The sequence below is a fragment of the Pinus tabuliformis genome, chromosome 8 (genome assembly GCF_031772625.1).
Source record: "Pinus tabuliformis cultivar Carrire ecotype Pingquan chromosome 8, CPIR1, whole genome shotgun sequence".
NCBI lineage: Eukaryota > Viridiplantae > Streptophyta > Pinopsida > Pinales > Pinaceae > Pinus > Pinus tabuliformis.
This window is the reverse complement of record NC_142294.1, coordinates 1702414049-1702558227: the sequence shown is the minus strand read 5'-3', so window position 1 is coordinate 1702558227 and position 144179 is coordinate 1702414049. Positions and strand designations below refer to the sequence as shown.

Genomic DNA, 144179 nt, shown 5'->3' with positions numbered 1-144179 from the left:
TTTGAGCTCTTTTCTTCTGACTCGTAAAAAATGAAAAGTTTGCCGAGTTTTGGCCTTCCAGCTCGTTAAAATGACCGGAAGAGCTATCCCTCCTCTAGATTTTAATCTTTTTGGACCTGAGGGATTATTGTACAAAAAGATCGAGCGCTTGTCTGGTTCGGCTCGATAAAACTATCGAACATTCATCCCTTCTGTATTGTTTTATACTTTTTCGGACTTAAGGGATTAGATGACGTAAAAGGACCTTTGGAGTTAACTTTACGTACCTTTTCAGACTCTCTAAAAATGAAAAGGACCGAGTTGTCTTTGTCGCTAGACTCGTTAAAATGCATTAAATAGCGACAAACTTGTCTTTAGACGAGAACGAGTTTCCCTATCGCTAGGCTCGTTAAAACATAGCGATGGGCTTGCCCGAAGGGCAGGTTATAGAACAAGCATATGTTATCCTCCTCAAGCTTGACAAAAATAAAGAGGTACTGGTCAGAAATGACTGGGGAAAAATTGGGAGAACCTCAAAGCTTTAATGGTAGCAAGTCGCTCTTGAACATGACACTTTTCCTCCGTACCACATCGGGTTGGGTTGTTTCATTCACCGGTCTCATCACCATGGTCTCGCCAAACCATCCACATTTGGGGTAATGCTACCGATCCATCGCATCAGTGTCGTTATATGTTCAAGAGATGTTCTTCAGAAAGAGTCAACCGTGTCCCATCCACTACCATACATCATCTTTCATCCTTTCATGACCGCCACCCTGAATCATATTTCACAGATCGTTTTCACCTTCATCACAATCATTAGCTCCGTTCCGTGTCACTGATGTGGGATTCATTAAGGCCCTCCTTTGACGGATCGCTTCTTGTCGACTTCAGCTCATTATCCAAGGAGTTGATCTAGGAACAACACCCTCAGTACTTTGAAGCTTGCATGCCTCAATGGCAAGTTTCTCACTTCCGGCGACAGGTATACATCAATGACCTTCGACCGAAAGATTTTGCGTGGTGTTCGACGCCAAGTCCTTTATTCACACCACGTGGATTGTACTGTCGTACCTTGAGGGTCATCATCATTATCGGTGATTCCTCTCGCGCTTGTTAACAGTTTACATCACTGACTGGTAATCAAGCGATGTCTTTCCATGTTCGACTCCAAGAAATTCTCACATGGATCGACTTGTACTTAGAGTGAAGATCGGACGAGTTTGAAGACCCCGGATCTAGTTTCATCCATCCGGGCTGTGATATATATTCAGGAAATAAAGACATTGACATGTGCAGCAGATGATCATACTACCCAAAGGATGATAATTTCAACAGAGAATTATCAGTCTACCATCAGACGATTGTCTGTTCTATGTACAGAAAAATGTATTTATAAAGCTGAGCATGGGAATGCCCGCCTCAGCTAGATCATGAAAGCAGTATGAAAAATAATGTATTGTATTGTATCTTATTACAGGTCACCTCTCAACGATTGAATGAACTTCGGATCCTCCTGATAAAGCATTTCACCCGATAAACGACCTCATACTTTAGGGGGCAACTGTTATAGACATTTTTGTGCCTTACAGCATGAAGCATGAAATGTCCATAATCTAAGGGATCCAAAGTCCCTAAACATGTTGTTCCTACCCCTAGGGGAACAAGGTCAGCAAACCACAACAATCCAAACAAGTTCTCCACTGAAAATTACTCAAAAACAAGGCAATTCTGGATCATGTCAACTGCTCCACTGAGCATCTGCACTGAATGTCAACTGCTCCATGGACCACCTGCGTTGAATGTCAACTCCAACAAAGGCTACCTGCGCTGAGTGAGTTTTGACATGTGGAAGTCTCATTCCTCAATGAGTCAATGCCCAGGAAGCTTCCAAAATGACACTTGGATCAAGGAATTCGACTGGTGATGAGTAAGAGGTTGTAGATCTCCAAGTGGAAGCAAGAACCTCCAAGTGGACTCAAGAACTGAAGAAGAACTGGAGTGGGAGAGGACACTAGTCACATCTCAGGCTGACTCATCCTCTCTCCAAACTCCTATATATGGATCTCTCTCCCATGAGATCCAGAGGCTGGAATCTTGTGAATGTAAAGAATTACTGTTGGTTTGAGTTTAGAACTATTGGGTGATTTTCTTTGAAGGAGGTGAAGAGGAGATTTCTTTCTGCTGGGAAGGTGATGCTGGATTGGGCCTCTTATGGTTGTATCACTTCCTGAACCTTACTTCTTCCATTAATAAAGCATTTGAGGTTCTTCTATATGCATGTGTCTCAATGGTGTATTGTTATACTTGTGTATTTGATTTATTCTAATCCTTGAATCAATTATGAATGTATGCTTCTTGTAGTTTCCCTCTCTTGCCATTTTGCAGGATCTTGGTGTAGCTGGGCCAGTGAAAGAGCAAGGAGCTGGGGGCAAGCGGCAAGGAGAGAAGATTAGATCAACCATTAGCGAAAGACATCGGTTAGTGGATCTCTTTCTCCCCTCTTTTACATCTCATAAAGAAGTAATCTCAGATAGCTTTGCTTTGATTGTTGCTAAGGAACTATCACCCTTAGAGTGGGATAGGGTCATTCCGTATTGGATACTTTTCCCAACAACACCGTGCCAAAAAATTAAGGTGCCTGCATAGAAATGAAAGGGGGCTAGCCCTAAGGCACATGATGCCATCTAACCACATGCATAGCAGAGGAATGGTGCCAGAAATCCGTTGGTCCTTGACACATGATCTTAGGCACCTAACATTGTCATATGGTTGCATGTTACCATAATATTCAGAACTGGGGACTAATGGTGCTTTTATCCGTCCTACAAATTCGACCATCGATTGGGAATGTAGGATTATTAACAACAGAATTGGGCACAAACTTGAAACAGTGATATTTTACTCAATTTTGGCCAAATGAGGTGCAAAAAGAGTTAAAACAAGGGTTTTCAACAGTGTTGGATTCATTGGAGACATTACTTTTGTTGTTTTATCTTTATAAAATCCTGTAATTACACTTTTGATTATGAATTTAGATCTCTTATCCAATTTTTATTCCAAAATTTTAAAACTAACTTTATTCAATTTTCTTTTCTAATCTTCCAGGTTGTAGAGAGCGCAAGAAGAGAGCATACTAAGAAATATTGAAACTCTTTATTCATTTGGAATGTGAAATTTAAAAGACAAAATGAAAGGATTTGATCTCTAACTTCAAATTGTGGCTCTCAATACTCTATTTGTTCTCCGCCTTCTCAAATATTCCTTCTCTTTCTACATATTCTTGCAAATTATTAGTGATTTGGGTGGTTCTTACTGCACCACCAATAAATAAAATTGCAAATAAAATGAAATTTGACTTAAAAACAAAAACAAAAACACATCACCAAACTTGGCTTTTATTCATTGGTTCTATCTTACTCTACTCTACTAGAAATAGAAAATTTGTTTCAAGTATATGCATATTTCTAGTGAAACCATGTGTGTAACATGAGTAAATACATATTCATGATTAGTTTTGAAAAATATGCATTAAAATACATCAAGGCATGAAACACCAGTTGTTTTGATAATACAATTAAGAAGGAAGAATGGAAGAGTGATGTGACTTGAGCCTTGACTGGAACTATCTTTGAATAAAGCTATGACATTCCTAATTCCTTTCTTGGTTTAGATCACACTGAATATCCTCCTTTATTATGCATGCCTCAATCTTAGATTCTAGTGGTTTCTCCCCATCAAAAATATTGCATGATTATTTAGTCTCTTTAATAGATTGACAAGAGGAATCAAAAGAAACTTGAAGATCTTCCTATGGAGGAGGAGAGAAAGACAAGTATTTGCATGCAGTTAAAATAGAATCTTTCTAAGATGCATATATCCTAGCTATTGCTAAGATTTGAGAAAGTTCTTGGAAGAACATTCTTCAAATTCTTAATTGTCTGTGAATTACTCTGACTGCTTGATAATTCCTACCGTCCACACAGATTAGCACAAATTTTTGCAAATTTATTGAAATTTAATATGCATCCTAAATTATTTTAATATGATTTTAACCATGCATTTAAAAATGAATGCAACTATAATTATTTGTATAAAATTTCAAAATAAACACCTATGTATACCTCCCCGACAACAACGCCAAAATGTTGGGTGATTTAATTGCGAGTTAAATCCTTATCATTAATTGTCAACCTAGGGTTTGTGAACTGACAAGGTATATGTGTGCTATATGCACTAGTTGGTTATTTATCAGAATAGATTAATCTAATGCAATTAAAACTAATTACAAAACAAAGTAAATCAGCCTAATCCAAAATAAACCAAACCAAACATAAAAAAATTGAAATCACACTTGCAGAATTGAAATCACACCACACTTGCATAATTGAAATCACACTTGCTGAATTGAAATCACACCACACTTGCATAAATTAAATCACACTTGCTCAATTGAAATCACGTTCACACCTGTTGAAATGAAATCACACTAGTTGAAAGGAAAAGTACACTCGCTAAAAGGAAAAACACACTTGCATAAAATGGAAACACACTTCCTGAAAATAAATGAAATGATAACTATACTATGTTACCAATATGTACAAAGATGTGCAAACTGTGGTTGATGGGGGCCCTCCATTCCTCAGTGAGCACACTAAACAACTATAACATCTTGGAGATCAAAGTGGCAGTATGTATTTCATGAAATGAGTTACAAGATATTACAAGAATTCTCTATCCTCACTTTACAAATCACATCTTGGATGGAACTTGGAACCTCCAACTAGAAACTAACATTAACACTAACAACTCTGCAACTACTACCTAAAAACCAATACCTAACAACCCTTTTTATGAAGGGTGCACTCTATTTATACAAAAATTGAGCATAAGTATTCAATAAATATATATCCTTATATCTCTCCTAAATCCACGTTTATGTCTTGTGGTTACAACCAATCTCCTAAAAATATAAGATACAAATCCTCTCAAAATTCTCTCAACCATGATTCTTCTCCTTTGAATGTGCATAGTTAATGATCCACATCTTCTACAATTATTCCACAAATCTTCATGAGTTGGAATTTGAAATTCGAATTTGTGGTTGGGTGGCCAAATACGACCCTTCTAGAATCTCCAAGTAGGCCTACAATATCACAAAACTCATAACATTTTCAGATATATATGAAAACATGTTAATTTTCTAATATTTAATCACAAATTTTCTTAAAATACTTAAAATCAATGACTTGGAAAATAATAATGATAAACCCATGTGATTATGAAAATGATTAATTAATGTAAGGTTATGGGGCTATAGAGTTGCCAAATGAGGGTAAAATGATGGAAATGAAAGTGAAAGTGGATGACATTTAGGAGGCACAACACTATCTTTTCTCTTGATAATTTCCTAAGGATTTTCTTTTTAATAGGCAAACTCTTCATTGTCAGAGTTATACATACCTTCCTCTGCATGTTGTAACTATTCCTTCAGCTTCTTATTCTCCTTCCTCACTTTCTTTAACTCGTCAAGGGAACTGAAGAGTTCCCCTTCAAAGTCAACTATTCCTTCCTCTTCTTCTTCCTCTTTAGAGTCCATAATGCCTTGTTTCTTGGAGTATGTTTCAAGAACCATAAGTAGATACTTATCTAAGTCATTCTCCAACGTGTTTTCATTGTTTGACTATGGTGCTGAGATATCTTTTTTTGTGTAGAACCCCTTTATCTTATAGGGATTTTTCTTGTGATGTTTCTGGGACTTGTTTCCAACTTTCTGATCCTCTTCCTTTTCAGCCTTTTCCTAATAAGGGTATTTGGATGAGAAATGTTCAACTCTTTGTTAGTATGAAATTTCTTGGAAGGTGTACCAAAAACACTTCACTTAAGTCACTAGGTGACAAGTGACCCTAACAACAAGTTGATGACTACTTATGATTCAGACTTGCAATAAGAATGAAAAAACCTGCTACAAAAATATAAACGATCTCTAACAACATAATATATATATATATATATATATATATATATATATATATATATATATATATATATATATATATATATATATATGTAATAACCCAAATGGAAAGACTTTAATTTAATAAATTATTTATTAAAAACACCTAGTGAAGGAGATTTACAAATGGTTCTATGAGTCCCCCTCTGTGGGATGGGTCCTTTGATGTCCTTGATGCTTCAGAAAATGATCTTCTCTCTCAATATGTGAAAAACCCAGACAAAATGTGGAGAACTCGAAATGGGAGCTAAAAATAAAAAAGACGATAATGTTGACAATGATTATGATCATGGTGAAGAATGAATGAAAAAATCCTCCTATTTATAACAAAGTATTGAGTTAATCTTAAAAGTGGAGAATAATAAAATTATATTAACCAAATCAAGATCTAACAGCTTGGAATAATTTATTATATTTATTGGTGAGGGAAAATATATTTAAAATGGTTAAATATCTTTATTTAGAAATAACTAACAAACAAAATGATTTATTAATTATTTCACTAGAATTAAAAATTGTGTGAAATTGAAATAATTATTAAATAGTGATTTAACAATTATTTAAATAACAAAAGTAAGGAAAACTAAATAAATAGTGATTTGTTTACTTATTCCTAAGGGATTTAGTCAAATGTGACAGGGAATAATTATTTAAATAATAATCTAATAATTATTCCTAGAGAAAATTAAATAAATAATGATTTATCTAATTATTCACATGGGGTTTTTTATTTAAATCAAAAATTAATTTAATAAAAGTGGTTTACTACATGGCGTATTTCAATCCACCTAGTTATAAATGACTAGGTGACCATTTTTTGGTGATAACACTCTTCCACTATCAAAACACTTAAAGGGTAACTTCCCTTTCTATTTTCCTGAGCCAAGCCTTAGTTTTCTGGCCAGTTGAGCCAACTACTCATCAGATTCACAAGTGGAGCAGTCTTGATGATATTTCTACTCATTAGCCTCTTTGGATACTCTAAAGGTTCAGAATTTTCTATTCCTACTCTCATATCATAGGTTGTGAGAGTACCATGCATCTGGTCCATCTTGAGATCCTATAAATTATCCATTTCTTCAATAGCTAAGACTTTGACATTAAATCTCATGGGCAAAGATCTTAATATTTTCTGAACAATCATCTCCTCCTTGACCTCCTCACCAAGTCCTTTAATAATATCAGTTAGTTCATTAACTCTGAGTAATTATTTTGCTATGCTTTCATTTTAACTCATTCTCAAGCCCTCAAACCTCATTCTGAAATTCTGAAGTTTCACCTACTTGAATTTGTCATCTCCTTCATGACTTTGATTAAGCTTTACCTAAACGTCCTTAGCAAACTTATAGTGAATAACATTTACAAGTTCTTATTGACTAAGACCAAAGAGAATGACATTCTTGGCTTTAACATTGTTTCCATATATTTTTTACCATCTGCATTAGTTGAAGGAATATCAAGGACATTGTAGTCTACTAGCACTAAAGTCCAAACATCTACTCTCAGGGACATGAGATATGCTTCCATTCTTACCTTCCAAAAGACATAGCTTGTCCCATCAAAGATTGGTATTCTACTTGAGTAAACCCCTTGACTCTCTTTCCTAGACATAATTCCTTATAGATCTACCTTCTAGTGATTAGATTGTTCCTGAAGGAACTTGGATTTGATACCAATTGTTGGAATAAGGAATAGTTGAAGGGGGGAGGGGGTGAATCAATAATTGTGAGATTATTTACTTTTTCTAGTATGCTTATAGTCCCTTTTTATATTCTATTACTTGTGCGAGAGTTCATTCATAAAGGGAGTGAACAACAATTTCAAACATACATGTTCATACAACAATCACATGAGCAACACACTCATTTGACACTGTGTTTTTCACGTGGAAACACAGAGGGAAAAAACCACCAATTTTTTTGTTTGTTTATGATGTAAATTAAGCACCTACTTAATTACATTTGTTTGTTTTTGATCACCCACTCATAGGAGGCACTGATCCCCTTTGGTTAGCAACCACCAACTTTTCAAGAGGCACCTATGTCTTCTGTATGTAGGCACCAACTTGCTCTTTCCACTGTTATATTATTTCATACAATTTTCAAATTTTAAAACATGCATATAAATTACAAGTAAAATACCAAAATGGTTGGTTGCAGATTCAAATTCTTCTCCCTGTCCTCTACGCTCTCATGCAGTTGTTCTTTACTTACTACTCACAAAAATCTCTCCTCAACACTCTCCCTTCCTTCTCATGGGCTCTCTACTGCAACTACCTCAGTTCAACTCGCATTGTTCTTTTCACGGTTTTCACTCTGTTGTCTGCTCTTTAACTCTTCCCTTGTTGTTCTTCCCACAACATTCCCACTGTTCTTGCTACACTAGCACTCAGTATGCTCTGAGTGCTTAGACCTTTCTATCTCTCAACTGCTCTCACTCCTCAGCACTTCGATAATATGCTTAACTCGCCCCTTTGCTCAATTCCAAATGACGATTTTGTTTCACAGAAGCACTCTGTGTAAGGTTGTCTTTGTTGTCTATACCCTTACTACCCAAATGTACTTCAACATGGCTCCCCTTAACATTTTTGCGTCATCTTGGATGAATCCTGTCATGGTATTAAGCATATAGATATATCTTGAATATTTTTACTAAAAGACTATGTAAATGTCCATGCAGAGAAATTAATTATCAGATGACCTGCACACTCCTCTGAGTGTCCCATTCTTATTTATTTCTCAACAGAGCTTGATAGTCCTCAGGGATAGTTACTTTGAACTTCATTCAAATCTCCCAGTCATGCACTTGAAGCAACCAATTATTTCCTTCATTCGCACATAATTTTCTATGTTAAATGATGTCCTCATTTCCTTTTTCAGAGTTTTCTGCAGGTTTAACCCATTTCAATAATCAACTCCACTGATCCTACATTCTATTCTTGAACTATCGACTCATACATCCTTAAAACTCATTGTATTTCTTCATCGAAACACACCATATGGTAACTTATACAAGCAGAATGTTACGATATTGCACTCCCTGATATCCTTGGCCCCCTTTGTATCATAACTCACACAGTTGAAATGTCATAATATTTCATTGTCTGATATGCTCGGCTCCTTTTTCACTTAGCTCTCTATGTGTTTCCATATCATAGGACCGAGAGTTGCGACCAAGGGCTTAACACAATATCGAAGCCCCTCAGTATTGTAACTCTCACAATTAAAATGTTACAATATTTCACTTTATGATATCCTTCGCTCCCTTAACGCTTAGCTCCCTATGTGTTTTTATTCATATAAGATTGAGGGGTGTGACCAAGGGCTTTGCCCTAGGTGCTAAGACGTGTTGTTCCTTCCAAGGGTTTATACTTATTCTTTCAAATGTCCTTCACCCTTGGTTCATTTGGACTCATCATGATCAAGCGTCAAACCAAAATCAAAGCTCTCTTCATTGGAACCTCTTTAACCATTATTTTCACAATAGTTACGATATTGTTGTCCTTCGATATGCTAACATCACTAGCCACTGCACTTTCTCAGGCACATTAGCTTTCTGCCACGTGTCCTACAGGAGGAGAGAGAGTCTCGATGACCCTTGACTTTGCAACAAATCATTTGTTGACCTGCTCGACATTCCTCGACGATTTTATCACTAGCGGCATTGCTAAATATCGTAACTTCTAAAAATTCCTTTGTTAAGAAGTTATGATATTCCGATATCCCAGACCTCTGATATTATCTACTTTGATGATCTGATATCCCGATATTCAATATTTTTCCTAATCTGATATTTTGGTCTTCTATACTCTATTCTTTGGGGTTCTGATATCGGGTTCCGATGGGCTCCGATTTTTGATATTTCATCCTTCTTAAGACTTCAAGTCCCCGGACTTTGGCAGACCATATCTCTTGATCTAGGAGTCCATTTTTAGACTTCCTTATACCAGTTGTAAGCTCTTCTAGACCCCTTTCCAGTGGATAAGGTCCGATGTAGGCTTTGAGCCCATCTGTTACCTCTAAGATGGTTACAAAATATCTACCACTATTTGCTCCTTGACTCTTCTTCTTGTGCAAGGTACATTAAACTCCCAACAACCATAGTCATCATTTTATGGCTTCTCAAGCAAGCCTACTACTATGATGATTCTCTACATAAATATTTCATCTACCATGGGGATTCCATCGGACCAACACAATAATCATCATTTGATTTCTTTTCCAATAAGCCTGATACTGTGATGATTCTCTAGAGAGTACTGCAACAACCATGGGAGTCCTCCTGTGTGAGGCCCCTATACTACTAGTGTAACCCCTTATTGTTATTAGTACAACCCCATTATTATATTGTTCTACCCATGCAGTCCCCATATTGTTATTATTGTTATGCCGACTCTGATTATATTATGAGCCCTTAGACTCCTATATATAAAGGAGGTCTTGTCATTTGAATCATCAAAGGATTGTTCATTTATGTAATGTAAAGGAGGTTACCCCCTCGAAGAGGTTGAATTCTAAGGCATTCATCTATCTTTTCTATCTTTTTGTGAGCTAGTTTCATAACATTTGGTATCAGAGCTTTGGATTCTATGGTTTTGATACTCCAAACAAGTTATCATGGAATTTGGACTATAAATTTTTTTTCTGCAATGTTTCAGATGCTAAAAAAAAAACCGTTTGGGTTGAAATCATTATAAACCTTAGGTCTGAATTTCAGAGTTTTCACACTATATTTGCAAAGATATGATCTAAGGAAGTTGGCCATTTTGTAGCCTCTCGAATTACATTCCAAATAGGTGACCTGGGGAAAATCGTCATAACTTTTGTTTTGAGCATCAGATTGAAATTTCATCAGAAGTTACAGAAAGAGGATGGACTGTAGTTTCCTATGTATATTTTTCAGATACTAAGGTCAAAACAATGACACATGGCACTTCATACAATTTCACTCTTCTGAAAAGGTATATAATCAGGTCATATTGGGAGATTGTGCATAACTTTTTCTTGCAGAATCTAGTTTCGATTAGACTGGTGGCATTGGAAAGAGGAAATAGAGGGCTACTGTAGGTCACGATTGTAGAACTAGAAGAGCTGAAATTACAGAGTTACAGTTATTTCAAGATCGAGCTCCTAAAATCAAGAAAAGGTGATATGAGGAAGTTTGATGGCAAGGATCCGGTAAATTGGATATTGCAGATGGAGCAATATTTTGATATACATGGTGTAACATTGTTACAAAAGGTATGTATTGCATCTTCATATTTAGAACCAGATCAATTTTATGGTATAAAGGGCTTTGCTCTCGTAAACAACTTGTTACGTGGTCAATTTTCACGGAGGAAATGATAGCACATTATGAGGATACAAAGAGCAACACCTTCTTTAGAGCAACACCGCAACAATTGGAAGAAAAAAGAGAAAAAGGGCTTTGTTAAAAAGTGGAAAGCAAAATTATGGCAACAAGGAAGTCTACCCCTCACAACTATAAAGATGGAAGTGTTGTTTCTCCTAGCCTTCCACAACCTAGAAGGGTTAGACCACAACAATTGGAAGGAAAAGGAGAAAAAGGGTTTGTTACAATTGTGATAACAAATACATTAAAGGTCATAAGTGTGCTGACAAGAAATTATTTTACATTGATTGTGGAGAGGAGGAAGAAAAGATTCAAGAAGTGAAATATCACATCGAGAAAGAAGACATGAATCTAACCATATCTTGTAATTCATTGGACAGAATTACCAATCCTCAAACTATCAATATAGAAGGACATATCAAGAAGAAAAATGTTCAAGAATTGAAAGATCACATCAAGTCTCAAGAAATGAATCTGACCATATCTTGTAATGCATTGGAAGAAATTACCACACCTCAAACTATCAATATAGAAGGACATATCAAGAAGAAAAAGGTTCAAGAAGTGAAAGATCACATTGAGAAAGAAGAAATGAATCCAACCATATCTTGTAATGCATTGGCCAAAATTACCACTCCTCAAAATATCAAGATAGAAGGACATGTCAAGAAGAAAAATGTTCAAGAAGTGAAAGATCACATCGAGCATCAAGAAATGAATCCGACTGTATCTTGTAAAGCATTGGAAGAAATTACCACTCCTCAAACTCTAAAGATAGAAGGACATATCAAGAAGAAAAAATTTCAAGCAGTGAAAGATCACATCCAGCATCAACAACAAGTTCTCCAACATTTAAAGGGTAATGCCACTTTGGTGTAGAATCGAATGAAACAACAGGTAGATCAACATCACAGTGAAAAATGTTTTGATGTAGGTGATTGGGTATTTTTACGGCTACATCTCAAGCAAGCTATTTATGAGAAGGAAATGTTGGCAATACTACATGGACTTAAGAAATGGCTACCTTACCCAACGAGAAGACACTTCAAGGTAAAAATGGATCATGATAGTCGTAAATACTTTTTAGAACAAATATTATCTTTAGAAGAAAACAAAATGGGTCACAAATATTTTGGGTTATGACTTTGACATCATCTATAGAAAAGGGAAGAAAAATTTTGTTGCAGATGAACTCTCAAGAAAGGATGAGGATGTGGAAGCATTGTTTTGTGCTATTTCTATTATCCAACTAGATTGGATAAATGAAGCAAGGGATGAATGGAAGAAGGGAAAAGAAGTGTGGCCACTCATTCAAAAGTTGCAGAATATCCCAATTCAAACAATATTGCCAAAACTTTAAGAGGAAGGAAAAATCATATTGGAACCTGGCGCAGTCACAGAAAATAGAACCCAACAACTATGAGCTGGAGCTGGAGCCCTGGCCCTAGTTCCTCTAGGAGTTGATACGTCGGAGACTGTAGCTCGCAACCTCGAGGGTTTGCTGGAGGGGGTGCCAGATTACCAGGGGGTTGAGGAGGTCCCTATAGCTCATCAGATTCACACAGTGGGGGTGGCACCCAGGATGCACCGCCTTTTGAGGCGGGTGGCACGGGCAGCAGTATGCTATAGAGAGCATAACCCAGATCAGTAGTCACCTAGGTTTTACTTCCACTGATGTTTTGAGAGACATATGTCTCGGATGTACCGAGGACACCGGCTTTATTTTTTGGACATATACACTTATTTTTGAGCGCCTCAGTGCGCCACACGATATATATATATATATATATATATATATATATATATATATATATATATATATATATATATATGTTTTGGATGGATCATTTCACATGTGATGATGTTTTTATATGCTATGCAAATGTCTAATACTATGGTGATCTAATGTATCAGTTGCACAACACACGACCCATGTATTTTAATTTTTATGCAAGCTTAAAAACACATATGCAGGCACACATGCAAACTATGCTTGGAAAAGAAATTATTTACATATGCTTATCCTATGGTCTTATTATGTTTTCTATCTCTTCTTGTATGGTGTTTATCTATTACGCAAATGTCTATCCAACACATGGTTTGCCAATGCATCGGTTAATGTATTTAATCGTCTCGGGACGTGTTGATATGTGATATAATCAAAATTCCTTTCTAACAATCTCACACGTAAATACAACCTTAGAATGCGTTGGTCTCTGACGGAATATCGCCCGTTGAGTTGATGGACGACAAGTTGAGAGTCCAGGTTTACCACTAATGCACGGATGCCAAGATCGACTGCTTCGGCTAGTAATTCAATTACAGCACTGTATTCGGAAACATTGTTGGTGGTACGGCCCAAGCACACGCCTTGAAGATCTAGCAACTCGCCGTGAGGATCGTAGATCGCCCACGCCGCAGAAGACAAATTGCAAGTGCTACGGCAGGTGCCATCGGCGAAGCCAACGTAAGGTGTACTAGACATCTGCACAAGAAGCAGAAAACAAAATAAGAGGCAAACATGCCTTCACACCAAAGCAAAACTAGAAATCATGCACACATGACACACTTGCTAAGAACACACGTATGTACAAACTAGGTGCACGAGATCATGCATAATATTTTTTCAAATAAAGCCCGTTGCGGGGCTTGTCAAGAGGATTTCCTTCGTAATCGATCAGCTCATATGCCCCCTTTTGCAAAACTCTCTTCACAATATAGGGGCCCAGCCACATGGATTCGAGTTTACCTGCCCCCGGCTTATCCTTAGCTTGATCATAGAGCAGTACTAAATCTCCCTCAACAAAGGAACGAGGTCGAATGGTATCGTTGAAGTGGGTCTTAACCCTCTTCTTCTGCGCTTCAATAGCTAGAGAGGCTAAGCGACGGGTCTCGTCTAGCCGTTCTAAATAGAGAAGCCGTTCCTCCACCGGAGTGGTGTTGGGAAGTAACTCGACAGCTAATTTTAACGAAGGAATCTCACACTCAACAGGAAGGGTGGCCTCCAGTCCGTAAACAAGCTGAAAAGGAGTGAAACCGGTGGCGTCCTTCACAGAGGTTCGATAGGCCCACAAGGCAGGGAACAACATCAGATGCTAGTTAGACTTGTGCGTATTCACGGTACGTTGGAGCATTGTGATCAAAACTTTGTTCACGACTTCAACTTGGCCGTTGGATTGAGGGTAATACGACATCGAGCTATCTTGACGCAAGCCTAGCTGGGTCGTTAGTTCTGTCATCATGTGATTACGGAAATGTTTTCCGTGATCTGTGACAATAGCCTGGGGGACTCCGAACTGCGTAATGACATGATTAAACAAAAACTGCGCCGCCGTGTAACCGTCTTCGTTCAATGTAGGCATCGCTTCGACCCATTTGGTGAAATAATCGACGGCAACGATGATATACCCGTGCCCCCCGGCCGAACGAGGGTTACAGGACGTATAATCGATGCGCCATTTGGCAAATGGACCTACGGTAACAACGGGGTGCAGAGGTGCAGGAGGTGCACGCATTTTCCGGTGGTAAACCTGATATTCATGACATGCACGGACGGCAAGGATGCAGTCCTTAAAGATAGAAGGCCAGAAATAACCAGCACGGAGGATTTTCTGGGCGGTGGCATATCCGGACATATGGCCGCCACAAGCACCGGAGTGGAACTCATTTAATACCCGCTCAGCCTCCTCGAGAGTCAAACATCGGCGGAGAACAGAATCAACGCCGAGGCGGTACAGGGTATCGCCAATGATGCGATAGGGTTGAGATTGGTGACGAATCCTCCGTCGAGCGTCTTTCGATATATTAGGACGGAAGGAAGACGTCTGCAAATATACTATAATGTCCCCATACCAAGGGTCGAGGGTGCTGATTAGAAACAATGTTTCATCCGGGATATGCTCTTCCGAACGAGATGGTGCAGAAGAGGATGTCATAGAACAAAGCAATTCTGCAAAGACCAGAGATTTCTTAGACTTGGCTGCAGTAAACTCCAAGTCAAACTCTTGTAGGATGACAATCCATTTCGAGTACTTGCCCCCCAGCAGCTAACGTGACAAGATGTAGGTCATGGGGTTGCAGTCGGAAATCACGGTTGTAGTGCGCAACAGGATATAGTGCCGGAATCGTTGGACGGCGCAGACAGCTGCCAATGCCAACTTCTCGACATAAGCGTAATGAGTTTCTGTATCCAAGAGATTGCGACTAAGGTAATAGATAACGTGCTCATTGCCATCATCATCATCCTGCACCAAAACCATGCCGATGGTGTTGTCAGCGGCAGCTAGATAGAGAGAATAATCACGGTGGTAGTTCGGAGGTCTTAAGAGTGGAGCCGAGACAAGGAGGTCCTTGAGTCGCTCGAAAGACTCCTGGGCGATGGCATCCCAACGAAAGGGTGTGTCTCTCTTTAATAATCGTGTGAAACCCTTAGCTACCTCGGCATAATTTGGAATGAATTGTCTAAGGAAATTCGCTTTGCCCTGCAAGCTCTGCAATTGCTGCAAAGAGGCAGGGGGAGGAAGATTCAAGATGGCCTCAACTTTGAGGGGATCCAGACAGATGCCTTCTCGGGAGACGATGAACCCGAGCAGTCGGCTTGATTCTACGCAGAAGACACACTTATGAGGATTAAGCCTTATGCAGTAGTGTCGACAGCGAAGAAAAATCTCGCGAAGATGTGAGGGATGGTCCTGACGCTTAGCTGAATGAGCCAGAAGGTCATCCAGGTAAGGTTGTACAATGTGACGAATATCATGAAAGGCATAAGACATTGCACGTTGAAATGTAGCGCCGACATTCTTTAAACCGAAAGGAAGCTTCTTATAGGCGAAGGTGCCCCAAGGACAAATAAAAGTTGTCTTATGCTGGTCTGTGGGTACAATGTTGATCTGGTTATAGCCAGAGAAGCCGTCCATAAACGAGTAAATTTCACTTCCAGCGCATTCATCAATAAGCTGATCAATGAAGGGCGTAGGGAAGTTATCCTTGGGACAGGCACGATTGATATCTCGGTAGTCAACGCAGACCCGGATAGTACCCTGCTTTTTATTCACAAGGACTATATTAGACACCCAATCCGTAAGAAGGATGGGGTAGATGAAACCAGCTTTAAGAAGCTTTTCGACTTCGGCCTTGATGGCTGCAGCCTTTCGGGGGTGCACAGGGCGTAAGCGCTGACGAACAGGCTTAGCACCTGGATATGTAGGTATTTCGTGCACCACTATACTAGGATCGATGCCAGGCATTTCCTCGTAGGACCATGCGAAGACATCACGAAATTCGCGAAATAAAGCAGTATAGACTTGAACTTCTTCAGGAGTGCAAGTGACTCCGATATGAATGTGCTCGACGATCCCTGGTTTGACAGAGATGTCGATCGATTGGGTTTGCGTGATATTTCCCATGTTGCCCTCTGACACTTGATAAAGCTGAATTGGTGTTTGGAGGGGCGGGGATGGGACACATGAAGCAAACCGCTCGAGACATGCGGTCATTTCCGGATGGGGAGGGAGAAACGAAGAGCGATGGTGGTGATCTGACCAAGGGAGCTCTTCGAGAGACATGGTCTCAATGATGGCTTCGTCGGAAGGAAATATTTCCTTCAATGGATCCGACGTAGCCTCGTCTCCTAGCTAAGGGAAATGATCATATGAATCGGGAACACTGCTCGGAAGAGCAGGTTCATCAGGGGGAGCCGATGCAGCGACAATCTCGATGTAGTTGAGTTCGGCAGGGCTCAACGGCATCATATCACCCCAAGAGTCTTCCTAATTAGCAGGAGGAAGAACCCACGGATCTGAGCGTACAGAGATCATGTTGATAGGGGCGAGATTCAGAGGTGGGTGGGGAAAAACTCCCATTAAAGTGAGATCTTTGAAAAGTCCAGCACCCACATTCACGAGTGATTTCGAGGTATGCTCCACGAATGGCACATTACCTTCAGAAGAAGAGGCGAAGAAAGAGAGCTGGTCCACCGTGACAATCTACCCCTGGTGAGGGAAACGAATGACACGGAACAGGGAGGAAGCCACGGCTTGCATGGCGTATGTCCAGCTCCGTCCGAGGAGGAGGTTGTAGGTCAGATTGGCGTCAACAACTTCAACCTCTACTTCTACGGTCTTTCCTTCCAAAGAGATGGGTAAGCGTTGGAGGATACCGTAAGGGCGCGATTCTCTTCCATCGAAAGCTTCTAACGTCGTAGGGGACTGACTCAAAGCAGGGGAACCAATCGCCTTCCAGGAAGCAACAGACATGATGCAGGTTGAGGCACCTTCATCAATAACCGTACGATGAATCGTTCTGCTATTGATGATGACCTGTATAAGGAAAGCGACTTGGTGAGGCAGTCTCTATGTAAAACCCTCGAGATCGAAAGAAATCAAACCTGAATCTGCCGGGTCGATGCCACCAATCGCTGATAGCAGGGACTTCCTCTGGGAGGGGGAGCTCTGGAGGACTTCTAGAGCGGACATAGCAGACAGAGCCTGAGCTAAGTCCTCAACAATGCTATAGTGCTGGGCAGCACGAGCATTAGGGTTGTAAGATGACTTCCTGAGTACACCTTTTTGAGGGGGTCGGGGGATCGTCTCAGTGCTGGGCCTTTCGATATGGAGAGGACCAGAACTAGACGGAGGAGCGCTAGAGGGAACCCCCGACTCTTTCCCGACACGAGATGGATAATCTTTTGCTCGAGTTGAAACATGGATGGGGATCGTCCCAGCCATGAACACTTGAGAACCGAACGAGGAAGAGGATTGAGATGGGTCTGCCACCATTTGAGTCTGTTGGGAAGGGAAAGGCTCTTTGAGCACGGCAGGGGTCCCAGGAGCACCTTTCAATAACCGACTAACTTCGGACCGCCTTGGGCAGTCCTTAGTGTAGTGATCCTCATCGCATATGAGACAGGGATACTTAGGTTTTCGTTTAGCTCCTTCCTCGGGTGGAGGCTTAGGGGCATCCTGCTTGGGCTGACCAGATTTATCTTTAGCTTTCCCTTTCTTTTTCCCTTTTGAGGATTTATCCGCCGCGGTGGACTGAACGGCGTTTACCTCAGAGGTACTTCCAGGATTAGATTGGCCCTGAGAAGCATTTTCATTAGAAGCGTTCTGTTTTTGCTTCCCAGGGTTCGCGGCCAATTTCTTTGATGACGAGTTCACAGAGCCAATGACTCCATCAACAGATGGTTTGGGTGGAGCCTTGGTCTGTCCAGGCCTCGGGGCGTCTGGAAAATAATCATATAAAGTACCCGACTGAGAGTATACTAAGTCTAGGGACTGAGCTCGCGCGATCGCTTGCTCTTCAGTTACACAAGCTCCCATAGCGATGTCTTTTGCAATTTTAGGGACAAAGGAAGTTGTAAACCAATCGGTCAGGAGTTGATCAGGAATCCAGAATTTGATCAAGCGACGACGCCTTCTCCATTCATGTATATGATCAGATATTTGCGTAGCCGTGTCCTGTTTTAGAGACGTGAGGAGATTTGTCCCCGTCTCGTACCGAATGGGTAACTGAAAATGAGTTAAAAACGCCATAGCCAGCGAATTGAAATCCTGGAACATGCCGCGATTCAGCTCAATGTACCACTTAGCGGCTGAGCCGGTGAGAGTTCTCTAAAAGAGGCGAAGTCGGATAGAGTCATCAAGCCATGAGTTCGATGAACACCAGAGGTGATAGGTCATAACATGTGCATGAGGATCCTCACCTGCTTTGCCATCAAATTTTGGACAATCACCAGGTATTTTAGTTGGAACTGGTGGCCAATACGCATTATGCAGAATGGGATCATTCGTTAACTTGGACACATCCGGAAGTTCCAACGTCGCTAAGAATGGCAACCGAGGGTTAAAGGACATTTGTGGCTGTGGGTTCGAGGCAGTATAAGGGTTCCAACCAGGTGGTGGTTGCCCCCACAAACTCTGTCCAGATGGACCTGGCCCAAAAGGGCCTGGCGCATAAGAACCTTGTCCCGATGGACCTGGCCCAAAAGGGCCCGGCGCATAGGGACCTTGTCCGTAGGGGTTCTGCCCATATGTATTCTGTCCATATGCAGACAGTTGACCCTGGGTCTGCCCTCCAGCACCCCATGTATTAGCAACTTGATCCGCAGGTGCAGCATACTGATAATTCTGGTAGGGAGCGACCTGCATCTGTTGATAATTTTGGTAAGGGGTAAACTGAGTTTGCCCCTGGGGTTGCTGGTAGCCATACATTTGCTGGGCTCCATACTGAGCCTGATAAGCAGGCTGCGCTTGGTAGGAAGGTTGGGGTTGTGGCCCGCCTTGCATTTGATAACCTACTTGAGTTTGAGGCCCAGAATAATGTCCTTGAACCGGCTGGGCTTGGATCATCTGGCCGGAAGGTTGGCCCGGTTGAATTTGGGATGGACCTGCTTGCCCAGAAGGACGTACTTGCTGGGTGCCTTGTCCTTGAGCAACCAAGGGTTGTCCTTGCGGACCAGATGGCCGAGCTGGCTGGATGGCTGGTTGACCTTGCGGTTGGCTAGCCTGTCCAGCTGGATGAGTAGGACGGACAGTGGGTTGGCCTTGTTGCACAGAGGGCTGGCCCGTTTTTCCGGAAGGTTGTACTGGCTGAGCAGTGGGTTGGCCCTGCTGTACGTAGGGTTGCCCCCTTGCCCAGAAGGTTGCACGGGCTGAGCAGTGGGTTGGCCCTGCTGTACGTAGGGTTGCCCCCCTTGCCCAGAAAGATGACTAGACTGGACAGTGGGTTGGCCCTGCTGCACGTAGGGTTGGCCCCCCGCCCAGAAGGATACCCTTGTTGGACTGTTGGTTGACCTTGAGGGGTGTAATTTTGCCCAGCTTGTCCAGTGGGATACCATTTCTGGAAACCAGGTTGGCCTTGTTGGATGTAAGGCTGCCCTGGCTGACCAGACGGGTAACCTTGCTGGGTACCAGGTTGCCCTGGGTAACCAGAAGGTTGACTCTGATAGGAAAAAGATGGACCTCCCATGGCCGAAGGTTGTCCCGGGTAGGGTTGTCCTTGCGGGCCCCCAGATTGTCCTGGGTAAGACTGGCCATAAAGTGGTTGCCCTTGGGGGGCTTGCACATAAGGTGGCTGGCCTAGATTAGGCAGTCCTTGAGGCTCTCCAGGAATTGCCCGGCGCCCACGAAAAGTATGAGTAACGGGATCATAAGTAATGTCTAATGGCGTCGAGACTTCAACAAAATGTTGAAGAGGCGCGGATTGAACGTGCTCGAGGTACTGACCGTTAGCATCATAATAAAAGAGTGGACCTTGGTAATTCGGGTCCACAATGGGTTGCCCATGGGCATCATACGGCCCCGCTCCTGGAACAGGACCAGAATAGGGTTGAGCACTTTGTGCAGGATCGATGACTCCAGACGAAACCCCTGGTTGGCTACTGCTCACTTGACTGTGAGAGGGACCAGCCCCAGGGTTTGTAGATGAAGATGTTGTCACAGCACTGCCGACTGGAGTTGAGTACGCTACACAAACAGTTGGATTTGTGGGAACGGAGGTAACAGGTGTATTAGGGGGTTGCGAAAGAAAAGGCTCCGTGGTGGCAATGACACTCGGATCCCATATAGTTGTAGAAGGCATTCTGGCAGCTATTCTATCCCTCATTGATTGATACCGTGGAGGGAGTGGAGAAGTAGCTGGAATGGGAGTTTCAATACTTGACACCATGGGTGTCTCACCTGCGCTGGGAGATGTCTCGTCCATGTTGGAAGTGGACATCGGAGACGACATACTGGGAGGAGTAACAGGAATATCGTCCTCGTCAGGCTCCCAGATAGGGTTCCAATCTTCTTCGTAGTCTGGGTCACCCGGGGCACGTACGTTGATAGGCTGGATACTCGGGACAACCGGAAGAGTATCGCTTACAACTGGTACCTCAGGAGCAACAGAAGATGGAGAACCTTGCTCACTTGGACCGGGAGTTGACGGGTCAGCCAGGATGACAAACCCCACACAAAACCCTAAGGGAAACTAACGACAAAGACCCTACTCAAACTAACGCATACAAAATCTAACCAGGTAATGTTATCGTGGCCGAATAAATTTTTAAGACACAGGAACTGAACTTGACCTTTTCATGTTTCAAGAGTCGAGAAAAGGACGAAAAGATGACTCTAGTCTCCTTCGAATGTTTAATGAGCACGAAGTGACAAGAAGCTCACTGGCACCTTTTCTTTTAGGGAGTCCGAAAAGGATCAAAAGTGACTGCTCTGGAGATTCTAGGGAAAGGGTTTACCAAGCGATCCGTAAAACTGCTTATACACCTTGGCAATCGTATGAGAACCAAGGACTTTCCGTACTGCAATCAATCTTCCCGAATGCTGTGTTCGGTGCGTTACGGTTCGCAGGGCGGCAGACTCGGCTTCCTATGGATCAAGGTCGATAACCTAGTGTGGTCTCCCCTATATACACGATGGTACGTGGGAGCTCAAATCCGTGCTAGACCACTATCGAGTCACAAGAGGAGGAATCACCCAACCGTAATGTGAAACAACAGTGACTAGGTTTAACGACGCCGGAGCACGTCTCTAGCCTAGACCTCTATAATATGAGCGTTAAGTTCCAATGCGTTTTTAGATTTATTCAGTTTATTTTATGGTTGATCTTGAATTAAGTTTCGGTTTCAGGCCTTATCGTACGATCTCTCACAATTTCCTAGATGCAAACTACATGCCAAAGAATACCATTTTGTTCGATGAATTCTAACTATGAGAAGGTTAAGAGCTTTCAATCAAACAAGACGAACTCAAACAATCAAACAATCTAATGCAGCTAATGACAAAGAAATGAGAATTTTTCTTTTGAGAACACAAATCAATTGAAATGCTCTTCTTTTCATTAACTATTGAATGCAAAAGATGCTAGTTTGATTTCTCTTTCAATGGCACTATGCACTTTAAAATGAATTTTGAGAGACAGCAACACTGAGCAAAAAGAAGTAAAATCACTCAATGAAAAGCACAACAAGCGTGAAAAGAGCTGATTGAACCCTAGCAACCGTGATCTCTGTCTGGGTAGTGAAACAATCCGAGGATCGGTTCAACAACAATCACCTCACACAAACAAGCAAAGAAAGCAAAAAGAGGAAGGTTTCCGCAATAGCAAAGGCAAGCAGCAACGAACTTTTGTGAACAAGTGAACAAGTGAGAAAAACAAGGTCAATCCAGTGAAAACAAGATGATGGCACTAGGTCACGGGACACAAAAATGAAATCCGTCCAACAAGACTTCGCAAGCAAGTGTGTAACAGTTCAAACAATAAATATCAAATCATAAACCAAGTAGAAAAAGCTGGAGATAGTGAAACCAACAGGCTCAGGAGGTAAAATTGAAACAAATTCAATTTTACAGGATCAGCGCGGGTAGCGCTCAGCAACTGTGCGCTGACAAAAGGTCACGCGTAGCAACTTGGCGTTGTCAGCGCGGAAGGACACGGATTAAGCGCACTGGTTCGATTTCAGAACCGTCGCGACTGTTTTACATACAAGCGCGATGACAATAGGGTTAAAGAAACAGCTATGCGCTGTCAGCGCATCTGTTTTGATTTAAACCGCGCTGAGGCTAAAAAAGAGGCAGAATCAAGCCCAAAAACTCCTAAACCAAGGCCAGAACTCTTTAAACAATTAAGACACTTCCCAGATTGAACCAGGAGGGTTAAAAGCAAAGAACTAATCCCCAATTTCAAAAAGAGAGAACAATCAAAATCAAACACAAATATGGAAAAAAGAGCCAAAAATCCAACTCCCCAGTGGAGTCGCCAAATTGTTGGAGAGGTAAATCCCCTCTACGGATAGAGGCGATCCCTACTAGCCCAGAATGGGACTAGCAACAATCAACCAATGCTACTGTGCAAGTTCCTAATTGCAATTAAAAGAGAGGCAAAGAACACCTACTTGGATTCCAACGCTATTGTTTGATGAAGAGATGCTGCTCTCGCTCCTTCGCCTTGGCCGGTCACGATCTTCCGCGATCTCCGCGAATAGATACCTGCACACACGAAGAGAAAGACAAACACAAGCGTGAAATCTAATAAAAGCAATTATACATCAGTCAGAAAGGATGCAATTCACATTAACCATCACAAGACAAATGAGAATGGAACCATAACAGTAGTCATCTATTATTAAATAAATAACAGAGAAAGGTACAACCAATGTTCTGACGCTGAGTCCTTCTCTTGAGGGTCCAGCCAGCAAGTCTCTTAAGCATTCACCTTTGGAAGTGGATTCTCCCAACACAAAAAGCTCTCTCTCACACAAGCAATACTCACAACCTTCCTTAAGCTTCCTTTAACAAAACCACACTTGTCACACCAACTACCTACTAGCAGCAGCAATCCAAGCACTATGAATTCCACACTATCCAAACTAGCTGCTCATGGTAATGGTGGAGGTTTAAATAGAGAAGGAGTCTCCATGAATGGTGGGAGGACAAGCTTATCTTCAAGGAAGGTGGTTCCAAATGACGAACAGACATGCCATAGAGAGGAGGGCGACACTCACAAGGCTAACAACCAAGCCTGGAACCATCTGGAAGGCTGGCTGTTGGAACAAATTCGCCCAAACTAGACCAGCGCGGGTGCAACACTGAACGGACGCGCTGACAACGCATCACATAAACAGAGCAGACTGTGTCAGCGCGGCTCGATACTTTCATAGGATGCACTGGCGCATAAAACTCGACCAGTGCAGGAAACCCATGTGCTTCCGCGCTGGCAGCGCACCAGTTACACTATAAGCCGCCCGTCAGCGCGGTTATTTTAATAACAGACGCGCTGATGCAATAAACTTAGGCAAAGTGGGTCTTTTGGCCAGTTTAGAGAGCATGAGCATGGTGCATTTGATTTCATGAGACAGTAGGGAGACTGAGAGGGAGATAGTGACAAATTACTGCGTAACAACCTAGATATAACTTGATTCCTTGGATCTTTGGGGCTTAAATTAGACTGCATAAAACCATATGATGTGACTGTATTCTATAAAAATCTAGATCCAAGACCTTGTGAGTATTTTAAATTACAGTACACATATTATTTTTGACTTGGATTACAACCTTGAGCACCAAAAACATTATTTACCCCATATGACCAAGAGCTAGTATCACATGCTAAAATAGCTAACTATGACACCTAAATTTTGACCATATTGTGAAGCTCAACAAAAGGGAGTTGTATGGGACAGAAGCCCCATTCAGAAAGAGCAAGGGTTACAAATGTTACAGTAAAAGAATATGAAAAATAACAGACAACATTGATGTAAAGGTAGATGAGGAATTGCCTCTCAAAATAAGGTAGTTGAGGTTTATTGTCCAACTGATCAGATTAATAGTGAAGATGAAGTTATAAAATAACTTGAAGAATAAAGAGAAGAGGAAGAATCACATGCATATTTCTCTCACCCAAAAACTCCCTCAAGGTGTGTACAACATAATCATCCCACACCTTAGATTGTTGGAAATGAGGAAGTGGAGGTTTTGACTTGAAGAAGATTAATGAATATCCTGAGCCAAACACACATTGTTATGCTATCCATGATTGAACCAAAATATTTTCATTCGGAAAGTCAATATGAGCATTGGATAAAAGCTATGAATGAGGAATTGGATCAGATTGAGAAAAATCAGACTTGGGAATTGGTTCCAAGACCAATAAATAAAATTTTCATTGGCACAAAATGGGTCTTTAGGAAAAAATGAAAGGAAAATGCAGAGGTGGAAATAAATAATGCCATATTAGTATGCAAATTCTATGCTCAGATTGAAGGAATTGATTTTGATGATACTTTTGTTCATGTTGCAAGATTATAGGAAAATAAAGTGTGTCTATCTTTTGTTTGCAACAAAAGTTCTAAAGTATATCAGATGGATGTAATGTCAACATTCTTGAAAGGTGAGCCTGAAGAAGAAGTTTACATAGAACAAACTGAAGTATTTTAGCTATACAAAAATACTGAGGTATTATCTAGGTTGAAGAAGGCATGGTATGGACTTAAATAAGCACCCATGGCATGATATTCTAGAATAAACAAGTATCTATAACAGCAAGGATTCAAAAGAGGAACAACTAAAAGTAACTTGTATATTAAAACTACGAACAAAAATATTTTAATTATCGTTGTTTGTGCTGATGAGATCATTTTTGGTAGTGATGTAGATTTACTCAGCTAAACATTTATGGCATATATGCAAATTGAGTTTGATACTTGCATGATTGGGGAACTCTCATTTTTTCTTGGATTGAATATTATTCATTTAGATAAAGGTATATCCATTTCCTAAGGCAAGTATCTCAAAGAAATGCTATAGAATTTTGGAATGGATGAATGTTATGTTGTCATCACTCCTATGGTCACTGGATGCAAGCTTAGCAAAGATGATGAGTCACTAGATGTATATCAAGAATTGTATACATCAATAATAGCCAGTATTTTGTATCTAAATGCCTCACAAATAAACATTATGAAATATGTTGGTGTAGTTTCAATGTATTAGTAAACCCCCAAAGAAAGTTGTTTGTTAGCTCCCAAGATGATTCTCAGATATTTAGGAGCTACAATGGACTATGGCCTATGGTATCCAAGGGTCAATATTTTTCATTAACTATATACACAAATTCTTATTGGGATAGAAAACTAGATGATAGGAAAATAACAAGAGGTGGCGTGTCTTTCTTGGGAATCACTGAGCAATTCAGTTGAACAAAAATTTATCATGTATCTTTCTTTCTATTGTTGAAACTGAATATATAGTAGCTACAACTAATTGCACATATATTTTGTGGATGAAACAAACTCTACAAGATATGAAAGTTAGTTATGATAAAACCATTCCAATCATCTGTGATAACACAAGTGAAATTAGGATATCTAAAAAATCCTATTCTTCATTAAAAAACCAAGCATATCCCCCTAAAGTACCATTTTCATATAGAAAAGCTGGTTGATGAGATCCTAATTTAGAATATGTCTCAACCAAGGAACAAGTTGTTGTTATCTTCGATAAACCTCTTGCACGATAACCTTTTGATTATTTAAGGAAAAATTTGGGAGTGATATCTCACTCTTCTGTTCATTATTTTTCATCACAAGCAATGAGGGAAACCATCTAAATATGTACAAATATGGTTATAATCACTCAAGAAGAACTAAATTTCAGGAAGCCTATTAGCAACAAATTAATATAAACATCATGTTATGTATTTTTAGAAGAAAAATGGTCAGTGGGGGAGTAACTAATCCCTTTTCCATTGATGTCAAAGGGGGAGAATAAGCAAAAATTGGAGATGCGATGAAATGTGTGCATAGATATTCAATATGGAGAGTGAGAAAGGGGGGGAGTGATTAAACATTGGCTCATCAAAAGCAATGTTTGGAGTGTTTCCAATTGGTGGTGCTAGCATCTATGACCAACAATGTTTGGTGGAATTTCTGTCAATGCCAAAGAGCGAGGTTGTTGAGCATGCTGGTAGTTTATGTCATTGATGTCATTTCTAAGTCATTGATGTCAAGTTTGAAGTTCAAGGGGTCTAGCTTGGTAAGTGTGTTATCATTGATGTTTTGTAAGTGTGTTGTTGCCTAACTTGAGGTAAAGGATGAAGGTAATATCTTTGAAGGCATTTTCTTCTTCAGTTCCTTAGCTCCAATAATAAAACTAGGTTCTTAACTAGGTATTCCTCTCTAAGACCATTCCAATGATATATGGCACTCCATATAACTCCCCACGAATAAAAATAAAACCAAGGTTGAATTTTTGAATTTCAAGCATGGTTCCAGATGATCATGATTTCGGTATGGGCCCAACATTAGACCAACAGCAAAGTTGAAAAGGTGGAATTACAGAGGTAACGAGTAATGGTTAGTAAGGCTTCCACTCACAACCCCTAGTCACCGGTGCTTGGCCTAAGCAATTTAGTGCTTATCAGATTATCGAGCCTGATGATGTGCAAAAAAAGGAAATGGGCAATGAGCAGTAGGCTACCATGACATGAGAAGGAGATGATGTGGCCTAATGAGATGATGGCACATGGTGGGGTCATGTATAGGATGGCATGCGACACCCTACAAATGAGACACATGGTAGGCAAATTTAGACCTTTTAGGTGACCAAGTAGCACTTTTTGAGTCACACATGGTAGCATCGTAGTATGATAAGTGGTAGAAAAATGACATGGAATATGATGAGGCAGTGACATGATAGAGATGATGCAACAAAATATTACATGTGGTACGATCTTGAAGTTATATGGCACTCCATATAACTCCCCACGAATAAAAATAAAGCCAAGGTTGAATTTTTGAATTTCAAGCATGGTTCCAGCTGATCATGATTTTGGTATGGGTGCACCATTAGACCAAAACCAAATTTGAAAAGGTGGAAGTACAGAGGTAGCGAGTAATGGTTCGTAAGGCTTCCAATCACACCCCCTAGTCACTAGGTGCTTGGCCTAAGAAATTTAGTGCTTACCGGATTATCGGGGCTGACGATGTGTAAAAAAAAGTAATGGGGAATGAGTAGTAGGCTACCATGACATGATAAGGAGATGATGTGGCCTAATGAGATGATGACATGCGGTGGTGGCATGTATAGGATGGCATGTGGAACCCTACAGATGAGACACATGGTAGGCAAATTTAACCCTTTTAGGTGACCAAGTAGCTCGTTTTGAGTCACACATGGTAGCGTCGTCGTATGACAAGTGGAAGAAAGATGACATGGAATATGATGTGGTAGTGACAGGATAGATATGATGCAACAAAATATTACATGTGGCAGGTTCTGATTCGATCTTGACGTTTCAATGTGACAGTTTTGGGAATATCACCAAGGTATAGCTTTGCAAAGGTTTTTAATGTATATAGCCCTTGGATAAAACAACCAAGATATAATTGTTGGGCCGCCAAATTAACATCAATTTTCACTCAATTTTCACCTTTATCCTCATTTTGTCACCTCATTTCATCATATTATCATTACATAACCCTATATATTTCCATTACCATATGAGTTTATATTGTCATTTTCCAAAGTTATTAATTTCATGTATTTAGAGTGAATTTATGATTAAAAGTTAGAGAAATAACATGTATTTGCTTATACCTAAAAGTGGCTTGAGTTTGATGACATGTGTAGATCATTTGGAAGTTTCCAAGGCACCCTTATGTGGCCTCCCAAGATCAAATTCGAATTTCAACTCAGGAGGTGGACCATATGCCAAGGAGAAAGATCATGGAGATTTTGATGTGTCATGGGATTTGTATCTAGTATTTAGGGATAAGTTGAGACAAGTGTAGGTCTAGTAGATATTTAAGGGATCTACATTTATTGAGTAGATATCCCTAAATCATGTATAAATAAGAAGAGCATCCTCCAAATCATGTTATGAGGAGGAGGAGGGAGAGAAAACAATTATCAGTTATTCATTAGCATTAGATTTATGTTCATTCAACATGAATAATATCATTTTCCCAAATCATGAGTTATGAGTGTTGTTTGATTCTTAAGGTGTGGTAGTTGTTCATGTGTGCTCATTGAGGAATGGAAGGATCCCCATACTGAGATAAGTGCACTTTGTTGTAAAGTAATGTTGTGAATATACTAATTTTAATTATGATGTTCATCTTATTTCTTTCTTGTAAATAATTGTAGATAATTTTAGTATGAATTCATGTTGTGGCCATGTTTTGTTGTGTGAAGGTTGATCTCCTTTCAGTAGCTAGTTTTAATGTGAGAAGGAAAACCAGGAACTCCTAAGTTAGGAGTCTCTTCTCCATGAGCTAGTTTAAATTGAAATAATATTTACTTTCTCATAAGCTTTCCTAGATTACATTTATGTGAATATTGATTCCCTTTCAGTATATAGTTTTTATGTGAGAAGGGAAATCAAGTCCTCCTAAGTTAGGAGACTCTTCTCCATAAGCTAAGAATTGAATTGAAAACAATATTTACTTGCTTTCATTTACATGCTTTCTTTCTTGCTTTCTTAGGTGTTTGGTAATGTTATTATAGGAAGATTGTAGAAGGACAATCAGGACTCTTGAACAAGAGACTCTTCTCTATCTTCTAAAGTAAAATAATTCCATTGATCAAACATTTTTTTATGCTTTCATAAAATAGATCTGATAGTTTAGATTTGTAATATGCATTTCCATTCTAAACAAACTTCTTACACCTGTTTCATCTAAGGTCCCATATATTTTGGTTTGCTTCTAAGTTGATGATTCCCCGGATTGATAAATTAAATGACAGGGATTTAGCAGACAACTAAATCGCCCAGCAATAACAAATCAACCTAAAAACAAAAAAATACAAAATTCCAAGTCATTTGGATATCTGGTGATCCAAGAGGCTAGCAGTTTGTTGATTTGCAAGTTTTAATTTAGAATGGATCCCAATTAAAATATTAAAAGTGATTGAATACATGGATATTCAAAGTGTCTGAGAAATCTAAGGGCATCACAAAGGATCGAATTTGGATTTTGAGCACAAGGGCTCACTGAGCCATCTAACTATCTGAGAATCCAGGAGTTAAGAGATGTAAACAAAATTTGACCACAATAAAATACTTCAATTCTAGATTTCAAGAAGAAGGGAGGTGGTCAATATTCCAATGGTCGTCATTTTGTATCTTGCGCCATCTAGATATTAGACGATCCAAGAATATAGAAGTTATTTAGATATTTGTAGGGTGTCGCATGTCATCTTGTACATGTGACCACCACATGTCATCTTGTACATGTGACCACCACATGTCATCTTGTGCATGTCACCACCATGTGTCATCATCTCATTGGGCCACTTCATCTCCTTTCCATGTCATGTTGGTTGTTTCTCGCCACTCGCAGCTCGTTGTTGATGTGTGCACATTATTAGACTTGACAGCCTGATAAGCACTTGGCTGCTGAGGCCAACCACCCCGTGACTGGGGACTATGACCACAAGCCTATGACCAGGGATCAATTAGAAACAAAATTTCAACATCTAAATAATTGAAAAATCCAAGTGCACACATCTGTTAGACATCATCTTTATAATGTTGAAGGGTGTTGGCGCTTGTAAAATCACCCATAGATCGACTCATTTAAAATGTACATACAAAAATCATATCCATAGAAATAAAGTGTAGTGAAAAAGAGCCTATTTCCACAAGTGCACCCATAAAGTTGAAAGGATCTTATATTTGTCAAGCACCAACAAAGAGAGAACCAACAAAGAGAATAAGCCCACCATTAAAAGTATCCTACACATAACAAAAAAGGAAAAGGACACAATTTTTTTCAATTGAAGCACACATGTCAATGGAAAAGGAAAACACGGTCAACAAATTGTTCATCTGAAGAAAATATTGTGACTTCAAAATATTTCTAGAGCATGCATAAATCATATTTTTTTCCCATAATAGTATTATGATAGATTTTAAAATAGGTTATAAGTGTTTATATTCATCCTAAAAGAGAAATTCTAGTTTTGGGACTTCATCTACTTCATTTTTTAATCTAAAGATCCTTTTAATCAAAATATTATGTGTACATTTGGTGTTTCCATTTCTAATTGTTATCATTATTTAAATAGTTTAAGTGCTTTACCAAATTATTATTAAGATCCTCATGAACATATAAGACATTATATTTGTTTCTTTAGTTGCTTGAGTGTTGTCATTTTTATTTATATGGCATGCGATGATGCTTAATACTTAATTCTATGAAAGTAAACATCAATCTTGCCATAAGAAAGTGATTTATTTTTGTGTTAATTGACTTGTTTCTTTGAGCTTTTACTATCACATTACTGACAACCATATTTTGCATGGAAGATTTATATTGCAATCATGAGTACTTAAAATTCTTGATTTTCATATGTTGCTATTACCATTGTTATTAATTTATTTGAATATGCAAGATTGTGCCAAGTGTTTCATATGTATGCATATGTCATGCCTCTTGTTTTTGTAAAGAATGAAGAGGAATTGAAAATGGTGAAACATGACAGGCAAATGAGGATAGGAATATAATAAGCACCAAAACACTTATTTCATTATACATCTCAAGTTGCTAAAATTTAAAAAATCATAAGAATTAAATAAATTATAACTATATTATTATTATTATTATTATTATTGAATTAACATATAAGTTCAGCATATATATTCTAAAAAACATGTAAGAAGATTCCTAACTATGGAGGTCCACCCCCACTTTATCACGGAAACTCTTAGTTTGTAAGCTAATACCACATGTTCTCAATACCAAATGCCCAAAAAACCATAACTCATTTCATATGACATTTTTTTTTAATTATTGTGCTTAATTAAAAGGACAAAAACCTTTATTTTGTGTATACTACCAAAGATATTCTATAATATTATGAGGGGGTTAAATCCCTACTATCTACATAATAATTATTGACATTTTTGTAGGCTAAATCCCTACAATACCATGGGCTAATACCATGGGTTCTGAATACCACATGCCCAAAAAAACATAATAGGTTCTAAGTGCCAGATGCCCAAAAAAACATAATAGGTTCTAAGTGCCACATGCCCAAAAAACCATAATTCATTTCATATTGCATTTTTTTAGTTAAAAGGGAAAAAGACATAACTACACTGAATTTTATTTTGTGTATACTACCAAAGACATTCTATAATATTCTACAAAGGTTAAATTTCTATAGACATAATAATTATTCATAATTAAATTAAAATTCAAAATCTAAAAACCTTATTCCAAAAACATCGTATATACATAATATAAACTAACAAACTCTTTAATTCAAATTTTAAATGAAATAAAACTAATTTTATTGTTTTATAATTTAATTCAAAATTATACCTATTAAAACCATAATTTAAAAAAAAATCTTTTATTAAATTAGATATTTCATCTATTAAATAATAAAATAATTATAATCTCTTAATTTAAGAAATATTATTTATTTTACTTAATTACATTCTCTTTAATCTATAAACCTTGACGTGCTCAACTCCAGAAATTTTCTTGGTCATAGTGGCTTTTCTATTCAAATTAAAAGGCCCAACAGGGCCGACTTAACCTTAACGCCAACAGCGCCGACTTAACATTAACTTCCCCCATTACCATTGGAGAAGATTGGGTGGCACTTTGTAGGTATAAGTATATCACCATTACCATTGAATTGGTGCATATTATCTCTCTTTGTCTGTGCTTAGTAATGGCAGCGAGGAGGAGGAGAAGGTCCAACCCCGAGAAGAAGAAACAACAACAAAAGCAGGCAGTTGCAGTTGTTATTAATAATGGCAGCGAGAAGGAGAAAGAGAAGGTGAATGAGTCCAAATATTTGTACGTGGGGGATCTGGAGCCCAATGTTACGGACGTCCAGATTCAAGAACTGTTCCAGCAGGTTGGCCCCGTGGCCAGTGTTCGCATATGCAGAGATGCCATGAGCAAGGCTTCTCTGGGATACGGGTATGTCAATTACAGCACCCCTGAAAATGCCAGCGAGGCATTACGCAGCTTGAATTTTACACCCCTTAATGGAAAGCCTATTCGGATAATGTACTCACACCGTGACCCCAACATCCGCAACTCTGGATCCGCAAACATATTTATTAAAAATCTTCACAAAGCAGTAGACAATAAAACCCTCTATCACAAATTCTCTGTTTTCGGACCCATTCTCTCTTCTAAGATTGCAACAGATGCATCAGGACAATCCAAAGGATATGGATTTGTGCATTTTGAGAACGAAGCAGCGGCGCAAAATGCAATTAAATGTATGAATGGTGAGTTGATAAACGATACACAGGTTTATGTTGCCCCATTTATGAAAAAGGAAGAGAGAGAAAAAACGAAACTCATGAAAAAAGAGGAGCGACAGCCAGAGCCGGAATCCAAGTTTAAAAATGTTTTTGTTAACAATTTATCAGAGACAATGAACGAGGAGGATTTGAAGAAATACTTTGATGACTATGGAAAAATTATCAGTGTGGCAGTCATGAGAGATGATGCGGGAAAGTCAAAGTGTTTTGGATTCGTCAATTTTGAGAATGCAGATGATGCAGCAAAGTGTGTTGATAGTTTAAATGGCAAGAAAATTCAAGGCATGGTACGTTGGAAAAGCACTCAAGAAATCTGAATTGAAGGAGCAATCTGGAACAAATCTTTATTTAAAACATTTGGATAATAGCATTGATGATAACAAGTTGAGAGAATTGTTTTCTATTTAATGAGGGATTTGCATGGACACAGTAAAGGTTCAGGATTTGTCTCATTCTCATCTCCTCATGAAGCATCCCGAGCTTTGGCAGAAATGGATAAGAAAGTTGTCCTGGGCAAGCCTCTTTATGTTGCTTTGGCTCAACAAAAAGAGGAGAGAAAAAAGAAGCTACAGTCTCGTTTCTCAGAGTTTCCTAATCCAGTTGCCAATACAGAACCAAGAGTTTGTGCGGGTGTCCCTATGTACAATCGAGGAGGTATGGGTATGGAACCCACAATTTGTCTCGGCGTCCCTACCTACAATCGTGGAGGTCCTACATCATATCATCCAATTGGCATGGTGCCTACTCCAAGAGGTCTTACATCATATCATCCAATTCCCATGGTACCAACTCCGAGGGGTCCTACATCATATCATCCAATTGGCATCATACCACCGGCTCCCAGACATCATCCTACATTTACCAACTACTTTTCCCCGTGTCTCCATGTACAATCGTGGAAGTTAGGGACAAAACCAATCGATGTTTAATGGCCAAAGACCACCTGCATCATATTAGTTTGGTGCTTCTTAGTGTTTATCTAGTTACTTTGCTTCCTTCTTAGTGGTTAGTTATATTTTGATTGTGATATATATATTACTTAGTTTGCTTCATTAATTATGGTCATTGCTCTTAAAAATTGATATTTAAACATGGCCTTGGGACATGGATTTATTTCTTTCATGTAAAGAAAGATAGTGAAGTTATGTTTTTATTTTGCTATCAAAACCTATAGAGATATATTGAGGAATGAGAAAAAATATGGGTTGAGATCACCATTGCATATGCTCGTAATATTATTTATCAATTCATATCAATCTTGCAATAATAAAGAGATACTGATCTTCTAATTAGTAATGTTCATATGCATAACCTAAGAGTACCATCCTTCTTCTTCACAAAAAATAGACACACCCCAAGGAGATACACTTAGCCTAATATATCCCTTGTCGATCATTTCCTTCACCTGTAACTTCAACTCTACTAGCTCTGGTGTTCTCACTTGTACGATGCCTTTGATGTTGTTATTTCCCCTGGTACCAACTCAATAGAAAAGTTCACTTTTCTATGAGGTGGAAACTCTAAAATATTTGTTGGAAACACATCCTAAAATTGTTGCAATATCGAGTACCTTCTCAATACCTTTGCATCCTCATCCTCCTTACCTATATCGCTACAAATGTGCACTGCAAATGACACACACCCTTTTCTACGACTGCGCTTTTCCTTCATAGCTATAACTATTTTGGTTGATGTTACCTTTTTCTTACACTTTAAGACTATATGTTCTCCCTTATCATCCAAGAACTCAATTGATTAGTCCTATGAAGATACGACCAGGCCATACCCAAGAACATATTGTATGATCCTAACATAAATACACTCAAATGTGCTAATGTAGGCATACCATTGAACTCAATAGCACAAGATCCTACCTAGTTGATATCCTGATCAACTCAGGATACTCTCACATCCCTTGAACGAAACCATGATCAATGATACTCTCCCAACTTTGATTGGACTATCCAATTACCATTGGATGGAGAAATGCTTCCTTTCGTTGAAGCTTCACAATCACTACTCCACACCCATGAAGTCACCTCTCGTCTACTCTATGCAGGCCCTGTTCCATCTATTTTCATACTGGATCCCAAGACACTATGCTAAACTCTAATTCAACTTAGCAATCATGATCTAAGAAGCAAGACTCTCTGCAAATAATAATCAAAATCACCACCAATGATGTTCTATCAACACTAGCAAAATAGTGGTTCAAACAAATGCATAAAATTTTGAATACCATAATCACGAGCAACAAAACTCATAGCCATAAACATTGCCATCAACACAATCTCTTCTTCAACAACTATAAATATGTTCTATTCTACAACATGCTTCTCATATGATCACTATGAATCCATTTTCACTCAAATATTGAAGCATATATGATCACAACTAGGTCTAAAGCATACTTAGACAATGAAACCTTCTCTAACTCACATACACACACCATCAAAAATGACTCAACAACAAAATGAAGAATATAAACCATGAAGGGTGAATTGCACTTTTGGACTAGGATCAAGAGCACACAAATTTGATGAAATCAAGGCATCATCATCATTACTTGTGCATTTAAGGTGTTCACACCCACTGGAGGAATATTGCAACCCATTTCAACCTTTTTTAATTAGTATAGAACCTTCTAGGACTTTCCAAGTCGAATTACACCAAAAGAGCACAAGGAATGTGAAATTTTTTTCCTTCTGAGCCTTAGTCACAGGAACAACACTAGCTAATCTCAGTTGGCCACATACATAGGCCTACTTCCCTACAACCGAAAGCTTTTTAATCACCTGCACAAGCTTACATGAGTGTGACTAGGGTAGAGCCTGATGATAAACCTAAAACTTAGCTCAAAATCTCTGCCACCTATTAGATCACCTTCACCAACATCTTTACAAGCCTCCAAACCTTTATCACAACCTTTGACACCTCTCTCTATGGATCAAACATGTCTCCCAAGTCATCTCCATGAGCATAAGCATGAAGACCTAGATGAAGAGCTAGTGTACCAACTCAACTAGTGTGCCATATCAAAAACATGAATGACACTTGAGGCATTATCTCCACCATATGTAGATCTTCATCATAAACCTGTAGTAGCATCTCCAATGCCTCCAATCAATGCATAACAAGGAATCAAAAGGAAGCATAAGGAAACACCTCCATCAACACCATTAGAACATGACAAGCCATCAACCACACCAATTACATCATCTAACCATCATGAGTGACATCATAAGGTTGACATCAATGCCAACATAATCAGATCAATGTCAACTCAATCAAGTATAACCAAACTAAAAGAATGCCATCAATGAAAAGCCTAGGATGCATAGGTTTGAAATCAATGCCAACATGAGGTAGCTGCCATCATGAAACCAATTTTAACATAAACTATTTTGAACTATGCACACCATAATGCCAACAATCTCCCCCTTTCACATTGATGTCAACCACACAAACTCTAGACCAATCTCCTCTATCACTCCCCCTTTAACATCAATGGAAAAGAGTCAAGTCCATATGATAATGAAAAATAATACAAGTGCAAACATTGAAGCATCTGACCTCCACATTGATGAAATATGATGATTATCAACCAATGATTATACTCTCCATATCAACAACAAGCAATATATGATCCAAGCATCATAAATAGCAACATTTCCAACAAACAATATCTAGTAGCAACAAAAATATTCATAAAATCATACAAGCATCAATGAACAATAACATAATATGTGCATATACATGAGGAAATCAAACCATACTCCATAGAAGAAAATACATGCAAATCTCTAATCGACAACACCAATAGACAATCACAAATTATTTTCTTATATCATGAGGCAAAGAACCCCAATAGTAAAATCATAGCATGAGGCACATCATGACACCTCCAAGTAGACCATAATGGCAACAATTTATGGCCAAAATAAACATGAGCAAATAAGATGTACCCCCAAAACAGATGCCATCTCCAAGCTATAGTGACAACTTCCACTGTGAACAATGCTTCCTTTCGACAAATAGAAGCACCATAGGGAAAAGACTCCACATGGCCATGATGATAGGACATATAATAATGAAAATGCATGGTTGTAGTAACATCTTAAGACCTCATATATGACTATGATATGGCCATAATGTGACCTCATGGCATGATTATCCAAAGGTACACACATACAAGTACATGGATTAATGAGCATTTTACATGGATATATCTATAAATACATGCCTTCTATGATCATCTCCTATGGACCAATGACTCAATGACATATCATGATATGATTTTTACATTCATTATCCCATACATATGGCTACAATATAATTCCATGAAACTCCTCCAAGACATGCCTAACACCATGATGACTTAACATACTATTGACTGGACTCTCAACTATTACATAATGATGAAACATTAAAAGGTACATAGCTATAATAATGAACATATAACAACCCATACATGGATGGTACACGTCGCATGTCATCTCTATGTATCTTCTGCCAATGAAATCCTCCTATGCATAGTTGTACCATCTTTTAAACCAGCTTGTTAGTGAAAACAATATCATATATATGGTTGAAAAATTGTACTCTTTCACTTAGAAAACATGTGTAAGGAAACTACAACTAACCGAGTGAAACATTTTGAGGATAATTTCAAATAACTCATATATTTCTCATACCATGCATATGTCCCCTTGAGTTCAATATACCTCCAAAATGCAAGTTGATCCTGTGGACTTGAATGTGGATAAGGCTCAAAGAAACTCATCAATTGTTGCTGCAATAACTCATACTCATAAAGCTATAACACTTCTACCATATTCTCCACTTGAGGTTATGAAACTATCATGAACATATGCAGTTTATGGGCTCCATTATTGCAACAACAATGTTGTAAATCCTCAGGTTATGAACTTTAATTATCAACTCGAGGTTCATACAAACTTAAGAGGGGTCGACATTGTATGTGCAATAGACACCCCACTCTTCCTATTCCTACTCCCTTTAATGCAAGTGAAAGAATGAAATGAAATAAATTCCAATAAACAAATATGTAAGTAAGTTGGCAATCGTATGTCGCAAGAGGTAAATAACAATAAGAAAATCTATTCTACTTGGAAAGTAAATGACATGAAGGAAATATATTCTCTTTGAAAACATGTAAGCATGATCAAAACTATAAAATATAATCTATATTTATAGAAAGAAAATGAAATTTAAAGGATATTTATTCTATTTTGTAGGAAAGGAAAGTCCTAGAGTAATCTTGCAAAAAGTAAATCACACTTTTCATAAATTAAATTGTAGAAAAGGAATCGAGACTAATTTGCAGATATCAACATTCAAGAAGTAAACGATATAAGAGATAAATGGCATCCTATTCAAACCTCAACTCAACCAAAGTGGCCTCAGAGCATTCATAGGATATAAATCTACTTCTACAATGAATTTGGAGTGTGTCTAGGTAAGTCAAATCTCAAAAACAAATTGTTACAGGTCAGCTATAAGACTGCTACATCAGTGACAAGATTGCTACAAGACTGAGATAACTTGTCAAATGCCCAAGAAATCAGAGGAAAATTAGATGGGATTTTTTTTTATCAAGTAGGATTTGTTAGGACTCCATTCCAAGTGGAATCACTCATAAAATACCCCTGTTAACATGTGATAAAAAATAGCAGAATATTACTACTGTAAAAAACAAAAATTCAAGAATTTATGAGCTAGTTAACCTATCAAACGCCTAACCTAATCAAGTGAAAATTCTATGGGGGAATTTTTTTTATTAATTTGATTTTTTTTAAGACTCAATACAATTGGAATAAAATCAAATATATCCCATTAACATGATATAAAGAATAGTATAAAATTAATACTATTTTTCTACAAGGGACTTCCAGAAATTCTAGATTTGTGAACTAGTAAACCAATCTAAGTAGTTCAATGATGAAGATGAATTTTCAAAGATGTTCTAAGGATGCATCATGATTTTGAATCTATAAATAACCTGAAAAAAAACTCACTTCAATCATTTAACCAAGATAACCTACAACAATATAAGCATGAATAGTAAACATAGAAATAAGAGATGCAAGTGAAAAAGACATTCGAAGAAACCAAAGCGATTGTACAAGAGGGATCCAAGGCTTTTGGGATGGGCAAGCTGAAGGTGACTCACATTCACATCAAGGAAACCAATCTTTAGAAGATAAAAATGGCACCAAACTTCATTATTTGAATCAATCCCAGTACATCCCTTGTAGAAATGAAAGTGGAGCTACTAAATAACAAGTTTTCTAAACAAGAAGACTAAGAAATACATGCCTCTAGAGGAAAATTCGAATTGGTTGATCTGGATTTAAATAGGAACACAATGAATTATAGATATAACCATAAACACATAGATGTAGTGGAAATAATGCTTCATTTCATTAATGTAAAATACTGAAATATGCTTACAAACATGAATGGAAATAAACCAGTTAGGGCGATGGTAGCTTATCTCTGAGAAGAGATGTGGCGGCTACATGCCTCTGAACTACCTTACAATGAGGCTTAAGGGCCTTTTTATTATTTAAAAATAAGAGAAAATCATAAACAACCAAAACCCTAACCCGAGGAGATGTAACACCAAGAGTTTATGGGCCCCGTTGGGGTGAGTTGGACAGCCAACTTCCCAGGGTCGCGACCTGGTCATATTATCTCCATTTGACGAGCATGATAGCCCATTGGAGAGATATCTACAAGGAATACGACATAAAAGAAAATTTTAGAAAAAAAATCGATGGCGGCAGATTTCCACAAAAACATCGTTTAGGGCATCAAAATGGCTCTGGAAGTTTAGGACCCGAAAAAGTGCTAAAAATAGTAAACTATGCTACAATTAAGGAAACTAAAAAACTAAAAGAAGAAATGGTGGGGGTCCAAGTGAAATTGGAGGGTGGCCACCAATATCCACCTGGACCATTGGTACTTATAAAAGTGAAGAGGAAGCATTCTCCTTGAAATGATGCATCTTTCTCCTCCAAAATTCCTAAAAAAGTGGATTGGTTCCCAACAATAGGAATCTTCATTAAATGACAGGGAATACATTCCTAGATTTTAGCAATTAGTGGAGCTGCAAAAATTTCAAACATTTATTGATATTTTGTTAATTTATTATCTAATATTGGTCCATATTGTAGTAGGGATCAAGTCCCTATAATATCTCATTCAGAATTTACTCAATATTCTGCAAAAATTAATAATATTAGGAATAAATAACCAATTATATCTAAACCTTCCTAATGGACATATTATAGCTAAAAATATTTCATCTAATGTAAAAAAGAGAGGTTTAATGTGCTGAAGGATGGTCATATGGGCCTTAATTTATTTCTAATTTCGAGGCCCATCATACACCCTAGTGAAAGTGTTTCTCATCCTATAAGTAACTTAGTGACCTAACTGTGCATCATTCATGGCCCTGGTGGCCTCCTTAACATACCAAGCTACCTAAAAAGAAATTTTGCCACATCTTATCTTCCTCCATCCTCTTCCTCTTCTTTTCAAGCTTCTTCTTGTGTAGATCTATCCTTTTCTCCAAGTTCTAATTAGGCTTTTGCTTGTGTCTTAATAAAACTCTCTCTCTTTATGTCCACAAGGTTTTCCCATGATACAAGTTTTCAAAACATATATGATAATTGAGATCATTGATGAGTATGTGGACTTTATTTAATTGAAACCACCCCCCCCCATGATTATCATTGCGACTTTCCAAAATTTGGCAAACCAATACTCCCAATCCTTCTCGCTATATGCCCCTCTTCAAATCTAGGTGTTTGGTGACAAAGTTGCTCAAAATCAGGATTTTTGCAACTTTCTAGTAGAAATTTGTCTTCTCCTATTGAAATTTTTTCCCTTCCTATAGAAACTCTATTTGTTTTGTAGTATATTTGTTTCTCTTGTAGAAATTCCTTTTCAACTTTGTAGCACCTCTATATTAGCCTAGGGAACTCCTGATGGTGGCTAGATCAACTCTCAATGATGTACTGGGTCTCTCTTACCATTTTGGGAATGAAATCTTCGTACAAATGAAGTTCATACTTGTCCTTTTATTATTCTTTTGGTATTGGGATTAGTGTGCCTGGTGAAATGGCCCCCACCTACCACCTATGTATTCACCTTATAGACTCGTTGATCCACTACTCGTAATTATCTCCCTCCTTTTTTTTTATTTTCCACATTGCATGAGTGAGGGAGTTAGTTGTACTTAACTATTCAAGGGTGGTCGAGACTATTGGCCACCTTCAGCCTACAAAACCTTCTCTCTTGTGCATTGCAAACAAATTTCTAACCATAATATTGTCAAGTGAAGAGGTGAAGAATATTGCATACCTATGCCTACTTGATGGTCTTTGGTTGCCTTGATGTTTGCATATTTCTTGAGAAATGATGGTTGATCTACTAATGGCTTGGAGGTGCCATTTTTCATGCTAGCTGCTTCATGCTCTGGCCTTACTTTGAAAAAAAAAATTGTATTTTTTATAGATGTCTAACTAAGCGAAATTTCTTGATACGAGTTCTTCAAATGATGGATCGATCTCCTATTGTTAGAGATGAACAATGACCCTACAAGAGCTCCTCAAGGGTTTTGTGTCTTCATAATATCACAAATATGGTCCTTAAATGTTTGAAGATGTCCAAGTCTTCACTTTGGTCTTGTCAAGTGTCTCCAATTGTGGTTTTGTAGGGTTTGTGCAGGATGCTACAAGACTGGCTTCTTTCATTTAGCAGTTACATAGACCCCTCTAATATCACAATAATATTCATGCAAGACATTCAAAATCTCTGATAATTCCTAGTGAGCTCATGGGTTGGGACTAGAAGTTTCAATCATGGTGAAAATTGTGGAAGAAGGGGTGAATTTTTGGATGGAAAAGTGACTAAATGGCGTGGAGGATGGAAGATGGAGGTGTGGTAGACTTATTTTTTCATTCATCCAAGGAAAACATAGGATCTGGCCCCTCTCTATATGTCGATCATAATCATTTAGCAATTTTAGTCGCTCATGTAGCAATTCCAGAATACTCCTTTAGCAAAATTGTTTTATCCATATCTCTTAAACAATAGATTGGATTTAACTAAAACTATGTGAGCATGTTTCCATAACACTTATGCCTCTCCCCATAAAAATTATTTTCAAGTGGATGCATTAATCTCATGAAAACCTAAAAATGGTTATCGGTGATGAACATAAATTTCTCGAAAAGTGTGCACTAGAATTTGCAGAAATTTCTTTAGCATGTTAACATCATACTTATGCATATCCCCATGAAGCAAATTGGCATAAAGATGCATAATTTTTTAGATATGGTAAAAAGAATAGTGTGTTTTTATTTGACAGTCTTGTAGCAAAATAGAACCTTCCTATAGCATTTTAGAACCTTCCTTTTACTTACTGGTAAGCTAATTCTTATTTTCAATTGCTATGTTCAGTTGCCTCTCCTTTAAATTGAACTACTCCCTCAAAATGACCAAATCATATTTTATTTCCTTCTATTCAACTTCTGAAATTTTGAGCTTTTCCATGACCTATGTCAATTTCTCCGAGGGGTCATCTGATTCAGCTAGAACCACAATGGTGCAAACATTTTCTTTAATTGACTGTTGTAGGTTTTGCAATTGTTCCTTCAAAATAACAATATCTTTATTTCTGTCAACTAAATCTCCTATTAATAACACTTTTTCTTTTTCAACTTGACCTAAATCATTTATTTGAGTGTGCTTGGTCCTAAACAATTTTAACTTCTTCCTTAATGATAACACCTCATATTTTGCGTTCTTCAACATGATCTTGATGCTTTGTCAATAGAAAAGGAAAAAATAGTGAACATATTGTTCATCTCACGAAAATATAGTGACTTCAACAAATTTCTATTGAGCATGTATAAATCTTATTTTTATCCCATAATAGTATTATAATAGATTTTAAAATGGGTTATAAGTGTTTATATTCATCCTTTGATCTAAACCCAACCCCTTATTCATTGATCAAAGTTGTATTTATAGGAGAGGAGAAGAGGTTGGAGATCCATTCTCCTTTGGATGAGATCCAAAAGAAAGGGGAATAGGGTCTATACTGAGTAGGATTGGATCCATCAATCTTGGGACGAGGTCCACATAGGTAGGAGCTAGATTCAATGTTATTGGGATAAGATTCCTCAACAAGGATTTTAGAATTTACTTTTTATTTTTACACATGTAGAAACAGTGTAGCACCTTTTAATGTAGATAAGTGAAACAAAGTTCACAGTTTATGATGAAGAAACATGCAGTGTCACTCTTTGTTAATGGGAAAAGTGCGACACTAATTGAAATTAGGGTTTGATGACAATGTACTACATGATTGTTGTAGGGGATTTCTTACAAGGGTTCATCAAATAGAGAGAGATCTGTACTTGTTGTCATTTTACTAAGTGATCCGGATTTAAACAGGAACGCAACAGATTACAGAGATAACCATATACACAAAGATGCAGCGGAAATAATACTTCATTTCATTAATGGAAAATACTGAAATATGCTTACAACCAGAAATGGAAATAAACCAGCTAGGGCGATGGTAGCTTATCTCTGAGAAGAGATGTGGTGGCTACATGCCCCTGAACTGTGTTACAATGAGGCTCGAAGGCCTATTTATTGTTGAGAAACAATGGAAAACCTTTAACATTCCAAAACATAACCCTAGAAGATGAAACGCCAAACTGTGAGCCCCGTTTGTGTAAATTGGTACACCAACTTCCCAGGGTCGTAACTTTGGCATACGATCTCCGCTTGACGTGTACAATGGCTCGTTAGAAATATCTATCATTAGAAAGATCTATCCATGGACCCATGTTGCCCCAGATTTCCCAAAAAACGTCGTTTAGGGCCTCAAAACGGCTCTGGAAGTTCAGGACCCGAAAAACTGCTAAAAATAGTAAGTTGTGCTACAATTAAGGAAACTGAAAATGCTGAGAGAAACAATGGTGGGGGTCCAGGTGGACTTGGCAGGTGGCCACCAATATCCACTTGGATCATTCCTCCCCCCTTAGGAAGCAATGGTCCCCATTGTGTTGAGTTCCCCCATGAGATGAGGAAACTTTTGCTGAACTTGTTCCCTGGTGAGCCACTTGCCCTACTGAAGGAGTTGGCTGGCTTTGACAACTCGATACAGTTGGATATTATGTTGGCAAGCGTTATTGATCTATGTGTCCATGATCCGATCAGTTGTAGCTTGTTCCATGCAATCTGGATTTACTTCTGTGGGTGTGAGTTGTTCTACAATGTCGGATGTGTCTAACAATGGTGGAAAGTATGGCCGAAGGCGGTCCACATTGAACACTGGGTGCAGGCCAAGGAATGGGGGAATGCTAAGCTCAAATGCATTGTCTCCCATAGCCTTAGTAATGGTGTAAGGATGATATCGGAGTGGTCTCAGTTTCTGATAGGCTCCAGTAAGGCGTTCCTTTTGCAAATGCAACCAGACTTTGTTGCCCACCTGAAACTTGTGTGGCACCCGATGTTGATCATGTCGCTGCTTGTACTTGGCATTTGATTTCTCCAGAATGTCATGGACCTGCTGGCGAATATGTTGGATGCGCTCAATGAAGCTGGTGGCCTTATCTGTTTCGGACTGGACATGAGCTGAATTTATGTGATTAGCTGCAAGTGGCATGGCCACATCAATGGGGCATAGTGGGTGGAATCCCAAACCCACCTGAAAAGGGCTATGTCCAGTGGAGCTGTGAAGAGCTCGGTTGTAGCTGTGCTGAACATAGGGGAGGCAATCCTCCCATGTGCGTGGATGCTTTGAGTTATACATGCGCAGAAAGTGCACAATCATCCTATTGACAACCTCTATCTGGCCATCAGTTTGAGGATGGAAGGCTGTGGACTTCGTGAGTTTGGTGTCCAGCATTGACCAGAGACTGGACCAAAATGTGCTGAGAAACCGACTGTCCCGATCTGAGATGATAGACTGTGGGATCCCAAAGTGCACCCAAAGTCGTTGAAAGAAGAGTTTAGCAGTGGCTTTTGCTGTGATATTCTTCTTGCAGGCCGCCATAATGGCCATCTTTGAGAACCTGTCGACGACCACAAAAACACAGTCATTTCCATGCTTAGTGGCAGGAAGGCATGACATGTAATCCATAGAGATGGATTCCCAAGGTCGACTAGGGGTAGGCAACGGGGTATAGAGGCCGTGCTTCTTGATGGCCGGTTTGGCAATGGCACAGGCAGTACATGATCTAATGTACTTCCCAACATCCTGTCGAAGATTCGGCCAATAGAAATAATTTTGCAGTACTACCACTTTTTTCTCGACCCCGAAATGCCCAGCAGCTCGAATGTAGTGTGCTTCCCAAATCATCTTGGCACGCTCGCTTGAAGGAACACAAAGGTGACCCAGGTGGCATAACAGGGTATCCTGGAGGTGAAAATCTGGAACATGCCGACCCTCCTAGAGTGTCTGGTATGTGTGGCCGAATTCTGGGTCGCTTTTGTAGAGAAGTGGCCAATCAGAAGTCTCGTGCCCACAAGAGTTGAGCACGGTGGTTAACGCCATGATCGGTGGTCGACTGAGGCAATCTGCAACATTATTGGTGCTGCCCTTCTTATACTTGATATTCAAGTGGAGCTGTTGCAGGTATGTAGACCACTTCTGATGACGATCATTCTGCAATTTCCCTTGGGTCTGTATGAACTGTAGGGGTCGGTGGTCTGTGTGGATGACCGTTTCCTTCCCCAAAATGTAATGCTTCCATTGTCGGCAGGCCTGTACAATGGAATACATCTCTTTATCATAAGTGGGGTACTTCCGGACTGTGTCTGAAAGTGTTTCACTGTGATATGCCACTGGATGTCCATGTTGAGTAAGGACTGCCCCAATAGCATAGTTAGAGGCATCTGTCTCAACCTCAAATGGTTTTTGTAAATCTGGTAACGCGAGCACTGGTGCCGTGCAGAGGCGCTCCTTCAACTCCATGAATGCCTTCTGTTGAGATTCAGACCAAAAGAATTTTGCTTTCGCCCCTCCCTTGGTGACATGACTCAAGGGCCAAGTAATATGAGAAAACCCCAACACGAACCTGCGGTAGAAGTTGGCAAGACCCAGAAAGCTGCGGAGCTCTGTTAGAGTGGTTGGAGATGGCCAATCCCGAATGACTTGGATCTTGGCTGGATCGACATGCACCCCCTGTTCATCAATGATGTATCCCAGATACTGAACCTGGGTCATGCCAAAAGTGCATTTCTCCAAATTGGCACATAGCTTGTGTTGCCGCAGTGTTTGGAGAACCTGTCGGATGTGGTGGAGGTGCTCTTCCCAACTCTGGCTGAAGATCAGAATGTCATCCAAGTATACTACTACAAAGGAGTTGGTGAATGGCCGCAAGATGTCATCCATTAGCCTCATGAAGGTTGCAGGAGCATTCGTCAATCCGAAAGGCATAACCAACCATTCGAAAAGGCCCTCCTTGGATTTGAAGGCAGTCTTCCACACATCAGAGGGTTCGATTGGTACCTGGTGATATCCTGACTTCAGATCGATCTTGCTGAAATATTTCGCCCCTTTTAGTTGGTCCAGGAGGTCATCAATCCGTGGGATTGGATACCTATTACGGACAGTGATCTTGTTCATCCCCGGATAGTCAATACAGAGTCTCCACGTTCCATCCTTCTTCTGTACCAACATGATCGGGCTCCCACAAGGCGATGAACTTGAACATATGTGATCTTTCTGCAGGAGCTCCTAAATCTGCCTCTTGATTTCATTGTTCTCCAGAACGGAGCGCCAATAAATTGGTCCATTGGGTAGCGACGCACCTGGGGTCAGATCGATGGAGTGCTAGACCTGACAGTGCAGAGGAACCCCTGCAGGGGAGGTGAAGATGTCCTCGTACTCCTCCACAACCTTGTCCATCTGTAGTTGTCGTGCAGAGGGACCCCGTCTAGAGGCCGCGACCACCGTCTTCTTCTTTCCTTGAGGGCGCATCATCAGGAAAACAAATTTCCTGGTTTTGGAAATGATCTTACTGCATTGTTTTGCAATAATCAAAGAGATGAAGGTAGGTGGTGCTACCTCTAGTATCCTGTACAACTTATTTCCCAATGTAATAATAACAGCACGGGGCCTTGATTCATACATAGCATGTCGCTTCCACAAGTATGGTTGTCCTAATAATACATCACAAACTTCAAGGGGAGCAATGTCACACAATACCTCATCCGTGAAGGGCTTGATGTTGTATGGAAGGCGACACTGCTAGCTCACGCGAAGATCTCGTCCTTGGTGAAGCCACCCAATGGTGTATGGTTGTGGATGTGATGTGGTCGATAAGCCCAACCGCTTCACGACCTCTACCGAAATGAGGTTATTTTGACTCCCGTTATCAATAATGAACTGTATCGGGGAGCCCTTTACCCACATCTGGGAGTGGAAGAGATGCTCCTCCTCCTCTGGATCTTCGGGTTCATTTTTCTGGATCTTGGCGGTAGCAAAAGTGGCGTTGGGATCCGCATCAATGATCTGATTCCCTTTGTCATTCCCCTTATCAGGTTCTGACTCAGAGTCGAAACATGCATCTGATTCTGAAACCTTTAGCTCAGCCACCAGTGACTGCTTGGCCCGACACTCACTTGTGTTGTGGGTGGAGCTCTTATGGAACTCACACCATTTTCCCGTGTCCTTTTTCGGCTTCACGGTGTTGTTCTTTGCTTGCATCTTCGGCGGGTTGTCTTGGGCTGTCCCGAATTGGCTTTGCCCTTTGTTTTGTGGTTTAGGGGCACCTTTCCCCTGCTTTGGATTCGCAGATCCAAAGTCTCGCTTCTTTTGTTTAAACTTCTGCTCGACCTTGACGACATATCGGTATGCTGCGCCGAGTGAGGAGATGTTCAGGAATTGTATTTCTTCCTGGATGTACTTGTGCAGGTAGCCACGATATTTGAGTATCAAATGTTGCTCTGAATCCTTGATACCCAACTTTGTGCGAAGGGTATGGAAAAGATTGGTGAACTTTGGCACGTCTTGGTCCCTTCCCTGCCGCAGCGTGGTCCACTTTATGTATTCATCCTCATAGCTTCCGACAGGGTAGTACTGCTCCTTGATGGCATCCCAGAATGAATTCCAGGTGGGTGCACTGAAAATAGTGAGCCAGTACTTTCATCCTTCTGCTCGCAGTAGGTTTCCCACCAGTCCTTGACGTGGGGGGCTTCTTTGAGAAGAGCGAAAACAATCTTTTCCCGACTCAAAAATTCATGAACAGAAAAATAACCCTCTAGCAGATTTAACCATTTATCTACGACATCTGCGTCTATCTGACCCTCGAATATGGGGATTTCAAAATTAACTTGTACCTTAAAGGGCGTGGTGTTTCCAGAGTAGCTGCTGGAAGCCGATGCGTCGCTTCTGGGTAGCCACTGAAGGATCTGGGCAAAGCTGTCCATCATCGCGTTTCGTTGTCGCTCGAGGGCTTCTTCGAGCAAGATTTTGATGGGATCTCCTGCCCCCTCATCTTTCTTCTCATCCGCCATGGGAGGCCGTCGTGATTTCCGAGGCTGGTCTTGCAAAGGTTCGACCAGTTCAAGCCCTAACTCCTTATATCCCGACCTTGTTGGGGACATGCAAAGAAAAACAGAGAAAAAGCAGACTGCTCTGATACCACTGATCCAGATTTAAACAGGAATGCAACATATTACAGAGATAACCATATACACAAAGATGCAACAGAAATAATACTTCATTTCATTAATGGAAAATACTGAAATATGCTTACAACCAGAAATGGAAATAAACCAGCTAGGGCGATGGTAGCTTATCTCTGAGAAGAGATGTGGTGGCTACATGCCTCTGAACTGTGTTACAATGAGGTTTGAAGGCCTATTTATTGTTGAGAAACAATGGAAAACCTTTAACATTCCAAAACCTAACCCTAGAAGATGAAACGCCAAACTGTGGGCCCCGTTTGGGTAAATTGGTACACCAACTTCCCAGGGTCGTAACTTTGGCATACGATCTCTGTTTGACGTGTACAATAGATCGTTAGAAAGATCTATCCGAGCACTGCCACTTTAGGGCCTCAAAATGGCTCCTGAAGTTCAGGACCCGAAAAACTGCTAAAAATAGTAAGTTGTGCTACAATTAAGGAAACTGAAAATGCTGAGAGAAATAATGGTGGGGGTCCAGGTGGACTTGGCAGGTGGCCACCAATATCCACCTGGATCACTAAGTGTGAAAAAATGACATGTAATAGTTACCCATGATCAAACCAAAAACTTTCATCAGGAAATTCAAGATGAGCATTGGGTAAGAGCTTTGAATGAGGAACCAGATCATATTGAGAAAAATATGACCTGGAAATTGGTTCTAGGATTAGTAAATAGAAATGTCATTGGCACAAAATAGGTCTCCAAGAAAAAATCAACTGAGAATGGATAGGTGGTAAGAAATAAGGCTATATTAGTATGCAAAGTCTATGTTTAGATTGAAGGCATTGATTTTGAGGACCTTTTTTCTCTTGTTGTAGGATTACAGGAGTTCCATTTCTTTTTTATCTTTTGTATGTTACAATTTTATTTTTTTTTTATGTACATCAGATGGATGTATAATCATCCCTTTAAAAAGGCGATCTTGAAGAAGTTTACATAGAACAACATTAAATATTTCATCTATTAGAAAATCCTAAGGAAGTATGTTGGTTGAAGAAGACATTGTATGGACTTAAACAAGCACCCAAAGAATGGTATTCTGGATTAGACAAGTATCGAAAACAACAAGGATTCAAAAGAAGAACAACTGATAGTAACCTATATATTTAAGTTGAGAATGATTTTTTTAATTAGTGTTGTTTATGACTATGACATCATATTTGATAGTGATGTAGATTCACTTAGTCAAAAAATTGTAGTAGGTATGCAAATTGAGTTTGAGATGTACGTGCTTGGGGAACTCTCATTTTTCTTGGATTTCATATTATTCAATTAAATAAAAGGTATATTCATTTCCCGTAAGTATATAAAATAATTTTGATACAGATCCCCCATTGGATAGACACCAAATTTGAAAAGGTGGAAGTGTTGAGGTAGTGAGAAATGACCTATAACAATTTTGGTCACAGCCCTTGGTCATATGCTTCTTATCCCAAGTACCCAAGTGCTTATTAGATCACCATACCTAACAATGTGCAATTAGAATAAATGGGTAGTGAGCGAAAGGTTGGAATCACATGGCAACGAGATGATGTGGCTCAATGAGATGATGAGACATGGTGGTGGCATGTACAAGATGACATGTGGAATTATATGAAAGTGAGACGTCGCAGGTGGATTTGGCCTTTTTAGGTGATCAATTTATACTTTTTCTATCACTAATGGAAACATCGTCGCAAACATATCATAGAAATATGATGTGGCAATGACATGATCGAGATGACATAACAAAATACTGCTCTTGGCAAGTTCTAATTGAATCTTAAAGTTTCAATGTGGTAGTCTTGGGACTTGCACCAAGGACTAGTTTTGTAAAGGTTTTTAGTGCATTTAACGCTTTATCATGGAAATTCTTAGTCTATAGGCTAATATCATAGGTTCTCAATACCACGTACCCAAAAAACCATAACTCATTTCATATGACAATTTTTTTTTAAATTAATGAGTTTAATTGAAAGGATGAAAAAAGCACAACTACACGCAACCTTTATTTGTTGTATACTACCAAGGATATTCTATAATATTATGAGGGGATTAAATTCCTACTTTTGACACAATAATTATTGTCATTTTTGTAGGTTAAATCCCTACAATACCATGGGCTAATACCATGGACTCTCAATACCACATGCTAAAAAAACCATAATGGGTTCTGAGTATCACATGCCTAAAAAACCATAATTTGTTTCATATGAAATTTTTTTAATTAATATGTTTAATTAAAAGGGAAAAAAGACATAAATACGCTCAACCTTTAACTTTTGTATACCACCAAGGACATTCTGTAATATTCTACGAAGGTTAAATCCTTACTATTGACAGAATAATTATTAATAATTAAATTAAAATTCAATATTTGAAAGCCTTATTCCAAAGTAGACATAATATAAAATAACAAACTCTTTAATTCAAATTCTCTTATATATATATATATATATATATATATATATATATATATATATATATATATATATATATATATATATATATATACACAATTTAGTTCAAAATTTTACCTATTAAAACCATAAAAAAAACACAATTCTTTTATTAAATTATATATTTAATCAATTAATATCTAAATAATTGTAATATCTTTACTTTATTTAATACCTATTATTTAATTTACTTAATTACATTCTCTTTAAACTTTAACATTTCCAACCACCACTACTCAAGTGCTAAATTTTTCACGGTCATAATGGCTTTTTCTATTCAATTTTTCCAATTCAAATTAAAAGGCCCAACAATGCCAGCTTAACCTATCTTCCAGTTTCTCTTTAGTGGCCACATATTTAAGTCTAGAAATATTGGTTGCAACTTGTTTGCTAACGAAATGGAACTTGATAGGAATATGCTTAGTCTTTGAATGCATGACAAGATTTTTGGAGATGTTGATGGCAATTGTGTTGTCACACATTATTGGAATGGGATCAATCATCTCTACCTAAATATCTTTCAAAGTTTACTTCATCCATAGAATTTGCGTACAACAGGTAGCAGTGCAAATATACTCTGCTTCAACAGTCGATAAAGAAATGAAGGCTTGTTTCTTGTTGACCCACGCCACCAAGAATTTTCCCAGGAAGAAAGTTTCACGAGAGGTGGTTTTCCTGTCATGTGTAAATTTTCAAAACTTTTCTCACTATATTTTCAAAGATATGATCCAAGGAAGTTATAGTTTTTGTAGGCTCCAGAATTCCATCTCAAACAGGTGACCTAGGGAAAATTGTCATAATTTTCTCTCTGAGGATGGGATATAAATTTCATAAAACATGACAGAAATAAGATGGGTTGCAGGTTGTCGAGTATCATTTTCAGGGCCGAAGGCCAAAAGAATGACATGTGGCACTCTATACAAGTTCACTCTACTGAACCAATCTATAATATGGTAATCGTGGGAGATTGGTCACAAATATTTATTGAAGAATACAATATCAATCAGACTTATGGGGTTGGAAAGAGGACTTAGAGGGATACCATAGGATGAAATTTCAGACCGTGGAGATCTGAAATTACATAAATAAAACATATTCTGTTATGAAACCAGCTCACAAAAAGATAGAAAAGAGAGATCCACGCCTTAGAATTCAGCCTCTTCGAGGGGGAAACCTCCTTTACAATACATAAATGAACAATGCTTGGATGATACAAATGACAAAACCTCCTTTCTATATATAGGAGTCTGAGGAGTCACAATATAATCTAGCCGACCTAACAATAATAATATAAAGCCACAAAAATAACAATAGAGGGATTCTATGGGGCACAGAAATAACAATATGGGGGTAATAGGGGCACAACAATATAAATAAGGGGTATAACTACAATAGTAATGGGGTAATCACTAGTATTATAGGGACCCAACATGCCCCTCTCCTTCAAAAAAGTGTTGTCCTCAACGCTTGAGTAGTTTTGGATACTTCTGCATAAAATTCTCATCCTCCCATGTGGAATCTTCAACGGATAAGTTCTTCCACTTGATAAGATACTCTGAAATTGATCGATTTCATAGCTGTCGAGTTCTTGTTTCTGTGACTGCTTCCGGTTCCAATATAATTTTTCCTTCCTCGTCAAGTTCTGGCAATATTGTTTGAACTGGGAGCTTGTCGCCTATAACCTTCTTTAAACATGAAACATGGAAAACTGGGTGCAATCGAGAAGCTGCAGGAAGCTCCAATTTGTATGCCATAGTACCAATCTTTTGCAACACCTTGTACGGACCATAATACTTTGGTGATAATTTATTATCCTTATTAGCTTGCTTTAGGGACATTTGCTTATATGGTTGTAGCCGTAGGAATACCCAATCACCTACATCAAAACTTCTTTCACTACGATGTTGATCTGCCTGTTGTTTCACTCTATTTTGTGCCAACACGAGGTTATCCTTTAAGAGTTGGAGGACTTGTTGTTGATGTTTGATGTGATGTTCCACTGCCTGAACCTTAGAATTTTCTCTTAAATATGATGTGATGGATGGTGGTTGATACCCATAAAGTGCCATAAATGGGGTCATTTTTTTTGTTGTATGGAAGGAAGTGTTATACCACCATTCAGCCAGAGGAAACCATTTGACCCATTGTGTTTGTTTATCAGATACAAAGCAACGAAGATATCCTTCCAAACATTTGTTTACTATCTCAGTTTTCCCATCAGATTGAGGATGATAAGATGAGCTGTGAGCTAACTGAGTACCAAGACAAGAAAATAATTCTGTCCAAAAATTTCCCGTGAAAATGGGATCTCTATCACTTACAATAATCTTTGGGTTTCCATGTAGCTTTTGAACTGTTTCGATAAATGCAGTAGAAACTGTACTGGCTTTAAATGGATGTGATAATGCACAAAAGTGTGCATACTTGGTAAGTCTGTCAACTACCACCATGATGACACTCTTTCCCTCAGACTTGGGTAAACCTGTGATAAAATCCATTGAAACCTCCTCCCAACATTGGCTTGGAATGGATAAAGGTTGTAATAGACCTGGTGTCTTAATTGTTTCAACTTTGTTTTGTTGGCAAACCAAACATTCCGCCACAAACTTTTGAATATCTGATTTAAGGCCATCCCAAAAAAATTCCTTCTTAACCCTGTGGTAAGTTTTTAAAAATCCTGAGTGCCCTCCTAAGGGAGAAGTGTGCAATTCCATAAGAATCTTTTGTTTTAACTGGGAATTCTTACAGAGGTATAAGCGATCCTTGTACCATAACGAATCATTTTGCCAGCTAAATGTATCAGAAGTACTGGAATCTTGTTGTAGCTTTCGAATAAGTGCCCACACTTCTTTTTCATTCTTCCATTCCTCCCTTTCTTCGTTTATCCAATCTGGTTGGATAATAGAAATGGCACACAACAATGCTTCGACATCCTCATCCTTTCTTGAGAGTGCATCTACCACCACATTTTGCTTACCTTTTTTGTAGATGATTTCAAAGTCATAACCCAACATCTTTGTGACCCACTTTTGTTGCTCTTCAGAGGATAATCTTTGTTCTAAAAAGTATTTAAGGCTATCATGATCCGTTTTTACCTTGAAGTGTCTTCCCATTAGGTAGGGTCGCCATTTCTTAAGTGCATGGAGTATTGCCAACATTTCCTTCTCATAAATAGCTTTGCTTAAAAACTTTCCCTTGATTGGACGACTTTCAAAAGCAATGGGTCTTTCATCTTGCATTAGAACAACACCAATTCCATTTCCTGAAGCATCACATTCCACAATAAAGGTTTTTGTGAAGTCCGGTGTAGCTAAGACCAGTGCTTGGCACATTGCCTCTTTAAGATGTTCAAAGGCCTTTGTTGCTTCCGGAGTCCATGAAAATGAATCTTTCTTCAATAATGTTGTTAGAGGTGCTGCTATTCTCCCATAATTCTTAACGAACTTGCGATAATACCCTGTCAACCCAAGAAATCCTCGCAGCTGCTTTATGGATGTGGGTATTTTCCATTCCTTAATGGCTTTAATTTTGCTAGGGTCTACCTTAACTCCTTCATGAGATACAATGTGACCCAAATATTCCACCTCCTGGACTCCAAAGAAACATTTGGATCTTTTTGCATATAATTGTTTCTCCTCCAATAGTTGTAGCACCCTGTCAACATGTTCAACATGATCCTTCCAAGACTTGCTGTAGATTAGTATATCATCAAAAAATACTAACACAAATTTTCTAAGGAATGGTTTGAAAATTGAATTCATCAAACCTTGAAATGTTGAAGGTGCATTGGTAAGGCCAAAAGGCATGACCAAAAATTCATAATGACCCTCATGAGTTCTAAATGCCGTTTTCGGAATGTCTTCAACCTTCATTCTGATTTGATGATATCCCGAACGAAGATCCAACTTGGTGAAGTAAATTGATCCAAGCAATTCATCCAGTAATTCATCAATGACAGGAATGGGGAACTTATCTTTAATAGTGAGGTTGTTGAGCTCCCTATAATCTGGACACATGCGCCATGATCCATCCTTCTTGTGCACCAATACTACTGGAGCTGAGAAATAACTTTGACTCGGTTGAATTATACCAGCCTCTAGCATTTCTGCAACCATACGTTCAATTTCACTTTTTTGGACATAGGGATATCTGTATGGCCTGATGTTTGGAGGAACACTTCCTGGAATCAGATGAATAGCATGATCATGATCACGCATAGGTGGGAGACCTTTGGGAGTCTCAAATACCTTGGAATGATTTTCCAGGACTTTTTGGAGATCTGGAGAAATAGATGATTCCAATGTGGAAACATCTAGTGAACATAATTGTGCAATTACACCTCTTTGCTCCTTTTTTAGAAGCTTTGTCATGCCATTAGAGCTGATTATCTTTCCTGGTTTCCCTGCAATACCCCTTAATTCAACTTCCTTTCCTTCCACAGAAAATTTCATGAAAAGTTCTTGAAAATTAAAAGCTATTGTACCCAAGGATTGTAGCCATTGGACTCCTAGTACAACATCAACACCTCCCATTGGAATGGAAAGCATTGGGCTAGTCAATACATATTCTCCCATGGATAGCTTGATATTATGGCACTTTCTAGAGCAATTTATTGTTCCTCCATTTGCAATCATCACTTGACACTCTGGTGCTGGATATAGGAAGCAATTCCATTCTTTTGCTACCCTACAATGAATAAAATTGCGGGTGCTTCCTGAATCAATCAACACTATTACCTTTTTCTTCTTGATTTGTCCTTCTATCTTGATGGTTTGGGGAGTGGTAATTCCCGCCAATGCATTACAAGATATGGTCGGATTTATTTGTTCTTCATCTAGGCTTTGTTCCTGGAGTATATCCACTTCTTTTGACCTTTCTTGCTCCTTTTCTTCTTCCTCTTCACAATCTATGTAGAATAATTTCTTCTCAGCACACTTATGACCTTTTGTGTATTTGCTATCACAATCGTAACAAAGCCCTTTTCCTCTTTTTTCTTCCAATTGTTGTGGTGTCAACCTTGTAGGTTGTGGAAGACTATGGGAAACAACACTTCCGTCTTTATAGTTCTGAATGGTATGCTTCCTAGTTTCCATAATTTTGCTTTCCATTTTTCCTGCTAACTTGAATGCCTTCTCTAATGAATCGGGTTCCCAAAAGCGAACATCATGTTGGATATTATCCTTTAAAGACCCTATGAACACATCAATCCTATGCTCCTATGGAATATCTTTTACCCTTATGTTCAATTTTTGGAACTCCTCAATGTGCTCCATTACTGAACCCTTTTGTTTGAGACTTATCAATTGGCTAAAAAAAGTGTTGCTTTTTGTATCTTCATAATGTGCTATCAATTCTTCCGTAAAAATTGCCCAAGTGATAATTTTTTTACGAGAGCAAAGCCATTGATACCATACAAACTGATTTGGTTCCAAATATACAGTTGCCATACGTACCTTTTGTGTGTTTTTCACATTATTGAGATCGAAGAACTGCTCCATCTGTAATATCCATGTGGCAGGATCCTTGCCATCAAACTTCCTCATATCGATTTTTGGAATATGGTGGGTCTTCGATCCAACATTAGCGTCTATGGGATCATTATTAACATTACTTTTGTTCACATCATGAGTTTCCTTTACAACCTTTTCACCATTAGTAAGTATTTCTTGTAGAAAATTTGTCAAATCTGTCTTCAAATTTGCCATGTCTGTCTTCAAATCTGTCTTCAAATCTGCCATGTCTCTCTTCAAATCTATCTTCAAATCATCCATCTTAGCTTCCATGCCATTTATCTTAGATTCCACGCCACTTATCTTAGCTTCTGTTAGCTTTTGTGAGCGTGACATTTGTTGCACTTGTTCTTGTAATTTTGATATATCTTGTAGCATTTCTTCTTCTTCTTCATGAGTCATGCTAGAGCTTTCAGGTTCCTTACTAGGTGTTTGCATTTTCTTTCCTCGGGGCATCAGTTACCGATAATAATTCTTTACTATGCCCTTTGAATTCCGTTAAACCAAGCTTACACAAAAATTTAAAAAAAACTACACACCTTTTTTCACTTTATAGAAGCCTGATATTGAATCTGATGTATCTCTGTAATTTCGGATCATCCAGTTCTGAAATTGCTACTTGTAGTAGCCTTCTGCGTCCTATTTCCAATGCGACAAGTCTGAGCCAAATTGGATTCTCCAAGGAAGAGTTATGTGAAATCTCCCACGGTGACTTGCTTTTAGACTGGTTCAGTAGAGCGAAATTTTACGACGTGCCACGAGTCACTGTTTCAACCTTTGAATCTGAAGCACACACACAAGAAACTACAGTCCGTCCTATTTCTGTACCTTTTTACGAAATTTCAATCTGATCCTCAGAGAGAGAGTTATGACGATTTTCCTCAGGTCACCTGTTTTGAATTTAATTCAGGAGTCTGCACAAAGGCCAACTTCCTTAGATCATATCTCCGAAAATATCGCACTAAAGGCTCTGAAATTCGGACCCAAGGTTCAGCGCCAATTCTTCTCAAATGGGTTTTTTTTGCGACTTCTGAAACGTCACAAAAAAAAAGTTATAGCGAAAATTCCACGATGACCGGTTTGGAGCAGCGAAACCCTAGAATCCAAAGCTCTGATACCAAATGTTATGAAACCAGCTCACAAAAAGATAGAAAAGAGAGATCCACGCCTTAGAATTCAGCCTCTTCGAGGGGGCAACCTCCTTTACATTACATAAATGAACAATTCTTGGATGATACAAATGACAAAACCTCCTTTCTATATATAGGAGTCTGAGGAGTCACAATATAATCCAGCCGACCTAACAATAATAATATAAAGCCACAAAAATAACAATAGAGGGATTCTATGGGGCACAGAAATAACAATATGGGGGTAATAGGGGCACAACAATATAAATAAGGGGTATAACTACAATAGTAATGGGGTAATCACTAGTATTATAGGGACCCAACATATTCAATATCGAGCTCCTACAAAGAGAAGAAAAGTTTGTGCATTGTTTTTTTAATTGCATAACTTTTGTTTGAAAAATCAGTTTGAAGTGATTCAAAGGGCATGGTGAAGCATAGATATCATTTTTTTATTTTAAAATGAATCAAATAAAGAAAAAGGAAACACCTAGTAAGAAAAAATAAATCTCTACTATGATGCATGAAGAATAAGAAGAAATGCATCATGATATATCAAAATTATGAGACCAAGTGCAACAAATTTCGCTCTCACAAAGAGTAACCAAAGATGAAATGGAAGCGAAGATGAATGGTTTGAGGAATAACTTAAAATCAGACATGGAAGGTTTGAAGGATGGTATGGAAGATAATTCAGATGGCATGAAAGCTAATATGAATTGTATAGAAAAAAAATGAAAGGAAACATGGAAGATTTGAAGAATAGTTTAAAAGAACACATGGAAGGTTTAAAGGAAGATTTGACAAAGTTGCTACAAGAAATTCTTCTTAATGGTGAAAAGGTATTAGATGAAACTTTTGATGAGAACAAAAGAAATGTTAATCATGATTTCATAGACTCTAACATTGGATTGAAGACCCACCATATTCTAAAGATCGATATGAGAAAGTTTGGTGGAAAGGATCCAGTAACATGGATACAACAATTGGAGCAATATTTTTATCTTCATAATGTGCAACACATAAAAAAGGTACACATTGTAACTTTATATTTTGAAACCAATCAGTTTCTATGGTATCGATGGCCTTGTTCTTGTAAACCAATTTTCACTTGGTCAATTTTAACGGAGGAAATGATAGCACATTATGAGGATACAAAGAGAAACACCTTCTTTAGCCAATTGATAAATCTCAAACAAAAGGGTTCAATGGCGGAGCACATTGAGGAATTCCAAAAATTGAATATAAGGGTAAATGATATTCTAGAGGAGCATACGATTGATGCATTCATAGGGACTTTAAAGGATAACATCCAAAATGCGGTTCTCCTTTGGGAACCTGATTCATTGGAGAAAGAATTCATGTTGGCAAGAAAAATTGAAAGCAAAATTATGGAAACAAGGAAGCCTACCACTCACAACTATGAAGATGGAATTTTTTTCCCCTAGCCTTCCACAACCTACAAGTTTGACACCACAACAATTGGAAGAAAAAAGAGCAAAAGGGATTTGTTACATTTGTGATAGAAAGTACACTAAAGGTCATAAGTGTGATGAGAAGAAATTATTTTACATAGATTATGAACAGGAGGAAGAAAAGGAACAAGGGACGTCAAAAGAAGAGGATATACACCAGGAACCAACCCTAGAGAAAGAAAAAATGAATCTGACAATATCTTGTAATGCATTGGCAGGAATTACCACTCAAACTCTCAAGATAGAAGGGCATATCAAGAAGAAAAATATAATAATGTTGATTGATTCAGGTAGTGCCCATAATTTTATTCATTATAAGTTAGCCAAGGATAGTTGCAAATGGAGGAACTAGAAATTTCTCTTGAAAGTGCCATACTATCAAGTTATCCATGGGCGAATATGTATTGAATAGTCCAATGCTTTCCATTCCCATGGGTGGTGTTGATGTTGTACTAGGAGTCCAATGGTTACAATCTTTGGGTATAGTAGCTTTTAATTTTCAACAATGTTTCCTGAAATCTTTTGGGAAGGAAAGGAAGTTGAATTAAGGGGTATGACAAGGAAAGCGAGAAATATAATCAACTTTAATGGCATGACAAAGCTTCTAAATAATGAAAAGAGGGGCATAATTTCACAATTATGTTCACTAGAGGTTCCCACATCGAAATAATCTATTTCTCCATATCTCCAAAAAGCCTTGGAAAATCATTCCAAGGTATTTGAGACTCCAAAAGGCCTCCCACCCATTTGTGATCATGATCATCATATTCATTTGATTCTAGAAAGTGTTCCTCCAAACATGAGGCCTTACAGATATCCCTATGCCCAAAAGAGTGAAATTGAACGTATGGTTGCAGGAATGTTAGAGGATGGTATAATTAAACTTAGTCAAATTTCTTTCTTTGCTCGAGTAGTATTGGTGCACAAGAACGATGGATCATGGCACATGTGTCTGGATTATAGGGGGCTCAACAAGCTCACTACTAAAGATAAATTTCCCATTCCTGTTACTGATGAATTATTGGATGAATTACATGCAGCAATTTACTTCACCAAGTTGGATCTTTGATCAGGATATCATCAAATTAGAATGAAGACTAAAGACATTTCAAAAAACATTTAGAACTCATGAGGGTCATTATGAATTTTTAGTAATTCCTTTTGGCCTTACCAATGCACCTTCTACATTTCGAGGTTTGACGAATTTAATTTTCAAACCCTTCATTAGAAAATTTGTGTTAGTATTTTTTGATGATATACTAATCTACAACAAGCCTTGGAAGGATCATGTTCAACATGTTGACAAGTTGCTCAAACTATTGGAGGAGAAACAATTATATGCAAAAACCTCCAAATGTTCATTTGGAGTATAGGAGGTGGAATATCTGGGTCATATTGTATCTCATGAAGTTGTTAAGGTAGACCCTAGAAAAACAAAAGCCATTATGGAATGGAAAATCGACACATCCATAAAGCATATGCAAGTATTTCTCGGGTTGATAGGGTATTATCACAATTTTGTTAAGAATTATGGGAGAATAGTAGAACCTCTAACAACATTACTAAAGAAAGACGTATTTTATTGGAGTCCAGAAGAAATGAATACCTTTGAACATCTTAAAGAGGCAATGTGCCAAGCATCGGTCTTAGCTACGCTAGACTTTAAAAAAACCTTTATTATGGAATGTGATGCCTCAGGAAATGGAATTGGTGTTATTTTAATACAGGAAGGGAGACCCATTTCTTTTGAAATTCATCCAATCAAAGAAAACTATTTACACAAAGTTGTTTATGAGAAGAAAATGTTGGAAATACTACATGCACTTAAGAAATGGTGACCTTACCAAATGGGAAGACACTTAAACGTTAGAAAATATCATGAAAGTCTTAAATACTTTTTAGAATAAAGATAATCTTCAGAAGAGAAGAAAAAAATGGGTGACAAAGATGTTGGGTTATGACTTTGAAATCATCTACAAAAAAGCGAAGCAAAATTTTCTTGTAGATGCACTGTCAAGAAAGGATGAGGATGTGGAAGTATTACCTTGTGCCATTTCTATTATCCAACTAGATTGGATAGCCAAAGTAAGGTGGAAGAATGACGAAGAAGTGTGGGCACTCATTCAAAATTTGTAGCAAGATCCCAGTACATATGATACGTTTAGCTAGAAAAATGATTCATTATTATACAAAGATGACTTATACCTTTGTAATAATTCCCAACTCAATCAAAATATTCTTCTGGAATTACACACTTAACCCTTAGGAGGGCACTCGGGATTTTTAGAAACTTACCATAGTTAAGAAGGATTTTTTTGGGATGACATTAAATATGATATTCAAAAGTTTGTGGCAAAATGTTTGGTTTTCCAACAAAATAAATTTGAGACAATTAAGACCTCGGGTATGTACAAACTTTATCCATTCCAAGTCAACGTTGGGAGGAGGTTTCAATGGACTTTATCACAGGTTTACTAAGTCCGACGGAAAGAGTGTCATCATAATGGTAATTGATAGACTTACTAAGTATGCACACTTTTGTGAATTACATTATCCATAAAAATCCAGTGTAGTTGCTACTGCATTTATGGAAACAATTCAAAAGTTACATGGAAAACCAAAGATTATTGTAAGCGACAAAGATCCCATTTTCACTAGAATTTTTTGGACAAAATTATTTTCTTGTCTTGGGGACTCAATTAGCTCATATCTCATCTTATCATCCTCAATCTGATGGGAAAACTAAGATAGTGAAGAAATGTTTGGAAGGATATCTTCATTGCTTTGTATCTGATAAACAGACACAATGGGACAATGTCTTCCATACTGCAGGAAAAATGACCCCATTTATGGCACTTTATGGATATCATCCACCGTCTATCACATCATATTTAAGAGAAAATTCTAAGGTTCAAGCAGTGGAAGATCACATCATGAAGAAACAACAAGTTCTCCAACTCTTAAAGGATAACCTCACTTTGGCACAGAATAGAATGAAACAATAGGCATATTAACATCGCAACGAAATAAGTTTTAATGTAGGAAACTAGGTATTTCTATGGCTACAACCATACAAACAAATGCCCCTCATGCAAGCTAAGAAGGATAATAAATTATCACCAAACTACTATGGTTTGTACAAGGTGTTGCAAAAGATTGGTACTATGGCATACAAATTGGAGCTTCCTGCATCTTCCCAAGTGCACCTAGTTTTCCATGTTTCACACTTAAAGAAGGTTATAGGTGACAAACTCTCAGTTCAAGCATTATTGCTAGAACTTGACAAGGAAGGAAAAATCATATTGGAACATGAATCAGTCATGAAAACAAGAACTTGACAGCTACAAATTTCAGAGTATCTCATCAAGTGGAAGAACTTACACGTTGAAGATTCCACATGGGAGGATGAGAATTTTATACAGAAGCATGCAGAACTACTCAAGCATTGAGGACAACAAATTTTTGAAGGAGAAGGTCATGTTAGGTCCCTATAATACTAGTGTATTCCCTCATTGTTATTGTCAGTGTAGCCCCCTTATTATTATTGTTGTGCCCATGTTGTCCCCGTATTGTTATCAGTGTGCCCGATAGAAGCCCACTATTGTTATTGTTGTGCCCTTACATTATTATTGTTATGTCAGCTCTGATTATATTGTGACCCCTTTGAATCCTATATATATTAAGGAGTTTTTTTCATTTGAATCATCGAATAATTTATCATTTATGTAATGTAAAGGAGGTTTCCCCCTTAAAGAGGATAATTTTTAAGGCGTTTATCTATTTATTTGTGAGTTGGTTACATAACATGATTTTTGGCCTTGAAGTTGTAAGGTACAACAAGCTTCCCATCATTGATTTGCATGCAATCCGATTTACCAGCAGTGTCGCATCTTATTTGCACAACTGGTAGCCTATAGTCATAGGTGTTCTTACTGGCTTGCAATCTTCCAACCCAAATTTCTTCAGAGTTTCCTTAAGATATTTGGATTTGGATATAAACACTCCTTGTGGAGACTGACCATTTTACAAACCCAAGAACAAGGACAGATCTCCAATCATGGACACTTCGAATCATTTTTGCATACATTTTGTAAATTGATGCCCCAATTTCTCCATGTCATTGCCAAATATTATATCATTACACAACTACTATTAGTAGATGGTCACCTTTAGACTTCCATTTAAGTTACTATCAACCGTGCCTTTTGTAAAACCTTGTTGCTGAAGGTATTTATCTAGCCTTTCATACCAAGCTCTGGGGCTCTATTTCAGTCCATACAAAGCCTTCTTTAATTTTCATACAAAGCCTTCATATGTGGTGAGTATAAATCCTTCTGGCTGCTCAATGTAAACTTATCCTTCTAAATGTCCATTGAGAAATGTCGACTTCACATCCATATGATATACCTTGATATTTTTATGGGTGGAAAGCAAAAGAAAGATACTAATAGCTTCCATTCATGCTACTGGTGCAAAGGTTTCTTCGAAATCTACCCATTTTATTTTGGGCATACTCTTTGCAAAACAATCGAGCCTTGTTCCTTATTACTTGACCCTGTTCATCCAATTTATTTTTGAAAACCCATTTGGTTCCAATAACATTTTTCTTTCTAGGCCTTCGAACAAGCTCCTGAGTGTCATTATTTTCAATCTAATCAAGTTCTTCATTCATAGCTTTCACCTAGAACTTGTCTTCACTTGATTGGCTTAGATTCTTGGGTTCTATCTATAATAATAGAGACAAAATTGCATAACTTCTATTGCCAACAAGTTTTCTTCTAGTTTGGACACCATGTCTTTGATCTCCAAGTATGTCACTCTCAAGATTTTCTTTCTATACATACCTGGAAGGTTTCTTTGCCCTTGGAGCTATGGCTACTTCCTCACCTTCACTATCTGAATATGTTTCTTCTAGATCCATGGACCTCATAGCTGAACTTTCTTCATCATCTAAGTTCATATTTATTTTAGATGACTTAGGTTGTGAACCTATTTCATTTACTATCACGTCAATGCAATCCTCAATATTCTTGGTCTACCTATTGGAACACTTATATCCTTTACTTTGAGTAGAGTACCTAAGAAATATTCCTTCATTAGTACGAGAGTAAAAATTTCCAGGATTCTTATCATTCCTTTTCATGAAGCACTTGCTTACAAACACCTTGAGATGTTTAATAGATGCATATCTTCCCTTCAACAGCTCATAGGGATATTTATTACTATAGACCTGAGTTGAGTTATATTTGACAGATAGGCTGTTGCTTGTGCTGCTTATCCCCAGAAGATGTGAGACACACCAACTTCATTCAACATTTCTCTGGCCATTTGATGGATTTTTCTGTTCTTCCTTTCCACTACTCCATTCTGTTGTGGAGTTCTAGCCATTGAGTACTGCCTCTTGATGTCATGCTCTTTGCAGAATTCCTCAAACTCCCTTGAGGTTTACTCTCCTCCTCTGTCTGATGTTAGGCATTTTATATTCAAGTCTTTCTCATTTTTCTACTTGATCTTTAAATTTTTTGAAGTGATTAAATGCCTCTAGATTTTGTTTTAAGGGCACAATCCAAGTGGCCTTGGTAATTTCATCGATGAGAAACATAAAATACCTTTCTCCTTTTAGGGATTTTGCTTTATGTTCACCACAAATATCTTGGTGAATGAGCTTCAGAGGTTTGGATAAGGATAACTTTTTTGTCTTTAAATGAGTCATATTCTACTTTCTAAACTAAAATGACTTACAGATTGAGTTATCGAGCCTTTACAGTCTTAGTAGTCCTCTCATGGCTCCCATCTTGCTAGATTTTATCAAACCTTCAAAATTAATATGCCCATGCCTCTTGTTCCACAATCATGCTTCACTTGTTTTTCTTAAATAGTAGTTGACCCTAGAGTTGTCAAACAGATATACATTATTGTGGGTTTTGATTTATTTTCCCATGAGTTTTCCATTCTTCATCTTGTGGATCTCACAACCTATATATCGAACGGTCACATCATAGCCATTATCACACATTTGGCTAGCACTAAGCAGATTATGCTTGATACCTTCTACATACAACACATTTTGTGGTTTTGTTTTTTTATCAAGATTCACTACGTCTTTACCCTTGATTCTTGCTAGAGCATTGTTTCCAAAGGTGAATTTATTTCCTCTGTCCTTTTCTTTTAGTGACAAAAAATTTCTTTTTTCCCCAGTCATATGTTTGAAACAATGACTATCCACATGCCATTTGTTTTCTTCATTATAAGTTGATAAAGCAAGTCCACATTGCATGCTCCTTTTAGTATTTTGTTTTTAGCTCCTCTTATCCTGTTGGATAGCCGACTGTCTAACATTTTGGAACTTAGACTGATATTCAAACATGCTTCTACACTCACTTGCTTTGTGACAAAAATTATTACATTTAAAGAATTTTACTTCGCTTAACAAGGGAGAGGAGACATTTCGATCTCTGAGAGGAGAGTTTTGAGTTCTATAACTCTGATAATTTTTATATCTAGGATTTTCAATTCTTTCAACTTTGATCCTTCTACAATCAACAAATTTATGTCCAAAGTTATGAAATTTATAATAATGACCATAAAATAAATAGGAGTGCATGGGATTTTGTATGAAAGTATCATGGTTGTCTGGCTGATTGATTCGTCTTCCATTGATGGTCTCCTATTTTCCTCGATGCTCTTTTCTCTTCCTTGATTCTTCCTTGAAGATTCTTTGCATAGCTTCATGGTTCTTCAAATCTTTTCGACTTGAAGTTGGTATTGTCCATAGAGGATTCTTGTGTCTGTGAGTATCCCAGACCTGTTTTGAGTCCTGAGGGCCTTTGGCTATTTATAATCTGATCTAGTTTTCTTGTGCCTTCTAAAAAAAATTTGTTTAAAACCTTCTCGGTCTTTATTCCCTCGAGATTAGTTCTTAAATAAACAAACTCTACTTTAAGACTTTGACAGTTATCTTACCATTCCTGGATCAAATCTTGAAAAACCTCTTTTCTAGCTAGCCTCTTCCAGTTTAACTTTCAAGGATAGAATATCATTTTTTCATGTGTGTGAGATCCTTTCCCTTTTTAACTTGAGAAGCTCCCATTTTAAATGTTTGTTTTCCTCTTCTAGTCTCTCACGAGTTCCTTGTTTTTCTTCTACTAGAAGGACTAAACTATTTGTTGAGTGATTTAATTGCAAGCTAAATCCCTGTCATTAATTGTCAACCTGGGGTTCATGAACTGATGAGGTATACATGTACCATATGTACTAGGTGGTTATTTATCATAATAGATTATTCTAATGCAATTAAAACTAATTACAAAACAAATTAAATCAATCTAATCCAAAGTAAATGAAACCAAACATAAAGAAATTGAAATCACACTTGCATAAAGGAAATCACACTTGCTTGAAATTTAAATCACACCACACTTTCATAAATGAAAATCACACCACACTTCCATAATTGAAATCGCACTTGTTGAATTTAAATCACACAAAAGTTGCATAAATCAAAATCACATCTGTTAAATTGAAATCACACTCACACCTGCTAAAATGAAATCACACTTGTTGAAAGGAAAAGCACACCTGCATAAAATGAAAACACACTTGCTGAAAATAAATGAAATCAAGCTATATTATGTTACCAATATGTACAAATATGTGGAAATTGTGGTTGATGGGGACCCTCCATTCCTCAGCAAGCACACTAAACAACTATCACATCTTGGAGATAAAAGTGGTAGTATGTATTTCATAAAATGAGTTAAAAGATATTAAAAAAATTCTCTATCATCACTTCACAAATCACATCTTGGATGGAACTTGGAACCTCCAACTAGAAACTAACACTAACATTAACAAATCCACAACCACTACGTAACAACAATACCTAACAACCCTTTGTATGAAGGGTGCACTCCTATTTATATAGAAATGGAGGATAACTATTCAATAAATATAGATCCTTAGATCTCTCATAAATCCACATTTATCTCGTGGTTACAACCAATCTCCTAAAAATATAAGATAAAAATAATTTCGAAATTCTCTCATGCATGATTTATTTCCTTTGAATGTGCATAGTTAATGATCCACATCTTCTACAATTATTCCACAAATCTTCATGAGTTGGAATTTTAACTTCTAATTTTTGGTTGGGTGGCCAAATAAGACCCTTCTAGAATGTCCAAGTAGGCCTACAATATCACAAAACTCATAACACTTTTAGATATATATGAAAACATGTTAATTTCCTAATATGTAATCACAAATTCTCTTAAAATACTTAAAATCAATGACTTGGAAAATAATAATGATAAACACATGTGATTATGAAAATGGTTACTTAATGTAAGGTCATGGATCTATAGAGTTACGAAATGATGGTAAAATGATGGAAATGAAAGTGAAAGTGGGTGACATTTTGGAGGCCCAACATACCCCCACTCCAAAGATGTTGCATGTCCTCCTACAACTATTGCATTGATTGTCTTAATCATAAGTTGATATTCTTGAAACATTTTGCTTATATATGAGCTTTGGCTTTGGATTACTGGCCATTAATGAATGGCATTAACCAACACGTGACTACTCACCATTCATGTCAATGGGAGTCAAGATGCCTAAGTACATCTTACTAGGTACGAATAGATGTGTCATAGTCAAGTCACCTAGAAGATCCGACAAACAGGGGACATTGATGTATTCCCACAATTTATTGGTGAGAGAGCTTGCCATCAAGGCATGCAAGCCTCAAGGTACTTGAAATATATATAGTCTTGATTCCAGATGATGTGTCAGATTCGACGGGTCAAGACTTGTTAGAAGGGAGGAATTAATGAATCTTCCATCATTTAACATGAGGATAAAATAATAATTTGAAGGACTATAGATAGAAAAACTTCATTGAAGAAAGGTTTATTTGATAGGAAGGAAAAGGAAAATGGGGTGACTTAAATTTGTAAGGGAGTTGAATGACTTTATTTTTGGGTTAAGGGTGAGTGAAAATGAGGTAAGAAAATATGAAGATTGGAAAGGTAAATGAGTTTTTGGTAGTAGGGAGATGAATAGTTATGGATCGAATATGGGCTTAGAATGAGTATAAATGGTAAAATTAGTATATCTTTAGTAGCAATGGTGTAATGGATCTGATTTCACATGGAATGATCATGCTCTTCTGAAAGACACTTGGTCTTTAAAAGGCACTCATGCATATAGTGATCTTCTTTCATCTTCCTGGAACCTGCAAAAACTTAGCAATTTTTGCAATAAAATGTAAGACTATCGAGAGAGGGAGAGAGATGATTAGTCTCTCTTCATCTGATATATACACAAAAAAATCAGAAATAGTACTAATAAAACAAATTCAAGGATGAAATATTAAATGCACTTTTACCTGATTGGAAAGAAGTATCATGGATCACCTGTTATTGTTTTGTTCGTGACTTCTTCATTGTGTTTCTAACTAATTTTGAGCTTGAGACCTCTTCTCCATACACTTAATCCTCCATCAATATACCATAAACAAAATTTGCATAAGCTACTGAAGTGTGTCGATTCTGCAGCTACCAAAAATATGGATCGTTGCACTGCCTTGTTGCTTTTAAAACTTGCAATTAGACTCAAATGGTGGTTTGTCAATTATCACAGTTGGATTTTTAATATTTGTAGGTTTTTGTGAAATTTGAAGCATGTAACTGTGTTTTTCCTTTTTCTTTAGTGCTCCACCATTGTCCATGATCTCATGGATCAAGGAAATGCTCAAAATTCATAATGATTGGATCAGTTTGAAACCAGGTCCAGAGCGTATATCCCATTTCTCTGAATCCAACACAATTTGTTTCACTAAAATCTGACTTCGGATGCTCTTGGAATCAAGTTTTGTTCATTTTGGGAAATAGCTAAAAGAAATGAATTTTGAGTTGCACGAATGCCTAGTCAGCAGTCCGTACGCTGACTGGGTCATGACTTGACAAGCTTATTGGACCTTCATTAGCCAATGAGTGCTTGACACTTGGCTTTGTTTGATTCGTTGACACATGGCTATCTTTTATTGGCTATGGTTTTGTTCTGAAGGGTCAACGAGGGAGTGCCACATGTGCCAAACAATGGTTGCCACGTGGCCTCCTCATGGTGGAATAAAATTTTCATGTGAGGCTGAACAACCTCCACAGGAATCGAAACCAAGACCTCATATAAACCAACAAAGTGCCTCTACCAATCCGGCTACCATATGTTTCCTGTTTAATATAGTTTTAAAATTTTCATGGGTGTGCAATTTTGGAAAAGGGGTCGGGCTAATACCTACCCCTTGGCCCTCTAGTGCCTCAGAACCATAGGTGAGGGCCAAGGGTTGGGCCTTAACCTATCTCATGGTCAAAGTCCCGTGTGTTATAGACATTTTTGTGCCTTACAGCATGAAGCATGAAATGTCCATAATCTAAGGGATCCAAAGTCCCTAAACATGTTGTTCCTACCCCTAGGGGAACAAGGTCAGCAAACCACAACAATCCAAACAAGTTCTCCACTGAAAATTACTCAAAAACAAGGCAATTCTGGATCATGTCAACTGCTCCACTGAGCATCTGCACTGAATGTCAACTGCTCCATGGACCACCTGCGTTGAATGTCAACTCCAACAAAGGCTACCTGCGCTGAGCGAGTTTTGACATGTGGAAGTCTCATTCCTCAATGAGTCAATGCCCAGGAAGCTTCCAAAATGACACTTGGATCAAGGAATTCGACTGGTGATGAGTAAGAGGTTCTAGATCTCCAAGTGGAAGCAAGAACCTCCAAGTGGACTCAAGAACTGAAGAAGAACTGGAGTGGGAGAGGACACTAGTCACATCTCAGGCTGACTCATCCTCTCTCCAAACTCCTATATATGGATCTCTCTCCCATGAGATCCAGAGGCTGGAATCTTGTGAATGTAAAGAATTGTTGTTGGTTTGAGTTTAGAACTATTGGGTGATTTGCTTTGAAGGAGGTGAAGAGGAGATTTCTTTCTGCTGGGAAGGTGATGCTGGATTGGGCCTCTTATGGTTGTATCACTTCCTGAACCTTACTTCTTCCATTAATAAAGCATTTGAGGTTCTTCTATATGCATGTGTCTCAATGGTGTATTGTTATACTTGTGTATTTGATTTATTCTAATCCTTGAATCAATTATGAATGTATGCTTCTTGTAGTTTCCCTCTCTTGCCATTTTGCAGGATCTTGGTGTAGCTGGGCCAGTGAAAGAGCAAGGAGCTGGGGGCAAGCAGCAAGGAGAGAAGATTAGATCAACCATTAGCGAAAGACATCGGTTAGTGGATCTCTTTCTCCCCTCTTTTACATCTCATAAAGAAGTAATCTCAGATAGCTTTGCTTTGATTGTTGCTAAGGAACTATCACCCTTAGAGTGGGATAGGGTCATTCCGTATTGGATACTTTCCCCAACAACAAATTGGCGACTCCGCTGGGGAACGTATCTTGTTGGTTGTTTGTGTTTTTGCTATTCATTTCCTAAACACAGGGAGTACCGAATCGAACTGCATTTGGGTCTTTCAAATGCAAAGTAGAGGGCAGCTACTCTAGCTCAGTTTCTGGGCATGTTTATGATTTGAAGAGCTGATCCACAAGGACTCTGAATAGCTCTTAGTGATAGCTTTTCATCCTCCTTTGAATCATCCTTTAGTGTGTACTTGATTGGTAGCTTTGATTTGGCCAAAAATTGTTGATTTTTGAGCAATCTGTGACCCAGAACCCAAGAGAAACGAGAGTTTCTCTCTTCATTGCAGGCACTGTGAAGGCATTCTGCATTTCAACGCAGGTCCCGAAGGGGCTACCTGCGCTGAATGTCAAACTGACAGTGTTCTACCTGCGCTGAACCAGTGTGGCCTTGTGCAACTGGGGTTCTCTGCTTTCTGTTGCCCTGTTTTCATCCCTGTTTTTGCAGCCTGTTATCAGTCAATGTACCTATCTGAAACCACCTTTCTTTGCCACTATTCCGCCTCAGTTGTATAAAGAAACTGTATTTGTTCTTTGTGTATTTCTTACATCATTTGCAGTTTCCCATAACGAAAGTGAACTAGTCTTGCTGTGGCCTCTTAGATCTAGACCTGTGATAAGTGTCGTTCTGATCTTAAGAGTTAGTTTGTTTGTTTTTCATAGCTGATTGAGCTTTTTCTTTCATCATATGGTTTGAATTTATGTATTTCTAGTGTTGAAACAAGTAAATCTTAAGGTGTCTTTTGATTTTGGACAAAAGCTTGTTTGCTTTCACTTGAAATTGAATTCAAAGTTATACAACAGCTTTCTTTTTGTAGTACATCAACATTAAGAAAGAGAAAAGAAATACCTGCATTGTGCATGTGCATTTTGACAGCTTGCATGTTGATTTAGGAAAAAGTGCATTCGTGTGTGCTCTATGATCTGTGTGAAAAGATGATGTCTTTCTTTTCCCTCAGTAGTTAAGATTTTCATAAGTTGAAAAGATTGAAAAAGCTTGCTTCTCATCTTTAGACTGCATTTAGGAGTTGTACCATACATCTCGTGGTGATCCATAAAGGCAAACTGCTAAACAAGATCAACCTAAAATAAATTGAATTTACATAACAACGCTTTGAAACATAACGCAAACACATAGAGGTCTAAGCTAGAGACGTGTTCCGGCGTCGTTAAACGTGATATCTTAGCGTTGAGTGGTTGGGTGATTCCTCCACGGTGAAGCGATAAGTATCAATACAGACTTGTGCTCCCACGTACCGTCGCGTATATATTGGGAGACCCCTATAGGAACAAAGCCTTTATCCATAGGAAGCCATGTCGGCCGCCCTACTGATCGCAATGCAGTGAACACAGCATTCACGAAGATCGACCACCCGTACCGTAAAACGTATTCTATGGTTTTGCGAAAAGTTTGGCACACCCTCTGCCTAGAACTCCAGAGTAGTTTCTTTTGGCCTTTTTCAAACTCTATAACTGAAAAAGTCCATCCCAGCATTTGTCACTTCGGGCTCGTTAAAACATCGAAGGAGACTAGAGTCATCTTTAGCTTTTTCTCGACTCTTAAAAAGTGAAAAAGCAAGTTGTGTCTAAAGCGTCGTTATAAAATTTATTTTAAAACGGAACATAATCACCTCCTATTCCTGCGTTGATCTGTAGGTTGAGAACATGGAACGCACCAACCAAGGAATTCCCCATGATGGAAATCCCAGTCCTTTCTCCTCTTGGGGAGAAGTTGGTGCGCCCCACATGGCCACATTGTCGCTTCCAGGACTGACAATTGGCCTGCCAATCTGGCTATTCTCAACCAATGTAGTTCAGAACACCATGGTTCCTGAACAGTCGAGTCAACAGTTAGATCAGTCTAGAGCTGCCCACCAGCCTTCTACTTCCTATAACTCTTCCTCTGATCCTTCATCTTCGCAAGGTAGAGCCGGCAAAAGCCAAGCTCCCATGGAGAAGAAGGAGAAGAAGAAGAGAGAGAAGAAGAAGAAGGAGCCTAAGGCGACTGGGGGCAAGCAAAAGACATCTGACAAAAATCCACACACAGCACAGACCGGGCCTAAATCGCCATGTGTCATATGTAGAGGAGACCACTTCCATAGAGATTGTCCCTGTATTCCCCGGATACTAAGGGACTGGTCCCCTCGTTTGCACAGTTTGGGAGCATCAACCTCTGATAGCCATGTTGAATGCTTACCGTCAACCAGCGAAAGTGAAGGTTCAAGACAAAGAGGGGGAGCAAGATCCCCCTGCAGACTGTGTGAAGGCGATCACGCCATCCACCGTTGTCCCTTCTTAGACGAAGCGAAGAGAGTTTTGGAAGATCGTCCGGTTTCACCATTGAGACTTCCTCCTGGATACAAAAAACTCGTGCCAAGTCCTTCGTTGGTTGAGAATACAGCTGGCCCGCTCAAGTGGTCAGCTGAAGCGTCAGTCATTGAAAATGAACCTACTGAATCCAGACCGGACGAAAGTCCAAAGGTCGAAACGGCAGTTGACCCGGTTCTCCCTTTAGAAGTTTCATCTTCAAATGACACCGTCACTGAAGATTCATCTTCAAATGACACCCTCACTGAAGAGAATAAGGATGACACCATCCAGATTCTTTTCATCAACACAGACTCTGACGAGCGTCAGGGCAATGCGCCCATTCCTTTATCGCAGGAAGGAACATCGTCAGGGTCATATCCGGCCGTGTATTCGGTCCCACCACCAAGCAACTTGGTTGTGTCCTTTGATTGGAACCAACTAGGCAGACCCCGGTTGCCAGCCAGTATACCATTCAGAATCATAGTCCAAATATACAGAATGGTAATGGCTGGCACTATCATTGATGAAGGGGCATCTGTGAGTATCCTTTCCTCTGTTGCTTGGAAAGCACTGGGTTCCCCGGCGCTTTTGCCTGAGATAAGAAATCTCTCGGGTTTCGATAAAGGAACCAGTCGACCATTAGGGATCCTCCCCAATGTGCCCATTACATTGAAAGGGAAGGCCGTTCAAATGAACGTGATGGTCGTTCAAGGACCCTTGGATTATAACCTACTCCTTGGACGAGACTATATATATTGCATGGGAGCAATAGTCTCCTCACTCTTTAGAGTAATGTGTTTTCCACACGAAGGAAGAATGGTCAAGCTCGTAGACCAACTTTCATTTCCGGGATCACGCATCGCAAATAGTCACATACCAACCCTGAATGGTCTATTCAATCAAGAAATGTCTCCACCCCCAGTCCTTCTTCCCGATGAATGCGAGTGATTCGGAAAGATGGGACTGGAACCCAGGGGGCATGCGTCCTGGTCTGCTTCGGGCAGAGAAAACCTCAGGTATAGGGTAAGTTTCCGCGGGAGAATATGACTAGTCCGTACGCCGTCCGTCTAGGAAGAGGGGTTGTTCTGGAATAAGATTCTTTTGTCAAAGTCATGTGAGTTGGCGGTCGTCGTCGCTCACCTTTGGTAGACATTGCCGAAGAAGTGTTTCGTTTGAAAAATTAACAGAACAATCTTTGGGTGACCTGAAAGAGGTAAGCCTCTCTCGGTAAAACAAATGTTTGGTCTTTGAGTAGTGTTCTTCTCTTGTCGCAAGTAGCTGTTCTCTTGTCGCAAGTAGCTGTTCTCTTGCGATCTTGCAAAAATCTATTGAAGTTGGGCTAACGAGAAGGCAAGTAGCTGTTCTGTTGTGATCTCGTATAGATCCGCTAAAGCTGAACTAGCAAGACGACAAGTAGCTGTGAACATCCAAAGAAAAGCAGAGGTGGAATCGTAAGGCTAACCTTGAAATCTTATTTTATACCTGGGGGCATGCAACCCTTTTGGAGTGCAAGCAAAGAGCAGTTATTTATCTGTTTTTTGGATTAGCCGTTTCCGAACTTTCATAAAGAAAGGAGCGGAGCAAAGCTTAGTGAGATGAAGCTCCATAAAAAATAGAATCTTGAGGGGACATTTCTTATCTTATGACTGGTAATACGAGCAGTTTTAGCAAGGTTCATGCTCGTTAAAAAATAAACGCACAATTGAGCAGTTTTAGCAAGAGTTCATGCTCGTTAAAAAATAAATGCACCTGTGAGCAAGGTCCCCCCCAGAGTTCAAACTCATCCAGAAAAAATGAACCGGTAAATAACCATTTGAGACCGTAAATTCATCAGCCACAAAAGCCTTGGTCGTGTTTGCACCGTCACCTCCACTTTTCATTTGGCCGATCATTCACCTCCACTTGATTGTTTACCTATTTTGAGGAACAACTGCGAAGAGTGATTTCACCTAGCCATCCTTGTGACACTGCCGCGATTGGAAAATTCCAACCTGTACCTGGAATCTGCTGCTATCCCTGTTTATCACTCGTTCCTCAAAATACGAGTCTTCTTTGAGCTCTTTTCTTCTGACTCGTAAAAAATGAAAAGTTTGCCGAGTTTTGGCCTTCCAGCTCGTTAAAAGGACCGGAAGAGCTATCCCTCCTCTAGATTTTAATCTTTTTGGACCTGAGGGATTATTGTACAAAAAGATCGAGCGCTTGTCTGGTTCGGCTCGATAAAACTATCGAACATTCATCCCTTCTGTATTGTTTTATACTTTTTCGGACTTAAGGGATTAGATGACGTAAAAGGACCTTTGGAGTTAACTTTACGTACCTTTTCAGACTCTCTAAAAATGAAAAGGACCGAGTTGTCTTTGTCGCTAGACTCGTTAAAATGCATTAAATAGCGACAAACTTGTCTTTAGACGAGAACGAGTTTCCCTATCGCTAGGCTCGTTAAAACATAGCGATGGGCTTGCCCGAAGGGCAGGTTATAGAACAAGCATATGTTATCCTCCTCAAGCTTGACAAAAATAAAGAGGTACTGGTCAGAAATGACTGGGGAAAAATTGGGAGAACCTCAAAGCTTTAATGGTAGCAAGTCGCTCTTGAACATGACACTTTTCCTCCGTACCACATCGGGTTGGGTTGTTTCATTCACCGGTCTCATCACCATGGTCTCGCCAAACCATCCACATTTGGGGTAATGCTATCGATCCATCGCATCAGTGTCGTTATATGTTCAAGAGATGTTCTTCAGAAAGAGTCAACCGTGTCCCATCCACTACCATACATCATCTTTCATCCTTTCATGACCGCCACCCTGAATCATATTTCACAGATCGTTTTCACCTTCATCACAATCATTAGCTCCGTTCCGTGTCACTGATGTGGGATTCATTAAGGCCCTCCTTTGACGGATCGCTTCTTGTCGACTTCAGCTCATTATCCAAGGAGTTGATCTAGGAACAACACCCTCAGTACTTTGAAGCTTGCATGCCTCAATGGCAAGTTTCTCACTTCCGGCGACAGGTATACATCAATGACCTTCGACCGAAAGATTTTGCGTGGTGTTCGACGCCAAGTCCTTTATTCACACCACGTGGATTGTACTGTCGTACCTTGAGGGTCATCATCATTATCGGTGATTCCTCTCGCGCTTGTTAACAGTTTACATCACTGACTGGTAATCAAGCGATGTCTTTCCATGTTCGACTCCAAGAAATTCTCACATGGATCGACTTGTACTTAGAGTGAAGATCGGACGAGTTTGAAGACCCCGGATCTAGTTTCATCCATCCGGGCTGTGATATATATTCAGGAAATAAAGACATTGACATGTGCAGCAGATGATCATACTACCCAAAGGATGATAATTTCAACAGAGAATTATCAGTCTACCATCAGACGATTGTCTGTTCTATGTACAGAAAAATGTATTTATAAAGCTGAGCATGGGAATGCCCGCCTCAGCTAGATCATGAAAGCAGTATGAAAAATAATGTATTGTATTGTATCTTATTACAGGTCACCTCTCAACGATTGAATGAACTTTGGATCCTCCTGATAAAGCATTTCACCCGATAAACGACCTCATACTTTAGGGGGCAACTGTTATAGACATTTTTGTGCCTTACAGCATGAAGCATGAAATGTCCATAATCTAAGGGATCCAAAGTCCCTAAACATGTTGTTCCTACCCCTAGGGGAACAAGGTCAGCAAACCACAACAATCCAAACAAGTTCTCCACTGAAAATTACTCAAAAACAAGGCAATTCTGGATCATGTCAACTGCTCCACTGAGCATCTGCACTGAATGTCAACTGCTCCATGGACCACCTGCGTTGAATGTCAACTCCAACAAAGGCTACCTGCGCTGAGTGAGTTTTGACATGTGGAAGTCTCATTCCTCAATGAGTCAATGCCCAGGAAGCTTCCAAAATGACACTTGGATCAAGGAATTCGACTGGTGATGAGTAAGAGGTTGTAGATCTCCAAGTGGAAGCAAGAACCTCCAAGTGGACTCAAGAACTGAAGAAGAACTGGAGTGGGAGAGGACACTAGTCACATCTCAGGCTGACTCATCCTCTCTCCAAACTCCTATATATGGATCTCTCTCCCATGAGATCCAGAGGCTGGAATCTTGTGAATGTAAAGAATTACTGTTGGTTTGAGTTTAGAACTATTGGGTGATTTTCTTTGAAGGAGGTGAAGAGGAGATTTCTTTCTGCTGGGAAGGTGATGCTGGATTGGGCCTCTTATGGTTGTATCACTTCCTGAACCTTACTTCTTCCATTAATAAAGCATTTGAGGTTCTTCTATATGCATGTGTCTCAATGGTGTATTGTTATACTTGTGTATTTGATTTATTCTAATCCTTGAATCAATTATGAATGTATGCTTCTTGTAGTTTCCCTCTCTTGCCATTTTGCAGGATCTTGGTGTAGCTGGGCCAGTGAAAGAGCAAGGAGCTGGGGGCAAGCGGCAAGGAGAGAAGATTAGATCAACCATTAGCGAAAGACATCGGTTAGTGGATCTCTTTCTCCCCTCTTTTACATCTCATAAAGAAGTAATCTCAGATAGCTTTGCTTTGATTGTTGCTAAGGAACTATCACCCTTAGAGTGGGATAGGGTCATTCCGTATTGGATACTTTTCCCAACAACACCGTGCCAAAAAATTAAGGTGCCTGCATAGAAATGAAAGGGGGCTAGCCCTAAGGCACATGATGCCATCTAACCACATGCATAGCAGAGGAATGGTGCCAGAAATCCGTTGGTCCTCGACACATGATCTTAGGCACCTAACATTGTCATATGGTTGCATGTTACCATAATATTCAGAACTGGGGACTAATGGTGCTTTTATCCGTCCTACAAATTCGACCATCGATTGGGAATGTAGGATTATTAACAACAGAATTGGGCACAAACTTGAAACAGTGATATTTTACTCAATTTTGGCCAAATGAGGTGCAAAAAGAGTTAAAACAAGGGTTTTCAACAGTGTTGGATTCATTGGAGACATTACTTTTGTTGTTTTATCTTTATAAAATCCTGTAATTACACTTTTGATTATGAATTTAGATCTCTTATCCAATTTTTATTCCAAAATTTTAAAACTAACTTTATTCAATTTTCTTTTCTAATCTTCCAGGTTGTAGAGAGCGCAAGAAGAGAGCATACTAAGAAATATTGAAACTCTTTATTCATTTGGAATGTGAAATTTAAAAGACAAAATGAAAGGATTTGATCTCTAACTTCAAATTGTGGCTCTCAATACTCTATTTGTTCTCCGCCTTCTCAAATATTCCTTCTCTTTCTACATATTCTTGCAAATTATTAGTGATTTGGGTGGTTCTTACTGCACCACCAATAAATAAAATTGCAAATAAAATGAAATTTGACTTAAAAAAAAAAACACATCACCAAACTTGGCTTTTATTCATTGGTTCTATCTTACTCTACTCTACTAGAAATAGAAAATTTGTTTCAAGTATATGCATATTTCTAGTGAAACCATGTGCGTAACATGAGTAAATACATATTCATGATTAGTTTTGAAAAATATGCATTAAAATACATCAAGGCATGAAACACCAGTTGTTTTGATAATACAATTAAGAAGGAAGAATGGAAGAGTGATGTGACTTGAGCCTTGACTGGAACTATCTTTGAATAAAGCTATGACATTCCTAATTCCTTTCTTGGTTTAGATCACATTGAATATCCTCCTTTATTATGCATGCCTCAATCTTAGATTCTAGTGGTTTCTCCCCATCAAAAATATTGCATGATTATTTAGTCTCTTTAATAGATTGACAAGAGGAATCAAAAGAAACTTGAAGATCTTCCTATGGAGGAGGAGAGAAAGACAAGTATTTGCATGCAGTTAAAATAGAATCTTTCTAAGATGCATATATCCTAGCTATTGCTAAGATTTGAGAAAGTTCTTGGAAGAACATTCTTCAAATTCTTAATTGTCTGTGAATTACTCTGACTGCTTGATAATTCCTACCGTCCACACAGATTAGCACAATTTTTTGCAAATTTATTGAAATTTAATATGCATCCTAAATTATTTTAATATGATTTTAACCATGCATTTAAAAATGAATGCAACTATAATTATTTGTATAAAATTTCAAAATAAACACCTATGTATACCTCCCCGACAACAACGCCAAAATGTTGGGTGATTTAATTTCGAGTTAAATCCTTATCATTAATTGTCAACCTAGGGTTTGTGAACTGACAAGGTATATGTGTGCTATATGCACTAGTTGGTTATTTATCAGAATAGATTAATCTAATGCAATTAAAACTAATTACAAAACAAAGTAAATCAGCCTAATCCAAAATAAACCAAACCAAACATAAAAAAATTGAAATCACACTTGCAGAATTGAAATCACACCACACTTGCATAATTGAAATCACACTTGCTGAATTGAAATCACACCACACTTGCATAAATTAAATCACACTTGCTCAATTGAAATCACGTTCACACCTGTTGAAATGAAATCACACTAGTTGAAAGGAAAAGTACACTCGCTAAAAGGAAAAACACACTTGCATAAAATGGAAACACACTTCCTGAAAATAAATGAAATGATAACTATACTATGTTACCAATATGTACAAAGATGTGCAAACTGTGGTTGATGGGGGCCCTCCATTCCTCAGTGAGCACACTAAACAACTATAACATCTTGGAGATCAAAGTGGCAGTATGTATTTCATGAAATGAGTTACAAGATATTACAAGAATTCTCTATCCTCACTTTACAAATCACATCTTGGATGGAACTTGGAACCTCCAACTAGAAACTAACATTAACACTAACAACTCTGCAACTACTACCTAAAAACCAATACCTAACAACCCTTTTTATGAAGGGTGCACTCTATTTATACAAAAATTGAGCATAAGTATTCAATAAATATATATCCTTATATCTCTCCTAAATCCACGTTTATGTCTTGTGGTTACAACCAATCTCCTAAAAATATAAGATACAAATCCTCTCAAAATTCTCTCAACCATGATTCTTCTCCTTTGAATGTGCATAGTTAATGATCCACATCTTCTACAATTATTCCACAAATCTTCATGAGTTGGAATTTGAAATTCGAATTTGTGGTTGGGTGGCCAAATACGACCCTTCTAGAATCTCCAAGTAGGCCTACAATATCACAAAACTCATAACATTTTCAGATATATATGAAAACATGTTAATTTTCTAATATTTAATCACAAATTTTCTTAAAATACTTAAAATCAATGACTTGGAAAATAATAATGATAAACCCATGTGATTATGAAAATGATTAATTAATGTAAGGTTATGGGGCTATAGAGTTGCCAAATGAGGGTAAAATGATGGAAATGAAAGTGAAAGTGGATGACATTTTGGAGGCACAACACTATCTTTTCTCTTGATAATTTCCTAAGGATTTTCTTTTTAATAGGCAAACTCTTCATTGTCAGAGTTATACATACCTTCCTCTGCATGTTGTAACTATTCCTTCAGCTTCTTATTCTCCTTCCTCACTTTCTTTAACTCGTCAAGGGAACTGAAGAGTTCCCCTTCAAAGTCAACTATTCCTTCCTCTTCTTCTTCCTCTTTAGAGTCCATAATGCCTTGTTTCTTGGAGTATGTTTCAAGAACCATAAGTAGATACTTATCTAAGTCATTCTCCAACGTGTTTTCATTGTTTGACTATGGTGCTGAGATATCCTTTTTTGTGTAGAACCCCTTTATCTTATAGGGATTTTTCTTGTGATGTTTCTGGGACTTGTTTCCAACTTTCTGATCCTCTTCCTTTTCAGCCTTTTCCTAATAAGGGTATTTGGATGAGAAATGTTCAACTCTTTTTTAGTATGAAATTTCTTGGAAGGTGTACCAAAAACACTTCACTTAAGTCACTAGGTGACAAGTGACCCTAACAACAAGTTGATGACTACTTATGATTCAGACTTGCAATAAGAATGAAAAAACCTGCTACAAAAATATAAACGATCTCTAACAACAAACAACAATATATATATATATATATATATATATATATATATATATATATATATATATATATATATATATATATATATATATATATATATATATATATATATATATGTAATAACCCAAATGGAAAGACTTTAATTTAATAAATTATTTATTAAAAACACCTGGTGAAGGAGATTTACAAATGGTTCTATGAGTCCCCCTCTGTGGGATGGGTCCTTTGATGTCCTTGATGCTTCAGAAAATGATCTTCTCTCTCAATATGTGAAAAACCCAGACAAAATGTGGAGAACTCGAAATGGGAGCTAAAAATAAAAAAGACGATAATGTTGACAATGATTATGATCATGGTGAAGAATGAATGAAAAAATCCTCCTATTTATAACAAAGTATTGAGTTAATCTTAAAAGTGGAGAATAATAAAATTATATTAACCAAATCAAGATCTAACAGCTTGGAATAATTTATTATATTTATTGGTGAGGGAAAATATATTTAAAATGGTTAAATATCTTTATTTAGAAATAACTAACAAACAAAATGATTTATTAATTATTTCACTAGAATTAAAAATTGTGTGAAATTGAAATAATTATTAAATAGTGATTTAACAATTATTTAAATAACAAAAGTAAGGAAAACTAAATAAATAGTGATTTGTTTACTTATTCCTAAGGGATTTAGTCAAATGTGACAGGGAATAATTATTTAAATAATAATCTAATAATTATTCCTAGAGAAAATTAAATAAATAATGATTTATCTAATTATTCACATGGGGTTTTTTATTTAAATCAAAAATTAATTTAATAAAAGTGGTTTACTACATGGCGTATTTCAATCCACCTAGTTATAAATGACTAGGTGACCATTTTTTGGTGATAACACTCTTCCACTATCAAAACACTTAAAGGGTAACTTCCCTTTCTATTTTCCTGAGCCAAGCCTTAGTTTTCTGGCCAGTTGAGCCAACTACTCATCAGATTCACAAGTGGAGCAGTCTTGATGATATTTCTACTCATTAGCCTCTTTGGATACTCTAAAGGTTCAGAATTTTCTATTCCTACTCTCATATCATAGGTTGTGAGAGTACCATGCATCTGGTCCATCTTGAGATCCTATAAATTATCCATTTCTTCAATAGCTAAGACTTTGACATTAAATCTCATGGGCAAAGATCTTAATATTTCCTGAACAATCATCTCCTCCTTGACCTCCTCACCAAGTCCTTTAATAATATCAGTTAGTTCATTAACTCTGAGTAATTATTTTGCTATGCTTTCATTTTAACTCATTCTCAAGCCCTCAAACCTCATTCTGAAATTCTGAAGTTTTGCCTACTTGAATTTGTCATCTCCTTCATGACTTTGATTAAGCTTTACCTAAACGTCCTTAGCAAACTTATAGTGAATAACATTTACAAGTTCTTATTGACTAAGACCAAAGAGAATGACATTCTTGGCTTTAACATTGTTTCCATATATTTTTTACCATCTGCATTAGTTGAAGGAATATCAAGGACATTGTAGTCTACTAGCACTAAAGTCCAAACATCTACTCTCAGGGACATGAGATATGCTTCCATTCTTACCTTCCAAAAGACATAGCTTGTCCCATCAAAGATTGGTATTCTACCTGAGTAAACCCCTTGACTCTCTTTCCTAGACATAATTCCTTATAGATCTACCTTCTAGTGATTAGATTGTTCCTGAAGGAACTTGGATTTGATACCAATTGTTGGAATAAGGAATAGTTGAAGGGGGGAGGGGGTGAATCAATAATTGTGAGATTATTTACTTTTTCTAGTATGCTTATAGTCCCTTTTTATATTCTATTACTTGTGCGAGAGTTCATTCATAAAGGGAGTGAACAACAATTTCAAACATACATGTTCATACAACAATCACATGAGCAACACACTCATTTGACACTGTGTTTTTCACGTGGAAACACAGAGGGAAAAAACCACCAATTTTTTTGTTTGTTTATGATGTAAATTAAGCACCTACTTAATTACATTTGTTTGTTTTTGATCACCCACTCATAGGAGGCACTGATCCCCTTTGGTTAGCAACCACCAACTTTTCAAGAGGCACCTATGTCTTCTGTATGTAGGCACCAACTTGCTCTTTCCACTGTTATATTATTTCATACAATTTTCAAATTTTAAAACATGCATATAAATTACAAGTAAAATACCAAAATGGTTGGTTGCAGATTCAAATTCTTCTCCCTGTCCTCTACGCTCTCATGCAGTTGTTCTTTACTTACTACTCACAAAAATCTCTCCTCAACACTCTCCCTTCCTTCTCATGGGCTCTCTACTGCAACTACCTCAGTTCAACTCGCATTGTTCTTTTCACGGTTTTCACTCTGTTGTCTGCTCTTTAACTCTTCCCTTGTTGTTCTTCCCACAACATTCCCACTGTTCTTGCTACACTAGCACTCAGTATGCTCTGAGTGCTTAGACCTTTCTATCTCTCAACTGCTCTCACTCCTCAGCACTTCGATAATATGCTTAACTCGCCCCTTTGCTCAATTCCAAATGACGATTTTGTTTCACAGAAGCACTCTGTGTAAGGTTGTCTTTGTTGTCTATACCCTTACTACCCAAATGTACTTCAACATGGCTCCCCTTAACATTTTTGCATCATCTTGGATGAATCCTGTCATGGTATTAAGCATATAGATATATCTTGAATCTTTTTACTAAAAGACTATGTAAATGTCCATGCAGAGAAATTAATTATCAGATGACCTGCACACTCCTCTGAGTGTCCCATTCTTATTTATTTCTCAACAGAGCTTGATAGTCCTCAGGGATAGTTACTTTGAACTTCATTCAAATCTCCCAGTCATGCACTTGAAGCAACCAATTATTTCCTTCATTCCCACATAATTTTCTATGTTAAATGATGTCCTCATTTCCTTTTTCAGAGTTTTCTGCAGGTTTAACCCATTTCAATAATCAACTCCACTGATCCTACATTCTATTCTTGAACTATCGACTCATACATCCTTAAAACTCATTGTATTTCTTCATCGAAACACACCATATGGTAACTTATACAAGCAGAATGTTACGATATTGCACTCCCTGATATCCTTGGCCCCCTTTGTATCATAACTCACACAGTTGAAATGTCATAATATTTCATTGTCTGATATGCTCGGCTCCTTTTTCACTTAGCTCTCTATGTGTTTCCATATCATAGGACCGAGAGTTGCGACCAAGGGCTTAACACAATATCGAAGCCCCTCAGTATTGTAACTCTCACAATTAAAATGTTACAATATTTCACTTTATGATATCCTTCGCTCCCTTAACGCTTAGCTCCCTATGTGTTTTTATTCATATAAGATTGAGGGGTGTGACCAAGGGCTTTGCCCTAGGTGATAAGACGTGTTGTTCCTTCCAAGGGTTTATACTTATTCTTTCAAATGTCCTTCACCCTTGGTTCATTTGGACTCATCATGATCAAGCGTCAAACCAAAATCAAAGCTCTCTTCATTGGAACCTCTTTAACCATTATTTTCACAATAGTTACGATATTGTTGTCCTTCGATATGCTAACATCACTAGCCACTGCACTTTCTCAGGCACATTAGCTTTCTGCCACGTGTCCTACAGGAGGAGAGAGAGTCTCGATGACCCTTGACTTTGCAACAAATCATTTGTTGACCTGCTCGACATTCCTCGACGATTTTATCACTAGCGGCATTGCTAAATATCGTAACTTCTAAAAATTCCTTTGTTAAGAAGTTATGATATTCCGATATCCCAGACCTCTGATATTATCTACTTTGATGATCTGATATCCCGATATTCAATATTTTTCCTAATCTGATATTTTGGTCTTCTATACTCTATTCTTTGGGGTTTTGATATCGGGTTCCGATGGGCTCCGTTTTTTGATATTTCATCCTTCTTAAGACTTCAAGTCCCCGGACTTTGGCAGACCATATCTCTTGATCTAGGAGTCCATTTTTAGACTTCCTTATACCAGTTGTAAGCTCTTCTAGACCCCTTTCCAGTGGATAAGGTCCGATGTAGGCTTTGAGCCCATCTGTTACCTCTAAGATGGTTACAAAATATCTACCACTATTTGCTCCTTGACTCTTCTTCTTGTGCAAGGTACATTAAACTCCCAACAACCATAGTCATCATTTTATGGCTTCTCAAGCAAGCCTACTACTATGATGATTCTCTACATAAATATTTCATCTACCATGGGGATTCCATCGGACCAACACAATAATCATCATTTGATTTCTTTTCCAATAAGCCTGATACTGTGATGATTCTCTAGAGAGTACTGCAACAACCATGGGAGTCCTCCTGTGTGAGGCCCCTATACTACTAGTGTAACCCCTTATTGTTATTAGTACAACCCCATTATTATATTGTTCTACCCATGCAGTCCCCATATTGTTATTATTGTTATGCCGACTCTGATTATATTATGAGCCCTTAGACTCCTATATATAAAGGAGGTCTTGTCATTTGAATCATCAAAGGATTGTTCATTTATGTAATGTAAAGGAGGTTACCCCCTCGAAGAGGTTGAATTCTAAGGCATTCATCTATCTTTTCTATCTTTTTGTGAGCTAGTTTCATAACATTTGGTATCAGAGCTTTGGATTCTATGGTTTTGATACTCCAAACAAGTTATCATGGAATTTGGACTATAAATTTTTTTTCTGCAATGTTTCAGATGCTAAAAAAAAAACCGTTTGGGTTGAAATCATTATAAACCTTAGGTCTGAATTTCAGAGTTTTCACACTATATTTGCAAATATATGATCTAAGGAAGTTGGCCATTTTGTAGCCTCTCGAATTACATTCCAAATAGGTGACCTGGGGAAAATCGTCATAACTTTTGTTTTGAGCATCAGATTGAAATTTCATCAGAAGTTACAGAAAGAGGATGGACTGTAGTTTCCTATGTATATTTTTCAGATACTAAGGTCAAAACAATGACACATGGCACTTCATACAATTTCACTCTTCTGAAAAGGTATATAATCAGGTCATATTGGGAGATTGTGCATAACTTTTTCTTGCAGAATCTAGTTTCGATTAGACTGGTGGCATTGGAAAGAGGAAATAGAGGGCTACTGTAGGTCACGATTGTAGAACTAGAAGAGCTGAAATTACAGAGTTACAGTTATTTCAAGATCGAGCTCCTAAAATCAAGAAAAGGTGATATGAGGAAGTTTGATGGCAAGGATCCGGTAAATTGGATATTGCAGATGGAGCAATATTTTGATATACATGGTGTAACATTGTTACAAAAGGTATGTATTGCATCTTCATATTTAGAACCAGATCAATTTTATGGTATAAAGGGCTTTGCTCTCGTAAACAACTTGTTACGTGGTCAATTTTCACGGAGGAAATGATAGCACATTATGAGGATACAAAGAGCAATACCTTCTTTAGAGCAACACCGCAACAATTGGAAGAAAAAAGAGAAAAAGGGCTTTGTTAAAAAGTGGAAAGAAAAATTATGGCAACAAGGAAGTCTACCCCTCACAACTATAAAGATGGAAGTGTTGTTTCTCCTAGCCTTCCACAACCTAGAAGGGTTAGACCACAACAATTGGAAGGAAAAGGAGAAAAAGGGTTTGTTACAATTGTGATAACAAATACATTAAAGGTCATAAGTGTGCTGACAAGAAATTATTTTACATTGATTGTGGAGAGGAGGAAGAAAAGATTCAAGAAGTGAAATATCACATCGAGAAAGAAGACATGAATCTAACCATATCTTGTAATTCATTGGACAGAATTACCAATCCTCAAACTATCAATATAGAAGGACATATCAAGAAGAAAAATGTTCAAGAATTGAAAGATCACATCAAGTCTCAAGAAATGAATCTGACCATATCTTGTAATGCATTGGAAGAAATTACCACACCTCAAACTATCAATATAGAAGGACATATCAAGAAGAAAAAGGTTCAAGAAGTGAAAGATCACATTGAGAAAGAAGAAATGAATCCAACCATATCTTGTAATGCATTGGCCAAAATTACCACTCCTCAAAATATCAAGATAGAAGGACATGTCAAGAAGAAAAATGTTCAAGAAGTGAAAGATCACATCGAGCATCAAGAAATGAATCCGACTGTATCTTGTAAAGCATTGGAAGAAATTACCACTCCTCAAACTCTAAAGATAGAAGGACATATCAAGAAGAAAAAATTCAAGCAGTGAAAGATCACATCCAGCATCAACAACAAGTTCTCCAACATTTAAAGGGTAATGCCACTTTGGTGTAGAATCGAATGAAACAACAGGTAGATCAACATCACAGTGAAAAATGTTTTGATGTAGGTGATTGGGTATTTTTACGGCTACATCTCAAGCAAGCTATTTATGAGAAGGAAATGTTGGCAATACTACATGGACTTAAGAAATGGCTACCTTACCCAACGAGAAGACACTTCAAGGTAAAAATGGATCATGATAGTCGTAAATACTTTTTAGAACAAATATTATCTTTAGAAGAAAACAAAATGGGTCACAAATATTTTGGGTTATGACTTTGACATCATCTATAGAAAAGGGAAGAAAAATTTTGTTGCAGATGAACTCTCAAGAAAGGATGAGGATGTGGAAGCATTGTTTTGTGCTATTTCTATTATCCAACTAGATTGGATAAATGAAGCAAGGGATGAATGGAAGAAGGGAAAAGAAGTGTGGCCACTCATTCAAAAGTTGCAGAATATCCCAATTCAAACAATATTGCCAAAACTTGAAGAGGAAGGAAAAATCATATTGGAACCTGGCGCAGTCACAGAAAATAGAACCCAACAACTATGAGCTGGAGCTGGAGCCCTGGCCCTAGTTCCTCTAGGAGTTGATACGTCGGAGACTGTAGCTCGCAACCTCGAGGGTTTGCTGGAGGGGGTGCCAGATTACCAGGGGGTTGAGGAGGTCCCTATAGCTCATCAGATTCACACAGTGGGGGTGGCACCCAGGATGCACCGCCTTTTGAGGCGGGTGGCACGGGCAGCAGTATGCTATAGAGAGCATAACCCAGATCAGTAGTCACCTAGGTTTTACTTCCACTGATGTTTTGAGAGACATATGTCTCGGATGTACCGAGGACACCGGCTTTATTTTTTGGACATATACACTTATTTTTGAGCGCCTCAGTGCGCCACACGATATATATATATATATATATATATATATATATATATATGTTTTGGATGGATCATTTCACATGTGATGATGTTTTTATATGCTATGCAAATGTCTAATACTATGGTGATCTAATGTATCAGTTGCACAACACACGACCCATGTATTTTAATTTTTATGCAAGCTTAAAAACACATATGCAGGCACACATGCAAACTATGCTTGGAAAAGAAATTATTTACATATGCTTATCCTATGGTCTTATTATGTTTTCTATCTCTTCTTGTATGGTGTTTATCTATTACGCAAATGTCTATCCAACACATGGTTTTCCAATGCATCGGTTAATGTATTTAATCGTCTCGGGACGTGTTGATATGTGATATAATCAAAATTCCTTTCTAACAATCTCACACGTAAATACAACCTTAGAATGCGTTGGTCTCTGACGGAATATCGCCCGTTGAGTTGATGGACGACAAGTTGAGAGTCCAGGTTTACCACTAATGCACGGATGCCAAGATCGACTGCTTCGGCTAGTAATTCAATTACAACACTGTATTCGGAAACATTGTTGGTGGTACGGCCCAAGCACACGCCTTGAAGATCTAGCAACTCGCCGTGAGGATCGTAGATCGCCCACGCCGCAGAAGACAAATTGCAAGTGCTACGGCAGGCGCCATCGGCGAAGCCAACGTAAGGTGTACTAGACATCTGCACAAGAAGCAGAAAACAAAATAAGAGGCAAACATGCCTTCACACCAAAGCAAAACTAGAAATCATGCACACATGACACACTTGCTAAGAACACACGTATGTACAAACTAGGTGCACGAGATCATGCATAATATTTTTTCAAATAAAGCCCGTTGCGGGGCTTGTCAAGAGGATTTCCTTCGTAATCGATCAGCTCATATGCCCCCTTTTGCAAAACTCTCTTCACAATATAGGGGCCCAGCCACATGGATTCGAGTTTACCTGCCCCCAGGTTATCCTTAGCTTGATCATAGAGCAGTACTAAATCTCCCTCAACAAAGGAACGAGGTCGAATGGTATCGTTGAAGTGGGTCTTAACCCTCTTCTTCTGCGCTTCAATAGCTAGAGAGGCTAAGCGACGGGTCTCGTCTAGCCGTTCTAAATAGAGAAGCCGTTCCTCCACCGGAGTGGTGTTGGGAAGTAACTCGACAGCTAATTTTAACGAAGGAATCTCACACTCAACAGGAAGGGTGGCCTCCGGTCCGTAAACAAGCTGAAAAGGAGTGAAACCGGTGGCGTCCTTCACAGAGGTTCGATAGGCCCACAAGGCAGGGAACAACATCAGATGCTAGTTAGACTTGTGCGTATTCACGGTACGTTGGAGCATTGTGATCAAAACTTTGTTCACGACTTCAACTTGGCCGTTGGATTGAGGGTAATACGGCATCGAGCTATCTTGACGCAAGCCTAGCTGGGTCGTTAGTTCTGTCATCATGTGATTACGGAAATGTTTTCCGTGATCTGTGACAATAGCCTGGGGGACTCCGAACTGCGTAATGACATGATTAAACAAAAACTGCGCCGCTGTGTAACCGTCTTCGTTCAATGTAGGCATCGCTTCGACCCATTTGGTGAAATAATCGACGGCAACGATGATATACCCGTGCCCCCCGGCCGAACGAGGGTTACAGGACGTATAATCGATGCGCCATTTGGAAAATGGACCTACGGTAACAACGGGGTGCAGAGGTGCAGGAGGTGCACGCATTTTCCGGTGGTAAACCTGATATTCATGACATGCACGGACGGCAAGGATGCAGTCCTTAAAGATAGAAGGCCAGAAATAACGAGCACGGAAGATTTTCTGGGCGGTGGCATATCCGGACATATGGCCACCACAAGCACCGGAGTGGAAGTCATTTAATACCCGCTCAGCCTCCTCAAGAAAAGAATCAACGCCGAGGCGATACAGGGTATCGCCAATGATGCGATAGGGGTGAGATTGGTGACGAATCCTCCGTCGAGCGTCTTTCGATATATTAGGATAGAAGGAAGACGTCTGCAAATATACTATAATGTCCCCATACCAAGGGTCGAGGGTGCTGATTAGAAACAATGTTTCATCCGGGATATGCTCTTCCGAACGAGATGGTGCAGAAGAGGATGGCAAAGAACAAAGCAATTCTGCAAAGACCAGAGATTTCTTAGACTTGGCTGCAGTAAACTCCAAGTCAAACTCTTGTAGGATGACAATCCATTTCAAGTACTTTCCCCCCAGCAGCTAACGCGACAAGATGTAGGTCATGGGGTTGCAGTCGGAAATCACGGTTGTAGTGCGCAACAGGATATAGTGCCGGAATCGTTGGACGGCGCAGACAGCTGCCAATGCCAACTTCTCGACATAAGCGTAATGAGTTTCTGTATCCAAGAGATTGCGACTAAGGTAATAGATAACGTGCTCATTGCCATCATCATCATCCTGCACCAGAACCATGCCGATGGTGTTGTCAGCGGCAGCTAGATAGAGAGAATAATCACGGTGGTAGTTCGGAGGTCTTAAGAGTGGAGCCGAGACAAGGAGGTCCTTGAGTCGCTCGAAAGACTCCTGGGCGATGGCATCCCAACGAAAGGGTGTGTCTCTCTTTAATAATCGTGTGAAACCCTTAGCTACCTCGGCATAATTTGGAATGAATTGTCTAAGGAAATTCGCTTTGCCCTGCAAGCTCTGCAATTGCTGCAAAGAGGCAGGGGGAGGAAGATTCAAGATGGCCTCAACTTTGAGGGGATCCAGACGGATGCCTTCTCGGGAGACGATGAACCCGAGCAGTCGGCTTGATTCTACGCAGAAGACACACTTATGAGGATTAAGCCTTATGCAGTAGTGTCGACAGCGAAGAAAAATCTCGCGAAGATGTGAGGGATGGTCCTGACGCTTAGCTGAATGAGCCGGAAGGTCATCCAGGTAAGGCTATACAATGTGACGAATATCATGAAAGGCATAAGACATTGCACGTTGAAATGTAGCGCCGACATTCTTTAAACCGAAAGGAAGCTTCTTATAGGCGAAGGTGCCCCAAGGACAAATAAAAGTTGTCTTATGCTGGTCTGTGGGTGCAATGTTGATCTGGTTATAGCCAGAGAAGCCGTCCATAAACGAGTAAATTTCACTTCCAGCGCACTCATCAATAAGCTGATCAATGAAGGGCGTAGGGAAGTTATCCTTGGGACAGGCACGATTGATATCTCGGTAGTCAACGCAGACCCGGATAGTACCCTGCTTTTTATTCACAAGGACTATATTAGACACCCAATCCGTAAGAAGGATGGGGTAGATGAAACCAGCTTTAAGAAGCTTTTCGACTTCGGCCTTGATGGCTGCAGCCTTTCGGGCGTGCACAGGGCGTAAGCGCTGACGAACAGGCTTAGCACCTGGATATGTAGGTATTTCGTGCACCACTATACTAGGATCGATGCCAGGAATTTCCTCGTAGGACCATGCGAAGACATCACGAAATTCGCGAAATAAAGTAGTATAGACTTGAACTTCTTCAGGAGTGCAAGTGACTCCGATATGAATGTTCTCGACGATCCCTGGTTTGACAGAGATGTCGATCGATTGGGTTTGCGTGATATTTCCCATGTTGCCCTCTGACACTTGATAAAGCTGAATTGGTGTTTGGAGGGGCGGGGATGGGACACATGAAGCAAACCGCTCGAGACATGCAGTCATTTCCGGATGGGGAGGAAGAAACGAAGAGCGATGGTGGTGATCTGACCAAGGGAGCTCTTCGAGAGACATGGTCTCAATGATGGCTTCGTCGGAAGGAAATATTTCCTTCAATGGATCCGACGTAGCCTCGTCTCCTAGCTAAGGGAAATGATCATATGAATCGGGAACACTGCTCGGAAGAGCAGGTTCATCAGGGGGAGCCGATGCAGCGACAATCTCGATGTAGTTGAGTTCGGCAGGGCTCAACGGCATCATATCACCCCAAGAGTCTTCCTAATTAGCAGGAGGAAGAACCCACGGATCTGAGCATACAGAGATCATGTTGATAGGGGCGAGATTCGGAGGTGGGTGGGGAAAAACTCCCATTAAAGTGGGATCTTTGAAAAGTCCAACACCCACATTCACGAGTGATTTCGAGGTATGCTCCATGAATGGCACATTACCTTCAGAAGAAGAGGCGAAGAAAGAGAGCTGGTCCACCATGACAATCTACCCCTGGTGAGGGAAACGAATGACACGGAACAGGGAGGAAGCCGCGGCTTGCATGGCGTATGTCCAGCTCCGTCCGAGGAGGAGGTTGTAGGTCAGATTGGCGTCAACAACTTCAACCTCTACTTCTACGGTCTTTCCTTCCAAAGAGATGGGTAAGCGTTGGAGGATACCGTAAGGGCGCGATTCTCTTCCATCGAAAGCTTCTAACGTCGTAGGGGACTGACTCAAAGCAGGGGAACCAATCGCCTTCCAGCAAGCAACAGACATGATGCAGGTTGAGGCACCTTCATCAATAACTGTACGATGAATCGTTCTGCTATTGATGATGACCTGTATAAGGAAAGCGACTTGGTGAGGCAGTCTCTATGTAAAACCCTCGAGATCGAAAGAAATCAAACCTGAATCTGCCGGGTCGATGCCACCAATCGCTGATAGCAGGGGCTTCCTCTGGGAGGGGCAGCTCTGGAGGACTTCTAGAGCGGACATAGCAGACAGAGCTTGAGCTAAGTCCTCAACAATGCTATAGTGTTGGGCAACACGAGCATTAGGGTTGTAAGATGACTTCCTGAGTACACCTTTTTGAGGGGGTCGGGGGATCGTCTCAGTGCTGGGCCTTTCGATATGGAGAGGACCAGAACTAGATGGAGGAGCGCTAGAGGGAACCCCCGACTCTTTCCCGACACGAGATGGATAATCTTTTGCTCGAGTTGAAACATGGATGGGGATCGTCCCAGCCATGAACACTTGAGAACCGAACGAGGAAGAGGATTGAGATGGGTCTGCCACCATTTGAGTCTGTTGGGAAGGGAAAGGCTCTTTGAGCACGGCAGGGGTCCCAGGAGCACCTTTCAATAACCGACTAACTTCGGACCGCCTTGGGCAGTCCTTAGTGTAGTGATCCTCATCGCATATGAGACAGGGATACTTAGGTTTTCGTTTAGCTCCTTCCTCGGGTGGAGGCTTAGGGGCATCCTGCTTGGGCTGACCAGATTTATCTTTAGCTTTCCCTTTCTTTTTCCCTTTTGAGGATTTATCCGCCGCGGTGGACTGAACGGCGTTTACCTCAGAGGTACTTCCAGGATTAGATTGGCCCTGAGAAGCATTTTCATTAGAAGCGTTCTGTTTTTGCTTCCCAGGGTTCGCGACCAATTTCTTTGATGACGAGTTCACAGAGCCAATGACTCCATCAACAGATGGTTTGGGTGGAGCCTTGGTCTGTCCAAGCCTCGGGGCGTCTGGAAAATAATCATATAAAGTACCTGACTGAGAGTATACTAAGTCTAGGGACTGAGCTCGCACGATCGCTTGCTCTTCAGTTACACAAGCTCCCATAGCGATGTCTTTTGCAATTTTAGGGACAAAGGAAGTTGTAAACCAATCGGTCAGGAGTTGATCAGGAATCCAGAATTTGATCAAGCGACGACGCCTTCTCCATTCATGTATATGATCAGATATTTGCGTAGCCGTGTCCTGTTTTAGAGACGTGAGGAGATTTGTCCCCGTCTCGTACCGAATGGGTAACTGAAAATGAGTTAAAAACGCCATAGCCAGCGAATTGAAATCCTGTAACATGCCGCGATTCAACTCAATGTACCACTTAGCGGCTGAGCCGGTGAGAGTTCTCTAAAAGAGGCGAGGTCGGATAGAGTCATCAAGCCATGAGTTCGATGAACACCAGAGGTGATAGGTCATAACATGTGCATGAGGATCCTCACCTGCTTTGCCATCAAATTTTGGACAATCACCGGGTATTTTAGTTGGAACTGGTGGCCAATACGCATTATGCAGAATGGGATCATTCGTTAACTTGGACACATCCGGAAGTTCCAACGTCGCTAAGAATGGTAACCGAGGGTTAAAGGACATTTGTGCCTGTGGGTTCGAGGCAGTATAAGGGTTCCAACCAGGTGGTGGTTGCCCCCACAAACTCTGTCCAGATGGACTTAGCCCAAAAGGGCCTGGCGCATAAGAACCTTGTCCCGATGGACCTGGCCCAAAAGGGCCCGGCGCATAGGGACCTTGTCCGTAGGGGTTCTGCCCATATGTATTCTGTCCATATGCAGACAGTTGACCCTGGGTCTGCCCTCCAGCACCCCATGTATTAGCAACTTGATCCGCAGGTGCAGCATACTGATAATTCTGGTAGGGAGCGACCTGCATCTGTTGATAATTTTGGTAAGGGGTAAACTGAGTTTTCCCCTGGGGTTGCTGGTAGCCATACATTTGCTGGGCTCCATTTTGAGCCTGATAAGCAGGCTGCGCTTGGTAGGAAGGTTGGGGTTGTGGCCCGCCTTGCATTTGATAACCTACTTGAGTTTGAGGCCCAGAATAATGTCCTTGAACTGGCTCGGCTTGGATCATCTGGCCGGAAGGTTGGCCCGGTTGAATTTGGGATGGACCTGCTTGCCCAGAAAGACGTACTTGTTGGGTGCCTTGTCCTTGAGCAACCAAGTGTTATCCTTGCGGACCAGATGGCCGAGCTGGCTGGATGGATGGTTGACCTTGCTGTTGGCTAGCCTGTCCAGCTGGATGAGTAGGACGGACAGTGGGTTGGCCTTGTTGCACAGAGGGCTGGCCCGTTTGTCCGGAAGGTTGTACTGGCTGAGCAGTGGGTTGGCCCTGCTGTACGTAGGGTTGCCCCCCTTGCCCAGAAGGTTGCACGGGCTGAGCAGTGGGTTGGCCCTGCTGTACGTAGGGTTGCCTCCCTTGCCCAGAAAGATGACTAGACTGGACAGCGGGTTGGCCCTGCTGCACGTAGGGTTTCCCCCCCACCCAGAAGGATACCCTTGTTGGACTGTTGGTTGACCTTGAGGGGTGTAATTTTGCCCAGCTTGTCCAGTGGGATACCATTTCTGGAAACCAGGTTGGCCTTGTTGGATGTAGGGCTGCCCTGGTTGACCAGACGGGTAACCTTGCTGGGTACTAGGTTGCCCTGGGTAACCAGAAGGTTGACTCTGATAGGAAAAAGATGGACCTCCCATGGCCGAAGGTTTTCCCGGGTAGGGTTGTCCTTGCGAGCCCCCAGATTGTCCTGGGTAAGACTGGCCATAAAGTGGTTGCCCTTGGGGGGCTTGCACCTAAGGTGGCTGGCCTAGATTAGGCAGTCCTTGAGGCTCTCCAGGAATTGCCCGACGCCCACGAAAAGTATGAGTAACGGGATCATAAGTAATGTCTAATGGCGTCGAGACTTCAACAAAATGTTGAAGAGGCGCGGATTGAACGTGCTCGAGGTACTGACCGTTAGAATCATAATAAAAGAGTGGACCTTGGTAATTCGGGTCCACAATGGGTTGCCCATGGGCATCATACGGCCCCGCTCCTGGAACAGGACCAGAATAGGGTTGAGCACTTTGTGCAGGATCGATGACTCCAGACGAAACCCCTGGTTGGCTACTGCTCACTTGACTGTGAGAGGGACCAGCCCCAGGGTTTGTAGATGAAGATGCTGTCACAGCACTGCCGACTGGAGTTGAGTACGCTACACAAACAGTTGGATTTGTGGGAACGGAGGTAACAGGTGTATTAGGGGGTTGCGAAAGAAAAGGCTCCATGGTGGCAATGACACTCGGATCCCATATAGTTGTAGAAGGCATTCTGGCAGCTATTCTATCCCTCATTGATTGATACCGTGGAGGGAGTGGAGAAGTAGCTGGAATGGGAGTTTCAATACTTGACACCATGGGTGTCTCACCTGCGCTGGGAGATGTCTCGTCCATGTTGGAAGTGGACATCAGAGACGACATACTGGGAGGAGTAACAGGAATATCGTCCTCGTCAGGCTCCCAGATAGGGTTCCAATCTTCTTCGTAGTCTGGGTCACCCGGGGCACGTACGTTGATAGGCTGGATACTCGGGACAACCGAAAGAGTATCGCTTACAACTGGTACCTCAGGAGCAACAGAAGATGGAGAACCTTGCTCACTTGGACCGGGAGTTGACGGGTCAGCCAGGATGACAAACCCCACACAAAACCCTAAGGGAAACTAACGACAAAGACCCTACTCAAACTAACGCATACAAAATCTAACCAGGTAATGTTATCGTGGCCGAATAAATTTTTAAGACACAGGAACTGAACTTGACCTTTTCATGTTTCAAGAGTCGAGAAAAGGACGAAAAGATGACTCTAGTCTCCTTCGAATGTTTAATGAGCACGAAGTGACAAGAAGCTCACTGGCACCTTTTCTTTTAGGGAGTCCGAAAAGGATCAAAAGTGACTGCTCTGGAGATTCTAGGGAAAGGGTTTACCAAGCGATCCATAAAACTACTTATACACCTTGGCAATCGTATGAGAATGAAGGACTTTCCGTACTGCAATCAATCTTCCCGAATGCTGTGTTCGGTGCGTTACGGTTCGCAGGGCGGCAGACTCGGCTTCCTATGGATCAAGGTCGATAACCTAGTGTGGTCTCCCCTATATACACGATGGTACGTGGGAGCTCAAATCCGTGCTAGACCACTATCGAGTCACAAGAGGAGGAATCACCCAACCGTAATGTGAAACAACAGTGACTAGGTTTAACGACGCCGGAGCACGTCTCTAGCCTAGACCTCTATAATATGAGCGTTAAGTTCCAATGCGTTTTTAGATTTATTCAGTTTATTTTATGGTTGATCTTGAATTAAGTTTCGGTTTCAGGCCTTATCGTACGATCTCTCACAATTTCCTAGATGCAAACTACATGCCAAAGAATACCATTTTGTTCGATGAATTCTAACTATGAGAAGGTTAAGAGCTTTCAATCAAACAAGACGAACTCAAACAATCAAACAATCTAATGCAACTAATGACAAAGAAATGAGAATTTTTCTTTTGAGAACACAAATCAATTGAAATGCTCTTCTTTTCATTAACTATTGAATGCAAAAGATGCTAGTTTGATTTCTCTTTCAATGGCACTATGCACTTTAAAATGAATTTTGAGAGACAACAACACTGAGCAAAAAGAAGTAAAATCACTCAATGAAAAGCACAACAAGCGTGAAAAGAGCTGATTGAACCCTAGCAACCGTGATCTCTGTCTGGGTAGTGAAACAATCCGAGGATCGGTTCCACAACAATCACCTCACACAAACAAGCAAAGAAAGCAAAAAGAGGAAGGTTTCTGAAATAGCAAAGGCAAGCAGCAACGAACTTTTGTGAACAAGTGAACAAGTGAGAAAAACAAGGTCAATCCAGTGAAAACAAGATGATGGCACTAGGTCACGGGACACAAAAATGAAATCCGTCCAACAAGACTTCGCAAGCAAGTGTGTAACAGTTCAAACAATAAATATCAAATCATAAACCAAGTAGAAAAAGCTGGAGATAGTGAAACCAACAGGCTCAGGAGGTAAAATTGAAACAAATTCAATTTTACAGGATCAGCACGGGTAGCGCTCAGCAACTGTGCGCTGACAAAAGGTCACGCGTAGCAACTTGGCGTTGTCAGCGCGGAAGGACACGGATTAAGCGCGCTGGTTCGATTTCAGAACCGTCGCGACTGTTTTACATACAAGCGCGATGACAATAGGGTTAAAGAAACAGCTATGCGCTGTCAGTGCATCTGTTTTGATTTAAACCGCGCTGAGGCTAAAAAAGAGGCAGAATCAAGCCCAAAAACTCCTAAACCAAGGCCAGAACTCTTTAAACAATTAAGACACTTCCCAGATTGAACCAGGAGGGTTAAAAGCAGAGAACTAATCCCCAATTTCAAAAAGAGAGAACAATCAAAATCAAACACAAAGATGGAAAAAAGAGACAAAAATCCAACTCCCCAGTGGAGTCGCCAAATTGTTGGAGAGGTAAATCCCCTCTACGGATAGAGGCGATCCCTACTAGCCTAGAATGGGACTAGCAACAATCAACCAATGCTATTGTGCAAGTTCCTAATTGCAATTAAAAGAGAGGCAAAGAACACCTACTTGGATTCCAACGCTATTGTTTGATGAAGAGATGTTGCTCTCGCTCCTTCGCCTTGGCCGGTCACGATCTTCCGCGATCTCCGCGAATAGATACCTGCACACACGAAGAGAAAGACAAACACAAGTGTGAAATCTAATAAAAGCAATTATACATCAGTCAGAAAGGATGCAATTCACATTAACCATCACAAGACAAATGAGAATGGAACCATAACAGTAGTCATCTATTATTAAATAAATAACAGAGAAAGGTACAACCAATGTTCTGACGCTGAGTCCTTCTCTTGAGGGTCCAGCCAACAAGTCTCTTAAGCATTCACCTTTGGAAGTGGATTCTCCCAACACAAAAAGCTCTCTCTCACACAAGAAATACTCACAACCTTCCTTAAGCTTCCTTTAACAAAACCACACTTGTCACACCAACTACCTACTAGCAGCAGCAATCCAAGCACTATGAATTCCACACTATCCAAACTAGCTGCTCATGGTAATGGTGGAGGTTTAAATAGAGAAGGAGTCTCCATGAATGGTGGGAGGACAAGCTTATCTTCAAGGAATGTGGTTCCAAATGACGAACAGACATGCCATAGAGAGGAGGGCGACACTCACAAGGCTAACAACCAAGCCTGGAACCATCTGGAAGGCTGGCTGTTGGAACAAATTCGCCCAAACTAGACCAGCGCGGGTGCAACACTGAACGGACGCGCTGACAGCGCATCACATAAACAGAGCAGACTGTGTCAGCGCGGCTCGATACTTTCATAGGATGCACTGGCGCATAAAACTCGACCAGTGCAGGAAACCCATGTGCTTCCGCGCTGGCAGCGCACCAGTTACACTATAAGCCGCCCGTCAGCGCGGTTATTTTAATAACAGACGCGCTGATGCAATAAACTTAGGCAAAGTGGGTCTTTTGGCCAGTTTAGAGAGCATGAGCATGGTGCATTTGATTTCATGAGACAGTAGGGAGACTGAGAGGGAGATAGTGACAAATTACTGCGTAACAACCTAGATATAACTTGATTCCTTGGATCTTTGGGGCTTAAATTAGACTGCATAAAACCATATGATGTGACTGTATTCTATAAAAATCTAGATCCAAGACCTTGTGAGTATTTTAAATTACAGTACACATATTATTTTTGACTTGGATTACAACCTTGAGCACCAAAAACATTATTTACCCCATATGACCAAGAGCTAGTATCACATGCTAAAATAGCTAACTATGACGCCTAAATTTTGACCATATTGTGAAGCTCAACAAAAGGGAGTTGTATGGGACAGAAGCCCCATTCAGAAAGAGCAAGGGTTACAAATGTTACAGTAAAAGAATATGAAAAATAACAGACAACATTGATGTAAAGGTAGATGAGGAATTGCCTCTCAAAATAAGGTAGTTGAGGTTTATTGTCCAACAGATCAGATTAATAGTGAAGATGAAGTTATAAAATAACTTGAAGAATAAAGAGAAGAGGAAGAATCACATGCATATTTCTCTCACCCAAAAACTCCCTCAAGGTGTGTACAACATAATCATCCCACACCTTAGATTGTTGGAAATGAGGAAGTGGAGGTTTTGACTTGAAGAAGATTAATGAATATCCTGAGCCAAACACACATTGTTATGCTATCCATGATTGAACCAAAATATTTTCATTCGGAAAGTCAATATGAGCATTGGATAAAAGCTATGAATGAGGAATTGGATCAGATTGAGAAAAATGAGACTTGGGAATTGGTTCCAAGACCAATAAATAAAATTTTCATTGGCACAAAATGGGTCTTTAGGAAAAAATGAAATGAAAATGCATAGGTGGAAATAAATAATGCCATATTAGTATGAAAATTCTATGCTCAGATTGAAGGAATTGATTTTGATGATACTTTTGTTCATGTTGCAAGATTATAGGAAAATAAAGTGTGTCTATCTTTTGTTTGCAACAAAAGTTATGAAGTATATCAGATGGATGTAATGTCAACATTCTTGAAAGGTGAGCCTGAAGAAGAAGTTTACATAGAACAAACTGAAGTATTTTAGCTATACAAAAATACTGAGGTATTATCTAGGTTGAAGAAGGCATGGTATGGACTTAAATAAGCACCCATGGCATGATATTCTAGAATAAACAAGTATCTATAACAGCAAGGATTCAAAAGAGGAACAACTAAAAGTAACTTGTATATTAAAACTACGAACAAAAATATTTTAATTATCGTTGTTTGTGCTGATGAGATCATTTTTGGTAGTGATGTAGATTTACTCAGCTAAACATTTATGGCATATATGCAAATTGAGTTTGATACTTGCATGATTGGGGAACTCTCATTTTTTCTTGGATTGAATATTATTCATTTAGATAAAGGTATATCCATTTCCTAAGGCAAGTATCTCAAAGAAATGCTATAGAATTTTGGAATGGATGAATGTTATGTTGTCATCACTCCTATGGTCACTGGATGCAAGCTTAGCAAAGATGATGAGTCACTAGATGTATATCAAGAATTGTATACATCAATAATAGCCAGTATTTTGTATCTAAATGCCTCACAAATAAACATTATGAAATATGTTGGTGTAGTTTCAATGTATTAGTAAACCCCCAAAGAAAGTTGTTTGTTAGCTCCCAAGATGATTCTCAGATATTTAGGAGCTACAATGGACTATGGCCTATGGTATCCAAGGGTCAATATTTTTCATTAACTATATACACAAATTCTTATTGGGATAGAAAACTAGATGATAGGAAAATAACAAGAGGTGGCGTGTCTTTCTTGGGAATCACTGAGCAATTCAGTTGAACAAAAATTTATCATGTATCTTTCTTTCTATTGTTGAAACTGAATATATAGTAGCTACAACTAATTGCACATATATTTTGTGGATGAAACAAACTCTACAAGATATGAAAGTTAGTTATGATAAAACCATTCCAATCATCTGTGATAACACAAGTGAAATTAGGATATCTAAAAAATCCTATTCTTCATTAAAAAACCAAGCATATCCCCCTAAAGTACCATTTTCATATAGAAAAGTTGGTTGATGAGATCCTAATTTAGAATATGTCTCAACCAAGGAACAAGTTGTTGTTATCTTCGATAAACCTCTTGCACGATAACCTTTTGATTATTTAAGGAAAAATTTGGGAGTGATATCTCACTCTTCTGTTCATTATTTTTCATCACAAGAAATGAGGGAAACCATCTAAATATGTACAAATATGGTTATAATCACTGAAGAAGAACTAAATTTCAGGAAGCCTATTAGCAACAAATTAATATAAACATCATGTTATGTATTTTTAGAAGCAAAATGGTCAGTGGGGGAGTAACTAATCCCTTTTCCATTGATGTCAGAGGGGGAGAATAAGCAAAAATTGGAGATGCGATGAAATGTGTGCATAGATATTCAATATGGAGAGTGAGAAAGGGGGAGAGTGATTAAACATTGGCTCATCAAAAGCAATGTTTGGAGTGTTTCCAATTGGTGGTGCTATCATCTATGACCAACAATGTTTGGTGGAATTTCTGTCAATGCCAACGAGCGAGGTTGTTGAGCATGCTGGTAGTTTATGCATTGATGTCATTTCTAAGTCATTGATGTCAAGTTTGAAGTTCAAGGGGTCTAGCTTGGTAAGTGTGTTATCATTGATGTTTTGTAAGTGTGTTGTTGCCTAACTTGAGGTAAAGGATGAAGGTAATATCTTTGAAGGCATTTTCTTCTTCAGTTCCTTAGCTCCAATAATAAAACTAGGTTCTTAACTAGGTATTCCTCTCTAAGACCATTCCAATGATATATGGCACTCCATATAACTCCCCACGAATAAAAATAAAACCAAGGTTGAATTTTTGAATTTCAAGCATGGTTCCAGATGATCATAATTTCGGTATGGGCCCAACATTAGACCAACAACAAAGTTGAAAAGGTGGAATTACAGAGGTAACGAGTAATGGTTAGTAAGGCTTCCACTCACAACCCCTAGTCACCGGTGCTTGGCCTAAGCAATTTAGTGCTTATCAGATTATCGAGCCTGATGATGTGCAAAAAAAGGAAATGGGCAATGAGCAGTAGGCTACCATGACATGAGAAGGAGATGATGTGGCCTAATCAGATGATGGCACATGGTGGGGGCATGTATAGGATGGCATGCGGCACCCTACAAATGAGACACATGGTAGGCAAATTTAACCCTTTTAGGTGACCAAGTAGCACTTTTTGAGTCACACATGGTAGCATCGTAGTATGATAAATGGTAGAAAAATGACATGGAATATGATGTGGCAGTGACATGATAGAGATGATGCAACAAAATATTACATGTGGTACGATCTTGAAGTTATATGGCACTCCATATAACTCCCCACGAATAAAAATAAAGCCAAGGTTGAATTTTTGAATTTCAAGCATGGTTCCAGCTGATCATGATTTTGGTATGGGTGCACCATTAGACCAAAACCAAATTTGAAAAGGTGGAAGTACAGAGGTAGCGAGTAATGGTTCGTAAGGCTTCCAATCACACCCCCTAGTCACTAGGTGCTTGGCCTAAGAAATTTAGTGCTTACCGGATTATCGGGGCTGACGATGTGTAAAAAAAAGTAATGGGGAATGAGTAGTAGGCTACCATGACATGATAAGGAGATGATGTGGCCTAATGAGATGATGACATGCGGTGGTGGCATGTATACGATGGCATGTGGAACCCTACAGATGAGACACATGGTAGGCAAATTTAACCCTTTTAGGTGACCAAGTAGCTCGTTTTGAGTCACACATGGTAGCGTCGTCGTATGACAAGTGGAAGAAAGATGACATGGAATATGATGTGGTAGTGACAGGATAGATATGATGCAACAAAATATTACATGTGGCAAGTTCTGATTCGATCTTGACGTTTCAATGTGACAGTTTTGGGAATATCACCAAGGTATAGCTTTGCAAAGGTTTTTAATGTATATAGCCCTTGGATAAAACAACCAAGATATAACTGTTGGGCCGCCAAATGGAGATTTTGATGTGTCATGGGATTTGTATCTAGTATTTAGGGATAAGTTGAGACAAGTGTAGGTCTAGTAGATATTTAAGGGATCTACATTTATTGAGTAGATATCCCTAAATCATGTATAAATAAGAAGAGCATCCTCCAAATCATGTTATGAGGAGGAGGAGGGAGAGAAAACAATTATCAGTTATTCATTAGCATTAGATTTATGTTCATTCAACATGAATAATATCATTTTCCCAAATCATGAGTTATGAGTGTTGTTTGATTCTTAAGGTGTGATAGTTGTTCACGTGTGCTCATTGAGGAATGGAAGGATCCCCATACTGAGATAAGTGCACTTTGTTGTAAATTAATGTTGTGAATATACTAATTTTAATTATGATGTTCATCTTATTTCTTTCTTGTAAATAATTGTAGATAATTTTAGTATGAATTCATGTTGTGGCCATGTTTTGTTGTGTGAAGGTTGATCTCCTTTCAGTAGCTAGTTTTAATGTGAGAAGGAAAACCAGGAACTCCTAAGTTAGGAGTCTCTTCTCCATGAGCTAGTTTAAATTGAAATAAGATTTACTTTCTCATAAGCTTTCCTAGATTACATTTATGTGAATATTGATTCCCTTTCAGTATATAGTTTTTATGTGAGAAGGGAAATCAAGTCCTCCTAAGTTAGGAGACTCTTCTCCATAAGCTAAGAATTGAATTGAAAACAATATTTACTTGCTTTCATTTACATGCTTTCTTTCTTGCTTTCTTAGGTGTTTGGTAATGTTATTATAGGAATATTGTAGAAGGACAATCAGGACTCTTGAACAAGAGACTCTTCTCTATCTTCTAAAGTAAAATAATTCCATTGATCAAACATTTTTTTATGCCTTCATAAAATAGATCTGATAGTTTAGATTTGTAATATGCATTTCCATTCTAAACAAACTTCTTACACCTGTTTCATCTAAGGTCCCATATATTTTGGTTTGCTTCTAAGTTGACGATTCCCCGGATTGATAAATTAAATGACAAGGATTTAACAGAAAACTAAATCGCCCAGCAATAACAAATCAACCTAAAAACAAAAAAATACAAAATTCCAAGTCATTTGGATATCTGGTGATCCAAGAGGCTAGAAGTTTGTTGATTTGCAAGTTTTAATTTAGAATGGATCCCAATTAAAATATTAAAAGTGATTGAATACATGGATATTCAAACTGTCTGAGAAATCTAAGGGCATCACAAAGGATCGAATTTGGATTTTGAGCACAAGGGCTCACTGAGCCATCTAACTATCTAAGAATCCAGGAGTTAAGAGATGTAAACAAAATTTGACCACAATAAAATACTTCAATTCTAGATTTCAAGAAGAAGGGAGGTGGTCAATATTCCAATGGTCGTCATTTTGTATCTTGCACCATCTAGATATTAGACGACCCAAGAATATAGAAGTTATTTAGATATTTGTAGGGTGTCGCATGTCATCTTGTACATGTGACCACCAGATGTCATCTTGTACATGTGACCACCACATGTCATCTTGTGCATGTCACCACCATGTGTCATCATCTCATTGGGCCACTTCATCTCCTTTCCATGTCATGTTGGTTGTTTCTCGCCACTCGCAGCTTGTTGTTGATGTGTGCACATTATTAGACTTGACAGCCTGATAAGCACTTGGCTGCTGAGGCCAACCACCCCGTGACTGGGGACTATGACCACAAGCCTATGACCAGGGATCAATTAGAAACAAAATTTCAACATCTAAATAATTGAAAAATCCAAGTGCACACATCTGTTAGACGTCATCTTTATAATGTTGAAGGGTGTTGGCGCTTGTAAAATCACCCATAGATCGACTCATTTAAAATGTACATACAAAAATCATATCCATAGAAATAAAGTGTAGTTAAAAAGAGCCTATTTCCACAAGTGCACCCATAAAGTTGAAAGGATCTTATATTTGTCAAGCACCAACAAAGAGAGAACCAACAAAGAGAATAAGCCCACCATTAAAAGTATCCTACACATAACGAAAAAGGAAAAGGACACAATTTTTTTCAATTGAAGCACACATGTCAATGGAAAAGGAAAACACGGTTAACAAATTGTTCATCTGAAGAAAATATTATGACTTCAAAATATTTCTAGAGCATGCATAAATCATATTTTTTTCCCATAATAGTATTATGATAGATTTTAAAATAGGTTATAAGTGTTTATATTCATCCTAAAAGAGAAACTCTAGTTTTGGGACTTCATCTACTTCATTTTTTAATCTAAAGGTCCTTTTAATCAAAATATTATGTGTACATATGGTGTTTCCATTTCTAATTGTTATCATTATTTAAATAGTTTAAGTGCTTTACCAAATTATTATTAAGATCCTCATGAACATATAAGACATTATATTTGTTTCTTTAGTTGCTTGAGTGTTGTCATTTTTATTTATATGCCATGCGATGATGCTTAATACTCAATTCTATGATAGTAAACATCAATCTTGCCATAAGAAAGTGATTTATTTTTGTGTTAATTGACTTGTTTCTTTGAGCTTTTACTATCACATTACTGACAACCATATTTTGCATGGAAGATTTATATTGCAATCATGAGTACTTAAAATTCTTGATTTTCATATGTTGCTATTACCATTGTTATTAATTTATTTGAATATGCAAGATTGTGCCAAGTGTTTCATATGTATGCATATGTCATGCCTCTTGTTTTTGTAAAGAATGAAGAGGAATTGAAAATGGTGAAACATGACACGCAAATGAGGATAGGAATATAATAAGCACCAAAACACTTATTTCATTATACATCTCAAGTTGCTAAAATTTAAAAAATCATAAGAATTAAATAAATTATAACTATATTATTATTATTATTATTATTGAATTAACATATAAGTTCAGCATATATATTCTAAAAAACATGTAAGAAGATTCCTAAATATGGAGGTCCACCCCCACTTTATCACGGAAACTCTTAGTTTGTAAGCTAATACCACATGTTCTCAATACCAAATGCCCAAAAAACCATAACTCATTTCATATGACATTTTTTTTTTAATTATTGTGCTTAATTAAAAGGACAAAAACCTTTATTTTGTGTATACTACCAAAGATATTCTATAATATTATGAGGGGGTTAAATCCCTACTATCTACATAATAATTATTGACATTTTTGTAGGCTAAATCCCTACAATACCATGGGCTAATACCATGGGTTGTGAATACCACATGCCCAAAAAAACATAATAGGTTCTAAGTGCCACATGCCCAAAAAACCATAATTCATTTCATATTGCATTTTTTTAATTAAAAGGGAAAAAGACATAACTACACTGAGTTTTATTTTGTGTATACTACCAAAGACATCCTATAATATTCTACAAAGGTTAAATTTCTATAAACATAATAATTATTAATAATTAAATTAAAATTCAAAATCTAAAAACCTTATTCCAAAAACATCGTATATACATAATATAAACTAACAAACTCTTTAATTCAAATTTTAAATAAAATAAAACTAATTTTATTGTTTTATAATTTAATTCAAAATTATACCTATTAAAACCATAATTAAAAAAAAAAAACTTTTATTAAATTAGATATTTCATCTATTAAATAATAAAATAATTATAATCTCTTAATTTAAGAAATATTATTTATTTTACTTAATTACATTCTCTTTAATCTATAAACCTTGACGTGCTCAACTCCAGAAATTTTCTTGGGCTTTTCTATTCAAATTAAAAGGCCCAACAGGGCCGACTTAACCTTAACGCCAACAGCGCCGACTTAACATTAACTTGCCCCATTACTATTGGAGAAGATTGGGTGGCACTTTGTAGGTATAAGTATATCACCATTACCATTGAATTGGTGCATATTATCTCTCTTTGTCTGTGCTTATTATCTCTGAAATTTCTTTAAAAAATCGGAGATTACATTAGAAAAATCGATAAATCTGCCGTAAACAAACATCATCGGTGGTGGGTTTTGAAAATCACCAGCGATATTGTTCAGTTGGGTCTGTTTTTTTATTTTGATTGAATTGGGAAGCTTCTGTTTTTTTATTTTGATTGAATTGGGAAGCTTAGGTTCAACAGAGAGTCGCAGAAATGGCACATATTCAGGTCCAACCCCGAGAAGAAAAAGAACAACAACACCAGGCAGTTGTTATTAGTAATGGCAGCGAGGAGGAGGAGAAGGTCCAACCCCGAGAAGAAGAAAAACAACAACAAAAGCAGGCAGTTGCAGTTGTTATTAATAATGGCAGCGAGAAGGAGAAAGAGAAGGTGAATGAGTCCAAATCTTTGTACGTGGGGGATCTGGAGCCCAATGTTACGGACGTCCAGATTCAAGAACTGTTCCAGCAGGTTGGCCCCGTGGCCAGTGTTCGCATATGCAGAGATGCCATGAGCAAGGCTTCTCTGGGATACGGGTATGTCAATTAAAGGAGCAATCTGGAACAAATCTTTATTTAAAACATTTGGATGATAGCATTGATGATAACAAGTTGAGAGAATTGTTTTCTATTTATGGCACTATCACTTCATGCAAGGTAATGAGGGATTTGCATGGACACAGTAAAGGTTCAGGATTTGTCTCATTCTCATCTCCTCATGAAGCATCCCGAGCTTTGGCAGAAATGGATAAGAAAGTTGTCCTGGGCAAGCCTCTTTATGTTGCTTTGGCTCAACAAAAAGAGGAGAGAAAAAAGAAGCTACAGTCTCGTTTCTCAGAGTTTCCTAATCCAGTTGCCAATATAGAACCAAGAGTTTGTGCGGGTGTCCCTATGTACAATCGAGGAGGTATGGGTATGGAACCCACAATTTGTCTCGGCGTCCCTACCTACAATCGTGGAGGTCCTACATCATATCATCCAATTGGCATGGTGCCTACTCCAAGAGGTCTTACATCATATCATCCAATTCCCATGGTACCAACTCCGAGGGGTCCTACATCATATCATCCAATTGGCATCATACCACCGCCTCCCAGACATCATCCTACATTATATCATCCAGTTGGCATGGTACCAACTACTTTTCCCCGTGTCTCCATGTACAATCGTGGAAGTTAGGGACAAAACCAATCGATGTTTAATGGCCAAAGACCACCTGCATCATATTAGTTTGGTGCTTCTTAGTGTTTATCTAGTTACTTTGCTTCCTTCTTAGTGGTTAGTTATATTTTGATTGTGATATATATATTACTTAGTTCGCTTCATTAATTATGGTCATTGCTCTTAAAAATTGATATTTAAACATGGCCTTGGGACATGGATTTATTTCTTTCATGTAAAGAAAGATAGTGAAGTTATGTTTTTATTTTGCTATCGAAACCTATAGAGATATATTGAGGAATGAGAAAAAATATGGGTTGAGATCACCATTGCATATGCTTGTAATATTATTTATCAATTCATATCAATCTTGCAATAATAAAGAGATACTGATTTTCTAATTAGTAATGTTCATAGCACTCCAACTCGATATTGATTTTAGAATTTGATTTAGTGCTAACTAGAAAGTAGTGCTTTGTTATTAGTTGGTGATTTTCCACACATGGTTTTAGATTTTAATGGTTTTGTGGTTCATGATGATTAAGCCCGTGGTTTTGTACTCTTAGTTAAGGAGTTACACTTTTATTTTATTGTAGGATTTTGCAGTCAACTATGCACATTCCTAGCTTTAAGAATTCTTTGAATTTTTGGATGGCCTTTTGTGTACCATTTTGGTGATTTTCCACACATGGTTTTAGCTTTTAATAGTTTTGTGGTTCATGATGATTAAGCCCGCGGTTTTGTGCTCTTGGTTAAGGAGTTACACTTTTATTTTATTGTACGGTTAAAGGATTTGGCTTCATAGATCACATGCTATAAGCATATCGTCTTGCAACATTGTAAAGAAAAATAAAATCCTTTCTACTCTTCCAATTTTTGGGTTTCTAGGGAAAACTGTCCATGTTAATTTAGGTTAGCTGCAACAACTGTATAAGCTTAAAACCAACATTATATTACAACTATGGTTATTTTGTTTAATTTCTTAGGATGATCGCACCATATTGATGAGCTGTTATTTAAATTTAACTAGGATATATTCAACTAGGATACATTCAACTATGTCTTTTTCATATATTCATATTTCTATTAGGATATATCTTTTTGGAGATGTTTGATTCACATTTCCATTAGGACATATTTTTCTTGATGCAAGTTCTTCAAATGGTGGATCAATATCCTATTGTTTGTGTCGGATGCTACAAGACTGGATTCTTTCATATAGCATTTACACAGACCCCTCTAATATCACAATAATATTCATGCAATGCATTCAAAATCTCTGATAATTCCATGTGAGCTCATGGGTTGGGACTAAATGATGTGGAAGATGGATGATGGAGGCGTGGTAGAATTATGCACATGCACACGGGTGCACAGACATGCACACACACACACACACGAACATGCACAAGGGTGCACACACATGCACATGCACATGCACACACATAGAATGTTTGTGGATATATTTTGAAGACCTAAATTAATTTAAATATGATTTTTTGAAATAGTGAATATGTGCATTTAATTGTAGTCTAGGATTATTGACATTTACACTTTCTTTCTTGCACATAGTAAGATAAAAATTATTGTTGAAATAAAACATTCATGAAGATATGACGCAAAAAATTGCTCTAAGTGAAAATACTTAGCAACACAATGGTAAATAATACTACATCGGTCTCATGCAATCTCGACACAAGATATTAACATGAAAACCTAATTGGAAAAACCGCAAATTATTTTTGGTTTTGATAAAAAATAAAGCTAAGGACTCCACCAAGTCCTCTCTTTCAAGCATCTGTACATACCACAAACTCTTTGTCTATATCTGCAATCTTTAAAACTAGAGCATTTGTTAACAACTACTTCAACTGCTCAAAACTTGTTGCACATTCCCCCGCCCATTCAAATTTCTTACCTTTCCTTTGTACTGATGTGATAGGATGAGAAATGTGAGAGAATTTATTGATGAACCTCCTATAGTAACGTGCTAACCCTATGAATGATATTACCTCATCCACATTTCTAGGAGCTTCCCATTCCATGATAGTTATTATCTACTATGGATCCACTATTATTCCTTCCTTGGAAACAACTTGTCCCAAGTAATGTACCTATGTTTGAAATAAACCACATTTTCTAAGCTTGTCATACAACTAATGGTCTCTTAGTAATCTCAACATTGCTGCTAAATTATCAGCGTGTCCAGATAAGGATGCAACAAACTATTCATCAAGAACATAAAGGTAGTTGGAGAATTAGTCAAACCAAATGGAACCACAATAAACTCATAATGAACATACCTGGTCCAAAAAGTAGTCTTTATATATGTCCTCTTCCTTTATGTGTACCCGACGATATCATGATCTCGAATCAATCATGGAGAACATTTTTTCTCCCTTTTCTCCCTTTTCTCCCTTGGAAATAAATATCTATTCTTGATGGTCACCTTGGTCAACTACCTGTAATCTATGCATAACCTAAGAGTACCATCCTTCTTCTTCACAAAAAATAGACACACCCCAAGGAGATACACTTCAACTGTAACTTCAACTCTACTAGCTCTGGTGTTCTCACTTGTACGATGCCTTTGATGTTGTTATTTCCCCTGGTACCAACTCAATAGAAAAGTTCACTTTTCTATGAGGTGGAAACTCTAAAATATTTGTTGGAAACACATCCTAAAACTGTTGCAATATCGAGTACCCTCTCAATACCTTTGCATCCTCATCCTCCTTACCTATATCGCTAGAAATGTGCACTGCAAATGACACACACCCTTTTCTACGACTGCGCTTTTCCTTCATAGCTATAACTATTTTGGCTGATGTTACCTTTTTCTTACACTTTAAGACTATATGTTCTCCATTATCATCCAAGAACTCAATTGATTGGTCCTATGAAGATACGACCAGGCCATACCCAAGAACATATTGTATGATCCTAACATAAATACACTCAAATGTGCTAATGTAGGCATACCATTGAACTCAATAGCACAAGATCCTACCTAGTTGATATTCTGATCAACTCAGGATACTCTCACATCCCTTGAACGAAACCATGATCAATGATACTCTCCCAACTTTGATTGGACTATCCAACTACCATTGGATGGAGAAATGCTTCCTTTCGTTGAAGCTTCACAATCACTACTCCACACCCATGAAGTCACCTCTCGTCTACTCTATGCAGGCCTTGTTCCATCTATTTTCATACTGGATCCCAAGACACTATGCTAAACTCTAATTCAACTTAGTAATCATGATCTAAGAAGCAAGACTCTTTGCAAATAATAATCAAAATCACCACCAATGATGTTCTATCAACACTAGCAAAATAGTGGTTCAAATAAATGCATAAAATTTTGAATACCATAATCACCAGCAACAAAACTCATAGCCATAAACATTGCCATCAACACAATCTCTTCTCCAACAACTATAAATATGTTCTATTCTGCAACATGCTTCTCATATGATCACTATGAATCCATTTTCACTCAAATATTGAAGCATATATGATCACAACTAGGTCTAAAGCATACTTAGACAATGAAACCTTCTCTAACTCACATACACACACCATCAAAAATGACTCAACACCAAAATGAAGAATATAAACCATGAAGGGTGAATTGCACTTTTGGACTAGGATCAAGAGCACACAAAGTTGATGAAATCAAGGCATCATCATCATTACTTGTGCATTTAAGGTGTTCACACCCACTGGAGGAATATTGCAACCCATTTCAACCTTTTTTAATTAGTATAGAACCTTCTAGGACATTCCAAGTCGAATTACTCCAAAAGAGCACAAGGAATGTGAAATTTTTTTCCTTCTGAGCCTTAGTCACAGGAACAACACTAGCTAATCTCAGTTGGCCACATACATAGGCCTACTTCCCTACAACCGAAAGCTTTTTAATCACCTGCACAAGCTTACATGAGTGTGACTAGGGTAGAGCCTGATGATAAACCTAAAACTTAGCTCAAAATCTCTGCCACCTATTAGATCACCTTCACCAACCATACAGACAAATGCCCCTCATGCAAGCTAAGAAGGATAATAAATTATCACCAAACTACTATGGTTTGTACAAGGTGTTGTAAAAGATTTGTACTATGGCATACAAATTGGAGCTTCCTGCATCTTCCCAAGTGCACCTAGTTTTCCATGTTTCACACTTAAAGAAGGTTATAGGTGACAAACTCTCAGTTCAAGCATTATTGCTAGAACTTGACAAGGAAGGAAAAATCATATTGGAACATGAATCAGTCATGAAAACAAGAACTTGACAGCTACAAATTTCAGAGTATCTCATCAAGTGGAAGAACTTACATGTTGAAGATTCCACATGGGAGGATGAGAATTTTATACAGAAGCATGTAGAACTACTCAAGCATTGAGGACAACAAATTTTTGAAGGAGAAGGTCATGTTAGGTCCCTATAATACTAGCGTATTCCCTCATTGTTATTGTCAGTGTAGCCCCCTTATTATTATTTTTGTGCCCATGTTGTCCCTGTATTGTTATCAGTGTGCCCGATAGAAGCCCACTATTGTTATTGTTGTGCCCTTACATTATTATTGTTATGTCAGCTGTGATTATATTGTGACCCCTTTGAATCCTATATATATTAAGGAGTTTTTTTCATTTGAATCATCGAATAATTTATCATTTATGTAATGTAAAGGAGGTTTCCCCCTTAAAGAGGATAATTTTTAAGGCGTTTATCTATTTATTTGTGAGTTGGTTACATAACATGATTTTTGGCCTTGAAGTTGTAAGGTACAACAAGCTTCCCATCATTGATTTGCATGCAGTCCGATTTACCAGCAGTGTCACATCTTAATTGGACAACTGGTAGCCTATAGTCATAGGTGTTCTTACTGGCTTGCAATATTCCAACCCAAATTTCTTCAGAGTTTCCTTAAGATAATTGGATTTGGATATAAACACTCCTTGTGGAGACTGACCATTTTACAAACACAAGAACAAGGACAGATCTCCAATCATGGACACTTCGAATCATTTTTGCATACATTTTGTAAATTGATGCCCCAATTTCTCCATGTCATTGCCAAATATTATATCATTACACAACTACTATTAGTAGATGGTCACCTTTAGACTTCCATTTAAGTTACTATCAACCGTGCCTTTTGTAAAACCTTGTTGCTGAAGGTATTTTTCTAGCCTTTCATACCAAGCTCTGGGGCTCTATTTCAGTCCATACAAAGCCTTATTTAATTTTCATACAAAGCCTTCATATGTGGTGAGTATAAATCCTTCTCGCTGCTCAATGTAAACTTATCCTTCTAAATGTCCATTGAGAAATGTCGACTTCACATCCATATGATATACCTTGATATTTTTATGGGTGGAAAGCAAAAGAAAGATCCTAATATCTTCCATTCATGCTACTGTGCAAAGGTTTCTTCGAAATCTACCCATTTTATTTTGGGCATACTCTTTGCAAAACAATCGAGCCTTGTTCCTTATTACTTGACCCTGTTCATCCAATTTATTTTTGAAAACCCATTTGGTTCCAATAACATTTTTCTTTCTAGGCCTTCGAACAAGCTCCTGAGTGTCATTATTTTCAATCTAATCAAGTTCTTCATTCATAGCTTTCACCTAGAACTTGTCTTCACTTGATTGGCTTAGATTCTTGGGTTCTATCTATAATAATAGAGACAAAATTGCATAACTTCTATTGCCAACAAGTTTTCTTCTAGTTTGGACACCATGTCTTTGATCTCCAAGTATGTCACTCTCAAGATTTTCTTTCTATACATACCTGGAAGGTTTCTTTGCCCTTGGAGCTATGGCTACTTCCTCACCTTCACTATCTGAATATGTTTCTTCTAGATCCATGGACCTCATAGCTGAACTTTCTTCATCATCTAAGTTCATATTTATTTTAGATGACTTAGGTTGTGAACCTATTTCATTTACTATCACGTCAATGCAATCCTCAATATTCTTGGTCTACCTATTGGAACACTTATATCCTTTACTTTGAGTAGAGTACCTAAGAAATATTCCTTCATTAGTACGAGAGTAAAAATTTCTAGGATTCTTATCATTCCTTTTCATGAAGCACTTGCTTACAAACACCTTCAGATGTTTAATAGATGCATATCTTCCCTTCAACAGCTCATAGGGATATTTATTACTATAGACCTGAGTTGAGTTATATTTGACAGATAGGCTGTTGCTTGTGCTGCTTATCCCCAGAAGATGTGAGACACACCAACTTCATTCAACATTTCTCTGGCCATTTGATGGATTTTTCTGTTCTTCCTTTCCACTACTCCATTCTGTTGTGGAGTTCTAGCCATTGAGTACTGCCTCTTGATGTCATGCTCTTTGCAGAATTCCTCAAACTCCCTTGAGGTTTACTCTCCTCCTCTGTCTGATGTTAGGCATTTTATATTCAAGTCTTTCTCATTTTTCTACTTGATCTTTAAATTTTTTGAAGTGATTAAATGCCTCTAGATTTTGTTTTAATAGCACAATCCAAGTGGCCTTGGTAATTTCATCGATGAGAAACATAAAATACCTTTCTCCTTTTAGGGATTTTGCTTTATGTTCACCACAAATGTCTTGGTGAATGAGCTTCAGAGGTTTGGATAAGGATAACTTTTTTGTCTTTAAATGAGTCATATTCTACTTTCTAAACTAAAATGACTTACAGATTGAGTTATCGAGCCTTTACAGTCTTAGTAGTCCTCTCATGGCTCCCATCTTCCTAGATTTTATCAAACCTTCAAAATTAATATGCCCATGCCTCTTGTTCCACAATCATGCTTCACTTGGTTTTCTTAAATAGTAGTTGACCCTAGAGTTGTCAAACATATATACATTATTGTGGGTTTTGATTTATTTTCCCATGAGTTTTCCATTCTTCATCTTGTGGATCTCACAACCTATATATCGAATGGTCACATCATAGCCATTATCAAACATTTGGCTAGCACTAAGCAGATTATGCTTGATACCTTCTACATACAACACATTTTGTGGTTTTGTTTTTTTATCAAGATTCACTACGTCTTTACCCTTGATTCTTGCTAGAGCATTGTTTCCAAAGGTGAATTTATTTCCTCTGTCCTTTTCTTTTAGTGACAACAAATTTCTTTTTTCCCCAGTCATATGTTTGAAACAATGACTATCCACATGCCATTTGTTTTCTTCATTATAAGTTGATAAAGCAAGTCCACATTGCATGCTCCTTTTAGTATTTTGTTTTTAGCTCCTCTTATCCTGTTGGATAGCCGACTGTCTAACATTTTGGAACTTAGACTGATATTCAAACATGCTTCTACACTCACTTGCTTTGTGACAAAAATTATTACATTTAAAGAATTTTACTTCGCTTAACAAGGGAGAGGAGACATTTCGATCTCTGAGAGGAGAGTTTTGAGTTCTATAACTCTGATAATTTTTATATCTAGGATTTTCAATTCTTTCAACTTTGATCCTTCTACAATCAACAAATTTATGTCCAAAGTTATGAAATTTATAATAATGACCATAAAATAAATAGGAGTGCATGGGATTCTGTATGAAAGTATCATGGTTGTCTGGCTGATTGATTCGTCTTCCATTGATGGTGTCCTATTTTCCTCGATGCTCTTTTCTCTTCCTTGATTCTTCCTTGAAGATTCTTTGCATAGCTTCATGGTTCTTCAAATCTTTTCGACTTGAAGTTGGTATTGTCCATAGAGAATTATTGTGTCTGTGAGTATCCCAGACCTGTTTTGAGTCCTGAGGGCCTTTGGCTATTTATAATCTGATCTAGTTTTCTTGTGCCTTCTAAAAAAATTTTGTTTAAAACCTTCTCGGTCTTTATTCCCTCGAGATTAGTTCTTAAATAAACAAACTCTACTTTAAGACTTTGACAGTTATCTTACCATTCCTGGATCAAGTCTTGTAAAACCTCTTTTCTAGCTAGCCTCTTCCAGTTTAACTTTCAAGGATAGAATATCATTTTTTCATGTCTGTGAGATCGTTTCCCTTTTTAACTTGAGAAGATCCCATTTTAAATGCTTGTTTTCCTCTTCTAGTATCTCACGAGTTCCTTGTTTTTCTTCTACTAGAAGGACTAAACTATTTGTTGAGTGATTTAATTGCAAGTTAAATCCCTGTCATTAATTTTCAACCTGGGGTTCATGAACTGATGAGGTATACCTGTACCATATGTGCTAGGTGGTTATTTATCATAATAGATTATTCTAATGCAATTAAAACTAATTACAAAACAAATTAAATCAATCTAATCCAAAGTAAATGAAACCAAACATAAAGAAATTGAAATCACACTTGCATAAAGGAAATCACACTTGCTTGAAATTTAAATCACACAACACTTGCATAAATGAAAATCACACCACACTTCCATAATCGAAGTCGCACTTGTTGAATTTAAATCACACAATAGTTGCATAAATGAAATCACACCTGTTAAATTGAAATCACACTCACACCTGCTAAAATGAAATCACACTTGCTGAAAGGAAAAGCACACCTGCATAATATGAAAACACACTTGCTGAAAATAAACGAAATCAAGCTATATTATGTTACCAATATGTACAAATATGTGGAAATTATGGTTGATGGGGACCCTCCATTCCTCAGCAAGCACACTGAACAACTATCACATCTTGGAGATAAAAGTGGTAGTATGTATTTCATAAAATGAGTTAAAAGATATTACAAAAATTCTCTATCATCACTTCAAAAATCACATCTTGGATGGAACTTGGAACCTCCAACTAGCAACTAACACTAACATTAACAAATCCACAACTACTACGTAACAACCAATACCTAACAACCCTCTGTATGAAGGGTGCACTCCTATTTATATAGAAATGGAGGATAACTATTCAATAAATATAGATCCTTAGATCTCTCATAAATCCACATTTATCTCTTGTGGTTACAACCAATCTCCTAAAAATATAAGATAAAAATACTTTCGAAATTCTCTCATGCATGATTTGTTTCCTTTGAATGTGCATAGTTAATGATCCACATCTTCTACAATTATTCCACAAATCTTCATGAGTTGTAATTTTAACTTCTAATTTGTGGTTGGGTGGCCAAATAAGACCCTTATAGAATGTCGAAGTAGGCCTACAATATCACAAAACTCATAACACTTTAAGATATATATGAAAACATGTTAATTTCCTAATATGTAATCACAAATTCTCTTAAAATACTTAAAATAAATGACTTGGAAAATAATGATGATAAACACGTGTGATTATGAAAATGGTTACTTAATGTAAGTTCATGGAGCTATACAGTTACAAAATGATGGTAAAATGATGGAAATGAAAGTGAAAGTGGGTGACATTTTGGAGGCCCAACATACCCCCACTCCAAAGATGTCGCATGTCCTCCTACAACTATTGCATTGATTGTCTTAATCATAAGTTGATATTCTTGAAACATTTTGCTTATATATGAGCTTTGGCTTTGGATTACTGACCATTAATGAATGACATTAACCAACACATGACTACTCACCATTCATGTCAATGAGAGTCAAGATGCCTAAGTACAAGATTCGACGGGTCAAGACTTGTTAGAAGGGAGGAATTAATGAATCTTCCATCATTTAACATGAGGATAAAATAATAATTTGAAGGACTATAGATAGAAAAACTTCATTGAAGAAAGGTTTATTTGATAGGAAGGAAAAGGAAAATGGGGTGACTTGAATTTGTAAGGGAGTTGAATGACTTTATTTTTGGGTTAAGGGTGAGTGAAAATGAGGTAGGAAAATATGAAGATTGGAAAGGTAAATGAGTTTTTGGTAGTATGGAGATGGATAGTTATGGATCAACTACGGGCTTAGAATGAGTATAAATGGTAAAATTAGTATATCTTTAGTAGCAATGGTGTAATGGATCTGATTTCACATGGAATGATCATGCTCTTCTGAAAGACACTTGGTCTTTAAAAGGAACTCATGCATATAGTGATCTTCTTTCATCTTCCTGGAACCTGCAAAAACTTAGCAATTTTTGCAATAAAATGTAAGACTATCGAGAGAGGGAGAGAGATGATATTCATCTGATATATACACAAAAAATCAGAAATAGTACTAATAAAACAAATTCAAGGATGAAATATTAAATGCACTTTTACCTAATTGGAAAGTAGTATCATGGATCACCTGTTATTGTTTTGTTCATGACTTCTTCATTGTGTTTCTAACTAATTTTGATCTTGAGGCCTCTTCTCCATACACTTAATCCTTCATCAATAGACCGTAAACAAAATTTGCATAAGCTACTGAAGTGTGTCGATTCTGCAGCTACCAAAAATATGGATCGTTGCACTGCCTTGTCGCTTTTAAAACTTGCAATTAGACTCAAATGGTGGTTTGTCAATTATCACAGTTGGATTTTTAATATTTGTAGGTTTCTGTGAAATTTGAAGCCTGTAATTGTGTTTTTCCTTTTTCTCTAGTGCTCCACCATTGTCCATGATCTCATGGATCAAGGAAATGCTCAAAATTCATAATGATTGGATCAGTTTGAAACCAGGTCCAGAGCGTATATCCCACTTCTCTGAATCCAACACAATTTGTTTCATTGAAATCCGACTTCGGATGCTCTTGGAATGAAGTTCTGTTCATTTTCGGAAATAGCTAAAACAAATGAATTTTGAGTTGCACGAATGCCTAGTCAGCAGTCCGTACGCTGACTGGGTCATGACTTGGCAAGCTGATTGGACCTTCATTAGCCAATGAGTGGTTGAAACTTGGCTTTGTTTGATTCGTTGACACATGGCTATCTTTTATGGGCTATGGTTTTTTTCTGGAGGGTCAACGAGGGAGTGCCACATGTGCCAAACAATGGTTGCCACGTGGCATCCTCGTGGTGGAATAAAATTTTCATGTGAGGCCGAACAACCTCCACAGGAATCGAAACCAAGACCTCATATAAACCAACAAAGTTCCTCTACCAATCCACCTACCATATGTTTCTTGTTTAATATAGTTTTGAATGTATATTTAATTTTCATGGGTGTGCCATTTTGGAAAAGGGGTTAGGATAATACCTAGCCCTTGGCCCTCTAGTGCCTCAGAACCATAGGTGAGGGCCAAGGGGTGGGCCTTAGCTGAGCTCATGGTCAAAGTCCCATTCCAAAAAATTAAGGTTCCAACATAGAAATGAAAGGGGGCTAGCCCGAAGGCAGATGGTGCCATCTAACCACATGCATAGCAGAGGAATGGTGCCAGAAATCCATTGGTCCTCGACACATGATCTTGGTCCTCGACACATTTTGTGTATACTACCAAGGACATTCTATAATATTCTTAAGAGGTTAAATCTCTATAGACATAATAGTTATTAATAATTAAATTAAAATTCAAAATCTAAAAGCCTTATTCCAAAATAGACATAATATAAATTAACAAACTCAATATAGGCATAGTATAAACATAATATAAGCTAACAAACTCAATATAGGCATAGTATAAACATAATATAAGCTAAAAAACTTAATATGTACATAGTATAAACATAATATAAGCTAACAAACTTAATACATACATAGTATAGACATAATATAAATTAATAAACTCTTTAATTCAAATTCTTAGTGAAAAAAAAATCATAATTTAATTCAAAATTTTACCAATTAAAACCACAAAAGAAACACAATTCACATACACAAAATTATTATAATTTAATTCAAAGTTTTACCAATTAAAACCATAAAACAAACACAATTCATATACACAACTGTATACTATGGTCTTTTATTAAATTATGTATTTCATCTATTAAATAATAAAATAATTATAGTCTCTTTATTATATTTAATACATATTATTTAGTTTACTTAATTACATCCTCCTTAAACTTTGACGTGTCCAACCACTACTACTCAACTCCTCACCTCATTTAGTACACGAGAGAGAAGCTGGAGAAAAAATTTCCTCACCTCATTTAGTAAAATCTTTGGGGCCAAAAGCTTCCCAAAATGGGGAGGTGTGATCTGAATTGGATCATTATATTTTTTTCATCCATCTCAATGAATTTGGAGTGGAAAAAGTGGAGGAATCATCTCATGGGATTGTTTTTACCAGCAGGACCTAGTTTGGAAAAACGGTATCTGACACCTCTTGGGAGTGTTTTAAGGCTCAAATGATGTTTTTTGAGGGTAAATTGATTTTGATATTTAGCTTTGCACCTTTTCATGATATTCTACACATAGATACCTTTCCAACAGTGCAAGAAGTGTGTCAATCGGAGTCCGTATGCAAAAGTTATGCCACTCAGAAGTTGATCTTCCTGTTTTCACACCTATAGTTCGGGAGGATGATGTGTCAACCCCCATTATTCATGAAAATAAGGGTAGCCATGTGTTTGTTATGTAGAAGATAGACGCAGGAGCATCCGAGAACCTTCATTAAAATCATAATCCAAAGCTGTGAAAGAAGAATCATGGATAATCATGGCAAATCGGGGCAATTTCTATTTAAAACAGGGTTAAATTGATGGAATTGATAAGTCTTTAGAAGACTTAATTAAATGTCATTATCTGCCATGTATGTGTATAGAGAGATTTAGGGGTTGATTGAATGATTTTAGGAGAAGATCACGGATCTAGAATGATCCATGATTCTGTAATTATTTCTATAAATTGTGTAACTGTGTGTTGTGATAAAAAACAGAGATGATACAATGTAACAGAAAGAGAATTTTTGACTAAGGCTGAGATTCCTTAGATCATTGTAATTTAACTCTGTATATAACAAAAATATGTGTGTTGTCTGGATATTTCGTGTATCTGTATATTGTTTACCTATAGTTTATATGTATACGAGAACACAGTTAAATCCATATTACAGGTTTATTGATCGACAATTGATCACTATAAGGATCAATGGTGATCCAATTCTAATATCGATATCATATAGTTGAGTGTGTTGTATGGAGTGATGCGAGTGTAAAGGAAGAAGTTCTGTGAACTTCATCTTAAATAGAGTATGGCAGGTAAATCTGTGTTATAATGTGAATTCGACCAATAAGTGAACGAAATCGAGTTAAAGGAGGAGATTGAATAAACATAATGGGAACCGAAGGATCGTCTGGATCGACATATAGGATTGGTGAAACAAAGAATCCCTGATAAGTTCGAGGAGAAACTCGGGAGTAGATCTAGATCATCCAATCAACAAATCCATAGATCTAATGGTCATCATGTGGTCACCAGTGCCAAGGTTTAATTCTAAAAACGGACCCGATGAACTCATTAAAAAGAGTTTATAGTTCTGAAGGATCGAGGTGTCTGCTTAAAGGTGATCGGATGCATATTGCGTGCAAACAAGCGAGGCCGTTAATATGAAAAATAGACGCGATGAGGGTTTATAAAAAAAGGTTAAAACCACATTGGGTTTTGGCAATCTAGACCGTTCGTCGCGAGATTGATCGTACGGTAATCGTGGAAAAGTGCACGCAGTTTAACATTTCTGGTGGAATCGATAGGTTATGAACTGGGGCTTATTTTTTTTGAGTTCTGGCCTTATCCATTCAAAGTGGGACTGACATTGTAGATCAGGTTTTATCGTGATTTTGTTGTTTAATGTGAAGTCCGCCTATTAAAACACTTCCGACATAAACGTGGGCCCATAACCCACAGGTCCACACAAGTAAAATGTAAATATGCAGCTTTGTTGCATAAAGAGGCTTAGTTATCATCAAGTGGTATCAAAGTATGGAAATATTTCCTACGAGAAGGATTTTGCGTGCAGTTGAAGGAGGTACAGTTATGTTGAATACTGGTGAGTTGTGGTCTTTATATTGTCATATAGATAATAGCAGAAGAAGGTGAGAAACCTTTTAGCAACCTAGAGCATGGAGTGCTCATATGGTTCCAAAGAGGAAAGAACTAGAGAGGTGTCAAAAGACTGAGCTCAGAGGAGAGAAGCTTAGTGAGGCATGTGTAGCAAGAAGGAGATTTGTTACTACAAAGGTTTTGTTGGAGCTCACAGGAATATCATAAAGGCAATTCCATAGAGGATGTGGGTAGAATTGCTATGGGATGAAGGCGAAGCATATGACCAGGAGGTCATAAATTTTGTACCTCAGGGATTTGATGCAGGAGCATCCGAGCCTCTTCATTAAAATTAGAATCCAAAGCTATAAAAGAAGAAACATGGACAATCATCACAAACCGGGGCAATTTCTATTTAAAACAGGGCTAAATTGATGGAATTGATAAGTCTTTACAAGACATAATTAAATGTAATTATTTCCCATGTATGCATATAGAGAGATTTAGGGGTTGATTGAACGATTTTATGAGAAGATCATGGATCTAGAATGATCCATGATTCTGTAATTATTTCTATAAATTGTGTAACTGTGTGCTTTGATAAAAAAGAGAGATATGATACAATGTAACCGAAAGAGAGTTTGTGACTAAGGCTAAGATGCCTTAGACTGTAACTGAACTCTATATATAATAAAAGTATGTGTGTTGTCTGGATATTTCGTGTATCTGTATATTGTTTACCTATAGTTTAGATGTATGCGAGAACAGAGTTAAATCTATATTACAGGTTTATTGATTGACCATCGATCACTATATGGATCGGTGGTGATCCAATGCTAATATCGATATCATATAGTTGAGTGTGTTGTATGGAGTGATGTGAGTGTAAAGGAAGAAGTTCTATGAACTTCATTTTAAACAAAGTATGGTAGGTAAATTTGTGTTATAATGTGAATTCCACCAATAAGGGAACGAAATCAAGTCAATGAAGGACATTGAATAAACACAATAGGAATCATCGAATCATCTAGATCGACGGATAGGATTGGCAGAACAAAGAATCCCTGTTAAGTTTGAGGAGAACCCCGAGAGTAGATTTGGATCGTCCAATAAACAAATCCATAGATCTAATGGTCATCACATGGTCACCAGCACTGAGGTTTAATTATAAAAACGGACTCGATGAAATCAATAAAAAGAGTTTAGAGTTCCAAAGGATCAAGTCATCCACTTAAACGTGATCGGATGCACATCGCGTGCAAACAAGCAAGGCTATTAATATGAAAAATAGATGCGATGAGGGTTTATACAACAAGATTAAAACCATGTTGGGTTCCGACAATCTATATTGTTCGTCATGGGTAACATTTCTGGTCGACTTAATAGGTTATGAACTGGGACTTAATTTATTTGAGTTCTAGCCTTATGCGTTCAAAGTGGGACCGACGTTGTAGATTGAGTTTTATCGTGATTCCCTTGTTTGTTTTCTTCCGGGTTTAATGTGAAGGCCGTCTATTAAAATGCTTCCAATGTAAACATGGGCCCATAACCCACAGGTCCATGCAAGTAAAATGTAAAGATGTAGCTTTGCTGCGTAAAGCGGCTTAGCTGTCATCAAAGACTCTAAAAGAGTCTATCTTGTAACTCTAATTAAGGGTTGATGTAGTTAACATTAAACACTAGTAGGCTATCAAGCTGTGTTATAACCTGACCATTAGGAGGAAGAGCTATTCCATTCTTTAGAGAGATCTTTGTTCCATAGTTAAGAAAAGAAAGGTAGGAGAGATAAGAGTTAGAGCACACACAGACGATATATTCACTATAACAGCCCACAGGCCACACACATTACATTTTTTTACCTACAACCATATTTTCTAGACAGAGAAAGAGAGTGAAGCGGCCTCACCTTCCACCTGGGTTTTCTTTGAAAGGGCTTCCTAGAGAGCATATCTTGTATCTTGTGTGTGTGCGCTTATTTTTTCATTATCTACTTTTTTGCATAATTTCCATTTGCATGCATGCACTGATTAGAGTTAAATCCACAAATATTAAAGTATAATAATTTGTAATATTGTAGCATTTTTAGAGTTTTAATATAATATTATTAGATTTGTTGTGACAAACAGTGCAGTGTAATATCCACGCCAATTTACAGATCATATATCTATATATATATATATATATATATATATATATATATATATATATATATATATATATATTTTTCTCTTAAAAAAATTCCGAGACAATTGAAATATATACTTAAAATTTTCATAAAATAATATATAAAAAAATAAAAAATCCAAAAGCGAATTCATATACTATATATTCTCTCAAGCATATATGATTTTAAGAATCCATTCATCTAAATATGATTTTTCAATGATGCCTATAGATTAATTGTATCATTATTTTTTTTTATCATTACAAAAGGAACAACATTTAATTACTTAAATACTTACCAAAACTAAAAAATAAACAATATATACAAATTTTTAAAAATTGCATATTCCAAATAATATTTTTGTACTAAAAAAATTCCACACATACAGACACACAAACGCACACGCACACGGATGCACGCAAACATGTGCATGCACACACACATACAATGCTTGTGGATGTATTTTGAAGACCTAAATTCATTTAAATATGATTTTTTGAATTAGTGAATAAGTGCATTAAATTGTTGTCTAGGATTATTGACATTTACACTTTTTTTCTCACACATAGTAAAATAAAAATGGAACTCCAAAACCAACATATCTTACACATTATAGAACAAATAAATAATTGAAGGCAAACATGTATGTCAGCTTGTAGTTACATGTTTATTTAAGATAATAGAAATCAACATACTAGTTTAAGTTATTAGATGCATACATCAAACTATCAATTGGGATGATGTTAATAATCTTTTCACACATGGTGGTTAGATGTTCATTTAATAAAAAGAGAGAAAAACATACCTGGTGGAACACGTCTTCTCTCCTTTGCCGAAATTTGGAGCTGGAATAACTAAAATCCTTGTACTCTAACTAGGTTATTCTAACTAGAGTAGGCAACAATATAGTATGCGTGCTTTTGTTTAGTTAAAAATATAATTACATAGATGAGTAAGAAAATTTCATGTTGATAATGGGATTCTCCAGCCTACATCAATACATAAGAAAGATTAGAACTAACATGATTTTAGAAATCATTATTGAAATAAAACATTCATGAAGATATGACACAACTAAGATAATAAGGAAGTTAACACAAGGAGAAATTAAAACAAGCATGAAATGGGAAGCAAAAAAAATTGCTCTAAGTGAAAATACTTAGCAACATAATGGTAAAAAATAGTACACCGATCTCATACAATCTCGACAAAAAATATTAACGTGGAAACCTAACTGGAAAAATTGCAAATTATTTATGATTATGATAAAAAAATAAAGCTACAAGTTCATATGACATCAATTTATGTAGCCTTCAACCTACTGAAGGCTTCAACCTCCTTTCTCTCTTCAAGAACAAACTTGCTGATTTTTTAAGCACCAACTTCCTATTTATCATCACCAACTCCTTGTTATGCAAGAATATACCTACACAACCTTTCAAATCACTCTTCATATATTCTTAGACTTAGAGCGAAAGACATCTCTATCATATATTGATGAATAAAATCTTAGCTCTCATATTTGTTATCCATTAAAATCACCCACTCTTGCTCAATATGAGATTATCTCAACTTACACACCTGCATTCATTCACTCACTCATTGAAACTATTTGCATGCCCTTTGAAACTATTGTATCTAAAATGTTGCTACTGTATATAAAACTTCAAATTTTATCTCTGATTTTATATTTCTAATTTTAACATTTAGTTCCACTTCAATTATGTTATTTAGATTAACTATTATTTAATTTCAATAAATTAAATACTCCTATTTTCTTCACTAGTTATTCATCTCTATGTAAGTGTCTCTTCAAATCAGTTTAACTATGGTGGACTACTTCTACACCATCGTTCTATTTTGATGTGCATTAGTGTTGTCAATTTTGGCACTAGAACACAAAATTTAGAACATCAAAATTAAATCTGCTAAACACTAATTTTATAATAGTAGAGTTTCAAAACTTTGAATTCCAAATTCCACTATAATTCAATAAAACCAAATTCCCTACAATGCTAAAATCTATAGCCCTTTCCTTGTCAATTACTTTTCCATAGAACCATGAGCTAGACCAATGAATTAATTCAATCAATGTTTAACCTTTTATTCCTAAAATACAGATCTGGTTCATTTAATTTTTTGTCTATATGCACAAAGTCTCTGATCATTAGATAGATGGATGAGCTAGATAAATTTTTTATCATGGAACCAGAAACAACTAGAATCCTGAACTTTGATTATTTCTACATGAAATTTGGTATTTAGGGAGTTTTTTTTTTAAGTGCTTGTGCTCATTATCTCCTATATCTCTAGCTACACTGAATGAGTTAAATATATTTTCATTGAAACCATGTTGGATGGAAATTTGACCAGTTCTTTTTTAAATACAAAATCTAAGCATTGTCAAAGGTGTCAATGTGTGTACACCCCAAAACTAGAAGATGTTGGAATACCTTCAGATGTTACACACTCAAAGGGCCCATTTCTTAGTAATCAACCCTTTTTCAAAAATTCATTAACAAAAAAAAATCGAGAAAGACTCATGAATGCAAATCCCAATTATTTGGCATCATGTACTAGTATCATCATGCCACGGGGTGGCTTATGAGTGGTGCCACATGTTACACATTTTTTCACTTTCTCACTAAAAATGATAAAAACACCTACCATGTGTCACCTATATGGAATGGGCCACATTATGGGAAATTGTATGCCACATTACTAAACACATCATCGACTACTTCATCATTCTTGTATGGATATCAATATGACATCTAAGTGTGTTCTTTGAGTGTTTCCTTTGTAAAACTTTTATGAAGTTGCATGCCCTAATATCTTGCATCCCTTGGATGAGTTTGAATTACTTTGTCATTTGGTTCCCTTACGAAATTAAGAAATGTTCATTCACATTAGATGTATAGATATTTAAATGTCTCATATTCTTCCAACAATCTAGATATTTTTGGATTCTCCCAAGCCCCAATTTTTTTACAACAATCCATCTTCTAAGTGTGCATTATTCGTCAAACAATTGAATGTTAAACCATTTTTTTCATTAACCACTGGGAATTTTGACTGTCTAATATACCATTGTAAAGGTATCTTAGAGGTCTATCAAATTGACCACTTCACAGATGTATTTGACCAATTGCCCTGAGATAAAAATTACCTTAAATATAGGCTCCATCTCTTCATTAAAAAACTCTCACCAAACTATTAATAAACTACCCCTAGAATTGTATTCACCTGTTCACTTGAAAATAATGATTAGACTTGACATCAATGAAAACTATTTTCTCAACAACATCCCCTTTTGGAATTGATAGAAACACCACCAATCATAGCTACCAAACATTCTAGGTCATTAATGGCACTTTGGCCACAATGATTCTACTACTGATTGCCCACTTGCCAATTTGGTTGGTTTTCTCTGTCTTCCCCCTTTTCTATTGATAATTTAAATGCACTCTCTGCCCCTAAATATATTTGTATCAAGAAACACAAATAATCTCATTATTCCAATGTCTGGTCATTCTCCCCCTTTGACATCAATGGAAAAAATATTGGATACTCCCCTTGTAACTAATCCTCCACTGTGATTACATTTCGCTAAGGTGAGATTAATGTAGACCTATCTATTCCTTGGAAACTTGATCTTTAATATTTAGCTATCCTTGCACTTATTTGAATAGCTTCCCTCTTTGCTTGTGAAGAAGGCTAGTTAAGAGAGAAGAGAGAAATTACTCCCAACATTTTTCTTAAATACTCAAAGGTTCCTCGTGCAAGGGCTTTGGTGAAGATGTCAACAACCTATTTTTTTGTGAGAATATAGTCCAACCTCACAACATAATTTGTAACTCGTTCTCTAAGAAAATGATTATTTATGGGAATAGGTTTGTTTTTTGAATGTAAAATATGATTCTTTGATATGTTGATAGCACATGTGTTGTAAAAGATAATGGGAATAAGATCTACAAAATTTATTTTCATATCCTGTAAGGTTTGCTTCATCCACAATATATGAGTGAAACAAGATGTTGCAAATGTATTGTACCTTGGTATTTGAAGGGGAGATTGATGGTTGCTTCTTTATCAACTAAACCACCAGGAGGCCTCTAAGAAATAAATCACCTGTACTTGTGCTTTTCTTGTCATCTGCATTTTCAGCTCAATCTGCATCTGTATATGTTGTTAATGCCATGTTTTCAAATTTTGGATACCATAACCCATAATCCATTGGAGTCTCAAATATTTCAATATTCTTTTGGCTTCTAGAAGATGAATTTGTTTCAGGGCTAACTAATATCTCAAAACAACACTAAGAAGTTTCTTAATGTTTGGTCTTGTAGCTTTTAAATATAAGAGGATTCTTATTGTTGACTTGTACATTGTATAATTGTAACCAACCTCCTCCCACAGCTACCCAAGTAACCATCTAACCGGGGTAAACATGCTACAAAGAGGCTACTATAATATTATTCAACCTCCTTGGTGACCTTGAGGAAATGGAATCGATGGAAACACATTAACCATGCCTTCCACATCAACAACAAAACCCCTAGGAGACATCTCGGCCACTCAGGAATCATTCCTCTGGGTCCCACTTATCTTCTAGACCTCTTGACCTCTAGACGCTCTCATGCTATGGGCATGCCAGCATCCAGGGACCTTTGGACACTCTCACATGCTTGCATGCCTATGCCCAGGGAATTTTCCCAACAGACCTGTGCTAAAATCCGCAGAATTTAAGGAAGTTTTCTAGCCTAGAATTCCCGCCACTACCCAAACTTGTTGTAACTTCTAGAATCCATCAAGCAAATGATGATAAGACTAATAAACCAAAATTTAGGACAAGGCTTTACCATCCCCAACCAGGACTGAAATTCTTTCAAACACTTGGCATCAATGGAATATACAAGTCTGGGATACAAGAGAGAGATTGAATGACTGAAAACTCTTATGAAACATAAGAAGAAGGATCACCACCTTCTCCCTTGAACTATTATAACATCAATTAGGTATTCCGTCCATAATTTTAACAATTGCAATTAAATACATGAGATAACCCTGACATGAAAAATTCAATTAACCATGCTTATAACCAACATTAAAGGTATAAATAACAGAGATATAACAATCATTAAAGCCACATATAAACAAGTGGAAAAGCAAGAGAACTTAGCTTTCATTAATCATAGTCAAATCCGACCAGGTTCAAGACTTCTACATACCTCCCGACCATAGACATGGCTAAACCAATTATTTCTTTCATCCAGTCACCCTCGTGACATATTTCAAACATGAATGTGGGATCTCATGGATAAACCAATCCAAAAACAACCAAGGGAATCCAGTGTTTAAACAACCTCCACCCTCACCAAACTGTGATCAAACGAAAATCAGTTCTCCACTCACAAAACTAAATTGAACTTGGAATTCCATCTCGAATCCATCACTATCCTTGAGGAACTTTCCATCTCCTTGTCTCTCAAGCTTTACTGCAGTCCAATCTTGGATCACTAGGCCCTAAAACAAGACTAATCTCTTAGGATTTACCGTAATCCAAACCTAGATCACTAGGACCTAAATCGAGACTTCTTCCTCACACTTTACCGTGTATCCCACCAAAACCGATCAAGGGATTCCTAGACCTTTGGGAATGGACCTTAAGACCACCTATGCCCCAAATTAAAAAATCCATCCTGCAAACCAAGACCAAAACCAGGATAAAAATCCCAACACACCATGGCATCCAAAAAAGGAAAGGCTAGTATAAAACCCTCTGTCATAACCTGGCAAAACCATGTCACCAACAACAAGAGAACCATAAACCAACATGCAAAGTCATGCATGTCAAAACCAGCTAGAAAATCACACATGCAATATGTTACCTGCAAGTATTCCTTCTGAAGCTGCTTGTTCTTACTTTTACTTCCTTGATGATTTCTTTCCTTCCTTTCCTTTCCTTGACCTTCCCTTACTTGCTTTTCCCTTCCTTGCTCCAAAACTTGAGCAAAAACTTCATCCAAGACCTTAATACTGAAAAATATTCCCAATTGATCCTCACAAACCTTTTTATCAATGAGACCTTTATTTTCTTCATTTTCCATTATCTTTCTTCAATTTCCTCCTCACATGCAACCTGTGGCCTTTCACGTTACATTTCTCCTAATTTCATTGATTTTTATAAATAAAGTACATCTCTATCTATCCCCACAAGGAAGAGTGCTTATTAGCAATGAATTGATTTAGCCAAATAGATGATTTGATCGGGCCCTCGTATTGATTTATTTTCATAAGGGTAGCTAGATGGAGACTCCATGCTTATCACTCTCTGGAGAAGGTAGGGTTAATCAGGACTTGACTAGATTGACCTTTCATTCAGGACCTGATAATACCTTTCAAACCGTTTGCCCGTATTTCTTCCCCTCAAAGAAAGAAATGTGGCAAAAGTACATTTTTCCTTTTAATGCCTTTTCCTTAGCCTTTGCTAATTTCGTTAGCTACAATAAACCGAATGAACACTCAAACCAGGATGTCATGCCCAATATTCATGTTGGAATATGTGTTCCTTACCCATGGTCTTATTTTTCCTTTATTTACTTTTGTTACATGGAATTTGTACCAGGGTTTTTACAAAACCCTCCCCCTTGGGGAGCACCGTCCTCAATGTTAAACCACACCAAGACCTCACAAAAAACTGCTGAAAAGAATACATATTGCCAATGGAGATTTATAACTTAGTTCATTGCAATATGTACAATGAATTACCTGCTCAAAGAAAAACATTGCCGCACCTAGGAAAACCCATGCCCATGACAACAAGAGAACCAAGAACACACATGCATGACCATGCATGCCAAAACTAGTAAGGAGATCATACATGCAACTCGATACCTATAAATAATCTCATTGTAGCCACTTGATCCTGCACTTCCTTGCTTGATGTTTTTATTTCTCTTTCCTCCTTTGCTTTACTTGACCCAATGTTGAAGTTCTCCAAGAAAACTCTTAAGTGTCCAAGAGTGAGAGAGAGAGCTCCAAAATTCAACTGACAAAAGGTTAAATATGAAAAAATGCACCAATTGATCCTCATAAGCCTTTTTATTTATGAGGCCTCTATTTTCTTCAATTTTCTATTATTTTCCTTCATTTTCCTCCTCAGATGCAACCTATGACCTTTCACCTTCCTTTTCTCTTAATTTCCAATATTTTCATAAATAAAATTCCAATTAATTCCTCATGCCTTTCCAAAGCCTTTGCCAATTTCCTTACCCATAATAAACCAAATGAACACCAACACTAGGATGTTTTTCCCAACATTCAACCTGGAATAAGTGTCCCATGACCTTGGTTATTATTTTTCCTTTATTAACTTTTATTTAGCTACAATTTTCACCAAGGATGTTACAGAAACCTTCCCCTTAGGGGAAAACCATCCTCGATGTTCACTGACTTCTACACCAACAAGACTACTAAAAGAAAAACATACTACCCATGTAACTTTATAATTTAGCTTGTTGCAGTATTTACAAATATCAAACTATTGAGAAATAAACCAGCATGACACATAAAAAGTAATAACCATAACAACATGAAACCCATACCGCTTATTGGATCTTTATAACACAACTCATTCTTGTATTTACAACCATATACACATGTACATATACCAAAACATGACACCAAATCATATACCAAAAATATTTGCTCAACCAGTGAATAGAGAAGGATACATAGCCCAGTGACATAAGATCAGCCATCTCCCATGTCGCTTCCTTGAGACCAAAGTGCTTCCACTACACTTTAACCTACTTGATTGCTCAACTCTAGAGCATGAGCATATTTTTGTGCAAACATTGAGGTTCCAACTAGAATTCTCCATTTGGCTCCACTTGGAATACAAATTAGTCAATCACATGATCAACGCCTTTAACATACTTCTTAAGCAATGACATATGGAAAACATCATGGAATTTCACTATTAGAGGAAGTGCAAGTCAATAGGATACTGGTCTAATCCTTTCAATAATCTTAAAAGGTCCACAAAACTGAGGTGCCAAATTAGCACATGATCCAATCCACAAGGATATCTTCTTGAGTTTGATGCACAAGTACACATGTTCCCCAACCTGAAACTCCTTAAAGAACCTATTCTGATCTTCATAACTTTTTTTCTTTTCTTGTGTTGCCTTTTGATTATTCTTGATAACCTAGATTTTTTGTTCCATCTTTGTCAATATACACATTCAGTTAAACACCTTTTTCACTGGATTTCTCCAACTAATGGGAGTATTACAACTTTTCCCATACTCATCTTAATGACTCTTGATACCCATTGGTATAAGAAAACTCAAACAATAGAAGACACTCCTCCCATCTCCTCTATTGATGCATCACATACATCCTCAACATGTCCTCCAATATCTTTTTGACCCTCTCTATATATCGATCTATTTGTGGATGATAAGTTATACTAAATGCCAACTTTGTCTCCAATCCTACAAAGAGTTCCTTCCAAAACTTGGAAGTGAACTTATCATCTCTTGTTGACACGTTCTTCTTCAAATTGTTTGCTAAAACCATGATGGAATCATGCTGTCTAGATGTCTCGGAAAATCTGTAATGAAATCCATGGGAATGACCTCCCACTTCCACTCTGGAATAAGAATCGGCTATAGTAATCCACACGAATGCTTACATTTTGCCTTCACCTACTAACATTCCAAACATCTAGCCACAAAATCTGCCATGTCCTTTTTCAGATTCACCCAATAATAAAAATTCTTCATTGTTGTCAACTGCTTCAACTACTCAAAACTTGTTCCACATTCCTTCGCCCATTCAAATTTCTTACCTTTCCTTTGTAGTGATGTGATAAGATGAGCAATGCAAGAGAATTTCTTGATGGACCTCCTATAGTAACTTGCTAACCCCATGAATGATATTACCTCATCGACATTTCTAGGAGCATCCCATTCCATGATAGCTATTATGTACTCCAGATCCACTATTATTACTTCCTTGGAAACAACATGTCCCAAGTAATGTACCTATGCTTGAAATAAAATACATTTCCTAAGCTTAGCATACAACTAATGCTCTCTTAGTAATCTCAACATTGTTGCTAAATTATCAACATGTTATCCTCATTCTTAGAATATATCAATATGTCATCAATGAATACAATAAAAAACTTGTCCAGATAAGGATGCAACACATTATTCATGAAGCAGATACATGTAGTTGGATAATTACTCAAACCAAATGGAACCACAATAAACTCATAATGAATGTACCTGGTCCAAAAAGAAGTATTTGTATATGTCCTTTTCCTTTATGTGTACCTAATGATATCATGATCTTGAATCAATCTTGGAGAACATTGTTGCTCCCTTTAACTGGTCGAATAAGTCACCAATACTTGGAAACAGATACCTATTCTTGATGGTCACCTTGGTCAACTGCATGTAATCTATGCATAACCTGAGAGTACCATCATTCTTCTTCACAGCCAATATAGCCACACACCAAGGAGATACACTTGGCCTAAGGTATCCCTTGTCAAGCATTTCCTTCAACTATAACTTCAACTCTACAAGCTCTGGTGTGCTCATCATGTACGGTGGCTTTGATGTTGTTATTTCCCCTGGTACCAACTCAATAGAAAATTCCACATTTCTATGAGGTGGCAACTCCAAAATATTTGTTGGAAACACATCCTAAAACTTCTGCAAGATCGATTACCTTCTCAATACCTATACATGATCATCCTCCTTATGTTTATCGCTAGAAATGCCCACTGCAAATAACACACACCCTTTTCTACGACTGCGCTTTCCCTGCATAGGTGTAACCATTTTGGTTAATGTTACCTTATTCTTACCCTTTAAGACTATGTTCTCCATTATCATCCAAGCACTGAATGGCTTTGTCATAAAAATCAACTTTGATCCTATGAAGATACAACCAGACCATACCCAAGAACATATTATATGATCCCAATAGAAATACATTCAAATTTTCTAATGTAGGCATACCATTGAACTCAATAGCACAAGATCTTGCGCAGTCGATAATCTGATCAACTCAGAATACTATGTTCTCACTCAAATCTATATACTACCATCCATTGAAGGACACCATGATCAATGATACTCTCAAAACTTCAAATGGACTATCCAACTACCATTGGATGGAGAAATTTTACCTTTCACCGAAGCTTCATAATGACTACTCCACACCCATGAAGTCACCGCTTCTCTACTCTATGCAGACCTCATTTCATCTATTTTCATACTGGATCCCAAGACACTATGCTCAACTCTGATTCAACTTAGTAATCATGACCTAAATAGCAAGACTCTCTGCAAATAATAATCAAAATCACCACCAAGAATGTGCTCTCAACACTAGCAAAATAGTGGCTCAAATCAATGCATAAAATTTGAATACCATAATCACCAGCAACAAGACTGACATCCATAAATAGTTCCATCAACAAAATCTCTTCTCCAGCAGCTATAAATATGATCTATTCTACAACATGCTTTAGATATGCTCACTATGCAGCCATTTTCACTCATATATTGAAGCATCTATGATCACAACTAGGTCTAAAGAATACTCGCACAATGTAACATTCTCCAACTCACATACACACACCATCAACAATTACTCAGCTCCAAAATGAAAAATATAAACCATGAAGGGTGAATTTCACTTTTGGACTGGGATCAAGAGTGCACAAAGTTGATGAAATCAAGGCATCATCATTGTTACTTGTGCATTTACGGTGTTCACACCCATTGGAGGACTCTTGCAACCCATCTCAACCTTTTTTAATTAGTATAAAACCTTCTAGGATTTTCCAAGTCGAATTACTCTGAAAGAGTGCAAGGAATGTGGAGAAATTTCCTGTTGAGCCTTAGTCGTAGGCACATCACTAGATGATCTCAAATGGCCACATGCATATGCCTACTTCCCTACAACCGAAAGCCTTTCAGTCACCTACACAAGCTTACATGGGTGCGACTAGGGTAGAGCCTACTGATAAACATAAAAACTCATCTCAAAACCTCTACCACCTATTATATCACCTTCACCAACATTTTTTCAAGCCTCCAAACCTCTATCATAACCTTTAACACCTCTGCAAATGGATCAAACATGTCTCCCAAGTGTCACAACAAATCTGACCTAAAGGGAAACAAACACAACTTGGCATGACTGCCAACAAGTCCTCTACACTCCATAAGAACCTGCAAAAGCTGCAACACATATGTAAAACATTGTGGCATCTCAAAACCATGATCATCATTGTCATTCCAAACCGTCATTGCAACAAGTCATCTCCATGAGCATAAGCATGAAGACCTAGATGAAGAGCTAGTATGCCAACTCAACTAGTGTGCCAGATCAACAACATGAATGACACTTGAGCCATTATCTCCATCACATGTAGATCTTCATCAGAAACGTGTAGTAGCATGTCCAATGCCTTCAATCAATGCATAAAAAGGAAGCACAAGGAAACATAAGGAAACACCTCCATCAACACCACTAGCACATGACGAGCCATCAACCACACCAATGCCACCATCTAACCATCATGAGTGACATCATAAGGTTGACGTCAATGCCAACACAATCAGCTCAATGTCAACTCAATAAATTATAACCATACTAAAACAATGACATCAATGCAAAACCTAGGTTGCATAGGTTTTAAATCAATGCCAACATGAAGTAGCTGCCATCATGAAACCAACGTTAACATAAAATATTTGGAACCATGCACACCATAATTCCAACAATCTCCCCCTTTCGAATTGATGTCAACCACACAAACTTTGGACCAATATCCTCTATCACTCCCCCTTTAACATTGATGGAAAAGAGTCAAGTCAATCTGATAATGAAAAATAATACAAGTGCAAACATTGAAGCATCTAACATCCACATTGCTTAAATATGATGCATATCAACCAATGATTATACTCTCCATATCAAGAACAAGCAATATATGAGCCAATCATCATAAATAGCAACATGTCCAACCAACAACCTCTAGTAGCAACAACAATATGCATAAACAACTATACAAGCATCAATGAAAAATAACATAATATGTGCATATACATGAGGAAATAAACCCATACTCCATAGCAGAAAATACATGCATATCTCTAATCAACACCAATAGACAATCACAAATTCTATACTTATATCATGAGGCCAAGAACCCCAACATTCAAATCATAGCATGAGGCACATCATGACACCTCCAAGCATATCATAATGCCAACAAGGGATGGCTAAAATAAACATGAGAAAATAAGATGTACCCCTAGAACACATGCCGTCTCCAAGCTATAGTGACACCTTCCACTGTGAACAATGTTTCCTTTCGACAAATAGAAGCACCATATGGACAAGACTCCACATGACCATGACTATATGACATATAATCATGAAAATACATGGTTGTAGTAACATGTTAAGACATCATATATGACTATCATATGGCCATAACATGACCTCATGACAATATTATCCAAAGGTACATACATATAAGTACATGGATTAATGAGAATTTTACATGGATACATCTATAAATACATGTCTTCTATGATCGTCTCCTATGGACCAATGACTCAATGACATATCATGACATGATTTTTACATTCATTATCCCATACATATGGCTGCAATATAACTCCATGAAACTCCTCCACGACATGCCTAACATCATGATGACTCAACATACTATTTACTGGACTCTCAACTATTACACAATGATGAAACAATAAAAGGTACATGGCTATAATAATGAGCATATAACAACCCATACATGGATGGTACACGTCTTATGTCATCTCTATGCATCATGTTCCAATGAAATCCTTCTATGCATTGTTGTACCATCTTTTAAACCAACTTGTTAGTGAAAACAACATCATATATATGGTTGAAAAAAAGTACTATTTCACTCAAAAAACATGTGTAAGGAAACTACAACTAACTAAGTGAAACATTTTGAGGAAAATTTCAAATAACTGATATAAATGTCATACCATGCATAGCTCCCCTTGAGATCAATTTACCTCCAAAATGAAGGTTGATCTTGTGGACCTAAATGTGGATGAGGCTCAACAGAACTCATCAACTATTGCTGCAATAACTCATACTCATCAAGATATAAAAATTATACCATATTCTACCCCTGAGGTTATGCACCTATCATGAACATCTACAATTTATGAGCCCCATTATTGCAACAAGAATGTTGCAATTCCTGAGGCTATCAACTTTAATTATCAAATTGAGGTTCGTACAAACTTAAGAGGGGTCGCCATTGTATGTGCAATACACAACCCCCTCTTCCAATTCATACTCCCTTTAATGCAAGTGAAAGAAGGCAATGAAGTAAATTCCAATGAACAAATATATAAGTAAGAATGTAAAGCATGATCAAAACTATGAAAATATAATCTATCTTGCTAGAAAGGAAATGAAGTTTAAAGGAGATTTATTCTATTTTATAGGAAAGGAAAGTCCTAGAGTAATCTTGCAAAAATTAAATCACACTTTACATAAAGTAAATTGTAGAAAAGTAATCTATACTAATTTGCAGATATCAACATTCAAGAACTAAATGATATAAGAGATAAATGGCAGCCTAATCAAACCTCAGCTCAACCAAAGTGGCCTCAATGCATTCATATGATATAAATCTACTTATACCATGAATTTGGAGTGAATCTAGGCAAGTCAAATCTCAAAAACAAATTGTTATGGGTCTGCTATAGGACTGCTACAGGAGTGACAAGATTTCCACAAGACTGAGATAACTTGTCGAATGCCTAATAAATCAGAGAAAAATTAGATGGGACAATTTTTTTTAATCAAGTAGGATTTCTTAGGACTACATTCCAAGTGGAATCACTCATAAAATACCCCTGTTAACATGTGCTAAAAAATAACATAAATTTACTACTGTAAAATCTAGAAATTCAAGAATTGATGAGCTAGTTCACTTATCAAATGCCTAACCTAATCAAGTGAAAATTATATGGGGTAATTTTTTTTATTAATTTGAATTTTTTTAAGACTCAATACAAGTGGAATAAAATAAAATTAATCTCATTAACATGTTATAAATAAGAATAGAAAATTAATACTATTTTTCTACAGGGGACTTCCAGAAATTCTAGATTTTTGAACTAGTAAACCAATCTAAGTAGTTCAATGATGAAGATGAATTTCAAAAATGTTCTAAGGATGCATCATGCTTTTGAATTTGTAAATAACCTCAAAAACAAATCACTTCAATCATTTAACCAATATAACCTACAAAAATGGAAGCATGAATAGTAAACGTAGAAATAAGAGATGCAAGTGAAAAAGACATTCAAAGAAACAAAAGAGATTGTAAAAGAGGGATCTCGGGCTTCTAGGATGGGAAAGATCAAGGTTACTCGCATTCCTATGAAGGAAACCAATCTTCAGAAGATAAAAATGGCACCAAACTTCATTATTTGAATTAATCCAAGTACATCGCTACTAGAAATGAAAGTGGAGCTACTAAATAACAACTTTTCTAAACAATAAGACTAAGAAATACATGCCTCTAGAGGAAAATTCGAATCGGTACTTATACAAAGTGACGAGGAAGCATTCTCCTTGAAATGAGGCATATTTCTCCTCCAAAATTCCTCAAAAAGTGGAAATGGTTAAAAGAATTGTATTCTTTTGTGGTTTTAATAGGTAAAATTTTGGATTACATTATGATATATATATATATATATATATATATATATATATATATATATATATATATATATATATATATATATATATATATATATACCAATCTATTATCTCTCTTTATTTTATTTACGAACTATTATTTAATTTACTTAATTACATTCTCTTTAAGCTTTAACGTTTCTGACCACTATTGCTCAAGTGCTGAAATTTTCACTGTCATAATGGCTTTTTCTATTCAATTTTTCCAATTCAAATTAAAATGCCCAACAACGTCGACTTAACCTAACATAACCTATCTTTCAGTTGCTCTTTAGTGGCCACATATTTAAGTATGAAAATATTGGTTGCAACCTATTCCCTCACGAAATGGAACTTCATAGGAATATGCTTAGTCTTTGAATGCATGACTAGATTTTTGGAGATGTTGATGGAAATTGTGTTGTCACACATTATTGGAATGGGATCAAAAAGCTCTACCAGAATATCTTTCAAAGTTTGCTTCATCCATAGAATCTATGTACAACAGGTAGCAGTAGAAATATACTCTGCTTCAGCAGTCAATAAAGAAATGGAGGCTTGTTTCTTACTGACCCACGCCACCAAGAATTTTCCCAGGAAGAAAGTTGCACCGGAGGTGGTTTTCCTTTCATTAATACTTCCATCCCAATCATTAGTGTAGGCCTTAAACTTGAACTATTTTCCCTTAGCATACCAAAATCCATATTCTACTATTCCTTGAAGATATTAAAAATTCTTTTGACAACGAAAACATGGATTTCACGAGGGAAAGGTTCAAATATTGGCACAATACCCACTACTTGCATTATTTTCTAGGTCCCTATAATACTAGTGTATTCCCTCATTCTTATTGTCAGTGTAGCCCCCTTATTGTTATTGTTGTGCCCATGTTGTTGTTGAGAAAGGGCACAATAAATTCTAGTTTAATTTGTCCTTGAATTAAATTGAGATATAAAATCAAATTCTATTCTCATACCAACTTGTAAATAGTTAATTAAGTTAAATTAACTTAGAAATTTCGAGTTGGAAGTCTTTTTTGTATTCATGTATATTTTCTCCCTAAATTTTAGGGGTCCAGTATGAGTTTAAATTGAGTTGGAAATTAGATCACTCAGTTTATTGAGTTAAGTTTAGTTAAATTAGTTCCAAAATGTTTGTGGAACTAATAGAGAGTTAACAGTCATTTGGTGCACTAGTGCATCCACAAGTGTCACTCTAGTTAACTGAAGATTCCCTCATCAGAAAATCATGATTGTCGATTCTGAGAAAGACCCAGTTGAGACTAGAGTGCAGCGATAGTGTACTATCAGTTGTATTATTTACTAGAGTGTAAATATCATGCATTGATCAGAGATTGATCCTATGTTTTGATTGTGCAGTTTTGGAAGCATGAATTCCCTTTAAATACGGGATATTGATCCTAGGAATTACGCTATAGATTAGGGGCTTGGAGAGTTGCAGAATTGACTAAGTGTTGGCCAAGAGCTTACTTGTGAGCTGAGAGAGTTGAGCATACTTGTGCTGAACTTTTCTAGTGAGGACAAGCTTTGTATCTTCACTCATATTTTTGATATATGGAATACAAATAGTGGCGTTTTGAGTAGTGGATTTCCCCATATACATCTTGTGTTATGTGCCATTGATTTATCTTATTCTTGTTCATATTGTTTTTCATTGATCTATTGGCATCTGTTGGTTGAAAGTAGAAGTAGATTCTTGTCCTGTGCTTTAGTACATTGCATGGCCTTGTGAATATCCAAGATTTTCTATAGTTGTACCCATATTGTTATTAGTGTGCCCCATAGAAGCCCACTATTGTTATTGTTGTGTCGTTACATTATTATTGCTATTTCAGTTTTGATTATATTGTGACCCCTTAGGCTCCTATATATAGAAAGGAGGTTTTATCATTTGAATCATCAAAGAATTGATCATTTATGTAATGTAAATGAGGTATCCTCGTCGAAGAGGATAACTTTTAATTCGTTGATCTATCTATTTGTGAGCTAGTTGCATAACATTTGGTATCAGATCTTTGGATTCTTGGATTTCGTTGCTTCAAACAAGTCAGTGTGGCATTTGTGTTATTAATTTTTTTATATGATGCTTCTGAAGTTGAAATTGAAACCCCATGGAGCCAAAATCTTAATGAACCTTGTGTGTAAATTTTCAAATCTTTTCTCACTATATTTTCTGAGATATGATCCAAGGAAGTTATTGTTTTTGTAGGCTCCAAAATTACATCTCAAACAAGTGACCTTGGGAAAATCATGGTAAATTTCTCTCTATGCATGGGATATAAATGTCGTAAAACGTGACAAAAATAGGACGGGTTGCAGTTTGTTGGGTATCCTTTCCAAGGCTGAAGGTTGAAACAGTGACATGTGGCACTCCACACAAGTTCGCTCTATTGAACCAATCTATAATATGGTAATCGTGGGAGATCGGTCACAATTATTTATTGAAGAATCCAATATTGATCAGACTTATGGGGTTGGACAGAGGACTCAGAGGGATACCATAGGATGAAATTTCAGACCTTGGAGATCTAAAATTACATAAATACAACATATTCAATATCGAGCTCCTACGATGAGAAGAAAAAGGTGTGTATTGTTTTTTAAATTGCATATCTTTTGTTTGAAAAATTAGTTTGAAGTGATTCAAAAGGCATGGTGAAGCATAGATATCATTTTTTTTATTTCAAAATGACTCAAAGAAAGAAAATGGAAACACCTAGTAAGAAACCAGAAATCTCTACTGTGGTGCATGAAGAATAAGAAGAAATGCATCATGATATATCAAAATTACGAGACCAAGTGCAACAAATTTCGCTCTCAAAAAGAGTAACCAATTAAAATGAAATGGAAGCTAAGATGGATGGTTTGAGGAATAGATTAAAATCAGACATGGAAGGTTTGAAGGATGGCATGAAAGCTAATATGAATTGTATAGAAGCAAAAAATGAAAGGCAACATGGAAGATTTGAAGAATAGTTTAAAAGTAGACAAGGAAGGTTTGAAGGAATATTTGACAAAGTTGCTACAATAAATGCTTCCTAATGGTGAAAAGGCATTAGATGAAACTTGTGATGAGAACAAAATAAATGTTAATCATGATTTCATAGACTCTAACATTGGATTTAAGACCCACCATATTCTAAAGTTTGATATGAGAAAGATTGATGGCAAGGATCTGGTAACATGGATACTACAAATGGAGTAATATTTTGATCATCATAATGTGCAACACACAAAAAAGGTGCACATTGCAACTTTAGGTTAATAACCCAATTAGTTTCTATGGTGTTGATGGATTTTTTCTCGTAAACCAATTTTCACTTGGTCAATTTTAACGGAGGAAACGATAGCACATTATTAGGATACAAAGAGCAAAACCTTCTTTAGATAATTGTTAAATCTCAAACAAAAGGGGGTGGAGCACCTTGAGGAATTCCAAAAATTGAATATAAGGGTAAATGATATTCCAGAGGAGCATAGGATTGATGCGTTCATAGGGACTTTAAATGATAACATCCAACATGAGGTTCTCCTTTGGGAACCTGATTCATTGGATAAAGAATTAATGGTGGAAAGAAAAACTAAAAGAAAAATTATGGAAACAAGGAAGCCTACCATTCAGAACTATAAATATGGAATTGTTTTTCTCCTAGCCTTCCACAACCTACAAGGTTGACACCACAACAATTGGAAGAAAAAAGAGAAAAAGGGCTTTATTACATTTTGGATAAAAAATACACTAAAGGTCATAAGTGTGATGAGAAGAAATTATTTTACATAGATTGTGAACAGGAGGAAGAAAAGGAACAAGAGACGTCAAAAGAAGAGGATATACACCAGGAACCAACCCTAGAGAAAGAAAAAATGAATCTGACCATATCTGTAATGCATTGGTATGAATTACCACTCCTGAAACTATCAAGATAGAAGGATATATCAAGAAGAGAAAGGTAATAGTGTTGATTGATTCAGGTAGTGCCCATAATTTTATTCATCGTAAGATAGACAAGGAATTTAATTTCTTCCTATATCCAGCACCAGGGTGTCAAGTGATAATTTCAAAAAGAGGAACCATAAATTTCTTTGGAAAGTTCCATAATATCAAGCTATCCATGGGAGAATATGTATTGAATAGTCCAATGCTTTCCATTCAATCGGTGGTGTTGATGTTGTACTAGAAGTCCAATGGTTGCAATCTTTGGGAATGATTGCTTTTAATTTTGAAGAATGTTTCTTGAAATTTTTTGAGAAGGAAAGGAAATTGAATTAAGGGGTATCGCAGGAAAAATGAGAAATAGAATCAACTCTAATGGCATTACAAAGCTTCTAAATAAAGAAAAAAGGGGCGTAATTGCACAATTATGTTCACTAGAGGTTCCCACATCGAAATCATCTATTTCTCCACATCTCCAAAAAGTCTTGGACAATCATTCCAAGGTATTTGAGACTCCGAAAGGCCTCCCACCTATTTATGATCGTGATCATTGTATTCATTTGATTCTAGAAAGTGTTCCTCCAAACATGAGGCCTTACAGATATCCATATGCCCAAAAGAGTGAAATTGAATGTATGGTTGGATAAATGTTAGAGGCTGGTACAATTAAACTTAGTCAAAGTTCTTTCTTTGCTCGAGTAGTATTTGTTAGCTTCCTGTTGCAACAGGTTTCATATTTCATGATTGACAGTGGAAGTGCCAAAAATGTTCATCTTTTCCATACTGCAAAAGTTCCATTTTTGAAAAATTTTCTCAGTTAAAGGAAGACCAAACCGCTTAATCTTGGCTTCCTTAGGTTTAAAATTATTGTTTGAGAGATAGAGAATAA

The 144179-nt window shown here is 37.8% G+C and overlaps 1 protein-coding gene across 1 annotated transcript; it reads left to right on the top strand.

The window, feature by feature from the left end:
- The first annotated feature begins 32526 nt into the window (after positions 1–32526).
- Positions 32527–108582, top strand: LOC149242804 (polyadenylate-binding protein 2-like). The gene is made up of 4 exons (XM_089371020.1): positions 32527–33420; positions 33652–33719; positions 82744–82762; positions 107956–108582. Exons 1-4 carry the CDS (start codon positions 32527–32529, stop codon positions 108580–108582), a joined length of 1608 nt encoding a protein of 535 aa, XP_089227146.1.
- The last annotated feature ends 35597 nt before the right edge of the window (positions 108583–144179 follow it).

Excerpts from the sequence above, each read along its gene's own strand:
- LOC149242804 (XM_089371020.1), top strand. The coding sequence starts at position 32,527 with ATGGCAGCGAGGAGGAGGAGAAGGTCCAACCCCGAGAAGAAGAAACAA. Across the intron at positions 33,421-33,651 it reads GCAAGAAAATTCAAGGCATG|CCTCTTTATGTTGCTTTGGC; the intron begins GTACGTTGGAAA and ends GTCCTGGGCAAG.